The following is a 137,037-nucleotide window of genomic DNA, read 5'->3' on the forward strand; positions in this document are numbered from 1 at the left end:
TTTATCCGACGTTGGTTAGTTCAAACATCAAATAAAAAATAGAGGGAGTATTTAATATGATTTCAAACCGTCATTTCATCCCGTGGACAAATATAACTTTCGGTCATAATACACTAGCAAAAACAATAAAAAGTTGTACTACTAGATTCCAAAACCACTTTGCAAATTAATTCAAGGAACAATTTTTCCCATGAGCAAGTTTAATAGTATAGCCAACTACTAGTGCCAATTTATCTATAGCCAATCTAGTAGCTCATTCATACAATAGTTACATACTACACTATTAATACATGGTCCACCTGTCATACACACACCGCGTCTTGGAGTCCGTGCTACAGCTGACTATAAATCTGTAGCCTGCTGATCTTCTTAGAATATGTTTGCAGCTGGCTTATAGCCTGCTATTGTACCTGCTCTTAGACGGTTGACCTTTTTCTTGTTTGGGAATCGTGAGGCAGATGGTGGAGAGATCTGCCGTTTACTTTGATCCGAAGGTAAAAACACACACAAGCTTGGCCCACCACTCCACCACCTGGGTGGTAGCCAGTGTTCGTCTCGGCCCAGAATCGATGCAGCCAGCAAGTGCAATGCAAGCTCCCCCACAATTATTGCTCCGATACTCCAATCGCCATCTGCGAAATGCTGTCGCTGTTCCTGCCTACGAGCGAGAGAGAGAATCTCATCTCGATGCTGAACAAGTAATTTTCCCGGTTCTGAATCCGTTCAATCATCCAGGAAAAATGTCCGGAATTCCAGGTAAGTAATTTTCTCTAATTTCTTATCCTGATCAGATTTATAGTGAGATTCAGGGGAATAGAGATCTGCTGGCTTTTTCATCGGAAAATTTCGCTGAATTGCGTTCGCGAAAAAAAAAATTCGCTGAATTTCGTACAGCGGATGATGAGGATTGAAAAGGTTGGGTGCTGCAAAAGCGAGAGGGGGTGGGGAAAGAAGGGCGCAAGACCAATCAAGCCAAAAGGAAGGCAATGCCACGAAGGAATCGGCTAGGGTTAGCCATCCGCAGCCACAGCCGAGGGGTTAGCGGGTTTAGCCCTAGCCCACCATGACTGTTGCGGCGCATTTCATCTCCTCCTCGCCGAGGGGAAGAAAAAACCGCATCGCGACGGCGACATCGGGGGGGCCTCTTTAATAATGCTTCCATCAGAGAGCATGGCCATGGCCATGGCCACGACCTTGATCTTGAGGTTTGGGGGTTTGCGAATTTGCAACATTAACAATAACGCATCATTGCTGCCCCTGCCTGATTACCACACTAATTAATTTCTCTTATAGTGCTTTATCTTATCTCTTCTTCTAACTTTAGGTTAGCCGGGGTCGAAAGGTTCTTCTTCTTTTGCGCCTTTATGGCAAAGGGGAATTCTTCGTCGTCACGCACCAAGCGTTACGCAATTCGCAAAAGAGGAGGTGCCCCACTGCACTCATACTTCTATTATATATTCCTCGGTGTTTTATTTAATTTGTGTTAGTTCAGAGTATTATATGTGTGGTGTAATTTCTTGCTGCTTTTGGGAAAGATATGGATCATGGACAATGATTGCCAAATAGTGTAACGACTTAGACCTAGTAGTTAGTTGTCAGACACTGTTATGCGAAAATCGATTGTTTCTTTGAGGTGTATACTTTGATATTGACTGAATTTCATGGTACTTCACCTCCATGTTTACTTGTGTAAGTTCTTGCTAGGCGTGTCTACTTACTTGTGTTGAGAAATGAAATAGCTAGATGCTTAGCATGATCTGTTCCTCTTGAGAACAGAAACCCTCAAGATCATATAGCTAATTAAAGAAACATGATATGGGCACACCACCAAAAAAGCAACCAGGAAGGAAGACAAGTAGCATAGGATGAGGGAAAAAAAAGAAAGGTGTAAAGGGGGCATCTTTTTGGGAAGGTTGAGGAGGTTTAGTGATCAAGGAGGGATACCCCAGAAATGGGAAGTTCCACCGAGCAGCCAAGTTGCTGAATCTAGTGATGTCCCCTAATTGCATCATGGAATCTAACATGAGCCCCATTATAGGGTCATCGTATTACCTCGCTCTTAATAAAATTGGTTGGATGATCTTTTCGGCTGCCTAGCTAACAATCTGAATATTAGTTAAATCCTGCTTGCCTTCATGAGGCAACAGGGGCACTCTAGCAATGGGATTAAGTCCTGATAAGTTCAGTTTACTTGTGTGGTATTTGTACTGTGCCTGTAATAACTGGAGTACTAACTAGTAGTGTTTACAACTTTATTATGTCCCCTTGGGTGACAAACTAAATCTCTTAACTATGCTCAGTTATGGCATATGAGTTAGTGTTGCCTTGTCTGACGAGACTTCCTTTTCTGAAACCAAATCTCCTTGCATGCAGCTTTCTGCCTAATCAGTATTTGACAGTGGATGTGGTGTATTTAACCATCTTTGCTTGGCGGTTTCGTAATAAAAATGTGTGTGGAAACTGCTTCCTGGCATGCTTTTGTAGGGCACTGTCAATCACCTGGGTTATCTGAAACTATCGATTTTTGCTAGTGTGTCGATCTATCGAAGTAACCAAGGCTGTGCCTCAGACTTAAAAGCGTGCTACTTTTTTACACCTGAAAGTTACCATCTTTCTTCTCTGTCAGAATCATGTGCAGACTTTTTCTGGCTCTACTAGTTAGGTGGTGAGGGATGTGTGTATGTATTCCTGTGTGCAAGCAACTTCTCACATATCCAACTAGTTTACGAAAAGAATAATTAGTGCATCCTAAGCATGAGGCCCAGGTGATAATATTAGATACTAAAAGCTCTTCATACTTGGCTTCTTCTTTTGAAGGGAGGGCAGCTGTGGCTCTTTATATAACCCTGCATCACTTCTTCTGGCTAACTGGTGTCCTTTGGAGCTGAGCTACATAGCACATCCGTGGAGTCTCTTGTGCTAAGCAATTTACCGTTCCAGTGCTCTACTTTGTAGGCCATCCATATTAGACGGAAGAACTTTATCAGGTACTAAGTTTCTCTGGATATTTGATTCACTGATTCTGTTTTTATTATGTGTGTCATCTTGGTGAAGAACAAGTTAAGTCCTACTCTTTGGCTTTCACTATATGTGCTGTTGTGCTAGAATTAATGATAACTTGCATTTCTATAGGGTTTATTACCTGATTGACAAAGAAAAAACATCAAACCACAGCTTGCCTTTCATATCTTGTTTATCTTTTCATTCCTAGTAGAGAGGAAGTAGGAAAATATGTTTCCTGTTAACCTAACCAGCAGAGTCATCAGGTGGGATTTTCTCCTTCGGTGATGACTCGTTTAGTGAAAGAAGGACATGATTTTTCTTGGGGACTCTGAAAAATTTTAGCTTCTGAATAAGTGGGCTATCTGATAATTCTTTAGTTCTTCCAAGACATCATAGCTAAGGGTTTTTGATTTTGTCTCGTCATGTCTATCGTTGTTTCTTTTCTTATTTGAATGGGACTGCAAAGTGCTGGAGTGGTACTAAAACTGATCATATTCGCTTCTCCAGTAAGTCTGGAATAGCACTCGTAAACCATATGTTCATTATAATCTTTACACTGTTGGAATAAAGTTCCTTGAGCGAAAACTTTTTTTTTCCCTGAGAACATATCTTTCTTAGAGTATTTTCTAAGACCATATCTTCTTCCATGTTCATGCGACACTGGACACTCTAGAGCAACTGCATAACTTTCAGTATTGTTTATGAATTATGCAGCTAATATTCCCACTCTGGCACATGAATTTATGCAGTATTATTATTGGAGGAGACCAATTCAAGAATGATATAATGGAGCTTTACCCTGGCTATCTTGAAGACCATTTTAACATCCACAAGCTTAGGTGTGTATTCCTATAACCGAATCCCTTATTATTTCTGAATTTTCTCTATTTAATATTTAGCAAATGGAAAATGACAATTAGAATTGCTGCATTTTTACGTTGAAGTTGAACAAGCTGTCAAACGAAAGAGAGTTAGCACCTATGATGCCATTTACGCATTCTAGTATTGCAATTTGCATTAGATTTTCATTAGTTGTGGCACAACATGATGTAAACCGAATAGATATTTATTACAGCAAGTGGACTAGTGCTGTGGTGCAGCGAAAGTGAGATCATGTCAGCTAGGACAGACAAAGGTGAAGCCTACAATAATAATACGCTGGCTACCAGATTTCAGAATCACCAATTAAGATAGAAGTGCGACATCAACTGATACCTTGTGCTAATTCTCTGAAAGTATAACATAGATGCTCTGCTTTGTTCTCTTGTTTAGACAACCACATCCACCCATTTGGAACAAATCAAAAGGTTTCCTCATAGCCCGTAGGTTACTGCGAATTTACACTGCACATAGCTGTTTCTAAATAGGGCACGGCAATAGCCGTGAACTCTGCGTCTTGCACATAGCTGTTTCTAAATAGGGCACGGCAATAGCCATGAACTATGCGTCAGATCCTTGTTGTAGAGGATCCTGATAGTTGACTCCTCAACGGAAAAATAAAAGACGAGGTCCTAATTTGGCAAAATAGTGCAGGGGCACTAGAGAAAAAAAAGGCATTTTGCATCATCTCCAACCCAGTTTAGGGCAAAGGAGAGGCTACTGCTTGGCCCTCCCCAAGTGATGTTGCGGGTCTGAAGAAAGTGGTGAGCGATGACCAATGCATCACCATTCACCACTAACTAACCAATCAAAGTTTCATAAGAAAAAGAAAAAAAGATTAGCCAATCTAGCATTCCTTTTTTCTTCCTTGACATCATCTGTCCTTTCATGTTCCCCAGCAGTGCACTGTGCACTACTGTCTACAGCAAACACAGTTTCCTTAAATTCCTCTAAAAAAAATGTTACATAGTTATTTCAGGCTTCAGTCTAACCAGAAACTTGAGCTTATTTCTGTGCCATTAGAGATTAGAGCCAATCCCTCCAAATTGGTTAGAATAAACATATAGGTAGTAAATACATATATGATGCCCATATATGCGGGAGTGAATGCGACAAAATGAGGCGACCATTATACAGCAATGCACACTGCTATTCCTGATAAGTTGGGACATACACATAGTGGGGTTTGAGCTATCCACGGTGGTCGGAGGTGTTGCAGGGTGAGCAGACAAAACGAAGCCCACCGGTTTTGCATTTTCGTGGGCGCTGGATAGGCCAACCTCACTCGCTTTTAGCGCAAAAGCAAAGTGGAGCCGCCAATAATTGAGCGACACATTACCAAGGTCCCTCCAGTGTGCTGGCCCGGCAAATCCCCCACTACGTGTGGGAGTGAGTGAGCTTCTTCTCCTGCTGCTGCTGCTTTGCCCGTTCGTGCAGCACGTAACATCATCCTCACAAAGACAAAGATGGGTTCCATGGACGATGGATCATGATCGATTGATCATAGATGCTGCGTCATCATGCTTTCTGTGCTTGGGATTAGATCACCAGAATCTTAGTTACAATTACAGACATCCCATGGAGTTCAGTTCAGGTTCACTGGTTCAGGACTTGGTTGACATCGAAGGCACAGGATTGACTATACTTCATCCGTTTCACAATGTAAGTCATTGTAGCATTTACCACATTTATAATGATATTAATAAATCTAGAATGATATATATGTCTAGATTCATTAACATCAATATGAATATAGAAAATGCTATAATGACTTGCACTATGAAACAGAGGGAATAGCTTAGTAGTAGTATATGAGGATGATGACTGAGACAGACAGCCGACCCCACAAAAAAAGAGTGGGACCCACGAAGCAAATCTGAGTCACTGAGGAGAAGCAGCAGCTACCAGGTGGCAACTTGTCCGTGGAGCAGCAAGGGAAGCGAGCGAGTCACTCTCAGCGTCACGCACCGCGCCTTTGCAAAAGCTAAAGCTCGCAGCGGCAGCGCCGCCACCACTCGCACTCTGCTTTGCTTCCTTCGTCACACTGCCGGCACTGCACTGCCTGGGAGGCTGGGATTCCAGATTCCAGGTTCCACTCGAACTCAAGCAAGCATCCAGCCACTCGCGGGCAGGCACACGCAGTCCAGGCTGCTAGCTAGTACTCAGATTCTTCTCGTCTCTACTAGGACTAGGCACAGGTTCCCGCATCATTTCTAACAATCTAGCTGCAACTAGCTTGAAGCTGGCAACTGATTCGTACTCCCTCCGTCCCAAAAAAAAAAACTAAACCTAGAAGAGAATGTGACATTTTCTAGTACAACGAATCTGGATAAATGGTTGTCCAGATTTATTGTACTAAGAAATATTAGATGTCACATCCTTGCCTAGGTTAAGTTTTTTTGGGATAGAGGGAGTATTAATTATCCCTCTGATCACAGCCTCTTTGTAGTGAGAGAGACTGTTACTGTTACTGTTGGGCTGAAGATGACTGTGCTACTGATCGGACCTGGGCTGTTGAGTTAGTGATCATTCTGACAATTAGACTCGTACACATGATAAGAATTTTTTTTCTTCCCTGATGGAAGTGCGCTCGCAAAGTGAACGTCATCTCAGCCTTCAGATCAAGCTTGATTCATCATCATTTGTTGCGCATGTTGTCAACCTCTGCATGCCACTTTGGCAAAGTGCTCTAATCCCCAGTGAAAATGGCGCCTTTTGATCCCCCAAGCTTTTGTGGAGATGCATGCGGCCGCACTTGGGGAGAGCATATTTGCCTTTGCATACAGCTAGCTATCTCTAACCTTTGTGCTGTGCTGAGCACATTCCATTTCCCAGTTTAAAAGAATCACCTTTTTTTTCTTCTTCCTTTCCTCCCTAGCTTGTTGCAGCTGCTGCTCCAAGTAGTGTGTGGCGATCCTTAGTTTTTTGCACTTAGGGAGGGTGCACTCTGCTGATCCTCTTTTACTTGGTTCAGTATCAGCAGCGCCTCTCCTCCGGAGTACATGACCTCGGCGTCGACGCAGTTCGCGGCACCGGTCAGAATGGGGGCGTACGACCGGCCTCCGCCAGTTGGCATGTGGAGTCACGAGCAGTTCAAGGTTGACAACGGCCAGGCCACGAGTGCATCCACGATCATGGAGGCAGAGATGAAATTTGAGAATAGGGTGAGGAACACATCCGCTTTGATTTAATTTTGTTTCCTCTAGTATTTTGAGTAGCTATGAGCTGTGGCTTCTACTAATTGCCTGTTGAATGATCGGGTGTTTAATACTCATTTTGATGAGATTTGCAGCTAGAAGAAATTCCCCAAGTAGTTCTGGAGGAAGGGAGAAATGTTGATCAGGAGGCAAGCAAGCCGCCAGACAAGGTGAGCATCACACAGTACAATCCAACCATCTCTGCTCTGCTCCATTATATGAAACCGTGTAATTATTACTCTTTTCCTTTTCTTAAAAGATGCAGTAGAGAAATTCCCAAAACTCACAGTCCATTTCATATGTTAAATTCAGTTTGGTCTTGCGAGATAAAATAATTTTCTGCTTATTTATTCAGGTCCTCAGAAGACTTGCACAAAACAGAGAGGCTGCACGGAAAAGCCGCCTGCGGAAAAAGGTAAAATGACAAGTACTTAACTACTAACATGCTGTCACCATGCTAGATTGTAGCTTTCCCATTTTTGAAAAACAAAATCCTCATTATCGGCATGATTATGGTGTTCCATAGGCTTATATCCAACAGCTGGAGACAAGCCGGTTGAAACTAGCGCAGTTAGAGCAAGAGCTTCAACGGGCCAGGCAGCAGGTACACGGATAACAATTTGTTGTGCAGCCACTTCAGCTTACACTTGTGTCACTGACTCCATTGCAAATTTGCAACTGCTCTGATGCAGGCTGTGTATGCAAATGGGAGCCTTCGAGAACCAAATCTTGGATTTACAGGACCGATCGATCCAGGTTAGGTTTTTTGTTGTGCCGCTCTTTCTGATCACAATGTTCAGCACAGATTTAACATTTTTGTTCATTCTAATTACCAGCTTATGTGGTTTCATCATATTACGTACATGCAGGTGCCTTAGGTTTTGAGATTAAGTACAGCCATTGGGTGGACGAGCAGAATCGCAACACTGGTGAGCTGAGGAATGCGCTGCTGCAGGGGCAGACGACGGACCAGGACCTGGAGCTCAAGTTGCTCGTCGAGGCTGGGCTCGACAACTACAACCGCCTCTTCGAGATGAAAGAGGAAGCCGCCAACTCCGACGTGTTCTACATCATGTCGGGCATGTGGAAGACCCCCACCGAGCGGTTCTTCCTGTGGATCGGTGGGTTCCGGCCATCGGAGGTTCTCAAGGTAGCTAATCGATCTGCACTGCACACATGTACTCCAGAGCTTCAAAACCACTAGTGCCAGTTGATTTTTTTTACATGACATGATGGCAACTCTCTCTCTCTCTCTCGTTGTTGCTTCTGCTATCAGAATTTGAGACCGCAGCTGGAGCCTCTGACGGACAAGCAGGTCGTGGAAGTGGGCGGCCTGCAGCAAACCTCGATGCAGGTCGAGGACGCCCTCTCGCAGGGCATGGACAAGCTGAAGCAGACGATCGCGGACTCCCTGACGGCGGCCGACCCGTTCGACTCCCCCGAGGCCTACATGGTGCACATGGCCAACGCCGTGGAGCAGCTCAGATCCCTCGTCCAGTTCGTTACCCAGGTAACCAAACCAAACCAAAACCAACCGCCAAAAACTCCGATCGCCTCATTGTCTCATTCATCATGGCATCTGGGACTTGTGTGTGCAGGCAGATCATCTCCGGCAGCAGACGCTGCAGGAGATGCACAGGATCCTGACGACGCGGCAGGCGGCGAGGGGGCTCCTCGCGCTGGGGGACTACTTCCAGCGCTTCCGAGCGCTGAGCTCGCTATGGGCAGCTCGCCCGCGCGATTCAGGGATAAGCTAAACACCGTAATATGGTCACGGTAGAAGCTACAGATATCAGTAGCAATTCGTCGTGTTAGTTCGCTACTTCAGTGTCAGGTCAATGGCCAGTGAAGGATGAAGAGATCTTTCTACCTGTGCTTCGTCGAAGAAGAACAACTCGTGATCGACTTTCTGCAGCGCCGCTGCAACTGCAATCCAAGGAATGGTGTATGTTCGCCTGCTGAGATGAAGAAATAACCAAAATTAACTTTGGTCTTTCTGATGTGGGCACAAGAGAAGATGTAATATAATATGTAAATATATACATGTTTTGGGTATCATTGCCAGAGGCCTCTACAGCTGGTTTTATAGACATGTGATGTAATTATCTGTAACTAGTGTTGCTCGGTTCCTCCTCCCTAGTACGGCAGACATAGGTGACATACTGCCATTGTATTGTATGGGAGAACAAATTAGTTCACTTGAGAACTAGAAAAACATGCAGTGATGTTTTGCTGAAGTTGAAGTAGTTTCTGCCACCACAAAACTTACCTTGAGATTTGGTCTCTGCTAACATGGCTAACCGTATTACGTAGCATGGCTTACTAGTGCGTGGGTGAACACATGGTGTCCTGCGCAAGTGCTCCAAGAGATTTATATTAATACTGGTAAAGTGAGAAAAAGAGAGAGGATGGTAAAAATAGCTAAACAATTGAGATGATGATAAACTATGGTACAATTGAGGTGATGATAAACTATGGTACATGTTAGTTCTAATATTATCTTTTTAGATAGTTTGTATATACCCCTCCCGTCTTAAAATATAAGCATTTTAGCTATGATTTCGGACAAACAGTTGTTCAGATTCATTGCTAAAAGTATTTATATTTTGAGACTAAGGGAGTAGTACATAGAAGAAAATATAAAAAATGAAAAGGATACTTTCATACTTATAGGATAATATAAGGAAATAGAAAAAATAAAAATAAGGGTTTCACACTTATAGGTAATACAAGGAAATATAGAAAATGAAAATGAAATTTTTGAAAGAGTAAAGTCCATCACCGGTCCCTAAACTTGTACCGCTATGTCATCCCGGTCTCTAAACTCGCAAATCGACCGTTCATGTTCTCAAACTTGTTCGATTGTGTCATCCCGGTCCCTAAACTTAGCAGATCACTCGTTTAGGTCATCTAACTTGTTCAGTTATGTCACCTCGGTCCCTAAACAGGACGGTCTAAAAATTTTATATTAAAAATAATTCATATTTTTTTCATGTGAACTCTAATGAAGACAAACTTTATATCAAAATTGTAGCCTTTTTTATTTTAAGTCATTTTTTGTCCCAAAATGTAATTTTAAATTTAAAATTTCAAAATCTATAAACATGCAACAATATTTTGGAACCCTAAACAGTTTTAATTCAAAAACTTTTCAACTACAAAGTTGTAGGTCACATCGAGGGCTACAATTTTGATATAAAGTTTGTCTTCATTAGAGTTCACATAAAAAAGTTATGAATTATTTTTAAATATAAAGTCTTTAGACCGTCCTATTTGACCAATATGATATTCAAATCCAAGTTTAGGGACCGGGGTGACACAACTGAACAATTTGGAGGATCTAAACGAGTGATCCACAAGTTTAGGGACCGGGATGACACAGTTGAATAAGTTTGAGGATCTGAACGGTCGATTTAAGAGTTTAGGGACCGGGATGACACAGCGGTACAAATTTAGGGACCGGTGATGGACTTTACTCTTTTTGAAACTTCTAGTGTAATGCGATGAAGGAAATGTAGAAAACTTTAGAAACGCAGGGAACATAGAAATATAGAAAATGGAAAAGAAACTTTGAAACTTATAGGGTATACGATTTTGAAACTTATAGGGTAATACGATGAAGGAAATGTAGAAAACTTTAGAAACGCAGGGAACATAGAAATATAGAAAATGGAAAAGAAATTTTGAAACTTACACGAGGAACGAAATATAGAAAATTTTAGAAACGCAGGAACATATAGAAAAAAAATTAAAAAGGAAATCCGCTTGGATCGGGATATTGAACCCGACGTGAATCGAACACGCAACCTTCTGATCTGGAGTCAGACGCGCTACCATTGCGCCACGGATCCAATGGTGATATGGTTCAAAACAATTGCCAAAATATGTTTTAGGTCTTCCGATTAACGCAAACCAATACTAAGCAACAACCTTTGCTAATTGATTAGCTCGGGCCTACGTGAGTTCGTTGGGTCGTCACGGTCGATGGAACCAGCTCCCCAACTCACCTAGGAATAGATTAGGAAAAGCGAAACTTCAGTCCACCGAATGGTCCGAAATCCTGGCCCTACAACGTCACACTTTAGTCACCCCCCACTTCCTCCGCAGAAGCCAGCGCGAGACCAGACGGCAGAAGACTGCCGCAGAATTTGCCGCCCGGCCGCGCGCAGCGGGCAGGCAGCGGCGCACAGGCAGCTGGTCTCGTCTGCGTCTCACGCTGATCTCATGCCGTGACGAGCTGACTAGAGCTGAGCTACACGACAGGCGGAGCTCTCATGCGTCGGCAGTGAGTACTCCAACTCACCAACTGTAGCACTAGCTCGCATCACGTACTCGCACGATGCAGTACGTAGAAAGAATAAATGACCTACTTCATTCATGGCAACAGCATATGCTCCCGCTCCCCCGCACTCCACACCGCCCCACCGCCCGATCCGCTCGATCACGAACCGCCTGTCTGCACGACGCATACGCATGCATGCGCGCGCAGTGTCACCGTTCCGCCGGTCCCGCAGGTGTGCGATTCGAACTCCCGCGCGCTGCGCCCCCCACCGCCATGCGCCGTGCCCGCGGATAAACTAGCGAGGGGTCGCGCACGTCGCGGCGCCGTACGCGCGCGTGTATCTGGTTTGCTGGGCGAGTGGGCGCGCACTGGTCCCGTGCATGCAGAGCGAGCGGGCGCAGGCGAGGCGAACCCGATGGTGTTAATTAGTCTCGAGGCCTCGAGCTGCCGCTAGTCGCCTGCGAACCCGGCAGCGGCAGGGGGCATATGCAGGAGGCGGCCGGGCGCGTCACGCTCACGCAGGGGGCCCGTCATTGAATCCATGTGATCCGTGCCGGGGATCATGTGAAGCACAATCAAAGACGCGCGCTGCCGCCGCTGCGTCGCTCATCAATGGCTGCACACACATATACTCGATCGCGTTCGTTCGTGTGTATATATATATGCGTGTGTTCTTGCGTCCTCCTCTGATTCCTTCGAGCCTTCAGCTTGCATGCCCTTTGTGCGTAGCTGTGCTAGCTAGCTCGATCTTCTGCTTGAGAAGCCGAGATGAGGAGGCACGCTACTCTTGCTGACGCCCGAGGTCACCACCGCATCCTTCTCATACTCGCAGTCGTCCTGCTTCTTGCTGCCACCGGCGATGGCATCAGATCGCCCCCCTGTAAGTTGAGATATCTAGTAGTATGCAAAAAAAAAAAAAAAAACTAGAATATTAGGGAAGGACCTAATATCAAATAATTAGGAGGGGTGAGGCTTTGAACCCAGGTCGTCTAGCCCACCACCTTGTGGAGCTAGCCAGAAGACCTCTGGGCATTTCTCAATCTAGTAGTATGCGACTCAGTGACTGTATGTTTATAAGCACAATTGGTTAATTTGCACTTACCGAATGTGCTTGCTTGATATCTCCTAAATTAGTTTCCACAGATGATGTAGTAACACCGGTGCATGGTGCACAAGACGAAAAGATCAGCGCTACTGCGACACTTGTGATCTCACCACAGGTATATATGCATGTCGTCGATCGCCCATATCACCCATGTATATAAAAACTAACCAATATATTGATCTTCTCTTTGATCCATGCCTCGTGCATGCGCAGCAGGCCACAGCTGGGGACAACGTCGGCCGCGGCGTCCTGCAGGAGGAGGTGCGCGCGACGGGGTCGAGCCTGCCGGACTGCTCGCACGCGTGCGGCGCCTGCTCGCCGTGCAACCGCGTCATGGTGAGCTTCAAGTGCTCCATCGCGGAGCCGTGCCCGATGGTGTACCGCTGCATGTGCAAGGGCAAGTGCTACCCTGTGCCCTCCAGCTAGCTACCTCGATCAATCTCATGAGAGACACCAACGAGCAGTGTCGTGCGATGCATTTCAGCTGATACCTCGATCGCTTGCATGCAAAGCCGTGACGCTGGTGTTATTTACGAGCTAGCTAGGCTACGTGTTTGTAAATTAAGAGTCGTCGTCGTCGTCGTTAATTAGCTAGCTTAGCTAGTACTTATGTGTACTGCAGAAGTGCAGGGTTCATTAGCTAGAGAATTTTGGGATGTCAGGTCAGATTTTTTTTTCTTTTTCAGTAGGAATGTATCGGAGACGCGCGCGCTCTAACAAAAGCTGTGTGCTTCTAGATTGATTTAGTAAGAGTTCCTTTTTCTTCTACGCATGTATTGCACGGATAAATCAGCTTTCGAAGGATTGTTCAGGTTAAGTTATAAGCCTGCAATTTTATTTTACTTTCAATCAGCATCTCAATTTGTTCAAGGGTCACTTTCTTCGTACGAATTGAATTAGGGATTGAGATGCCACCCTCTTCCTATAAAATTGGAGATCGCCAAGTAAAAATGCATCGTGTTTTTTTTTTCTTTTCCGGGCAGCTGAAGAAGGATCGATCAAATTTCATTTTAGATAAGAAGCTTTGTGAATTTCGATAAGAAACTGTCAAGCTGAAAAGAATATCCTAGGTGGTTCATACCTTGAATCGTGGATAGACTCCATATGTATTTTTGGGACAGATGGTGTACGAACAAAAGCACAAGCTTCCAAAAAAAATTACACTCCTATAATTCCTTGCGCCCTTTGTTGTTGAATAATCTTTCAGCACATGCATGCATGTTGAAGACATGAAGAAACTGATCGACCAATCAGCTAAGCTTGACTCCGACTCCAGCGAAAGACAGTCCACAAAACTAAACTAACGCTCCAACATCTTTCGTTAAGCCCACCAAAAAACCAGTAACGCCCACGCTTGCCGGGATTGAGATACTCTCTGCTTTAAAAGACATCGTGCCTTTGTCACTGACAAGTGGGTCCATGATTCGTCGGACCCACATGTCAGTGACAGAGGCACCTACCTCTGCCTGCCGACGTGTACCACTCACAGACACGCAAAACAACAAGATTGTGAAACGTTTTGGTGGCCGCCACCGTGTGCGCGTAGCGAAAAAGAACGAAAATCCCCTTCCACTTCCGCTTTCCAGCCGCGCCGTTGCTGCCGTAAACCCTTCCTCTATCCCCCTCCCACTCCTCTCCAAACTCTGCGAACCCGAGCTCTCCTCGCTTCGTCTCCCTCCTCTCGCCGCGCCGCGCCGCCCGCCTCCTCCTCGTCGAGTCGAGTGGCCCTGATGCCCGCGTGCGCCGCCGCCGCCGCCTGCTGCTGCTCCGAGCGGTAGCCGCGTCGGAGTCGCCCAAGACGGCGCCCGGTGGCTTCGGGTGTGGGTGCGGTGGGCTAGCGGGAGGGGGAGGGGGAGGAGGGAGGGGAGGGGGGAGGCTGAGGCGGCTGGTGAGCTCCATAGCGATGGCCGCTCCGGCCCCGGCGCCGGCGCCCGCGCAGCTGCGGCGGTGCCCGTGCTCCGCGCCTCTCTGGGCCGCGCCGTCGCCCTTCCGCTGCTGCGGCGGCCGCCGCGGCCGCTCGCCGTTCATCGGAGGCGGAAGGTAGCTGTGTTCCTGTGTTGGTTGGTTGCTGATTTTGTGATTTGTTCGGTGAGTTTCGTGCGTATTGGATGCGTGGTTGAGTGTTGGTAGTGGTACTACTCATTCGATTCGAGGTTCACGCGCGATGGTTTGGATGCCGGTTTAGGTTCAGCCCAATGCTCCTGGTCGTTGTGCTGTTGATACTATTTGTTTTTCAAACCTTGTGCTGTGTTCTGGATTAATAATGAACTAATCCAGGGATGAGTGAGTAAGTATTCCTTGCTGTGAACGTCCTATGCCTTTTAGGAACTTGAACAATTGCACCTAGTAGTGTTTGGCTAAACTTTGCTACTTCCTGTCAAATGATAGTGTGTTCATAAAATGTTCATAGTAGTCAAATGGTTATTAAGCATGTGGCATTCTGGTTCCATCTCTCACATTAGGAATGTTCTTATTGTTAGGCAGGACTACTCGCATAGTAGCTCGGGCCTTGGAGTTACAGACAACAGTGCTTTCAAAATTGGAGTGTATACCAACTTCAATGTGCAAAGTAATGCACAAGAATGGCTTGAGGAGAGCAAGAGGATATCCTCGATCAAAACCAGGAATAACGTGGGAAACACTATTTATAAAGGTTCTACTCATCTACGAACAGGAATTCTTCATCACGAACCTTTGGAAGATCACAAAAGTTCCAACTATTCTTCATTGTACAATGTAAGAGAAAGAATGACTCCTAATTCTCTTGCAAATAGGCATGCTAACATGGAGTTGGCAAAGCATAACACGAGGAATCAAGCTGCAAGTGCTGTGTCAGCACTGACCAGTGTTGTTAACGATGACATTAAACCACTCAACAGGTCTAGTGGCTCTGAACTGAAGACTCAATGGCAACCAGATTCTAAGACTGATGCTTCCGTTCTGAAGATCTCTAAAGTCGAGACAAGCCTGCAGTTTGATGACAAAGCTAGGGATGGTTATGATGGAGATGAACATGAATGCACAGCCAAGAATACAGTACAAGATTCTCCAGCTAAGGCACCCATGTCCAAGGAGTCTAAAGATGCGAGGAAGGCACTTGCTACTGTGTACGACAAAGTTCTGGTGGTTGACAATGTGAAGTCAGCTAGGAGTGTTGTTCAATTGCTTACTTCAAAGTACAAAAACTTTATTCATGCATGTGACACAGAGGTATGGAATGAAAACCCCTCATTGATTGATTTTTTTATGTCTGTATAAAGTGGCTAATTCGCATCACCTGTCATCGTATGACGTGTACTAACATTTTCAGTTAGGCACTAACTCTAAAAAGTTTACCTGTATCTACCTGTCTACCCGCTTTTCTGTGAGATGATCAACACATGGCTCCACCACCCCACATCCCATCTTTCATAGTTGAAATAGTACTACTTATGCTTCTCTTTGAGAAATCTAGTTCTGTTTAGTGCAAGTTTGTTTTGCTTTTTCTGCAAGTTTGCCAATCTTAGGTCTTAAGCTGTGAAGCATTGTGTTGCATGCCTGTTTGTTTTGCTGCTCTTACTCTTTGTTATGAGTGAATACAATATCAATGACAACTTAAGGGCAAAATAGGTCTCACAAATAATGAAATCGCAATGATGATCTCTTTTACCATCTTGATTCAATAGTTACCTGGCAATCAAATTATGTAAAATGTTCTGTATTTTGTGCCAATTGACTTCTTGTTAGTTTATTATAATTCAGGAGAGCACACTGTTATGCAGGTAGCTAATATTGATGTTAAACAAGAGACACCAGTTAGCCATGGAGAGGTCATTTGCTTTAGCATCTACTCTGGCAACTCTGATGCAGAAGCTGATTTTGGAAATGGAAAAACATGCATTTGGGTGGACGTGCTGGATGGTGGGCGAGATGTCCTCATGGAGTTTGCTCCATTTTTTGAGGACCCCTCAATCAGGAAGGTGTGGCTTTGTGTCCTTGTTTTTCTTATGTGGGAAGTAGCGAATCTACTATCTAGGGTTGTCTGCTTTCCCTTCTTTTGTGTTACTAATACAGACAAACAATATAAATGGAACCGTGAACTAGAATATTGTTTACAATACAGTGGAATGTTTATATTACACATTTAATGCAGACTTGCATGTTAATTTTCTACTACAGCTTAGGTTGATGCTATGTTTTTTTCTGAATCCCTGACTAAAGTTTTGATACTTCTTTGAACTTCTAGGAATTATAGGATTGCATCTCTACTACCGCTAGCATCTTTGCAAGTTTTCTAAACAGATGTCCTGATTTTCTCATGTAGGTTTGGCACAACTATAGTTTTGATAGCCATGTCATAGAGAACTATGGAATCAAAGTTGCTGGGTTTCATGCTGATACGATGCATCTTGCACGACTTTGGGACTCTTCAAGAAGAATTGATGGAGGATATTCACTTGAAGGACTTACAAATGATCACAGGGTCATGGGTGTTGTACCAAAGGAATTACAAAAGATTGGAAAGAGATCAATGAAAACCATCTTTGGTTGGAAAAAGATTAAAAAGGATGGATCTGCAGGGAAAATTATCTCTATGGAGCCTGTCGAAGTATTACAAAGGGATGACAGAGAAATGTGGATCTGTTATTCTTCATTAGATTCAATGAGTACCTTACGACTTTATGAAAGTTTGAAAAGCAAGCTGGAAAAAAAGCACTGGACTTTTGATGGTTGCCCTAGAGGTTCAATGTATGATTTCTACGAGGAGTATTGGCGTCCTTTTGGTGCCCTTCTTGTCAAGATGGAAACAGCTGGAATGCTAGTCGACCGTGGTTACCTTTCAGAAATTGAAAAGGTTGCTGTTGCACAGCGAAAACTAGCTGCGGATAAATTTCGGAAATGGGCATCTAAATATTGTCCTGATGCAAAATACATGAACGTGAACAGTGATACTCAGATTCGCCAACTGTTCTTTGGTGGTATAGAGAATAGGTACAACCCTCAGTCTGCTGCAGTCTCTTACTAAATACATGTTTTTGGTCCTTGTATACATAATTCTATGCATTCTTATCCAGGACATCCACTAGGTTAGATGGTAATTATGATAGCAAACTCTAAATATGTCTATATTGTAGAAGGTGACCTTGCTTAGCAAATCAACTTCATATATTGAGCTTGCATGAATAATTCCTTCTATTTTAAAATAAAACAGTACCCTGTGTTGTGTTTACTGAATGCAGAACAAAAAAAAAAAGGGAGCAGATTTCAGTTCACCTACTATTCTAGAAAGTAGAAACTTTTGTAGAAAGTAGAAACTTTTGTAGTTCATATGTTTTGGGTCTTGGATTGTAACTAGGTATAATATGTGTTTCCATGTATCAATGAAACAAAAGAGTTAAATGGAACCTTCTGTCCTTTTCTTTTTTATCTCTTGTAGACATTTCTTGCACAGAAGTTTTGATGCTCTTAATATATGTGCAGATGCAAACCTGGTGAAACTTTGCCAAAGAGTAGAACTATTAAAGTACCAAATGATGGAAGCCTTATTGCAGAGGGCAAGAAAACTCCAAAGTATTGTACTATTGAACTTTTCAGCATTGTGGAAGATCTGAAAACTGATCTATTTACTGCAAGTGGCTGGCCTTCAGTAAGTGGAGATGCATTGAGAAGTTTGGCTGGTAAACTGCCAACTGATCTTGTTTACACAACAGATGATGTAGAGGATGATGACAGTGGTGATTCAGAAATTTCTGAGCATGATCTAAACGACACTGCCTCTTATGGAACTGCATATGAAGCATTTGGAGGAGGAAAGAAAGGAAAGGAAGCATGCCATGCCATTGCGGCTCTCTGTGAGATTTGTTCTATTGACTCGTTGATATCCAACTTTATTCTTCCCTTACAGGTGAGCAGTGAGCTGACCCCATCTGTAGCAGTTAGGCTTGAGTGGCTACCATCAACTACCATAACCTTAAGCTATATGTCCAGTTCTTAATGTTATTTATCTCCTATTACTTTTTGATAGGGGAATCATATATCATGTGACGAGGGGCGGATCCACTGTTCATTAAATATAAATACAGAAACAGGGCGTCTGTCAGCAAGAACACCAAATTTACAGGTGACTTTTCATTTATGTTTTTTTAAATAAATAAATAAATAAGGGTATTATGAAGCTGAGAAACTAATAGTTATCAAAGAATTTTCTTCCTAACTTCAATCATAATTCACTCTTGTATAAACAAATCAATGGGTTCATGTATGGATTTTAAAATCTGCTAATGCCAGGCTGTGGATTGTTTTCACAGTCCAATATACGTGAATTGGGTGAACTTAGTGAAAACTAACCGAAATTTTGATCTGTCTAAAATGGTTATTAAAGCACTGGTCTACACATGTACACCATGCGGGTTTTATTTGTTTGTGTGTCTTAACACGCATACATACTGTAACTGCTGAGAGCGAAGTACTGTGATGGTTTCTTAGACATTGATGCATTCATCAGTTAACATAATTTACTTAATGAATAAAATGAGACAAGCTAAGCTACCAGTGGTCATTGATCCATTTTTGCTGCTAAGTCGATGAATGGGTGTACCAAATATTAATTTTGAAACTAAGGACAGATTTTTCAATGAATTTAATGTTAACGATGAATAATCTAATCTTTTTTTCTTGCATTATTTGATATTTTCTAGATGGGAATCGTTTGTTCGAAATGCTGTAAAATATGGGCCAGTTTATTTAGGTGGTGTAGTAATCACCATATTGTATCATATTGTGAGTTGTGATATCATCGCCCAAATAATATATTGAACTCTGGATCTAATTTCTGCATTGTAGAATCAACCTGCACTGGAAAAGGATCGGTATAAAATCCGTCAAGCCTTTGTTGCAGCTCCAGGGAACTCTCTCATCGTTGCTGATTATGGTCAGGTATGTTGTATGTTGGCTGATGCTCAACAAAGTTCCAGAATAATTTTGCACTAGCACAAGTGAATAAAGGGTTTTTTTTTTTTCTGTTTAGCTGGAGCTCAGGATCTTGGCACATCTTGCTAGTTGTAAAAGCATGTTAGATGCTTTCAAAGCTGGTGGTGACTTCCATTCCAGGACAGCTATGAACATGTACCAGCATATCCGTGATGCTGTTGAAGAAAAGAAAGTACTTCTTGAATGGCATCCTCAACCTGGCCAAGAGAAACCTCCTGTGCCCTTGTTGAAGGTACCACAGCTCCAATAGTATTTTTAAGAGTCATGTATTTATGCAGAATCAAATAAAGTTATATGTTCTATTTGTGATTTAGGATGCCTTTGGTGCTGAGAGGCGGAAAGCTAAAATGCTTAATTTCTCCATTGCATATGGAAAAACACCTGTTGGGCTTGCTCGAGATTGGAAGGTATGAACTTGTTATGAACATACCTGATTCTTTACTAGCTTAAGTACGCACTTCACTTGTTACCCGCTTTGACTGACCATCTGGGAACCATAAACAGCTTGCACATGACCATTAGTCATACTTGTTAGATTTACTGTTGAAGCATTGTACAACTGCTCTCCTATTAATGTAAAAAGATGCAGTCCCCTGTACTTTCCGTCGCTGTTTTCAAAGATCACTGCACATCTATAATTTCTTCCCTTGGCAGGTCTCTGTCAAGGAAGCAAAGGATACCCTGAAACTCTGGTACAGGGATAGAAAAGAGGTTTTAGCTTGGCAAATGAAACAAAAAGAATTAGCGCAGGAGAAGTGTGAAGTTTACACTTTGCTCGGGCGGTCGCGCCGCTTTCCTAACATGGCTCATGCAACTTCTGGTCAAAGGGGTCACATTGAGCGAGCTGCTATCAATGCACCAGTACAGGTCATTACCGTCTATGACAACTCAAAAGTTGTGCTTGGTAGTGTCTCTTCTATGCTGAAATTGTAGTGTTTTGTAACTTCACAGGGCAGCGCAGCAGATGTTGCTATGTGTGCTATGCTCGAGATAGATCGGAATGCTCGTCTTAAGGAACTCGGTTGGAGGCTTCTCTTGCAGGTACAAAACAATTAGGCATGATTAATGGCTAGTTGTGGATCTTAAATTGTTTCTTGATAGGTTCGCAGTATTATCTGGTTTCCCTTTATCCGTTAGGTGTAACACCTTGCAGAACTGATAGCTCCGTCTTTCAGGTGCACGATGAAGTGATACTGGAAGGGCCTACGGAATCTGCCGATCTGGCCAAGTCGATTGTGGTTGAATGCATGTCCAAGCCCTTCTACGGCACCAACATCTTGAATGTTGAACTGGCTGTTGATGCCAAGTGTGCGCAGAATTGGTATGCAGCCAAGTAGGTTGCCATACTCTTCCCCAATTAACTCCTAAGGCTGCATAGTTGCATCTCGGGAGTGCTTCAAACTCAACGATGAAATATGTTCTCAGCTGGTATGAGCTGCCAGAACAGAGGTTTGCCCTGGTGTCCGGGAGGCATGCATAACCATTCGGCTAACCAGGGCAATGAGCAGTCTGCAGCGAAGGCACTGTACAATGTAGGCTGAATAGCTTGACTTCCACATTCTTCCAAGTAGGAATGTCATTTTTGTGTCACGTGTAGTAATCTGGAGACTGGACTCTTGGAGGGAAGTAGGAAAAACTAGGCATGCGTTGTTTATAAGATTTGTTTAGCATGCTGATGTAGTATTAGGTTAGCTGACCAATTCTGCTTATGTCTGACTCTGCTACTACACACCGCAGCTTGTTTGATGAACGTTCCTCAACCTGTTACTCTACATTATTTGGACATATTGTGGTTAGCTGAATGAATACCTGAATATAGCCAGGGGGAACTCCATCCTTAAAATGGCCGGATGCCACATGGCCCACAAAGTCCGAAGAGCAACCTCAAATCGAAAAGTGTAAAAGCGACGGTAACAATGAACCTATGATGAAAAAGATTAAATTATCTAAGATTGATCATGAATTTGAAACAAATGACATGAAACTGGTCAGTCACACACTCACACCTGCTATCTCCCCCAAAAGAAGAAGGGTTAATTATTTTAGAATTAACCCGAAGAAACGGGCAGAAATTTTAGAATCGAATGTTTTACAGACCCAATATGTGAAACACGAAATGGGTAGATATTTCAGAATCGAATGTTTTACACTTCTTCAATAATAATGTACCCTTAACAACAAGCTCAACCTATGGATGTAACACAACACAACCTCGCAGAAATGTCACCGTGTCTGCGAGCTTCCCTTGCAAAGTCGGGGAGGATACAGCTCGAGGAGTTCAGGTACCTCTTCCTTGTACCTGAGTACGTACCGCTCCACGAACTTGTCCTCCGGATATCTCATCACGCTCCCCAGGTTCGCCTTCTTCCCGATGCCCACGCCCCTGGACCGCAACGCCTCCACGACGCGGCACCGCGGCGCCATCCGCTTGCCGAGGCTCAGCGTCAGCAGCACGGGGTTGGTGACGATGTGCGTCGCGTCGCACCCGGCCTCCGCCATCAGGAACTCCACCTTCCGCCGCAGCAGCGCCGCGGGCACGAACACGAGGCACGGCGCGCGGCGGAACATGGCGTCGAACTCCTCCTCCGTGCAGCCCGCGGCTCCCACCACGGCCGCCTTCTTGGCACGGAAGCTGCCCTCGCTGACGTTGTGCAGCGCGAAGAAGGCCCACATGTACATCCCGGAGCTTGGCGGGACGCCGCACGCCTCGACGCGGCCGACCAGCTTCTGGAACCTGGCCGGCGTCTGCGTGATCAGCGTCGGCTGCATCCGCACCGTGGTGGTGATGCGGCTCTGCTGGACGCCGAGGGATCGGAGCGTGGAGAGGTTGCGGAGGAGGGCGTCGACGCTGTACCGGAGCAGCCACGTCTTGGCGAGCCATTTCATCAGTAACTTGGCGGACCCCAGGAAGTCGATCCAGAAGAGGACGCGCGGGAGGAGGTTGGTGTGGATGCCGTAGGTGAGCGCCGGCGGGTAGAGGGCGAAGAGGCGCGCGACGTCGGCGCGGCCGAGGCCGAGCGCGCGGACGGCGCGGAACTTGGGGTCGAGGGTGGCGTCGACGTCGCTGAGCAGCAGCTCCGGCTTCCACGACACGACCTCGCGGACCTGCGCGCGGGTGAGGCCCTGAGACCGGAGGAAGGCGAGCGCGGCGTCGGGCCTGGACGCCGAGTCGAGGTGGGCGAACCGCGGGGCGGCCTTGGCGGCGGCCGCCGGCGAGAGGCCGCACTTGGAGACGAGGTACTGGACCATGAAGTGCGGTGGGGTGGAAGAGGGGGTGGAGAAGCGGCGGACGAGGTGGCCGCGGGATTCGGAGGAGAGGAACGCGAGCGGCGGGCGCGGAGGTGGAAGGGATTCCACACGGTGGAGGAGGACGCGGCCGGCGACGGCGAAACGCCGCAGCGCCATGGATTCCAGGACGGACGTCCGTGGTGAGGAATCGATTTAAGGGATCTCAGATGAACTTATTCCTATCCACAAAAGTACAAGATCCACTTCAAGCTGTTTGGTTGGGCTAACTTTGGCCCGCATCCAACACCCAGAGTAAATGAATAGTGTTGTGCCAACTTTGTTTTAAGTGGGCCTTTATTAAAAGTAGTTCACGCGGCCTTCCAATCGGCGTTCCTCGCATTTCCCCAGCCTGCGAAGTGCGAACCGTGACAGTAGTTTGCCCTTATATTCACCGGGAAAAACAGGTTTACTGATTACTATTCTTTACATTTTTTTAATATATGATACCGTTGATTTTTTTATACGTTTGACCATTTATGTTATTAAAAAAATTTATGTAATTTCCCAAAAAAAAATTATGTAATTATCTTTTTTTTACTTGATTTATCGTCAAATGTTATTTAATCATGACTTAATTTTATATTTGTAAAAAAATTGAATAAAACGAATGGCCAAATGTTTATAAAAAATCGACGGCATCATATATTAAAAAACAGACGTAGTATTATATACTTAAGACATCGGCAAACATGAGATTATCTCATTATTATACTACGTCCATGAAAGGATAACAAACAGGGTGAGCCAGCCAGCCAGCCAAATATTGTCTTGAGTCCATGCAGTAGAGGAAAATAAGATATGCATAATATGAGTCTAGTACTAGATGCCTAGATGGCATGAACTATCGGTCATCTTATCCCAGTAGCTCGAGGAAACGCGACTTGAAAGCGTCCATCTGTTTCGGTTGCAGCAACGACACCGACACCTGCACCCCGCGGCCGTCGCCGGCGCGGGCCAGCGCCATCTGGCCGTCGTGGTTCATCCTCGCCGGCACCGTCCATCTCGGCTTCCCCCACCCAAAGTCAGCGACGTCGTACGGGCAGAACCCCGGCGATCCGGACACGGTCGCCACCTTCTCTTAGGCCGCCCTGCTGTTCAGGCTAAAGAAATCCCACAAGGCCAGCGGGTCATCCGCCATCCTCCGGATCTCCTCCTGGATCGCCGACGCGGCGGCCGCCAGTGCGCCGTCGCCGTGGAGGAGGTCGCGCGCTGGGAGCGCCACGAAGCACCCGGTGAGGCACGTGCCGAAGTACCTGGCGTCGACGGGAGGGTCGAGCCGCTCGCGGAAGTCGGCGAAGAAGAAGAGGAACGCCTCGGCGTCGTCCGCGGCGGATGTCTTGGACTTGGACCGGACGAGGAGCGTCCAGACCGTCGCGACGAGGGCGACGAAGCTGGACGGTGGCCGACGCGGTGGTGCGCCGTGGGCTTCGCCGTCTCGGACGATGCGTTCACTGGTGAAAAAATATTTTTTACTCCCGGTTTAGAACCTCACTACGAATCCGGGACTAAAAATCGATAAGATGGAGGAGTAAAGAGAGGGAATCTTTAGTCCCGGTTGGTGGGAAGCGACAGTTCCTCGAGATACTTTTTTTATTTTATTGTTGATTTGCTAATGGCTAGGGTTAATCCCTATATTTTCTCCCGAATTAAATGGGATGCACATCCCCAAATCAACATCCCAAATATTAAGTTACTTGTATACACAGATTAAATACACCACAAATTCTACACACAGATCAAATACATCACAAATCCTAAAAAACTACACACAAATTAAATACATCACAGATTATACAAATTATACATCTATGCAATGAATCACAAAATCTAAAAAAATATACATCTAGTGAAACACAAATTACAAAAAAAAAAAGAAGCAAACGAGCCGCCGCCCGTCGGCCGCCTGCGCGCGCCCACCTCCACACGCGCGGCCGCGCCGCCGCCCGCCTCCACGCCCGCGGCCGCGCCGTGCCGCCGCCCGCCTCCCCGCGCGCGGCCGCGCCGTCGCCACCCGCCGCCCGCCTCCCCGCCGCCGGCCGGCTGATGGAAGAGGGAGTTGAGGGGAAGAGGAAGGGCCGGCTGATGGGAGGGAGGAGAGGGGAGGAGGAGAAGAGGAAGGGGAGGAGGAGAAGAGAGGGGATGGGAGGAGGAAGAGGATTGGATCTGAGAAGAGGAAGAGAGGGGATCCGGATGTTCCAATCTTATCTAAATATCTGTCTGGGACTTAACCGATCAGATGTGGGAGAGAAATATTTACTCCCGGTTGATAACTCCAACCGGGACTAAAGATCGATCTTTAGTCCCGGTTGGTAATACCAACCGGGACTAAAGATGTAGCGCCCGTTCCGTCGTGGCGCCTAGCGGGAAAATTATCTCCTAAAAATCCTAATTGCGAAATTTGTTTCTTTGCTTGTTGTCTAGTGTCCGTGCCATCTCAAGATCTCAATCCCCGATCTATCGTCGAGTTCAATTCCGAATCCAAATCCTTCCAAATCAAATCCCTCCGCAAAAGTCTAGTTTGCCTCCCCCGGGTTCGATGGGCCGAATCCCTCTCGGCCCATCTCCCCCTCCCTCCTCGCTCTATCTCTCTCGCTCTCTCTCTCTCTCTCGCTCTCCCCCGGCGCGCTCCCCCGCTCCTCCCCTCTCTCCCTCCGCTCCGCCCCGCGCCGCACGCGCGAGCGCGCGTCGCCGCGCCGAGCGCCCCACCCTCGCGCGCCGCGCGCGAGCGCGAGAGCCGCGCCCTGCGCCCCTCCGCTCTGCCCGCGCGCGTGCGCGTAAGCCGCCCGCGCCGAGCCAAGTCCTCCCTCTCCGCTCCCTCGCTGCCGCTTCCCGCGCGCCGTGTTCGCGTGCGCGCGCCCGCGCGGACGCCGCCCGTTGCAAGCCGCGCGCGCGTGCCGTGGTGGCCGACCGCCTGGTCGCCGCCGTCGTCAGCGCCTGCCGCGCCTGTCGCCCGTGTCGCCGCTCCGCTCCAATCCGCCCGCCGTCATCGCCGTCGTCATCGCCCGGCCCCCGCCACTCCGCGCGCAAGCCGCCAAGGGACGGAGGCAGCGCCCCTCCTCCCCCTGCCGCGTCGCCCCCGCTCCCTCCGCCTTTTCCCAAAGAGGCAAGGGGCGAGCCCCCTTTCTCTCCCTCCTTTTCCCCTTTTTCCCCCTTTTTCCCCTCTCGCCGGTGTCACCTCCTGTCGTCGCTTTGGCCGCTAGCCGGAGCGCCAGCTCGCCGGCTTGACCGCCCAATGTCGGTTCCTCTCTCCCAAACCGACCTTCCCGCCTCCTATAAACCCAAGCCCCCCTCTCCCTTCCTTCCTCTCCCATTCGCCTCCTCGCCATTGCCGCCGCTCCCGTGCTCTGTCTCGCCTCCGCCGTCCATCGCCAAGCACCGGGAGAGCCGGTGCGTTCGTGGACGCGGAAGGGGACTCCGGGCGCGCCCTCTTCTTCCTCTTCCTCGGCCCGAGGCCGGAGAGATCACTCCCGCGCCGTCGGCCTCTCGTCACCGCGCCCGTCCCGCACGGTAGTGCCTCCCTCCGTTCTTCCTCCTCGCTCCATCTCCCCCCCTTAGCTTTCGGTAGTAGCTCGAGTAGCCTCCCCGAAGTTAGCCGGCGCCGCCCCGACCGTTGCCGTCGCTCGCCGTGTGCTCGCCGCCGTCGCCGCCCGAGCTCGGAAGCGCCGCTCGTCGCCGGCCTCGCTCGGCGTAGTTCCGCCCAATCCGACGCTAGCATCGGATTCCCGTAACCGCATAGATGCTCTCGCCGCCGGGAATTAGCCCCTAGTGACCTCGTCGCCGTTTCCCCCTTCTCCCGCCGCCGGTTGCCGCCGCCGTCGAGCAACCCCCGGCAAATCCGAGCCGTTGGTTCGTCTCCCCTCGTCACGTGCAACCGCCCGGTGTGCTCGCTTTTGCCCGTATCGCCGTGGTTCGCTCCGTCGCTCGCCGCTGTCGACCGCCGTTCGTTCCGGCCAGCGTCGTCGTCTACCTCCCGCCGGCCCGCGTGGCAGCCACGTAGGCGCCACGTCGGCGCCAGCTCAGCCTAGACCGGGTCGAGCCGACCCCGGTCAGTCCCTCCCCGTGCGCGCGTTCCACCGCGAGCCGTGAGGCTGCGCGTGGACCCGCCGCACCCACGTCCACCGCGAACCGCGCGCGTGCATCACGTCCATCCTCCACCCTAGCGCCGCGCCGCGTGCTCCCTCCGCACGGTGAGCCGAGCCGCTGACAAGCGGGTCCCACCCGGGACCGCGCGAGGTGAGCCCGGTCCACCGGCTCTCTCTCTCTCCTTCCTCCGCGTGCGCGCATCTTGGGCCGCTCTGGGCCGCCTTCTTGGGCCGGCCGGCCCGTTAAGCTCGGCCGAGCCGCTCTTTCTCTCGGGCTGCGCCCTAGCCGCCCGAGAAAAGTCTGTATTCCCTCCCTCCTTTCTTTTCTTTTATTTTCTTTTCCAAAAAGGATTTAATTAAATCCTTTTCCTTTAGACCAAAAATCCAATAATCTTAGAAATTCAATATCTTCCCAACCGTAAATCCGATTGACTCCGTTCAACTCCCAAAATTCCTCAAATCCCGAGATCTATCTAATGGCACGCTTAGAGGTCATTAATAAGGCTTTATTTTCGCCGTTTGTTGAGTTGTCCCGTTTTGCGTGTAGTTTCGGAGCCCGAAGACCCGCAGTGCGAGGATTTCGAGGATCAAGCTCCAGATCTCGAGCAAGGCAAGCCACCTTTGAACATCTTGAGCCTATATTTGAATTTAATTATGTTGCTTGAAAAATATTATGCATTGATAGGATCGCACTTAATCTGCTTGTTCCGTCCGCATGACAGTTTGGCGGACCTACCTAACTTGTTGCATCTGACCCCTCCATTGCTAATTGTTATACCATGTCCCCTTGTAACCATCCAGTTGCGCCTCGATACTCGAGCACTCTGTGCGAGTATCGACGGTCGCCCTCAAACTTAAAATATGATAAACATCTTGGGTAAAACTTGGGTTTTACAAAAGATTTGGAAAACCCGACACCTGGGTCGGTGCTTGTGAACTAAATGAAATTTCCAAAACCGCGGACCGGGGAACGTACCGGGTGTACGGTTTCCCGCTCTTGCACTTAAGGACCGTTTCCTTGGAATTTCATCCAAACATAAGACAAGTACGACCACATGGGTGGAATGGGACACCCCTGGCTGAGTAACTAGTTTACCAGGGGAGCCTTGATGCCGAGAGACATGTGGATTCGCCGGGGTGGTGTCGGGGAGGACCCCTGGGCTTCCTGGCACAGTATGGTCTGGGACCTAACCTGTTGTTGGTCTGGGACCCCTCTCGTCGGCATATGGTAAACCTGTGTCGGTTTTCGAAATGTCTTGTCATGAAAGCTTGGAGGTCCCCCGACGTGGCTGATTTCCACGGGCTGGGTGATCCGGGTTAGTAATGTCGTGTGGGTAAAGTGTACCCCCTCTGCAGAGGTTAACAAACTGTTCGAACAGCCGTGCCCACGGTCATGGGCGGATGTGAGGTGATTCCTAGCGTAGTTTTGTTTGACTACTGCTTGTGAAATTGCTGTTGAGAAAAGGGGTTCGATGTTTGAAAAATCTGTAGCTGATGGGATCAGCTAGGCCCGGGTGGCCGTTTGAAAAGTTGTTGGCCCGGGTGGCCGTTTGAAAAGTTGTTGGCCCGGGTGGCCGTTGAAAAGCTGTTGGCCGGGTGCCAACCTTGTTTCAATTCTAAAGACTGATACATTGCACATACTCCGACCGGACGAGACGCACTGTCTCATCCGTGTCGTTTGAGAAGCACTCACTTAGTTGTTTCAGAAAAGAGTTCGAATAAAATCAATTGCAAAAACACCAGCCTTTCTTTGAAGCCTGCATTAAACACTTATTTCCCCTGGCTTGCTGAGTACTCCCGTACTCACCCTTGCTCTGTAACGCTCCGCTTTTCGTGAGTCGTTAAAAACTATTTCGGCAAAATCCTAATTGCGAAAATTTTCGTTCTTTGTGTGCGAGTCTAAGTTGTGCCAAGATCTCAATTCAAATCCTGTTGTTCCCTCTCATCGAAATCAAAATCCTCCGCCTCAAATCTCCTCTCCCAATTCAAGTCTCCGAAATCTAAATCCGAAAGTCAATCCCTTCCTTTGAATCCTCGCCAAACACATTTCCAAATCCCAAAATGTCCAAACCCCCGTTTTGTTTCCTTCCTTGACTCCCCTATGTTCCCGAGAACAAATACCCAAGTATTCCTTTTGAATCTTTCCCATGACTTCTCCTTGAATTCCCCTTGATACATCCCTAAACCCTCGAGTTTGAATATCAAATTTGAATTCGAACCCAAACCCTAAATCTCTCCATTTCTCTCCAAATCAATCTCCTCTGAAAAAGTCTATTTTTGCCTCCCTCGGATTTTTGTGGGCCGTTTTCTCCTCGGCCCATCTCCTCTCAGCTGCTCCTCCTCCTCCCCGCACGTGCGCTGCACGCGCCGAGAGAGAGAGGCATCGCCTCTCTTCTTTCTCTCTCGTTTTCTCGCTCCCTCTCTGTTCTCTCTCGCGCCGACACCGCTTCCCGCCGTCGTCGCCCAAAACCTCCACCGCCTTCGCCCTTTCCCGCGCGCGCCTCGCGAGGTGGCCGACCGGCCGGTCGCCGCCAACGCCAGCGCTGCCGCCATCACCGATTTTTCCCGCTGCCGCCATTCGATTTTCGGCCGTGCTGCTCGTTCTCGCGCGCGCGCGCTCTCTCGAGGCCAGCTGCTCGGTCGCCGCCGCGTCAGCCCTGACGCCGCCCGTGACCGCGCGTCGCCCAGCCCCGCCTGTGCGCATGCGTCCAAGGGAGGGAGGCAGAGCCCTCGGCCTCGCTCCCTCTCCCTTTCCTTTATCCCGAAACAGCAAGGAGCAGAGCTCCCTTTTCCCCCACCTTTTTCCTTTTGCCCGACACCGCCGGCGTCATCACCTGTCGCCGACTTGGCCGCACGCGTCGATGACCGCCAGCTCGCCGCCCCCACCTTGACCGCGCCAGCCTGCGCTCCCGTGGTTCGGATTCGGCCGTCCGATCCACCGCCTTCGCCGCCCAAAGCATCCACGCCGTCGCCACTTTCGCATCGCCCACGAAACCGCCGCTGCCGCCAGCCGAGCGCTTGACCACCAAGGTCGGTTCTTTCCGCCCCAAACCGACATCGCCTCACCCCGCGCCTATAAAACCCGAAGCCGAGCTCACCATCCCATCTCAATCCCTCCCACTTCACACTCCTACTCCACCGCGCCATTGTCGCCCTTCCTCTGCTCTCGCCGTCGCCGTCCGCCGCCGAGCACCGGGAGACCGGTGCGTGCGAGGACGCGTGACGCGGGACTCCGGGCACCCTCCTTCCTCCCCTTCCTCGGCCCGAGGCCGGAGAGCTCGCTCCCGAGCCGTCGGCCGCTCGTCACTGCGCCCGTCTCGGCTTGGTAATGCCACCCTCCGTTCTCCCTTCTTGCTCATCCTCTCCCTCCCTAGCTCACGTGGTAGCTCGGCTAGCCCCCCGAACACGCATGGACACTGCCCCAGGTCTCGCCGCCGAATCGCCGCTCGTCGCCCTTGCACCGCACGCTAGCTCGCCGGCCGCCATGCTCTGTCCCGGAGGCCGTCTCTCGTCGCCAGCCAACCTCGGTGCCGCTCCGTCCAATCCGACGCCGGGAACGGATTCCTTGAACCCCGGAGATGCTCCCATCCCTTTGAATCGAACCCTCGTCGTCTCGTCGTGTTTTCCCCTTTTGCTCTCCGGTGATTGCCGCCGCCGCAATCCGCCATCGTCGGCTTCTCTCGCGTCGATTCCTCTCGCCGCCACGCCCCCGGGGATCCCCTTGACTTCCCCCTGGCTGCCCCAAGGCCGTCGGCCTTCTCCTTTGTCTCCGCGCCGTGTCGCCGCTTCCGCCGCCGCATAACACCGCCGTGCGTGCGCCGCCGGTGACCATCGGGTCCCGCGTCACCGCGTGCGCGTCGCAACACCGTACCGGTTCGGCTAAGCCCGAGCCCGCGCACCCTTCGCTCTCCTCGCGCGCGGCCACGTCGGCATGCCAGCGAGATTGGCCGCCGCCGCCGGCCGTCGTCGCACGTCCTCTTCCTGATCCGAGCCGTGGAATGAGTTCCCCTTCTCCTCCTCCTGCCGCCAGTGCTAGCCGCCCCTTCCGGCTCGCCGCCGTTCGCCGGATCCCGCCGCACGCCGTAAGCCGTCGGATCAGCCTGCCCGGCCTCCTCTGCCTCCCCATCCGACGTGGCTGCCACGTCGGCGCCACCTCGACGCGACCGGGTCAAAAGCTGACCTCGGTCAGCCGCCTCCCTCCGTCCCCCACCCTCGCGCGCGGTCCACGGAGAGCCGACACGCTGCGCGTGGGCCCACCGCACACCGCGTCCACCCGCGCGCCGCGCGTGGACCGCCTTCCCCCGAACCCTAGCGCCGCCCTCGCGTGCGCCCATCCCACCGTGGGCCGTATCACCGACAAGTGGGCCCCACCCGGGACCCCGCGTGGTGGGCTCGGTCCACCGGACCGCCCCCTCTCCCTCCCGCGCGCCCTAATGGGCCGCCTGTTTGCGCCCGCGTCGGCCCAATGGCTTGGCCGAGCCTCCTTCGACCCTTGGGCCGCGCCAATGCCACCGAAACAAGTCTAGTTTACATCCCTCCTTCAATTCTCTTTCCAGAAAGGGGTTTAATAAATTATTAAATCCTTTCTTCTTTGATTAGAAAATCCTTAAACCTTAGAAAATCCATATCTTCCCAACCGCTCATCCGATTGACTCCGTTCCACTTCCAGTAATTCCGTAAAATTGAGATCTATTTAATGGCACTAATAATTAGTCTAAATAGGATCTTTCCTTTGGTCTTTTGTTTAGGTTTTCGATTGTTTGCGTATAGTTGCGGTTATCGGATTTTCGTCGATCGCGGGTTTTCTTGAAGATTCGTGAAGCTTCGTGAAGACCTTGAGCAAGGCAAGTCACCCTTTGATCAATTGCCCCTATAATTGAAAAGTCATTATTATTTTGTTTGCAACTTGCATTAGTGGAATCACACACTTAACTTGCTTGGCCTCGGTTTGCGTGCCAGACCGACGGACCTACCCAGTAGTCACACTAATTTCCGTAGGTCGTACTACCCTGATTCCTTGTCGCTCCACCCTTGTGGTACCTCGGTATTCGTGCTCTCTGAGCGCGTATACCAAATATCCCACATACACCGTTGCTTGTCGAAAACTTGGGAAATGGGTTTGTGAAGCCTTCAAAACCCGACATGTGGTGTCGGTGTGTTTGAAAATAAAATGAATTGTGAAAACTCGCGATGCGGGGGTTGTGCCTATGTGGCACTGTCCCGTATTCGCATATAAGGACCGATTCCTGTGGGAAACTCATCGAACATAATCAAGTGCAACCACAAGGTGGAATGGGACACCCTGGCTAAGTAACTAGACGGTTCAGGGAAACCTCGCATGCCAATAGTTGGGAACGCCGGGGCGGGGTCGGACAAACCGGGTTCCTGGTAAGGCAAGAACGAGAAGCTTGCTCACTTACCGATCAAGGTGGTTGGAGTTTGATTTGTGCACGCCTAAAAAGGCCTATGTTTATGAGAGGATTTGATCCTTCTATGTGGCATGAGGTAACCCTGGGTCGGCTGGGGAAAGGCTTTGTCGCGAACCTCTGACACCGGCCAGTGTCTAGAGTAAGTTCGTGTCTTGTGGGTAAAGTGTACCCCTCTGCAGAGGTTAACTAACTGTTCGAACAGCCGTGCCCACGGTCATGGGCGGATGTGAGGTGGTTCCCGTTGCGTAGATTTGTTTGCCTGTGCTTTGTGAAAAGTTGTTGTGGTGTGGGAATCGTAACCAGAATCAGCCTATGTGGCAGATGGACGACCTGAGTGGTCAGAAACGAATCTGTGTGATTCGGGATGTCTGCGGGCATCATAGACTAGGCTTCCCGAGTGGAAGCGGATTGTTGTGCTGCTGGGCAGCTGGACTCTGGGAGTCCGAGAAAATGAAAAAGGCTCTGGGAGCCGATTAATCAAGTGGAATGGCTCTGGGAGCCGAGAAGTAATGATCTGACCCGGGAGGTCGGTACATTGCTAAATGAGTTGTTGAAAAGCATCTCTTAAAGTCGAATCGAGACGCAAGTCTCTTTTCGCCCAAACATAGAAAGAAATAAATCACTTAGTGATTTCAAAATGTCTTCAAATAAAAGATTTGCAAAACAACCTTGCCTCTCTTCCAAGCTTGCATTAAACACCTAAGTTCCCGTGACTTGCTGAGTGCGAAAGTACTCACCCTTGCTCTATATAAATATATACATAGTTCCTCCGCCCTGAAGAGAAGATAAGGTGAAGTGAAGATTAGGGTTTCGTCCTGGTTCCCAGCCGTCGCCTGTGGTGTTGGGTGTTAGTTCGTTGGTTCCGCTGCTGCTGCTGTTGTTGGTGTTTCCTCGTCCGTGTCGTCGGTTGCATTCTCGGGTTGTTCTGAGCTGCAACCTAAGTTAAGGTAAATAAGTCCTCTATCTATTTTAAGGATTTGCTATGATTCATATTTGTCACCGTGGGTACCAGCACTATGTCCTGGGACTGGTACCGAGATCGCGGTTTCGTAGGAAGCGGTTCGCGCCGTTTTCCCTACGACACGCTCCTATCAGGTGCCGTTATACGGCGGTATCAGATTGGGGTGTGACAAGAGATGGTATCAGAGCATTAGTTGGCCCTAGGATCGAAACCCCTAAATAGGATGGCATTATCTGAATACAAAAACTATTTGTGAAAGCTAAGGTGTCGTTGTCCCCTTTAGCTCTAGTTTTGCGAAAAATCTTTTGTGTCCAAAAGTAGAAGCTAGTCGTTGTTTTGACTTTTATCCTAGAGCAAACCTGTCTTCACGCCCAGTTGAAGAAAGGTGAGCTCAAGCCTCTAGGAGTCTTAGTTAAGCCCTTGTTGGTAGGCTAACCTTAGTACCGTCACCCGCTCGGTAGGAGTTGTGGTGAACTAGTGCGTGTGTGAGTTTTGTTTGGTAGTCCGTGTTCAGGTGTTAGACCAGTTGGGTTACCGGCTGGGACACACCACCTATGTCTTCTGTGATTTCGAAAACCGTTTTGATGTAGTGTTTTTGTTTCCTCCTTTTCTTATCTACTTTCTGCGTTGGTCAGTTCTCAGTTCCTCTGAAGCAAATGGCACCTCAACCAACCTGTCAGACTTGTGTCCGCAACTACCTTGGTTCTGAGGAAGACCCAGCTTTGTCAGAAAATCCAAATCAACTAGCTGAACAAGTCACCAACCAAGTCGCCAAGACTGGTAATGCTGTTCCTGGACCAAACAAGGAAGTTGCAACCAGAAACCAACACTCCTCAATGGATATTTATCAGATTCTAGCCAATCAGACTCAGATGCTACAAGAAATAGCTCAAAATTTGGCTTCTATACAACAACAACTGCTACTACCACAGCCCAAGGTGAATCCAGACAAGAGTAAGAATGAGGCCGCAGAAATACAAGGAACACAATCAGTAGAAGGCACTGATACCCATAAAGAGAAGAACAAAGAATTCTTAAATGTGATGATTACAGGGATGAAAACCCCACTTCGAGCTAATAATTGCCCCAACCTTCAGAACTCAATCAATGAATCCGTATCGCAAGAAAATAGCATGGTTAAAGAAGGAAGTTGTCACAAAAGAAAGACCTTGCCATCAGAAGTTGACATGCAAGATGTCCCACAATGTCAGACACTGCAATCTTGCCAAAACTTATCCAAGACCCCCACCCTCAAATCAAAGAAGATCAGACACGTTCCCGGATTCATATGCTTCATTTGCCACGAAATTGGCCATTACATGAGACACTGCCCCCAAAAACCCTATATGGATGCACTACTACAAGCTAATATGAGCATCTCAAGGATGCCCTTCTATCCCCAAGGAAGCCCGAATTCGCCAAATGTTAATGCAGTACGTCCAACCTTCCCTGATGACAAAAGAGCAAAAGCATCCTGCGACATGTGCCAAGACATCCAAGAAAAGAAAGAGATGCAAGAATACAAGAGACGCAAAGTAATGTCCCTAGAGATTCAAGCAAAAGAAGATTTGTGTCGAAAAAACAAACTCGCCAGCACAATACTATCAGAAAGCATCTCATTCAACTAGTTCCGGTTCTACGTCTCGTTCGACTATGTCAGAACCTGGTCAGCAAGCCACAATGATCAACAGTAGTAGCCATGAAGGAAGCAACTCCGAACCATGCCCTACACCTTCAAAAAGACGTGGTTATAAGGCAGGAGTCGAATGTTTCATCTGCCATGGGATGGGACACTATTCATGGTGCTGCCCTCAGAAAGTCAAGTCAAAACGAGTCCAACCAACAACAAGCCTTCCCAACGTATCTGGACCAAAGAGTTCAAAGTCACCAAACAGTGGTTCTGCCTCGTTGACCTCACCGCCCGTCGGACAAGGTCGTCTGAACCATGTGCAAGTAGAAACAAATGGAAAAGTTGTGAATCTCGAGCAAGTTGAAGGAGCAGGAGAAGAACAGGTTCCACAGGCAAGAGCAAAGCCACAGTAAGATGAAGAATGCTAAGTGAATCAAGTTACCAGACCGTTTTGTGGCAAGTACGCAACAATAAGTTGAAGAAAGACTAGCAGAGTCTGAAGCTGCGAAGAAGTCTGAAGATCCCTTTTGGTTTCGTGTGTGTGGTCCACCTTCGAATCTCGGGGTCGAGATTCTTGTAAGGGGGGTGGATCTGTAACGCTCCGCTTTTCGTGAGTCGTTAAAAACTATTTCGGCAAAATCCTAATTGCGAAAATTTTCGTTCTTTGTGTGCGAGTCTAAGTTGTGCCAAGATCTCAATTCAAATCCTGTTGTTCCCTCTCATCGAAATCAAAATCCTCCGCCTCAAATCTCCTCTCCCAATTCAAGTCTCCGAAATCTAAATCCGAAAGTCAATCCCTTCCTTTGAATCCTCGCCAAACACATTTCCAAATCCCAAAATGTCCAAACCCCCGTTTTGTTTCCTTCCTTGACTCCCCTATGTTCCCGAGAACAAATACCCAAGTATTCCTTTTGAATCTTTCCCATGACTTCTCCTTGAATTCCCCTTGATACATCCCTAAACCCTCGAGTTTGAATATCAAATTTGAATTCGAACCCAAACCCTAAATCTCTCCATTTCTCTCCAAATCAATCTCCTCTGAAAAAGTCTATTTTTGCCTCCCTCGGATTTTTGTGGGCCGTTTTCTCCTCGGCCCATCTCCTCTCAGCTGCTCCTCCTCCTCCCCGCACGTGCGCTGCACGCGCCGAGAGAGAGAGGCATCGCCTCTCTTCTTTCTCTCTCGTTTTCTCGCTCCCTCTCTGTTCTCTCTCGCGCCGACACCGCTTCCCGCCGTCGTCGCCCAAAACCTCCACCGCCTTCGCCCTTTCCCGCGCGCGCCTCGCGAGGTGGCCGACCGGCCGGTCGCCGCCAACGCCAGCGCTGCCGCCATCACCGATTTTTCCCGCTGCCGCCATTCGATTTTCGGCCGTGCTGCTCGTTCTCGCGCGCGCGCGCTCTCTCGAGGCCAGCTGCTCGGTCGCCGCCGCGTCAGCCCTGACGCCGCCCGTGACCGCGCGTCGCCCAGCCCCGCCTGTGCGCATGCGTCCAAGGGAGGGAGGCAGAGCCCTCGGCCTCGCTCCCTCTCCCTTTCCTTTATCCCGAAACAGCAAGGAGCAGAGCTCCCTTTTCCCCCACCTTTTTCCTTTTGCCCGACACCGCCGGCGTCATCACCTGTCGCCGACTTGGCCGCACGCGTCGATGACCGCCAGCTCGCCGCCCCCACCTTGACCGCGCCAGCCTGCGCTCCCGTGGTTCGGATTCGGCCGTCCGATCCACCGCCTTCGCCGCCCAAAGCATCCACGCCGTCGCCACTTTCGCATCGCCCACGAAACCGCCGCTGCCGCCAGCCGAGCGCTTGACCACCAAGGTCGGTTCTTTCCGCCCCAAACCGACATCGCCTCACCCCGCGCCTATAAAACCCGAAGCCGAGCTCACCATCCCATCTCAATCCCTCCCACTTCACACTCCTACTCCACCGCGCCATTGTCGCCCTTCCTCTGCTCTCGCCGTCGCCGTCCGCCGCCGAGCACCGGGAGACCGGTGCGTGCGAGGACGCGTGACGCGGGACTCCGGGCACCCTCCTTCCTCCCCTTCCTCGGCCCGAGGCCGGAGAGCTCGCTCCCGAGCCGTCGGCCGCTCGTCACTGCGCCCGTCTCGGCTTGGTAATGCCACCCTCCGTTCTCCCTTCTTGCTCATCCTCTCCCTCCCTAGCTCACGTGGTAGCTCGGCTAGCCCCCCGAACACGCATGGACACTGCCCCAGGTCTCGCCGCCGAATCGCCGCTCGTCGCCCTTGCACCGCACGCTAGCTCGCCGGCCGCCATGCTCTGTCCCGGAGGCCGTCTCTCGTCGCCAGCCAACCTCGGTGCCGCTCCGTCCAATCCGACGCCGGGAACGGATTCCTTGAACCCCGGAGATGCTCCCATCCCTTTGAATCGAACCCTCGTCGTCTCGTCGTGTTTTCCCCTTTTGCTCTCCGGTGATTGCCGCCGCCGCAATCCGCCATCGTCGGCTTCTCTCGCGTCGATTCCTCTCGCCGCCACGCCCCCGGGGATCCCCTTGACTTCCCCCTGGCTGCCCCAAGGCCGTCGGCCTTCTCCTTTGTCTCCGCGCCGTGTCGCCGCTTCCGCCGCCGCATAACACCGCCGTGCGTGCGCCGCCGGTGACCATCGGGTCCCGCGTCACCGCGTGCGCGTCGCAACACCGTACCGGTTCGGCTAAGCCCGAGCCCGCGCACCCTTCGCTCTCCTCGCGCGCGGCCACGTCGGCATGCCAGCGAGATTGGCCGCCGCCGCCGGCCGTCGTCGCACGTCCTCTTCCTGATCCGAGCCGTGGAATGAGTTCCCCTTCTCCTCCTCCTGCCGCCAGTGCTAGCCGCCCCTTCCGGCTCGCCGCCGTTCGCCGGATCCCGCCGCACGCCGTAAGCCGTCGGATCAGCCTGCCCGGCCTCCTCTGCCTCCCCATCCGACGTGGCTGCCACGTCGGCGCCACCTCGACGCGACCGGGTCAAAAGCTGACCTCGGTCAGCCGCCTCCCTCCGTCCCCCACCCTCGCGCGCGGTCCACGGAGAGCCGACACGCTGCGCGTGGGCCCACCGCACACCGCGTCCACCCGCGCGCCGCGCGTGGACCGCCTTCCCCCGAACCCTAGCGCCGCCCTCGCGTGCGCCCATCCCACCGTGGGCCGTATCACCGACAAGTGGGCCCCACCCGGGACCCCGCGTGGTGGGCTCGGTCCACCGGACCGCCCCCTCTCCCTCCCGCGCGCCCTAATGGGCCGCCTGTTTGCGCCCGCGTCGGCCCAATGGCTTGGCCGAGCCTCCTTCGACCCTTGGGCCGCGCCAATGCCACCGAAACAAGTCTAGTTTACATCCCTCCTTCAATTCTCTTTCCAGAAAGGGGTTTAATAAATTATTAAATCCTTTCTTCTTTGATTAGAAAATCCTTAAACCTTAGAAAATCCATATCTTCCCAACCGCTCATCCGATTGACTCCGTTCCACTTCCAGTAATTCCGTAAAATTGAGATCTATTTAATGGCACTAATAATTAGTCTAAATAGGATCTTTCCTTTGGTCTTTTGTTTAGGTTTTCGATTGTTTGCGTATAGTTGCGGTTATCGGATTTTCGTCGATCGCGGGTTTTCTTGAAGATTCGTGAAGCTTCGTGAAGACCTTGAGCAAGGCAAGTCACCCTTTGATCAATTGCCCCTATAATTGAAAAGTCATTATTATTTTGTTTGCAACTTGCATTAGTGGAATCACACACTTAACTTGCTTGGCCTCGGTTTGCGTGCCAGACCGACGGACCTACCCAGTAGTCACACTAATTTCCGTAGGTCGTACTACCCTGATTCCTTGTCGCTCCACCCTTGTGGTACCTCGGTATTCGTGCTCTCTGAGCGCGTATACCAAATATCCCACATACACCGTTGCTTGTCGAAAACTTGGGAAATGGGTTTGTGAAGCCTTCAAAACCCGACATGTGGTGTCGGTGTGTTTGAAAATAAAATGAATTGTGAAAACTCGCGATGCGGGGGTTGTGCCTATGTGGCACTGTCCCGTATTCGCATATAAGGACCGATTCCTGTGGGAAACTCATCGAACATAATCAAGTGCAACCACAAGGTGGAATGGGACACCCTGGCTAAGTAACTAGACGGTTCAGGGAAACCTCGCATGCCAATAGTTGGGAACGCCGGGGCGGGGTCGGACAAACCGGGTTCCTGGTAAGGCAAGAACGAGAAGCTTGCTCACTTACCGATCAAGGTGGTTGGAGTTTGATTTGTGCACGCCTAAAAAGGCCTATGTTTATGAGAGGATTTGATCCTTCTATGTGGCATGAGGTAACCCTGGGTCGGCTGGGGAAAGGCTTTGTCGCGAACCTCTGACACCGGCCAGTGTCTAGAGTAAGTTCGTGTCTTGTGGGTAAAGTGTACCCCTCTGCAGAGGTTAACTAACTGTTCGAACAGCCGTGCCCACGGTCATGGGCGGATGTGAGGTGGTTCCCGTTGCGTAGATTTGTTTGCCTGTGCTTTGTGAAAAGTTGTTGTGGTGTGGGAATCGTAACCAGAATCAGCCTATGTGGCAGATGGACGACCTGAGTGGTCAGAAACGAATCTGTGTGATTCGGGATGTCTGCGGGCATCATAGACTAGGCTTCCCGAGTGGAAGCGGATTGTTGTGCTGCTGGGCAGCTGGACTCTGGGAGTCCGAGAAAATGAAAAAGGCTCTGGGAGCCGATTAATCAAGTGGAATGGCTCTGGGAGCCGAGAAGTAATGATCTGACCCGGGAGGTCGGTACATTGCTAAATGAGTTGTTGAAAAGCATCTCTTAAAGTCGAATCGAGACGCAAGTCTCTTTTCGCCCAAACATAGAAAGAAATAAATCACTTAGTGATTTCAAAATGTCTTCAAATAAAAGATTTGCAAAACAACCTTGCCTCTCTTCCAAGCTTGCATTAAACACCTAAGTTCCCGTGACTTGCTGAGTGCGAAAGTACTCACCCTTGCTCTATATAAATATATACATAGTTCCTCCGCCCTGAAGAGAAGATAAGGTGAAGTGAAGATTAGGGTTTCGTCCTGGTTCCCAGCCGTCGCCTGTGGTGTTGGGTGTTAGTTCGTTGGTTCCGCTGCTGCTGCTGTTGTTGGTGTTTCCTCGTCCGTGTCGTCGGTTGCATTCTCGGGTTGTTCTGAGCTGCAACCTAAGTTAAGGTAAATAAGTCCTCTATCTATTTTAAGGATTTGCTATGATTCATATTTGTCACCGTGGGTACCAGCACTATGTCCTGGGACTGGTACCGAGATCGCGGTTTCGTAGGAAGCGGTTCGCGCCGTTTTCCCTACGACACGCTCCTATCAGGTGCCGTTATACGGCGGTATCAGATTGGGGTGTGACATGCTCTATATAAATAATCTCCCCCCCAGTTGCTGAAGAAGATGAAGCGGATCCCGCTGATGAGGAGTTCTTCCAGGAGCAAGCCGGCTTCGATGAGTTTTAGGGTTTCGGCCTAGTTCCCAAGTCGCGCCTGTGATGTTTGGTCCAAGTCATGGCTTCCGTTTCCCTTTTGTAATGCAGTTGTGAGCTCGGGATCTGTCCGCAGCCCAACATGACTGTACTTCTACTCTATAATAAAGAGACCTCTGTTGCTGTGATATTCTGTCTCCCTGTGATACCAGCACTGTTTCCTGGGACTGGTATCGATTAACAGGTTAATTTGGAGCGTCACGGGCTAGTTCCGGTCGGTACTAGTTCGGGGCGTGACAAGAGATCTTTACTCCCGGTTAGTATTACCAACCGGGACTAAAGTGGTAATCTTTAGTCCCGGTTGGTAGTATAAACCGGGACTAAAAATCCTCGACCCCATGACATACATCTGACAGGGGATGAACCGGGACTAAAAATCATCTTTAGTCCCGGTTGGTAAAGATCAAAAATTTTTTAACCGGGACTAAAAATCGTTTTTAGTCCCGGTTTTTAGTGGAACCGGGACTATTGTGAGATTTGGTCGACCGACCAAAGATGGTTTCTCCACCAGTGGTTTCTTGAGGCGTTCGAGCTGCTCCGCGCCCACAGTGAACGTCCGGCGGGAGTACCACTTGCTTTCTTCTCCACTCGATGGCGGCGCCGCCGACGGCGATACCTGCTTTGTCATGTCGACGTATTCTTATCAAGGCAACATCCAAAAACGATATTTTTTTTTCACTTTTAAACCTTTTTTATTTTAAAAATAAATTCATCAAAAATTTATTTTAAAGTTAAACATTTTGTCCATATCAACCTACCTGGCATGGCAAGACAACACTGACATATCATCTACAACGAGCGTGATAGTTTTATCCTAACATGTCAATGTAAGACAATGTCTTCACGCTATTTAGACCAGTGTGTCAGTATTATTTTGCTACGTTAGTCCGGCTGGCATGGTCAATAAGTTCCAAATCTTGTAAATAAGTTTTGAATGGGTTTATTTTTGAAATTAGAAAATAAAAAGGATTAAAAAAATCTCTAGAAAACGGTAGCACCCCATTCGCATATCTTATTGGGATGCAATAATTGGTATTAGTAGACTTTAACAACTTTATTGGTTCGCTTATACTTTGTTATGCTTATCCTTATAACTTACTAGCAAATAGCAACCAAAGAATAATAAAACAATTTATTAGTAAAACTATTTAAGTATCTTGAGTGATTGAAAAACAAATCTAAAATTAAATTTTAGCTAATAAGTATAAGCAGCGAAACAATAGATTGTTAACAACTGATATTGCCATTTAAACATTCCAAAATCTTCGGACTAATGTGCAATGATCGTTCAGATTAGGCTCCTTTGAAGGCAAAGAATTTTTTTAACGAATTTGAAATAATTGAAATCCCATTTTTTTTTCTTTGGAGCCTTTTGATGGTAAGAAATGGATTCCAAAATTCCTACTTCCTTTATTTATTTTTTTTTGGAAAACTGAAAACATTTGATAAAAGATCATGTTTTCCAATTCCCTTAAGCCCAAGGCAAATGCCTATTTACAATCCCCTTAAGCCCAAGGCAAATGCCTATTTATCTATTATAGCCAAACGTTTTCTTCACAATTAATTCTTGTGATTTTCTTATGGAGTAGCCAAACACCTATACCTCTTTTAAATTTATGTGTTTTTATTTCCTGTAGAATTGGAATAGCCATGCCACTCTTTCTATATTTTTCATTTTCCTGTATATTTCCAATCGATCTTCTGTTACCCACAACAATTCCTTTAAACGCATGTAAACCCTGTCTTCCTCCTCCCCTCTGAAACTGCTAAGTGGTGATCAGCCACACAGGGAAGGGCATGGGCGATCAGTTTCCGGACACACGAAATATTTTTTCTTTAAAGTTTATATATATACGTATAAACTTTGTACATATATATATATATGCGTATACATACATGCACGTATATAGGAGGACGTGGGGAAGGGTGTGTGGAGGGGACGACTCCACGGGTACACCCACGCACGGTTAGATGTTCATCATCATCCCCCTCCTCTCTCCTCATCTTATCACAACCCAACCCGTTATCTGTATGTCGTCTAAAGAGTTGGGATGTCGCCGGTACCCAAAAAAAAAAACAAAAAAAAGCTCACCAAGATTAGAAATAAAGAAGTCCATTTACAAATCTTGGCATGAATCCGACGATCTAAAATCTACGAGATTTCATCCTCAAATTTCTCGCATGTTATTTAGCAAATCCGTAAAATGATTTCCCGACATACCACAGGCAAGTTCGGCGTGTACTTCCTTAAGACGCTCCTGGCCAACGCCTCTCCATCCGGCAACTTGATAACCGAGCGGTCGAAGCACGGCGTCGCGGCCGGCGTCTCGCCGCGGCACGACGCCGCCCACGCCTCCACGAACATCTAGAAGGACTTCCCGTCGGCGACGCCGTGGTGCACCGTCACGCCGACCGCCACCCCTCCCACCAGACGCGTGGACTGCACGGCCATCACCGACGTCGGCAGCTCGCCCATGTCGAGCTCCGGGGCGAGCTGCTCCAGCAACCGCAGGTCGTCGTCGGGCGCGTCGCCGCCGCCGCCCGCGACGCTGCGGACGTCGGCGTCGCACTCCGCCTCCACGAACCTCACCGCGTCCGAGGCCGAGCAGACGATGGCGACGTCGCCGGTGTCCTCGAGGTGGACGAGCCTGCCGGCGAGCGGGGCGAAGGTCGCCAGCGTCGCGCCGAGGGAGGACCGGAGCGAGTCGACGATGCCGTCGAACGGCGGCCAGCTGCTGCCGGCGCTCTCGTAGAATAGGACGTGTTGCAGGAGCGGGATGCGTAGCCACAGCGCCTCCGTCGCGGTGAGCTTCATCGGCTCCGTCGGCAGCGCAGCCTTCGCCGGTACAGCGACATGGCTGACTCCCACGACACGCACAGTCACAGCAGCCGACATCCGTCCTCTCCCCTGCTGTACTAGCACAATGGACAATGGTGGTGAGTGAGCAGGGCTGTATCAGCTGCCGCGAGAGCGATTAATCAAAATATAAGAGATATTAGGAACATATAGTACTGCTAATCTCTGCGTAGAAAATCTGTTTAGATTTATACTATTAAGATTTTTATGTTTAGATTTATAATGCTGGAACGTGTCTTTTTCAACCAAAAGAAATTTATATTTATTGTTCAACCAGGTTTTTTATATATATTTTAAGAAGTAGTAACACTCAGCAGGTACGTTCACGATGCTGAAGCGTATCAGAAAATCAATGGGCGAGACGACAGCGAGAGTAGGGGCGACGTGTTTGTGATTAGGCCCCTGCAACTGAACTACTCGTTCTGAAAAGAATTCAATCCTACCAACAAACCTCGACAAATTATTTTGGGACGACGTGTTTGTGATTAGGTCCCTGCAACTCAACTAGGGAAGGCAACGGGTCGGGTCGGGCATGGGTAGAGCAAAACCATGCTCGAACCCATGCCCGTCGTTGCCCGCCCAAACCCTACCCACTAAGGTTAGTGGGCAAAACTCTATACCCGTACCCATGCCCGACGGGCATGGATATACCTGGCGGGTACCCAATGGATCTCACATGAATAATAACTCGAAAGATATATAATTTAACAAAGAGAAATAAAATCAACAATTTACCAAATTATTAGTTATCAACAATAATTTGAATTACATCACAACTTATTATTAGTTAGTATCACAAATGAACCAAGAGAAATGGGTATAAGAATTAAGAGATAAGTCGAAATTAGCTAATACATATGTATCGGGTCGGGCATGGGTTACCCACAAGCAAAAATGAAACCTGGCTGTTGCCCACATGTCTACGGGTTTCGGGCGGGCGTGCCCATGGGTAAAAAATCACACCTACGCCCAGGGGCAGAGCCAAGATCATGTCAAGAGTAGGGCTTAATCACTATAGTATGAACTTCTTGAACGAATTTTAATAGGAAAATTAGCAAATTCCTTGGTATTTTTTCTATCAGGTGTAGGGCCCAGACCCAAGCTGCCCCACACCTGGCTCCACCCCTGCCCACTGGGTCGGTATCCGCGGATACCCGTACCCATGGGCAATTGCCATCCCTAAACTCAACAACTCCTAAACTACTTCGTCCTAAAGAGAATTCAATACTATTAAGTCTCAGAATTTTGTACTATAATGCGAAAGAATGTTTGTGATTGGCGCGCGTGATCGAACAGAATAAAACGTGACGCGCACAAACAAACATGCTTTCGGCCGTAAGTTCAGCGGAAATGGATTCTAATCACTTATTTACTTTTTTCAATTAAACTTAACACAAATGGTTGTGAAACTCTTTTTCTTTATAATGTAGAGTCTATATATAGCGACATCTATCGCTTAAAAAAAGTTAAACCACCTCGAAAAAAAAAGTTAAACCAAACTCATTCCAAAGAAACATAAAAGATAATCCAGATGTAAATACTATCTGTACTGTTTCATACTCTGATTTCTGGATGTGTGGGTCAAGTCTAAACTTTAGATTTTATAAAGTGATATACGTACTGTGTCGTATGAATATTGTCAATTTATTGAGTTTTTTCAAACTATTTAGATGGTATTTAAACAAATGGGCTAGGGGACATTCCATCAAAAGATTAAGATAGTTTCCTATCATTGAGAACATCTCTGCAAAAGCTTAGCGCAGTTTTCCACCGTTTAATTGCGAGGTTGGGCTTGAGCTTATTGGAGCATTGAAAACATGACGGGTCATTAACACAGTAGTAATCAACTAGATGATTCCCCGCGCTTTACTACGGAAATTACTAAGTAATTTTCAATATATATTTTCTTGTTACAATCAAGCTAGGGGTAAAAAGAAAATACATGAAATAACAGAGCTTATTAATATTTATCTTGAAACAAACAAATAAAACCCGCTTTAATATGGAACATATTGATAAGTTAATTTAATTTAAATATTATAAAAATGATAGATAGATTTATAAAAATGTTGTGGAAATGATGTAAGGGAGTGATAATTGGATATGTTTGCATGACGTTGATTCGTATAATTAAATAAATTGTACCTGATGTTGCATGCTTGTATGAGGTTGAATATATAATTATTGCTAGTGGGTGATGATATGGCATGTTTGTATGTTAAGCTTTAGAGTTAGTGGGTTACTATACAGTATATATTAACTATCAACTATTGTAAACTTGAAAAAATAGATTTTTTTTAAAAAAAACTTTTATACTTCCTCCATTTCAGGTTATAAGACATGTTGACTTTGGTCAAAGTCAAATTACTTTAACTTTGACCAAATTTGTAGAGAAAAGTAGTAACATTTTTAACCTAAGACAAATTTATTATGAAAATATATTCAATTATCGATTTGATGAAACTAGTTTAATATTATAAATTTAAAACAGTTTGACTTTGACCAAAGTCAAAACGTATTATAAATTTGAAACTAGTACTATATTTGTCTATAAACTTAGTTAAATTTAAAACAGTTTAACTTTGACCAAAGTCAAAACGTATTATAACCTAAAACGGAAGGAGTACTTCTTACATTTTTACGAAACACATCATTTAGCACTGTTCATTAAACATGCTCTCTCTCTCTCTCTCGTCCATATGGCAGCGAAAATTACTACTCCCTCCGTTCCATTTAAGTGCAACCATGATTTTCCGTGCCAAACTTTGAACGCACGTCTTTTTTGAAAAAAAAATAAAAAAAATAAGTCACGTATAAAGTACTATTTATATTTTATCATCTCATAACAATAAAAATACTAATTATAAATTTTTTTTGAATAAGACGGACTGTCAAAGTTGGGTACAGAAACTCATAGTTGCACTTAAAATGAGGAGTAGGAAGTATAATTAATCGAATGTATCTGTCATCCCAATAACTCAAGTAATTGTGACTTGAAACCTTGCATGTGTGCAGATCGGAGCAAGGAGACCGAGACCTGCACCGCGCGGCCGTCCTTGGCGCGCACCAGCGCCACCTGTCCGTCGTGGTTCATCCTGATCGGCTCCGTCCGCCTCGGCTTCCCCCAACCAAAGTCGCCGACGTCGTACGGCCGGAACGCCGGCGAGCCAGACACGTTCATCGCCCTCTCCGTGACGGGGACCAGCGTCTCCATCAGCCTCAAGAAATCCCACCCGGCGAGCGGGTCTTCGGCCACCTTGGCGATCTCCTCCTGGATCGCCGACGCCGCGGCCGCCAGCGCGCCGTCGCCGTGGATGTCGCGCACCGGGAGCCTCGCGACGCGCACGGTCAGGCAACTGCCGAAGTATCCCGCGCCGACGGGAGGGTCGAGGCGCTCGCGGACGTCGGCGATGAACACAAGGAACACTTCTCCGTCGTCCGCGGCGGTGGTCTTGCATCGGGCGAAGCACGTCCATGCCGTCGCGACGACGGCGACGAAGGTGGACGGAGGCCGACGCAGTGGCGCGCCGCGGGCTTCACCGTCGCGGGCGATGCGCTGCTTGAGGCGCTCGATTTGCTGCGCGTCCACGGTGAACGTCCGGCGGGTGAACCGATTCCGTTGTTCGACGAAAATTTCCAGCTCGGCTACCTGAGACGACGCAAATGGTGGTCGACGTGTTCTTAAATCTTAAGCTACCTTGTGCGCTGCTAATTGACCGGGGAAAATATGGCGCGAAGATAGCATACCTGAGGCAATTTAGGCGCGTACTTCCGCAAGACGGTCCGGGCAATCTCCTCGCCAAGGTGCAGCTTGATAGCGGAGCGGTCGAAGCACGGTGTCGCGACCGGCGTCGCCTCGCCGCGGCACGCCGCCGCCCACGCCTCCAGGAACATCCAGAGAGACTTCCCATCGGCGACGCCGTGATGCACCGTGACGCCGACCGCCAGCCCTCCCTCCAGGCGCGTGGCCTGCACGGCCAGCACCGACGTCGGCAGCTTGCCCATGTCGAGCTCCGGCACAAGCTTCTGAAACGTCGCCAGGTCGTGCAGCTCGTCTCCGGCGAGGCGGCGGACGTCGGCGTCGGATTCCGCAGCGACGAACTTGACCGCGTCCGACGCGGAGCAGGCGATGGCGACGTCGCCGGTGCCCTCGAGGTAGACGAGCTTGCCGGCGAGCGGCGCGAAGCTCGCCAGCGTGGCGCCGAGGGAGGACCGGAGGGACCGGACGACGCTGTCGAACGGCGGCGAGCCGGCGACCTCGTAGAACAGGACGTGTTGAAGCACGGGGAAAGGGAGCCACAGTGCTTCCATCGCCGTGAGCTTGATCGGCTCCGGCGGCAGCGCGGCAGTCGCCGGCACAGCGACATAGCTGACGTCGACGATGCTCACTGCAGACATGAGGCTTTGGACTCTGCACTACGCAGGCGCTGGTTTATCGCACACTACTAGAAAAAGGCATTTTCCCCGATGTGGGTTTTATTTTTCCAGTCACATGACTCTTTGAGCCAAATAATCACCTAAAAAATATAAATCGAGGTGAACTGCAAATCACTTAAGTGGCGCCTGCGATGTGGTCCGCCTACCTACTAAAATAATCTAATCATCCTTATCCTCTCCTCTCCACCACTCATTTCCCTCCCCCTCCTCTCTCTCACACACACTTAGAAAAACTCGTCGGCTCCCTCCTCTCTCACATCCGCGCGCCGCCGGCTCCCTCCTCGACGCCGACGACGACCACGACGCCGCCGGCTCCCTCCGCCGACGGCTCCCTCCTCTCCCACGTCCGCGCACCGCCGGCTCCCTCCGCCGCCGGCCACGACGACGACGACGACCGCGACGCCGCCGGCTCGCTCCTCGCCGACGGCTCCCTCCTCTCCCACGTCCGCGCGCCGCCGGCTCCCTCCGCCGCCGGCCACGACGAGCGACGATGACGGCACTCCAGATCCGCGCGCCGCCGGCTTCCTCCTCGCCGCCTGCGCCAGCCGCTTCCCCTCCTCGCTCCCTCCGCCGCCGGCCACGACGAGCGACGACGACGGCTCTCCAGATCCGCGCGCCGCCGTCTTCCCTCCTCGCCCCCTCCGCCGCCGGCCACGACGAACGACGACGACGGCTCGCCTCCTCCACCGTCGGCTTTCCTCCTCGCTACCTCCGCCACTGGCCACGACGGGCGACGACGACGGCTCGCATCCGGCTGCCGGCTCTCCTCATCGACGCGACGACGACGACGATGGCGGCGCCAACGGCAACGGACGGAGGGGAGCCCAAGCCGGCAGCGCTCGTGGTGAGGCTGGCGGCGGTGCCCCGTGGTTTTTTTTAATTTTTCTGAGATTATTTTCGCAGGCGGGCCAAGGAGGCGACTGCAAAAATGTTCTATTTTCACATGCGAGATGGTAGCAGCGATCCTCTCTCCCGCCTGCGACACTTCCGCTGTTTTTTGCGTGTAAACACAGCAGCAACTGGAGCCACGGAGGAGCAGCTAGCAGCCGGCAATAATTAGCCATACGTGAATCGTTGGCTAATTGCGGAATTAAATATTAATGCGAGCGTTACTAGCTCCGTGCAAGGGGTGTCCTTGTCGAAGGCGAAATGTAGGAAAATGGCATCTGTCGGCACCAAATCACGTGTCTACACGTTGAACACGTTATGTGCAATCTCACGGTAGTACCCTGAGATATGCTACCGTAAGAAGTTGTAAGATAATATCGAACCAACAAACGGAAAAGCCCTATTAGAGGGAACGCGATGCTGGTTTGTCCTAGACTCGACAAATCAGCTAGGACGTCATTTAACGCCGTAGAGACCTAGAGACCAGAGATGATAAAGCAATTTAGAATTGAAGGAGAATAGATGTTGTCATAGATAGGAAGGAGAAGGAAGGTGTGGAATATAGAGGCTATGGTAATAAATTGATTTTGACGATTGATTGGTTGTTCTTTTAGTCGGTCGTGATCCCCTTATATTTATAAAAATGCGGACTTGTTTCCTAGGATTTTTCCCATGTCCAATTGGGTGTAAAAAACTAATTATAGTCTAAAATCTCGTCTAAGTAAGGAAATCCAAGAAATCTCTAAATTGGTTTCTGACTATTTGTTGATGGTCAGGCCGTCCGGATGCTTGTGGTTTGACAGCAGTTCATCGTTCAGTCTGACCGATCAGTCAGACCAGTCTTTGGAGGGAAAGTCTCGGTATTACATGTTTGAAAGAAAACACTGGTGACTGTATATTAGAGTTATAAAAGATATAGTAGTAGAGTACTCTCTACTCAGCTCAGCTACTGCTACCGCCGGTCGAGCGGCTATACCATGAAGCATGAACGCAGATTGTCGGAGACTGGAGACATGCGCAGTTCTCCAAGCACGGGTGGCACTCTGGCTCGTCTCGTCCCATTTTGGGCCCTAGAGCAAACTTGGGCGCGTGTTCTTCGGCCTGGAAAAGTAGGCCCACGAAAGCGAGTAGTCCCAGCAAGCCGACGGAGGTCCTGCTCGGGGAAGTTATGATAAGCAGCCGCTGACAATCTGGAGGTGCTGGAGAACCCATCATTTGATTTCTAATTTATTTTCTGGGTTCTACGACTAAAACTCTTTAAAATCTAAGTGAAAATCTAGACTGTTTGATAGATCTTCTATCAGCCAGAGATTCTAAGAGAAGCTGCAGCTGACAGAAGCTCCTCCAAATAGACAAAAAAATTAAGTTGCCGTGGCTCTAATGCAATCTGGGCTAAACATATGTGTTGAACCTTATCCGGTTAGAAAAACGAAGGGATTAAAATAAAAAAACACCACCAGACAAGTTCGTGTACCATAATAATTACTCTACAAATTTGTATACTGAATCACACCCACCTTATGAGTTTGTTTACCACCAATACAATTTACTTTATATTTAAAAACCAAAAACGAAGGTAATCCGTTCGTTCTAATTCTGCGTGTTTTTTAAATTGTATCTAGATATCTTTTTGAGAAAACATGCACACTCACTCCTATAAATATACACATATATATTTAAAAATCATATATCTAGATATATTATTTGAAAAACGGGAAATTTAACTATTTGCCACTCTTGTGATATGGCAATTAACGATTTGCCACACCGTGTCTATAACGTGTGGGCCTAGTGGCAAATCGTTAAGCACCACTCGTAAGAGTGGCAAATAGTTAAAAGCCCCTTGAAAAACTGTACTACTTATATTTTGGATGGAATAGGATAGTACTTGATTTCTACAGCTTAAAATTTTCAGATATTTAACTACTTAATTTTTTTTAGATATTTAACTATCTCCCACTTTTAGATGTGGTGTTTAATACTTTTTTCCAGTAAAATGCCCTATTTTTTCATCGCTGTAGTTTGTCGCATGTACCATCTGTCTGTCTGATCACTTTAACTCGAGCAGGCGCATTTGTGACTTGAAAGCCTCCATGTGTGCCGATTGGAGCAAGGAGACCGAGACCTGCACCCCATGGCCGTCGGCGGCGCGCACGAGCGCCACCTGCCCGTCGTGGTTCATCCTGATCGGCTCCGTCCGCCTCGGCTTCCCCCACCCGAAGTCGCCGACGTCGTACGGGCGGAATCCCGGCGAGCCGGACACGTTCATCACCCTGTCCGAGGGGATCTTGCCCGCCAGGCTCATGAAATTCCACCCGGCGAGCGGGTCCTCCGCCAACTCGAGGATCTCTTCCTGTATCGCCGACGCGGCGGCCGCCAGTGCCCCGTCGCCGTGGACGTCGCGCGCCGGGAGTCTCGCGAGACACCCTGTCAAACAAGCGCCGAAGTAGTATCCCGCGTCGACGGGTGGGTCGTCGAGGCGCTCGCGGACGTCGGCGAAGAAGAAAAGGAACACGTCGCCGCCGGCGTCCTCGTCCGCGGCGGTGGTCTTGCATCGGGCGAAGAATGCCGAGGCCATCGCGACGACGGCGACGAAGCTGGATGGAGGCCGATGCAGGGTTTTGCCGTGGACTTCGCCGTCGCGGGTGATGCGCGCTGCTTTAGGCGTTCGAGTTGCTGCGCGTCCACGGTGAATGTCCGGCGGGTGAAACGCTTGCGTTCCTCTACAAGCAAGTCCAGCTCGGACACCTGCGACGCCATTGCACGTGTTCTTAATTTTAAGCTAACCAATGCATTATGACTTTCCCATCGAAAAGAAAAAAAAAGTGAGCAACCTCCACCACGAAAGGGTTACTTGCATGTCACTTAAATGGTTATAATATATATATATATATATATATATATATATTAATATGTAATATATCACTCCATAAATATACAAGCTCAAATTCAACTTCTACAACTTACCAAAAAACAAATTTAACCAAATAATCAAGTTTAACTTGTTTTTTCGTTGCAAGATATAGAAGTTGAATTTAACCTTGTATTTTTGTGAAGTGATATATCACATATTAATACATCTTCTTAATTATTTTTGTGAAGTGATATATCACATATTAATACATCTTCTTAATTTTTTTTATAACTACTTAAGTGCCATGCAAACAACAAGATATCAACTTCTACATCTAAAAAAAACAAATTTGACTATAAATATATATCAACTAGTTATAGTTTAATTGGTTTTTTTTTCGAGATGTAAAAGTTAAATTTGATCTTGTATATTTGTGGAGTGATATATCACATGTTTATATATATCTTTTTTAAAAAAATTCAACTATTTAAGTGACAAGAACGTTACCTCGAGATCAAAATAATTTCCGGCATGAAGTAACATACCTCAGGCAAGTTTGGCGCGTACTTACGCAACACGCTCCTGGCGATCTCCTCACCACCTGGCCACTTGATAACCGAGCGGTCGAAGCACGGTGTCGCGGCCGGCGCCTCGCCCCGGCACCGGCATGCCGACGCCCACGCCTCCACGAACGTCCAGAACGACTTCCCATCGGCGACGCCGTGGTGCAACGTCACGCCGACCGCGAGGCCTCCCTGGAGACGCGTGGCCTGCACGGCCAGCACCGACGTCGGCAGCTTGCTCATGTCGAGCTCCGGCACAAGCTGCTCGAACGTCCGCAGGTCGTGCGCCTCGTCGCCCGCGACGCGGCGGACGTCGGCGTCGCACTCCGCCTCCACGAACCTCACCGCGTCCGAGGCCGAGCAGGCAATGGCGACGTCGCCGGTGTCCTCGAGGTGGACGAGCTTGCCGGCGAGAGGGGCGAAGGTCGCCAGCGTCGCGCCGAGGGATGACCGGAGCGAATCGACGACGCTGTCGAACGGCGTCAAGCCGGCGGCCTCGTAGAACAGGACGTGCTGCAGCACCGGGAAAGGGAGCCACAGCGCTTCCATCGCCGTGAGTTTGATTGGCTCCGGCGGCAGCGCGGCCGTCGCCGGCACAGCGACGTAGCTGACGTCGACAATATTCACTGCTGACATCAGTGACATGAGGCCTTTGGCTGAGCAAACGGTGAGCTTTGATGCGTTGGCTTGTGAATCCTGGAAACACAGTGGCTACTGGACAGTGCGACGAATCCTAGGTTCGTCTCCGAATTAATCGTGGAGCACAGGTTTATCTGTGGCGAGAATGCGGTTGCGTGTGTGATATTTCTTCGAATCCTGATTAGTGCACGTGTGCTTAAACTGCCCATCGGTGGCGGGATGATAGATACTCCCTCACACTCAAAATGTAAGCATTTTAGCTATAAATCTGAACAATTTTGTTTAGAATCATAGTCAAAAGTTATTGTATTTTGAGACAGAGGTAGTAATGCTTTAGACTTTCGGACCTTTTGGGTACAGATGAAATTATCTAGACGGGGACTTGTAAACAGTGGAAACAATTGGAATCGCTAACATCTTTTCGAAAACGATGGTCGACCGATCAATAACTGTACATATTTATCAATTCAACTATTTAGTATTGACATCATAAAAAAAAATAATAGTACAAAACGATATATCATTCCAACGAGATAACTGACATACGGGTATCATTAGAGAACGAGGTTGTAGCCCGGTGGTAGGGAGCTACCGGATTGAGATCCGGTGCAGTTGATATTACTACCGCAACTTTAGCTGTCGTTGTACGTTTTGATCGTTGGATTGATGAAGTGAAAGGCTCAGATCTGCTTGCAACCCTGTTGCACCTCTGACGCTACAGCAATCGCTACAGTAAAGATTCCCCTACAGTAATTTGTGAACAGTATTTTGCAGCTATCTGAGCCGTTGGTTTTTGATCCATCCACCGAACCGCAACTGCTAAAGTTGCAGTTGTTACTGCGACCGCACCGGATCTCGATCCGGAGCTACCAGGTGCTCTCGTTGGCCCACGTTCTAGTCCCCTCGACGCTGGGTTTTCTCATTATTTCTTCTCTCTTAATAATTGATGCTAAGTTTCTTCTTAGCATCTTTTTTTCCTTTTAAAAACGGGTATCACTAATGTCAAATCATAATATCAGTATAGGTAACAGATCTGGTCTAGTACCTATGGTGTATCATGTTTAGTACCAGAAATATCAGATCCGGTACCCATGATATCATGCTAATATTATAACTATTTCGTTGGAAGTTCTGCAGTATCTCTCGAAATGAAATTAGAAAATCCGAGTAAAACCGCGACGAGTGGCAGGCGGGTGCTTGACTAGCATAGAGGTGAACCGCGTTGCGAATCGTCCAAATCCGGGCCGTACCGAAACATCCAAGGTGGCCCATATTGGCGGCCCGTTTAGCTCACGAGCTGGCCTGATTCGTTGTTCTCCTCGTGTGCTGTCGAGGAAGGGATCACTCCCGGCGATGCAGTCCATGTCAATATGTCATGAACTTGAGATCCCCTTCTCTCTCTTCGCTGAATTCCTCTCCATCACTCCAGTCCTCCTAGGCACAGCACTGTGCAGTTTGGAGATTTATGACCTTGTACGTTCGTCAGGATTGTAATCACTATGTTGAAGTATTAATCCGCGCTCTCTGTCGTAAAAGAAATACTTCTACTAGAAAGTGTGTGCATCGATTATCGAACACACCACAAAATCGGTGTGCCGTACGTGTGCGCCATCGAAACGTACGAGGTTTTGACATCTCAGTTGTCAGCGACACAACACGGTTGACTTCGGACGGCGTGCAAGGTCGTCCACTCCACTTCGTGTCCGCCGCGCTATTTATCCAGACGATCGATTGGTATCTTTCTCAGCGGCCGCGAAATGAGTGACTTCTCACTGGATGGCTACAGCGACGGCGGCGACGCCTATGTCGCTGAGCCAGCCTCGCCCATCCGTTCCAGTGCAAATCGGCCTCGTCGTCCGAGCGCCAGCCGCGACGAGGTTCCCCGCTACGTCCTTCGCGTCATCCGCACCGCAGCCGCCGCCTCCGCCTCGCTGCCTCCCGTCCCAGGCTACAGCCCCAGGATGTCCATCGACATGGCGTGCACGCACAGCTGGGCGCCCTACACGGCCGTAATCCCGGCCCTCCGCTCCCTCTCCTTCCTGTCTCTCCGGGACGAACACTCTCCCGGCGTGGCGAAGAAGACGATCGCCGAGCTCTACGGCCACGCCACGCCGTTCGACGCCGCCGGCCGCCGGTTCCCCGCCGGCGAGGTGTACGTCTGCCTGGATCGCGCCCCGCTCGCCAGCTACATCCAGAGCATCCAGAGGAACGTGACGGTGTCGGATGTGTCGTACGGGGACAAGACCAAAGCGTGCGACAGCTACCTGAGCGCCGTCAGCTCCGCCATCGACGAGCTCACGCGCGACGACCACTACACTCCAGTGTCCAGTGCTGTATGACCGCGAGGTGTTTGAGTCGGTGTTCCAGCTCACCTGGATCGAGCCATGATGCCGGTGTTCGAGTCGGTGTTCCTGCACCTTTTCGATTTCATCTGTTTCGTGTCAGCGAAGTTTGCATGTACCATGTTGTAGGTTGTGGCGATGGGGGAATTTGTTCCCTAGTAGCACCGCAACATTTGTTTGTTGTTACTGTTTTATAAACTTCTCAATCTCATTATAAAGCTGGTCGGCGGTCTTCGCTGGTCCGGCGAATTGGCTAAGCATTCGACTCCATAGATTCCGAGTCGTATAGTTGTTGGAATATTTTGATTCTGGTTTCTGTGATCCTGTCCTTGGTAGCACATTGGCTCGACTGTTTGGTTTTTGACAGTAAACAAAACAGTACCCTGCAGGTTTTCAACTGCTCTGTGAGACTCTGAGTCTGGTGACTTATGGCTCTTATCCGTGACGGTAGCACACCAAGTCGATCGTTTGGTTTCTGACTGTAAACAAAGTCGAAGCCCGTAGGTTCTCAGGCTCTCAGCTGTGTGGCTGCCCAATCCAGTATTCCAGTGGCGCGGAACAAAAATTTTCCGCAGCGTCATCCCGCGTCGCAGCGGCCCAGGCACCCGGCCGGGCGGCGACAGATGCCACACGCTGGTGAGGCCGGAGACTTGGTGGCACGCTCCTCGCGATCGCGTCCCGGCTCCCGGGCCTTACATCTCTTGACGTGAAGGCTGGAAATTTCGGCCTATTATGGTTGTTAGGCCAGGTCCAAAATCGTATCCGCGAAAAAAAAAAGAGCAATTTTATGGTACTTAAAGAGATACCATGAAATTTAGTGTAAAATTTTAATAACTAGTACTGTAAAGTAACATGAGGTACCAAATTTATAAAAAAAAAGTGGTACCTCATGGTACCTCCTCAATTACCGTAAAATTGCTTAAAAAAAAAAGGCTTCCGATCCCCTGCAGCATAATCTCTCCGACTGGGGCCACTTCTTGATTGATACTGAGTATAGCCCATAATAATCTCATTGCATATTTGCATGCGGGAGACGAACGTCTCCCCGTCGTGGCGGCGGCGGGCGGCCTGCATGCCGATCTGGGAAGCATTCGCAGGTTAGGCAGCCGCAGGAGCCATGACTTCCCGTACGGCAAACGGTCGCGGAGTCGCGGTGGTGGCCAGGTGAGTTTAATTCTCTGTGCAAGTGCAACGGGAAGTATGGATCGAACGGATCGTCCTCCAGTTTTGAATAGTTCAGGGCTGCGCCTTCGTATGCCGGTCAACCTGAGTGCACGGGGAAGAGAATTGGTGTTGTTTGTCCTATCCAATCTCGATCTGTGCCAAAAAGATTACTCCCTCCCTCCGTATCAAAATATTTGGCACCGTTGACTTTTTACTTGATCATTCGTCTTATTTAAAAAATTTAAGTAATTATTTGTTCTTTTCATATCATTTGATTCATTGTTAAATATACTTTCATGTACATATATAGTTTTACATATTTCACAATTTTTTTTAATAAGACGAACGGTTAAACACGTGCTAAAAAGTCAACGATGTCGAACATTTTGGAACGGAGAGAGTAGTATAAGTTAACCTCGGTTTGGTTGCTGCATTTCGTTGCTATCTTGGAAAATGAGTTTCGAAAAAATACGGAGTACTCTACCATATAGAAAGTGGATCGTTATGGACTGGGATTTTCTTTAGCAATTCCACAAACTAATTAAACCCATCGCGCGGTGTTATTGCTAGATGCTAGAGCGGCGTGAGTATGCAAGCTGCAGCACTGCATTTCGATCTATCCATGATACCATGACACAAATTCAGACATCATCACTTTTAGCTTCTTTCTTCCTGGCGTATCTGCACCGCGACCAATTCAATTCCGTGAACAACTTAGCATCACCCATTAGCAATATACTTGAGAGTTGAAAGTTGAGAGATGAGACACAGACTGAACACTAGTTAACTGGCAAGATGAACACATAAGATATACAGAAAAGACTTAATTAAACACTCGAACAAGTTTTCACTGAAAGTTCAGATCCTCAAAAGTCCACGTAAACTAGTAGAACTTGTTCGGCCACATTTTTATACAAGCACGCCGCTTAGAACAAGTAGACACAGCTCAACTGAAGACTGAAGACGACGATCGAAGCAGGCTGCCTAGTGATGGTGTCCTCCATTGCCGCCGCTCCCTTCTCTCGGATTGCCCGGCGGCTTCGGCCTTAGCCGCGCTGCCCGCACCCGAGTGGTCGCCTCCTGCATGTAGAAATACTACACCAATTTCATCTCATATGTTAGAATTAACTGAACTATTACGAAATGCTTTGCAGAAACTGCAGAGCAATCTACTTACACTGCTCTTCATGTCCTCTTCTCCTTCTTGAGACGGGTCGGCAGCTGCAGGTTCAGGTTCAGGGACAAGAACAGAGCTTGCCTTTGGGTCGCAGAAAGAATCGCTGAGGCCGAGGCAGCAGGCGCAGACCCGGGCTATGTACTGCAGCAGCGAGCAAGGGTGCGCGAAGAATGACGGCGCCGCCGCCGCCGCCGCTGCCGCTGGCGTGGCCTCCTCACAGCCCTCCTTTTCTTCTTCTTCCTCCTCCTTGCGCTGGTCCACCGACGATGATTCTTCAGAGTTGTCCTGCTCCTTATCTTCGTTGTCTTCGCACCGATCCGATGCTGGTTCTTGGAATCGGTTCCCCTCCTTTTCCTCGACCCGATCCATTGCCGCTCTAGATGCTCGTAGCTTCTGGAGACAGCGGCGTCGTCTCGGCGAGAGAGCTACTGTTTCGCTTTCGTTTCAACTTTTTTTTTTCTCTGAACTCTTTCTTTCGTGAGTATTTATTTACTCCTCTCTGTGACTCTGCGGCCGATTCATTCGGAAATGAGCCGTATTTATTGCCGTGGAGCTGGAACAGATCGAGGATGAAAATGTTGCCAAGAATGCCCCCAATTTGACGCGATTGATCCTGCTGGGAAAATTACTATTTGGACACAGTATTTTCGTTGATGAAGAATGTGATAAAAGAATAAAACGGCGTATCTGCAGGATAGTAATATGAGATAGGAGCGTCATTTTCGTAGAATCAGTGTTAGGTTGCTGAATGCTACACTGCTGAATATTGGGGGCGTTTTCATCTATTATATCAAAAGAAACAAATATAAAAACCAAACTTACTAGAGAAATTGAGAAAGGCTGAATGATAAAAACACAAAAACCATTATATTAATAAAAGAAATCTTTGACCTAATGAAGTTAGGACCATACAATGTAGATGCCGGTCCGTCCAATCTAGTGCCCTCGGTCCGTCCGACGTTTATCGCCGGATTATATGCTTGTGCCGCCGCCGCACCGCCGAAAAAAAAAACACAATGTGTATCGAACGCAATCCTCTCTCTCAACCCACAAACTAGAATCGAAATTTCAAAGTAAACCCTATCTTTTCTCTCTTCGTGTTCTACTTAATTGCTCTGAGTCTCAACCTCACACCTATTTATACATAAAACCCTCCCATATAAAGTAGTAGTAGAACTTCTAATTCCAGTTAACTCTATCCCTCAATTTCCAAAATCCATTACATTTTCCAAAATTAAATTCTTTCTGCAAAGCTGGAAACCAACACAACCGTTTCGGACTCGCTCTGCTGCGCTCGCTCCTGACCAGCTTCCTGGCCGAGCCGAGCTTGCCTGTTGCCTCGCTTGCGAACGGCCAGCAGCCGCTCCCGTTGCATAGGCCCAGCTAGCCAAGCCACCGAACCAAGGGCCTGTTTAGATTGGTGCTAGACCATATCAATATTTGGTAAATTCATAAATATATAGTTGTATTTAATTTATATTACTAAATATTGGTAACATATAAATTATGATAGAGCATATTTATTCCGTCCAATCAAAATTTGGCAATTATGCTAACTTGCCAAAAAGTTAACATTACCAAATTTCGATGAGGTTGGTTTTGGCAGTAATCTAAACATACCCCCAAATCAACTAGTTGTACCGCACGCCCATGCATGCACACCAAGCTACTGTAGCAGTGCAGCACCGCACATCTCTTAGCTTTCTCCTATTTTTCTCAACCAATTTCTCCACGACTTCTCCGGCGCTTGCACATCTACATGTGAAGCCCATCACAAACAACTTTTTCACGCGATGACTATTCACCATGTATCATCAAATAGATCTCAACTTTTCTCTAAATCTAGTTTCGATCCCACTATTGATCGAAGTTGACCTTTAATTATCTTAAATCTAGTCTAATTTTATCACATAGTATCCTGGCCGTGTCAAACCTCAGCTTCTCTCTGAGCTTTAGTTCTGAGCTTTAGTCTCGGTCCTCATCACTATTGACCAAGATTGATCTCAAGTCACCTAAACATAATCAAACAAAACTAATTTTTTTAGAGAAACCGATATCATTATATTACCGAACCAGCTTAAATTTTCTAGATACATATATCACAACTTGACCCATATTAGTCACATGCACTCACACCAACATCCAATATATTTTCAAATCAATTTCATTAAATATATCATTTACAAAGCATATCTGCATATCTGCAAGCAGATTACTCATCAGTTGTTGTGGTTTTTGAAGAAGGTACAAGAGCCAGTAATATCTGCCACTTAGCTATATATATGCTATTATCAGTAAAAGCTAGGGTTAGCCTTGTAACTAACCAGCAATTGAGCAATGAAACCTTTGCCGGTGCAGCTGGAAGGCACACCTGCTACTGCAACGCGAAAACTGAACAGGAATGTTGATGCGGACGAATACAGGAGCAGTTAATAACATGCACAGCGTCTCTGTGCCTGACTGCCTGGTCGCACCAAAGCAGCTGCGAGGCATTCAAGGATATCTATGAATCTATCTCCCCAGCTCACCTACCAGCCGGATTCCATTTCAGCTGGCCGGCAATAACCCACGTCACGGACGATCTCGTTCTCTTCTTTTTGAACGAAGACGATCCCGTCTTCTTCAGACATCTACCAACCGGTAATTAATTTCCTCTTGTTTTTACAGAGTTGGGTGAGGTGATCAAATCATGAATGAAAATTTTGTAATGGTTGTTTCTATAACCTTTCTAGAATTCTAGTCTAGTCTGGCCTATATACTGCTTTTCAGAACATTTCAGACATCGGCATAATCTTTAAAATCATCTCCCAAATTCTATATTTTTAAAATGATACAGTATTATGAAATTTTTTTTGTCAATCTACCCCTACAATTTTCATACATCCTTTTTTTTTTTGAAGATTGACGTTTTTTTATATTAAAAAGCATATCTAAAACGTTATGTTTTCATGACCGGCCGGAGCACTTAATTTTCTTCTCGATTGGAACATTCCTACAGGAAAACTGCAGCGCACATGCATGCTCATCAAGAAAATCTAATAGTTTCATTGAGAAAAAGAATTAAACGAAAGCTATAATGGCCCGTGTACAGCTCGTTGTCATCGCTATCGCCACCGACGATCGATGATCTCTTCCATGGATTCATTTGGAAAAACGTCGAAGGTGATAGCGGTATGTACCATGTAGACTAACGTGAACTGGAGGTATGATGAACGACTTTGCCTCTTTGCCCGGAGGGAACTGGCGAGTGATGACCTACTTAATTATGCGGTCTCAGGCTCTCCTCTGGTTGTTACCCAGATCGGTCAGCATCTCCTCTTAATTATTGTTTAACGAACACTGCTGGGATTCTGTAATCTAATGTAATGTTCTTATCCTTCCGAGCAGATAGTTTGTCCGGGTTTACTTGTCGAGTTCCCTGGCTGAGGAATCTGGAGTACAGGTCTACAAGATCGATGTAAGCATGCTAGCTACCTGAAATCGATTTTCTGATCGAGAATGTTGTCAGCAAATTATCTAGTTGTTGCCCTGATAATTGATAGGTGAGAGAAATGCATCGTTACATTTAGAAGCAGCTAAAGAAGGCTACAATAATGTCTAACAAGCGCGAACGAAGACATGGATGATCAGCGGGAACAAAACCATGGCCATTTGCGAAATTAGTAGTTCATGCAAAACGAAGACATGATCAAGTTTTTTTCAACAACTCGAAACGGTACTTGTTATCCATTATTAGCATGTAGTAGTATGTTTTATTTTAAAAAAAACTTATATAAAAGTATTTTTTGGGAAATCTTTAGATTTATAATAGTTCATACTATATAAGTAATTACTTCTTTTCTAATATATTAGAATCTATGATTGGATAGGATATTTTAGCACTACAAATCTAAACAGACGCCTATCCAGATTCGTAGTATTAGAAAATGTTCTATCCGATTTTTATATCTTACGACGGAGAGAGTAGTATATGCTAATGATTTTTCCTTTTTCAATCCGAGAACAGCTCCAGCCGAAAGCCCGAAACTACACATTAGAAACTGGGACTAATATTAGGCCATGTTTAGTTCACACACAGAAATTTTACACCCTGTCATATTGAACGTTTGAACACTTGCATAAAGTATTAAATATAGACTTAAAAATAATTAATTACACATATTGCGACTAATTTATGAGACAAATCTTTTAAGCCTAATTACTCCATGATTTGATAATATGACGCTACAGTAAACATTGCTAATTACGGATTAATTAGGCTTGATAAATTCTTCTCGCTGTTTACTGACGGATTCTGTAATTGGTTTTTTTTATTAATGTCCGAACACCTCATACAACGTGACGCGTCAAAACTATACACCCTTATATCTAAACACCCCCTTAACTCGGAAGACCCTACCACGAATACGACCTCTCAAATCTTTTTCCCTATTAATTCAAGCTCATCACTGATTTGATAAGACATTAAGATAGCACTGCAGCTGCACCAGAGACAGTACTAACCTCGTCCTGTCCTGCCAAAGTCACGAATTAATAATGATCACGTTGCCCTCTGCAAACTGCAATTTGAAGCAAATTAAAGATTGTGAAAGTTAGGCCGCCGAATCGCTTATTTCCCTTCGGATTGGGCTGATACAGCGATATCGTTTGGGCTGATACACACGCACGCACGCACGCACACGTACACACACAAACCATGATGGGCTCTAACTCTAAAGCCCATCAGACTCAAGCAGAATGCAGATCTGAACCGCAAAAACAGCAACTCCCACCGCACGCGCGCGCAACTGCCCCGCCGAACCGGTCTCCGTGCCGGCTGTTTTGGCGCCAGTTGCTGCCCGCCAACCACGCCAACCAAACTCGCCAAACTGCCCAAACCAGCCTCGCCTCGCCGCGAGCTCCAGCTTCGCCCGCATCAAAAGCGCCTCTCCCCTCGCCTTCTCCCGATGGGCACGCAGCGCATCACGAAGCCCCCGCGACGATCCATCCATCGATCGCGACGCCGAGGGAGCGAGCAGCGCCGGCGGCAACTCCGGTAGCTCGCTCGCTTCCCCGGCCCGGCCGGAAGATATGGCCGATCACGCCGTGGTGGTGGACGACGGCGGTTCACGAAGGATGAGGCCGGCGTCCCTGTCGTCGTCGTCGGACGCCGAAGACGACGACGCCGGCAGCAAGAAGCAGTTCCTGCGGGCGGCGGGACGAGCGCTGGAGGCGGCGCCGCCCGTGCGGCGGAGGCCGGGGAGGCCGTCGCGGCCGGTGAGGATGTTCCACACCATGTGCCGGTCGCTCCCGGTGCTGACGCCGGGGTGCGGGCGGCTGCAGCCGGCCGGGGCGGCGTGCCGGATCGCGGCGCCGTCGCGGCTGTCCCCTTCCGCCTCCCTGATGTCGAAGCTCGTGGCGTCGGCCTCCACCGGCGCCGCCGGGGCGTCGCGCCGGCGCATGACGGGGACGCTGTTCGGCTACCGCGACGCCCGCATCGCGCTGTCCCTGCAGGACAACCCGCGGTGCCAGCCGACGCTGGTGGTGGAGCTGGCGCTCCCGACGCACGCGCTGCTCCGCGACCTCGGCACCACCGCCGGCGCGCGCATCGTGCTGGAGAGCGAGAAGCGCGCGGCGGACGGCGGCGACGGCGCCGGCGCCGGCGCCAGCTCGAGGCGCGAGCGCGAGCAGCAGGACGGGTGGGTGCTCGAGGAGTCCATGTGGACCATGTCCTGCAACGGCAAGAAGGTGGGGTACGCGGTGCGGCGAGACCCGACCGACGACGACATCGCCGTGCTGGAGACTCTGTGGGCGGTGTCCATGGGCGGCGGCGTGCTCCCCGGGATCTCGGACATGGACGGGAAAGACGGCGAGATGGCGTACATGCGTGGGAGCTTCGAGCACATCATCGGCTCCAGGAACTCGGAGTCGCTCTACATGATCAGCCCGCACGGCGGCGACTGCCCGGAGCTCGCCGTGTTCTTCGTGAGGCTATGAAATTAATACACCACGCGCGTGCATGGCCATCTCTGTTTATTTTTTTAAAATCTCTTGCTACCTCCGGCCACAAATACACATTTGAAAATTTTAAACTGTTAATTAACATCTCACAATGCTAGTATGTAAAAAACGTAAAATGGAATTTACAGGTATGTCATGAAAATCACACGATCACTAGCTAAATTTGAAACATCTTTAACAACTCGAGACACCCGGAAAGATCAGATCAGCCAACAGTCAACACACCAGTACACATGAGGGGATATTACAATAGTCTCCATTTGATAGAAAATCGAAGCCCCTATATTACAGATTCTAGACCATCCAATATACTCCGAGACTCGTACACTCTTCTCTAAAACATACATTTCGGGCCTCGTCAGATGGATGTTTGGGCTGAGACTTTTCAGCTAAAGCCTATTGAATCGCTTATTGGGCTGATGACCACCAGCCACAGAAAATCCTCATCAAGCCAATTAAGCCAATCAATGGTTTTTCTTTAGCTTAAGGGAAAAGTCCAACTTTGTCTGATTAGCCAAAACTCTTGGCTTACCGATGAGGGCCTTCTTCTCCCACCCTGACAAGCTCGTTGATCTCCAACGATGGCAGCAGCAAATCCGAGTTAGGTATCAGGATGAGGTCAAGGTGGAAGGGGGTAGTTCCCCTAACTTATGGGGATGATCGTACGTGTGATGCGCTAGCAAAACTAATGGCGGGGAACTATTGAAAATGAGGAAGACGGCGAGGTAGGAATGCCACCTCGTCATCGTCAGCTTGAGGTGGAGAGAGGCACGGAGGCCTATAGAGGGAGGTCTAATGGGCCTCACTAGCCCCGTTAGTGCCTTCTAGTGCTGGTGAGGTGTAGCGCCCGTTCTGTCGTGGCGCCTAGCGGAAAAATTATCTCTTAAAAACCCTAATTGCAAAATTTGTTTCTTCGCTTGTTGTCTAGTGTCCGTGCCCTCTCAAGATCTCAATCCCCGATCTATCGTCGAGTTCAATTCCGAATCCAAATCCTTCCAAATCAAATCCCTCCGCAAAAGTCTAGTTTGCCTCCCCCGGGGTCGATGGGCCGAATTTCTCTCGGCCCATCTCCCCCTCTCCCCCGGCCCCTCCTTTCCTCTTCCCCGGCGCGCTCTCTCTCCCCCTCTCCCTCCGCTCCGCCGCGCGCCCCGCGCGCGTGCGCGTGAGCCGCCCGCGCCGAGCCGAGCCCTTCTCCCCGCTCCCCCGCTGCCGCTCCCCGCGCGTCGTTCGCGCGCGCGCCCGCGTGGTCGTCGCCCGCGTCGTGACTGCGCCGTCTGTGCCGCCCGGCCCCGCTGCCCTGCCGCGCCTGCAGCCGCTCGGCCCCGCAGCCAGCGCGCGTGCCCGAGCCGCGCCACTCCATCCGCCGCGCCCTCCCGTTGTTTCCCGCGCGCGCGTGCCGAGTGGCCGACCGCCTGGTCGCCGCCGCCGTCACCCTGTGCCGCGCTAGCCCGCGCCTGTCGCCCGTGTCGTCGCGCCGCTCCAAACCGCCCCGCCGTCATCGCCATCGTCACCGCCTCGGCCCCGCCACTCCCGCGCTAGCCTCCAAGGGACGGAGGCAGAGCCTCCCTCCTCCCTCTGCCGCGACGCCTCCACTCCCTCCTCCTTTTCCCGAAGAGGCAAGGGGACAAGCCCCTTTCCCCCCCTCCTTTTTCCCCTTTTTCCTTCCGCCGGCGTCATCCTCCCTCCCTCCTGTCGCCGTTTTGGCCGCTAGCCGGAGCGCCAGCTCGCGCCTTGACCGCCAAAGTCGGTTTCCAAACCGACATTGCCGCCCCCTATAAGCCCCGGGCGCCCTCCCTTCCCTTTTCCCCCATTCCTCCCCGTTTCTCGTCCGCGCCATTGCCGCCGTCTTCCAAGCTCTGTCTCGCCTCCGCCGTCCTTCGCCAAGCGCCGGGTGAGCCGGTGCGTTCGAGGACGCGGAAGGGGACTCCGGGCGCGCCCTCTCCTTCCTCTTCCCCGGCCCGAGGCCGGAGAGATTACTCCCGCGCCGTCGGCCTCTCGTCACAGCGCCCCGACCCGCACGGTAGTGCCTCTCTCCGTTCTTCCTCCTCGCTCCATCTCCCCCCCTTAGTTTTCGGTGGTAGCACGAGTAGCCTCCCCGTAGCTAGCCGGTGCCGCCCCGACCCTTGCCGTCGCTCGCCGAGTGCTCGCCGCCGCCGCCGCTCGAGCTCCGTAGCACCCGCTCGTCGCCGGCCTCGCTCGGCGTAGCTCCGCCCAATCCGACGCTAGCATCGGATTCCCGTAGCCGCGTAGATGCTCTCGCCGCCGGGAATTAGCCCCTCGTGACCTCACCGCCGTTTCCCCCTTCTTCCGCCGCCGGTTGTCGCCGCCGCAATCCGCCGCCGACGAACTCCCTCCGGCGAATCCGAGCCGTTGGCTCGTCTCCTCTCGTCCTGTGCAACCACCCGGTGTGCTCGCTATTGCCCGTATCGCCGTGGTTCGCTCCGCCGCTCGCCGCTGTTGTCCGCCGTCCGTTCCGGCCGGCGTCGTCGTCTACCTCCCGCCAGCCCACGTGGCAGCCACGCAGGCGCCACGTCGTCGCCAGCTCAGCCGAGGACGGGAAGGGCCGACCCCGGTCAGCCCCTCCCGTGCGCGCGTTCCACTGCGAGCCATGAGGCTGCGCGTGGGCCCGCCGCATCCGTTCCTCCGCAGACCGCGCGCGTGCACCGCGTCCCTCCCCCGCCCGCGCGCGTGCGCCGCGTGCTCCCTCCGCACGGTGAGCCGAGCCGCTGACAAGCGGGTCCCACCCGGGACCGCGCGTGGTGAGCCCAGTCCACCGGCCCTCTCTCTCCTCCCCTCCCGCGCGCGCGCACTTGGGCCGCCTTGGGCCGGCCGGCCCATTTAGCTCGGCCGGTCCGCTCCTTTTTCCCTTGGGCCGCGCCCTAGCCGCCCGAGGAAAAGTCTATAATCCCTCCCTCCTTCCTTTTCTTTTCTTTTCCAAAAAGGATTTAATTAAATCCTTTTCCTTTAGACCAAAAATCCAATAATCTTAGAAATTCAATATCTTCCTAACCGTAAGTCCGTTTGACTCCGTTCAACTTCCAAAATTCCTCAAATCTCGAGATCTATCTAATGGCACGCTTAGAGGTCATTAATAGGTCTTTATTTTCGCCGTTTGTTGAGTTGTCCCGTTTCGCGTGTAGTTCCGGAGCCCGAAGACCCGCAGTGCGAGGATTACGAGGATCAAGCTCCAGATCTCGAGCAAGGCAAGCCACCTTTGAACATCTTGAGCCTATATTTGAAATTTAATTATGTTGCTTGAAAATTATTATGCATTGATAGGATCGCACTTAATCTGTTGTCCCGTCTGCAAGGCAGATTGGCAGATCTACCTAATTTGTTGCATTTGATCCTTCCTTTGTTAATTGTGATACCATGCCCCCTTGCAACCATCTAGTTGCGTCTCGATATTCGTGCACCCAGTGCGAGTATCGACGGACGCCTTCAAACTTAAAATCTGAAAAACAACTTGGGTAAAACTTGGGTTTTACAAAAGACTTGGAAAACCCGACACCTAGGTCGGTGCTTGTGAACTAAATGAATTTCCAAAACCGCGGACCGGGGAACGTACCGGGTGTACGGTTTCCCGCTCTTGCACTTAAGGACCGTTTCCTTGGAATTTCATCCAAACATAAGACAAGTACGACCACATGGGTGGAATGGGACACCCCTGGCTGAGTAACTAGCTTATCAGGGGAGCCTTGATGCCGAGAGACATATGGATTCGCCGGGGTGGTGTCGGGGAGGACCCCTGGGCTTCCTGGCACAGTATGGTCTGGGACCTAACCTGTTGTTGGTCTGGGACCCCTCTCGTCGGCATATGGTAAACCTGTGTCGGCTTTGGAAATGCCTTGTCATGAAAGCTTGGAGGTCTCCCGACGTGGCTGATCCCCACGGGCTGGGTGATCCGGGTTAGTAATGTCGTGTGGGTAAAGTGTACCCCCTCTGCAGAGGTTAACTAACTGTTCGAACAGCCGTGCCCACGGTCATGGGCGGATGTGAGGTGATTCCTAGCGTAGTTTTGTTTGACTACTGCTTGTGAAATTGCTGTTGAGAAAAGAGGTTCGATGTTTGAAAAATCTGTAGCTGATGGGATCAGCTAGGCCCGGGTGGCCGTTTGAAAAGTTGTTGGCCCGGGTGGCCGTTGAAAAGCTATTGGCCGGGTGCCAACCTTGTTTCAATTCTAAAGACTGATACATTGCACATACTCCGTTCGGACGAGACGCACTGTCTCATCCATGTCGTTTGAGAAGCACTCACTTAGTTGTTTCAGAAAAGAGTTCGAATAAAATCAATTGCAAAAACACCAGCCTTTCTTTGAAGCCTGCATTAAACACCTTATTTCCCCTGGCTTGCTGAGTACTCCCGTACTCACCCTTGCTCTATATAAATAATCCCCCCCAGTTGCTGAAGAAGATGAAGCGGATCCGGCTGATGAGGAGTTCTTCTAGGAGCAAGCCGGCTACGAAGAGTTTTAGGGTTTCGGCCTAGTTCCCAAGTCGCGCCTGTGATGTTTGGTCCAAGCCGTGGCTTCCGTTTCCCTTTTGTAATGCAGTTGTGAGCTCGGGATCTGTCCGCAGCCCAACATGACTGTACTTTTACTCTATAATAAAGAGACCTCTGTTGCTGTGATATTCTGTCTCCCTGTGATACCAGCACTGTTTCCTGGGACTGGTATCGATTAACAGGTTAATTTGGAGCGTCACGGGCTAGTTCCGGTCGGCACTAGTTCGGGGCGTGACATGAGGCCAGCCAATAGCGCGATTAAGTGATGGTGGTGGAGAAGGGGGTCTAGCAGAGGGGGCGGTGGAGAAGTGATAATGTTGAGACAGAGGAGGAAAGAGAGAAAGGGTTTGGGTTGGTGGGTAATACACGAATTTTAAAGCTATCCAATATTCTTTTGGTATTCTCTTACATGTCAAGTATGAATTCAGATATTTCAACTGTTCAAAATTTTATCCTTTTGCATGCAACAGAGCCACAGACACAAAGGGTAGATCTACAATGTTTAGGTGTCGCCGCGACACCGATCATTTTTGGACAAAAACTTATGATTAACCTGTTTATTTATATACTCCCTCCGTCCTCTAATATAAGGGATTTTAACATTTTGCTTGCACTGTTTGACCATTCGTCTTATTCAAAAAATTTTAAAATTATTATTATTATTTTACTTACTTTATTATCCAAAGTACTTTAAGCACAACTTTTTATTTTTTATATTTGCATAAATTAATTAAATAAGACGAGTGGTCAAACAATACAAGCAAAATATCAAAATCACTTATATTATGGGACGAAGGGACTAGGATAACACTATATCTAGCTAAGCATAAATAGTATATTATGACGCCGATATTTATATTATGTTATCATCGAACCAATTTTCTGAATCCACACAATGTTATATCATATTGTAGTATAAATCCATTTCTCTTAAATTTGTAATAATTGATTATACCCTAATAATTTTATTGTTTTCCATGAGTTAACTTCATTTTCATCTTAGTACAGAAACTAACAACACCTAGGCGTCAACTCATATGAGCCCCGCGCATGGCTCCCCACATCGTTCGCCGTTGACACGTAACCTGCAGGCTCTAGCTACATCTGCAGATGCAGAGGCCAAAAGACAGCAGCTATAGCTGCCCCTGCTCATCTGCTGCAAATGACGCATGGGCTAGCTACCTAGGAGTAGGTCGCATGCATGCATGCATGGCGTATACTGAATACTGATACGGTGACTGGCGCACACATAATACTGGCTGGTGTACAGTGCCGCGCGCTTTTGGTCAGTGCTTTACTTACATTTTACTCGGGGAAACTATTCTAAAACTCTGAAGGAGATGTTCACTCGTTATTTATATGACACTTATAAAAAAGTATATTAACATGTGATTAAATTTGTTTTTCTTTTTATAACATGTAAAAGTTGAATTCTAACTTATTTGTTCGTGAGATGATATGTCACGTGTTAATACATACACTTTCTATTTTTGTATTTATTTTAGCGACATGTAAACACCAAAGGAACATTCTTTCCTGAGTTTAAAATCCACTCTCTTTAATTTACTTCTACAGCGTCACGCAGTTCCATAAACTAGAATATCCCCAGCAATAACACAACCAGACGGGACACATGAGCACATACAGCTTGGGTTGAAAATAACGAGAGAAACAGCGCTTCGTCTCGACGACTGCGCAGTTAGCGGCGAAGGCTTTTGGGTACTGCGATTTGTTAGTGTTTCTGTGCTTGACTGGATTGGATTATGCAAAGCTTAATTAGATTCAGAAATTAAAGCCTACTAAACGCGACGTGCGATGCACTAGCTACGGCAAAGTTAAGTTGCCGGCCGCTGCCCCTGTCTCCCTGCCTGTCTGCTGGGCCGGCCGTACCCTGCAAAGTGCAAGCAGCTAGCATCCCATCCATCCATCCATCCATGCAGGACTCACACGGGTGCATGATCGATGCAGCTAAAATGAAATGTCAAAAGCTTCTCCAGATTTTCCTTCGTGATATGATGCTGACGGTAAAGTAGTGTACTTGGAAGACATCGATCTCACATCTCTCGTGGAGTACGTGCATATATACTACGTGCATCATGCAGACAAATTACCTGCACATGAAGGCATCTTAATTTGCAAAAGAGTAAAGTGTACGGACGGTTCTTAAACTTGTAAAGGTGTCATTTAGATCTCTAAACTCTCAAAATGCATATTTAAATCCTAAAACTTGTCATAGTGTGTCATCTAGATCCCAAATCGCCACAACCCCTTCAGAATTCTACGTGGCGCTGATGTGGCATGCCACACGAACATGACGTGGCATTATTTTAACTGACAAATGGGACATTTAATTTTTTTCTTTTTCTTTTTTTCTTCTCTTTTGTCCCCTTTCTTCTCCTTTCTCTGTGATCCGTACAGAAGAAAGAAAAAAAAAAGAAGAATGAGAAGAAAACGGAAAAGAAAAAGAAAAGAAGAAAGAAAAAGAAAAGGACATGTTACGTCCATGTGGCGTTGCCACATCAGCGCCACGTAGGATTCTGGAGTAGACGATACACTTTGACAACTTCTGGGACCTGGATATATATTTTGAGAGTTTAGGGACCTATACGACACAACCCTATACCGCCAACGCACTTTTGTAGCATCACATACGCACATGTATCAGCTGCCGCGGTTTTGCTGTGTAACTAATCACATACATTGGGCGAGGAGAGATTAATTATTAATATATGGAGTATATGATGTGCCGCATCTTGCACTGAAGTTGAGGTTTTTGCATGGAATTGAACAAGCGCTGGAGAGATTCTTGGGTCTTTTCTGGGCGTCAAAAGGACAAGCCCTATGCTGCTATGCATCCATGATATCTCCCTACGAGTCAGAGCTCAGGGCATGGCAATATGGCATGGCAGCGCCCATGCTCCTGCAGGGGGCTAGCTAGAGAGAAAACGACGAGATAGCTAGCTAGCCATGCATGCATCTTCACCTGATTAAACTAACCCCATCACTCTTCTGCCTGCGTGTGTGCTGTGCAAAGCCGGCTATAAAATCACTTGCAACTCCAGTGCGAGAGCCCTTGGGCGACCAGAGAGGGAGAGGTTCCGGCCTGCTACCTCCTGGTCTCCTCTCTTCTATCCAAGTTTGAGAAGGCCAGAGATATATGCATGCTTGCTTGTATCATGTGAGTTCATGCGCAAGCATGGATATCTAGCTCTATTACTGCATGCATTGGTGTTAATTAGTAGGTGCATGCATGGCATCCTCGTCAATCCTGATTGATGTTTTGAACAACTGGTAATAATCTCGATCTCACACAGTTCTTGATTAATTATTCAGTTCCTGCGATTGTTGTTCTTGTCTAGCAAACATGCATGTACTTCTGAATTTACTTCGGCTTATGGTTTTCAGGTTATGTCTTTCACTTCATGCACGCGTGCGCAAATGATGTATATAGGTTTCAGGAGATGAAGTGCTCACTACTGCTCGGGCAGGTAGCTAGCAGTGTCGGCTGGAGCCATGTACATTGCTGATAGAGGCCGGCGAGCGGCATTGTTGCCGGCTGGAGAGAGGCTGGCCTTCACGCGGTGAACCAAGCTAGGATAGAAGAACAAAAAATGGGTCATGTGGCAAGCAGCTTCTGTTTATTTATTTTTCGTTTGTTCATGCTGTTTGATTGTTCTCTACTTAATTTGTACGGTTGTACCCAGCTCCTTACGTAGTTGCAGGCATTAACTACGTACTCTGCGGTGTTGAAATCTATGGAACTTCGTTTACGAGCCGAGCTTCATAACTGATCTGTGTCTGATGTCATTCAGAAAGTTTCTTATCTCAGTTGGATATTTATTGTGTGTATTGTTTCTTTCTTGATCAGATTACTCGATCTATGAGAGCATGCATACGCTTATGTCTCTAGATCTTTTAGTACACACCGAATAATAACACAACGCATATGAATGCATGGTTCCCCCAAATGTATTACTAGTAGTTGCAAGCTGTAAAGCTAACGAAATTGGTAGAGCCAGTTCTTAATTATAAATGTGTGTATGCATCACATTCTAGATCGAGAAGATATTGCATCTCCATCCACATAAATGTTTTTTTTTCTTGAAAAGCCGAATGCACGGCAATGAATCTCATAGTGCAATGTCACTTGATGTGACGCCGCTTCATGTACAACAACTGCCTTACGGTCAGAGCAACTGATTTGATTTTTCTTTCGTGGAGTAGAAAAACCATGTACAGTACGTGTACTCCGTGGTACGTACATGATCGATTCAGATACCCAATCTGTATACGTACTGACATGAAATGAGCTGTGTACCATGCGTTTTTTTTTTCAGAAAAAGTATAGTAGCCTATCAGATTTTTTTTATTCGGCCCATCAGATGGCCTGACGGTCCAGATCTTAGCCGATCAAGCCTACGCTACATGGGCTATTGGGCCGTAGCCCATAGATGTCTCAGCCGTGGGCCTGGAGGATTTCTGCCCATTAACTTCGCCGTCGCCACCTATGCGGTGATCGGGGTTTTTGTTTATTTCCTCTCTTTTTTGGCAGAGTGACTAGTACATTTTTTTTAGATAATGGAATGAACATTTCGGCCTTTGCTCATCAAAACTACAGCCAATTATTATAATGTATCACTCAAACGAAGAGTGTAGTTCATAATGAAATTAAACACACCCAACAAAATAAAAGACCAAACAGAGATAAGGAGTACACATTTATTCAAGTCTATTTGTAAATCTCCATCCATAGTTTGCAAAAAGTTGCATAACTGTCGTCTCAAGCCTGCGACATGCAACCTTCATAAGCTCTCCATCATCTTCATACTTTTGCAGCTGTGCCTAACACCGGAGCCAATATGTTGCCCTGAAAATTACCTGCAAATATGAGATAGATGGTGATTTGTCAAATATTATATCATTCCTACTCAACCACAGAGTCCAACATATGGCAGATGCTCCTACAAGTATGAGTTTACTCTTCTTCTTGTCAACCCTCAAAAGCCAACCATCAAACATATTAGATATGGTTCCAGGAAGGTATAAACCAAATGAGAACTGAACTGCTCTCCAAATAAATTTTGCATAATGACAATCTATAAAAAGATGTTGAATGGTCTCGTTTTTCATACAGACACAACATCTTAAACAATTAATCATCATCTCATACAATTATTCCAGTCGTTTTAACTTTTAATAGCCTGGATCGATCTGTGCTGGTACAAAAGAGAGCTAGCAGCCGCACTTTTCATAATTGTGCAAGAAAAACATAATTACAATGCTTTCTTTTTCAAATTATTATTGTACTTTTATTGGATCCCAAAAAAAAAAAAGCACTCCGGCCGGGTCGGTCGAGGGTGACCTGACCTTATAACCCATCCACCTTTGTTTAGGAAAGGAACACGCATCATTAGCCAAAAAAAAAGTCCATTTTCGATCTAGAAGCTCACAGTTTCTTTTCTAAAATTTCCCCAATTCTTGAATAAAAAACTGTGTTCTAACTCAGATTGAGAGTTCGGGAGGAAAAGGAACAGTACGTGGGCCCCGGCCTAATCCTCCCCGAACTTTTCGGACAAGTCCATGGGCTGTGTTTTTTTACAGCGGGCGAAAATGCGAAACGCATGTACGCATGTGTCACACGTGAGGAATCGCGAAGATTCCTAGCTGTTTCGAGGCAGCTGTGAACAACGGCAATACGACGTTGCTCATGTGACCCCAAAGATCCGGGGAGACATGAGTACTACTGCTGCAACAAATTAACAATGCGATTTCGCCAACTAATTGTGATCCCATGCAATCGATTTTTGATTTTTGCATGATGAGACCATAGAATTAGCAGACCGCATGCATAGATCGGAATGATGTGGATCAGAAAAATGCAGACCAAGCGCAGCAACGTAATCTGAATACGCGATTCTTCCTGTGAAAGCTGACGCGTTTGGTGACCGGGACACACACGACCGTTCTCTGTATAAATAGGACGCTCGGCAATCGATCCAGGCATCCAGCAAGCAGGCAAAGCAAGCAGCGAGCCAGCTACTGATCAGCAGCAGCTAGCTAGCTCAGCAAACACTGAATTTTGCGAGCTCCAGATCGAAGCAAGCAAGCAAGCTAACTCCCATGGCCAAGTTCGCTGCTCAGCTCAAGGACAGGTTTCTCGGCCTCGTCGAGCGCGTCGCCGGCTGCGGCCGCGGCGCCGGAGACAAGGGCGTCAAGGAACCCACCAAGCTGTCAACTGTGCAGGTAGGATGCCCCTGTTAATTTCTCAGACTGCCTGATTAATTTTACAGTCGTAGTGCAAATCCACTGGCACCATTGTGCTCATCTCACAGGATTAATTCCGTTACTTTTGCAGCGCGTCGAGATTAGATCAAGAGATCCTAATGTGTCTGGAGGAGAAAAGCCACCGAACAACTAATCAACGCTGCACTGAAATGATATGATGCCGTTGCTTTGCCTTGGTGATTTTCTAATACGAAGTAGTAGTAATTAAATTTGATGTGTGCGAGTACTTTATTCCTCTTCGCGTTGTAATTAAATTTGATGATTTTTTTTGTCACTGGGTTCCTTTTGTAACTCCAGGAGTGCATATGAGTGTGTGCTGTTTTTCTGTAACGTCCGTGATTACATCAAAATTTGAGTAAAGTTGTTTTTCCCTACCGAGACGTGGAAGTATAAAATTTCTGTGACCACGAGCATCACAAAATGTATGAGCCATTTCAGATCAGACAAAGACTCACTGGAAAAATGAAATCAAACTGGGCGACATATATATGATACTACAAGTAGTACTCTAGCACTAAGCTGCTATCTGATCATTATACTCCCTCTGTCTCGTTGTGCACGGATGGTTAAAAGTTGTGCACGGAAAATCATGATTGCATTTAAAATTGAATAGAGGGAATAAGTTTTAAAATTTAAATTTTAGCTACGACATGTAAATTGAAGACTAGACAATTGAGCAAGCCTTTAACAATATTCACTTAAACTGTTAATGAATTTAAAATTTAAAACTTGTAAGTGTTCTGCAGATCTATCTTGAAATGGGTTTCCACAATCTCATGAAATTATCAGATTTTTATCCTTAATTCTAATAAAAACTTGTTATTAAAGTTGCATCTCAAACACCGTCAAAAAAATAATATCAAATATCATATATCCAGATCATTTTGCTTGGTAACACCGTAAAATTGACGGACTTAAAAAAACCATCATATGTTGATATGTGGGCTCGGATCCTACAGTTATTCTCATGTACAATAATATCCCATTTTCATGCAACCCCTGCTGTATATATGTACATATATAGACCTTTCTTTAGAAAAGAATAAGTATGTACGAGTGTACGCTTTGTAGCACAAACGAGCAACAACCCATCAGCGGATAGGAGGACACATATACTTTTTTTTTTAAAAAAAAACGAACCGCACAAGACAGTGAAGTGCGAGTTTCATGTATTATAAAGCGTATATCGATCGAGTGTTCCAGTCGTAACGACGAACATGCAGATACCATCATCTATCATAATCCGTGCATGCATGGACCATGCATACATCATGCACCACCCACATGCTGCTCTGGTCGCTCCTCGCCTGGGCCTCCACCACTGATCGATATGCATGCGTGTCGCGCATGTGGAATTACGAGCTTTCCTTGGCTGTTCCGGGCCTCCTCATCCCTGCGTCCAAAAGCAAGCCGATCGAGGAAATCGTGAGACGATCAGATTAACAACCAAAAATTATCAAGGCGAGCAATACTACTAATTAATTAATCACGCTTGATTATAGTATTAGCCTGCATGCCACAGACATCGTATCATAGAGGGGATATATGGTTAACATTTAGTTACTCTCCACCTCTTCCTCCTTTTCCATTTCCTCCTATTCTTTTCTCTCTTTCTTTAATAGTGTCAGTCTTGCAATGTCTCTTTGAACGAATAAGATAATGCAACAGAGAATGTCATTAGATCTGCGTGCTCGCGTCGCCCAACCATATGATACACATGCGGGGTGACCGAGAAATTCTGATTCCGTCGCGCGGATCTGAATTCAGACGAAAACATAAAAAGTTAACTGAACTTGTTCTGAATATCCTTGCACGCGCGTGGGCCTCGCCTTGGCTGGCTAAAGCTTGCGAGTTCGGTGGCTCCAGCCGCGTATAAATGGGGCGCCCGGTGACGGCGAGAGGACTCACTCACTTCACTCACTCGAAGCAGCGCAACGAAGGCGACGAGCTCACTTGGTTGCAGTTGCAGTAGTAGCTCTTGCTGTGCAGTGCAGTGCAGTGAGCGTTTGAGGAGAGGTAGCAGTAGTAGCTGTAGTTCAGCTTGTGGCAGCTCCCATGGCCAGCTACGCGGCGCAGCTCAAGGACATGTTCTTCGGCCTCGTCGAGCGCGTCACCGGCTACGGACGCGGCGAGGACAAGGACGTCGCTGCAGGTAAGCAAAGCTTGCCGCTCTGAAAAACTGAACTGAAAACCCCATGCTGATAAAGGGAGTAGAGCGACTGAAGGCAATAAATCTCTGAAGAAACTCAAGAACCTGATATTTTCAGATAAAAGGATTGAGGCTGCATATGTGAATCGACCTGTGAAGATTTACTGATGCTGCATGAATGCTAATGACGTGAAGGTTTTGTTTGCTGTTTCTGCAGGTGTAGATGAGCCCAGCAAGTTGGCATCTGAAGAGGTTGCAGTAAGCAGCGAAGAGGTTGTGATTGTACAGCGCAATGAGATCAGATCAAGAGGCGTAGATCCCTCCGTGTCAGGCGGGAAACAGCCAGGGATCAATGCGGCCGGTATCTAGAGGGGATGATTTGATGAACTGAACAACTGTGTCCCCTTGAGTTCTCAAGTACTACTAGTAGTTTATATGATTGTGAGCGTGCTGTGTTACTACTATTGTTTGCTTGTGTATCTCAACCTCACTGAGTTCCTCTCTGTTCCAGTGTGTTTCTCTGATGTACTTGTCATCATGCATGGTTCATGATTACCAGTAGTAATTTGATGAACCTCTTCTTCATGCTATATCTTTTTCTTTGGATGGCAAGCTACTTTATGCTTCTCAAAGCTCATGTAAATAATGTTTTTCTAAAATATTACACGAGATACCTACGCACTATCATCACACACGATGTGCCCCAATAATACCATAACACACAATTAAAGAAACCAAAGTGAAGGCAATGCTCTTTGGTCGTACAATGGAGAGAGATTTCTTCAAAGAGACTAAGGGGGTGTTTGAATCTTCTGAAGATGAACACAAATATTAAATGTTTCACGCAAAACGATATGATAATAACATGTGATTAATTGAGTTTTAATTATTACAAACTTGAAAAATAGATTAATATGATATTTTAGAACAACTTTTATATAGAAAGATTTCGCATGAAACGCAATGTTTAGCAGTTTGAAAAGCGTGTCACGGGTATCTAAAAGTTTATCCAATTTTTGTTGAAGAAAAGAACGTAATCTTAGAGAGGACCTTAGAGAGTGTGTCATTGCTATCACTCGATCAGATTATTATCTGGATGGCTACTGAACTGTACTATTGATAATGACTTATGAGCTAAAGGATCATTTGGGCCCAGTTCTTTACATCTGGACCTGGTGCTCTGCTTGTTCACATGCATCAGAAATAATGTGCCCTGCCTTTTGCAGCAGTGGTAAGCCTTTTAACCTGGGTGTGTAGCGCAGCAGGGGGCAACTTGGCCATGGTGACCGCCAGTAGATGATTTCTGGAGAAGAACAGTCCTATCCATTGCCAATAACTGTTGCAACTCCTGGCCTCAACTTTTTTATGTGATCATCACCACTGCAACACCAACCAAAATAACAGACTGATAGCAGCAGCAGCAGCAGCAGCAGCAGCAGTGATTAGTGATCAATATAAGATTTAGAAACTAGATTAACACTATAACTATGCATACCGAGATTATTACTGATCAAAAGTTAGAGCAAAGAAGAGGATAATTCCAGATCTGGAAGTCAGCATCCATTCATCCAAACCAGACTTACTACCTGAGTCCCCTGACAAAGTGACACGTATACCAGTTCTACCCAGTAACTCGGGAGAAAAATGGGTCAAAGGCGTACGAAACCCACGAATAAACGAGACCCGTCGGATGTAAAACGGACGGTGGAGAAGGCGCCCTTATCCTGCCGCGCGAAAGCGCCATCTGCGTCCGAGAAGCCCGCCACGTTTGGTGCGGCCCACACACAGCCCATGCCGCCCTGCGTCTCGGCGAAGCAACGGTCACGTCGTCTCGCCGGCGTCACCGGGGAACGCGACAACCGCCGGCGAAGTTGACGGGAGGAGAATCCGGGATCCCCTCACCACCCGACGAAACATTTACCCGCGTCGAGCTCTTAGACGAGAGCGGATTGGCAGTTACCGTGTCTCGCGGGGCAGTTTCACCGGGCGGTGAACGGCCACCGTACCGCGTCTCGCGGTGTCTCCGGCCACTCGCTGTCCCCGCCGAACTTTCAAAAAGGAGGAGGAGGAGGAGAGGTGGCCGGCTTCTGAGAGGAGGAGAAGTCAGTGATTGCTCGCTCGTTTTTCCAAGAAACCGGCCGGACTCGAGCGCTCGTCAAGTCCGTGTTCCAGATCGAGTTTGTAGAGCCATGGCGGCGGCGGCGCGCGCGATCATATGCGAGATGGCGCCGCAGAGGGGGGCGGCGGCGGCGCCGGCGGCGCCGGCGCAGCAGAAGGCGACGACGAGACGGGACGGTGGGAAGATCATGCTCCAGCCACGCCTCTGCACGCTCCGGTCGTACGGCGCCGGCAGCGGCGTGGTGGCGCGGAGGCGGGTGGTGGAGGAGGAGGAGAGCGGCGGCGGCGGCGCGGGGTCCTCCCCGTTCTTCGCGTCGCTAGCCGACTACATCGAGAGCACCCGCAAGAGCCAGGACTTCGAGACCATCTCCGGCCGCCTCGCCATGGTAAGCAAGCGCGCTCGCCACCACCTTAGCCCGTCCATGACTAACCGTTTCTTCCCTCTGTCAACCTCGCATGCAGGTGGCGTTCGCGACGGCGGTGGCGGTGGAGTTGACGACGGGGAACTCGCTGTTCAAGAAGCTGGACATGCAGGAGATCGAGGAGGCGGCCGGGGTGTGCCTCGCCGTGGTCGCCGGCGCCGCCGCGTTCGCGTGGGTGTCCAGCGCGCGCACCAGGATCGGCCAGATGTTCACGCTGGGTTGCAGCGCCTTCGTCGACTCGCTCATCGACAACATCGTCGAGGCTCTCTTCTCCGAGGGCGAGCTGCAGGACTGGTCCGACGACGTATGAATCGACGTCATCAGCAATTCAGTATAGATCGAAATGATATACATGTATAGATATGCGTATAGTTATATAGATGGTATACTATAACAGCATGATTAGCAGAGGAAAGTATAGATCGATATGATATGATATGATAGATCAGCTGCATGTGTGAAGCAAACTTTTGCAAGTTTCATGATTTCATCATCGTCGATTCACAGACGCATGGCGCATGCAGAGATATGATTCAGATCATCAGATGGGATCCGGCCCACAGGATAGGATGCAGATCTAGATGGTTCAGACTTAGAATCATCGTACACAGATCCTGTAGATGGTTTTGGAAGGGTTCGGCCTATCATTACAACTTCGCAATCTGCATGGGAGTTCATTAGTCTGAATTCTGAGAGCAGATCTAAGGTTTGTTTTTTGGTCTAGCAAGGGAGTCCTGAATATGGCTGTGAAATGTGTATGTCTCTCTTCAGTGTATATATATACTGGGGGTTGATTGATCAGCCCCTAAAGTTAACTGTAACTAGAACATGTATCTTCTGAGGAAATAATAAATTCTAGAGTCTTGAGACTACGGTAAATTATGCTGCAGTGCTTATGCTTCGAATAGTTTTTTTTTTCTTTTAAGAACATTAGCTTCAAGGGAATTTCTATTGCACCCGCACCCAGCACACAAAATATGAATTCTTGTTTATGAAAAAAAAACATGGAATACACAATATGGTACTTTGTCTGTTTTTCAAATGTATGACACCGTTGACTTTTGTACATCTATTTGACCATTCGTCTTATTCAAAAATTTGCATAAATATGCAAACAATAATTCCCTCCGTTTTTTTAATATATGATGGCATTGACTTCTTAACAAACATTTCATTATTCGTCTTATTCAAAGAAAATTATGCAATCATCATTTATTTTATCGTGACTTGATTTATTTTCATATGTTCTCTAAGCATGAGTTAACATTTTTATATATTTTCATAAAAAAAATTGAATAAGTCGAATGGTAAAACGTTTATAAATAGTCAACGATATCATTTATTTAAAAATAGATGTAGTAAATCATTCGGTGGTTTATTGTTTACAGTTCTAATCCCTCCGTCCAATAAAAACCAACCTAGTACTAGATGTGACACATCCTAATACTACGAATCTGAATATAGCTCTGTCCAGATTCGTTGTACTAGATGTGTCATATCCAGTCCTAGATTCATTTTTTGTGGGATGATGAGAGTATACTGCTTCAATATCATTGCCGAGCAACGTGGGTTGAATTTCAGGATTCAAGTGTCATACACTAGAAAACACATATCCTTTTTCTTCATATCTTGACTTTTATATTTTTCTCATTTTCATCAATTTCAACCGTGTTAGGACATTCAACGTTCCATTACAATCAAGAGGCATTCTCTATGGCTTCGATGCAGCCCAAGACACTGGCCTTCTGCGACATGGCAGACATGAGAGCTTCATGAGCTGCTTTATTGTTCTTCAGAAGTGATGCCGAAAATAGGACCTACAAAACCAGAAGATTCAAAAAAAAAAAAACTCTGCATTAATCGATATGTAGCACGATTTGTGTCTTCTAGTTCAAAAATTAATAAACAGACAACTCACTGCCCATCTTGTAAGGTTTTGTTGCTGATCCTTGGTTAATGGCGGCTTAGTCCGGTTTATGAATCTCTAAAAGCACAGAAATATGCATGTGTTCATGCATTTATCATGAAATATCCCGAGAACACCTTGGAAATATAAAACTAAAAAAAGGAGATGATGAATTCGTGAATCACCTGAAGGGTGAAAAGATCTGCCGATTGACCGACAACTTTGTCATATTCTAGACCTTCAGCAGCGAGCCCTGCCATTGACACTACAGCTAACCTGATACAATATCCGTTATTTATTTTAGTGGTGTTTTTGGATGTTTCGTCAGTGTAATGAGCACATGTAATTTGTATATTTGTGTTGAATCAGAAACTATGAAGCTGATACAAAATAAACATGATTCTAAGAAAAAATAAATACAATACAGACTACAAGCATAGCGAGTTTGACAGAGTTACCTGTCTATTTCCTTTTGATCAAGCTGGCCACTGTATATTAGCTTTTGCAATTGATCATCTATCAAGTTAACATGCTCCTTTCCAATGTCCAAGGAATATCCCAGAATTGGTAGTCCAATCAAATAGGCAACTAATTTTCCAGGAAAACTAGTCAGTAAAAACCTATTTTCAGACATACTCCTATTGCAGGACTGGAGACATACCCAAAAAATGAGCAGCTTCATGCCTAGCAATTCTCTCCTGATAGTCAGGAAAAACAGTTGAAAATGCACCAATTGCTGCTTGCAGAAGACTGTGATGATGGAATGGAAAATTACAATCTATTCATGATAAAGTTGCAACATATTTTCATTGAGTATTCATAAAACAGATAGTGTTATTTGTCATGCCATAGGTAGTCTATGTCGAGTGATATGTAACATTAAATTAATTAATCTGACAAGTTTCGCTGCTTGAATATCCATTTAAAGAATCTTAGAAGATGTCAAACATCTGGATTGTTTGATGCCGGTTCTTCCAAACTTTCACAGGCTTATTAGCAGAGACAACAAACACATACCCGGGAGAAATACTTCCGATAGCCAATACTATCAATGAGATGCTTCCAATCAAGTAAGGAACGAAAAAGCCCCAATCCTGAGATAGAGATATATCATAGGATGTTTATTAATATCACTAGAAAATTATTTTGCAGGAACCTGTGACCGAAGCCTAATGCACTTATATCTTGTAAGGAAAAAAAAAAGGATTATTTTTATCAATCCAGAGTAGCACAAAGAGGAGGTAGCAAGGAAATACCCCAGGAAGCTGGCCTGCAAGAACGCCTAAGAATCCGGTTGAACCAACAACAGTGAACAAAAATGCTGCCTGCATGATCACAACAAGGAAAATGCAGGATTATGTTTCTGAACAAATTATGGCACTACTACTATTCTTCTGCATATGCAATTTTGCAATGCTTGATTCCAGAATTCCCACAAAATCACGTTGCACCATTGCAATTTGCAAATAACTAAACAAAGTTACAGATACATTTTTAAGCTGTGTAGCAAGCCTTACATCATTTCTGACACTCGGAATCGCCAGGTTCTCAGCGTTCTTTATCCCAAGCGTGGTGAGCTCTCGCAGAGATGTCTGTCACAATTCATAAAAAAAAAAAAAGAACACCAATCAGTTCAAGCTCCCATGCAACCGCATTGACCCAAAACTCTACCTGACGCTGACAACAGAAGTAGGGAAGAATGCTCTCTGCAACTGCAAATTCGAAGCGCTTGGTGCTCGGGAAGATATCGCACTGACCGTGCGGCGCGACACGTACGGCTGCGAGCTCCACCGCTTGGCCCACCCGAGCTCCTTCAGCTGGTCCATCGCCTGCTTCACTTCCTCGCTGTCCTTCTGCTCAATCCCCAAGTCCCAATGGTCTTAGCGCACACGCTTTGCAAGCACTTGTCTACATGTTCAGATCTCAGAAATGGGAGGAGGCATATGCACCTTGTCGATGGCGGCCTGGAGCGCCTTGAGGTCAACCCCGGGCGCCGCCGAGGAGGAGGCGGCGGCGGCGACGCGCCGCCATTGCCGGTGCGGCGCCGCGGCGATGAGCCGGAGTGGGTTGTGGGGGTTCGCGGTGGGCGCGACGAGGGCGGCCACGATCGCCATGGCTGTCTCCCCTGTCTGTGCAGCTGAGCGCCAAGCGGAGGGGATAACTCAAAGACTGGTCGGACACGCGTCGCGTCTCGGGTTTTCGGCTTGGTTTTTTTGATCTTGTGTGGTTTGGATTCTGTGCGCCGTTGGGCTCGTGTCAACGTGTCACCCGTTGCGCCTCCGGTGATCTCGTGCGATTGTGCTACTCTCCAGAAGATCTGAGCCGCACGTTGAGGACTGAGGAGCTCTCTGCAGCAGCGATCATGGATGAGTGAGTGATGTGTGCAAGTTCTAATATGGAAGCTGTAAAGATCAGGAAGAAAATGTACGTACTCTGCTATACAAATTTTATTTAGGTCCTGTTCAGTTGGTGGAATGAAAATTTTTGGATATCATATCGGACGTTTGACCGGATATTAAAAAAGGTTTTTAGACACGAATAAATAAACTAATTTCATAACTCGTCTGGAAACCGCGAGAAGAATCTCTTGAGCCTAATTAATCCGTCATTAGCACATGCGGGTTACTGTAGCATTTATGGCTAATCATGACCTAATTAGGCTTAAAAGATTCGTCTCGCGATTTACATGCAAATTGTGTAATTAGTTTTTCTTTTTATCTATATTTAATGTTTCATATATGTATCTTAAGATTCGATGTGATGTTTTTGAAAAAAGTTTTTTTGGAACTAAATAGGTGTAACGTCCCGCTTCTCTTAGGCCAGGCCCACTTACATCTGGCAGCTTTCATAGGTCATAGACTGCCCTTACAGACTAACACAAGTTTTTTCTGCATACTTTGTCCTCACTCATGTGCACTCGGGGAGAATTTCCCGATCGGTCACTCATCCCCCCTTACAGACCAACACAAGTTTTTTCTGCATACTTGTCCTCACACACGCGCCCGTGAAACCGCGAGAGTCGGCTCTGATACCATTTTGTAACGTTCTGTCTCTCTGCCTCTCTCAGGCCAGGCCCACTTACATCTGGCAGCTTTCATAGGTCATAGACTGACCTCACAGACCAACACAAGTTTTTTCTGCACACTTTGTTCTCACTCATGTGCATTCGTGGAGAATTTCCCGATCGGTCACCTATTTCAAATTGCTCCAGGTCAAGCACGCTTAACCCTGGAGTTCTTTGGAGATGGGCTTCCGAAAAATAAGTTGCAACTTATTGTTATGAGTATTCTATTAATTTTATTAAGCCCTGGGCCGGTGTCGGAGATATGGGCCGGGGGTATGTGGAGTAGAGGGGAATTACTTTCCCTTCGGCTACGTGACTCCGCAGGTTGGCCCCACTCGCGCGCCACGCGAGTCGTAAAAGTGTGTGGGGGGGGGGGGGCTCGGGGTATAACGTCACCCCCTCGGGCTCTCCCGCGGCTTTGCCCCGAGGCCCTCACCCGGCCGCCGCGCGGCAAAGGGAGAGAGCAAGAGGGGAGCGTAGGCTGAACATCCATAAATGTGCGACGCCCCAACTGTCCCTCACCGCATTTAATGCGGTCAGGGCAAACGTGCGGCGCGCCTAGCTAATCCCTGTCCATCGGATGTGACCGGTCTGTGACCGGCCCATCTCTGTCACATCCGATGGATAAGGCAATCATGTCCTCACGTCGCCCATGTCCCCGGCGGAGTGGGGGTGGGTATGACCCATCATATCCGGGCGCCACTCGAAGAAGGGCTGTTGCATGTCATCGTTCATTTATGAAGGAATGACAGGGCAGTCCCCCGTGTCAGGCGGGGGACAGCGTCGGGTTCCGCGCAAGAATCGGTTATTGCTTAGCTTCCGGGAGAAGGCACAGTTTGAAGCAAAAAAAAAGGTGGAGTGGGGTTTCCCCCTTCCCATGGAGGGTAGGTAGAGGCGGCACATGTGGTATCCTCTTAAGCTATAAAAGGAGGACCCTGCCCACTGAGAAAGGGGACGAGGCCCAGAAAGCCTGAACCCAGAAGAGAGGAAGCAAGTGCGCCCTCTGGAGTAAAGAAACCCTTGTAAAACTCATCCATAATCCCAAACACAGGAGTAGGGTGTTACGCTCTATAGCGGCCCGAACATGTATAATCCGACCGCGTGCATCCACTCCTGGTAGTCCTAGGGACGAGCAAGCGACAATTGAGAGACGAGCCTCCGCCCCCGCCGAACTCACGAAAGGGGGGGGTCTTACGATTCCCCGCTATTGAGGGACTTCCCTCGACAGCTGGCGCGCCAGGTAGGGGACGGTTGCGCGTTCCGAGAGGAAATCACTTTCTTCCGTCCAAACTTTTTCCAGGCCTTCGCCGACCATGGTTGTAACGCCCCGATTTTCGTTCGGGATTAAAAATCATTTAATAATGCATTTCCTAGAAATTAAATAAAAATTTAAGCAATTTATTCGAGTGAATTAATGGGAGAATTAAAATTTTCCCTTAAAAATCATTGGCCGGGAATATTTTGCAATATTCTTTGTGCCCTAAAATACTCTCTGAAATTTCCCGTGAATTTTCGGAGCTCAAGAAATAATTTTAAATAGCACAAAGTTCATTTAACCAATTAGAATAAAAAGAAAAGAAAATAATCTTCCCCTTCCTTCCTTTCGGGCTCGGCCCAAATTCCTCCCCTCCTCCTTCCTAGGCCGGGCTTCCCTTCCTCGGCCCGCTCGGCGCTCTCTCTCCCTCAAGTCTACATTTCCTCCCTAGCCCGTTTTCCCCTCCCCCTCTCTCCGACAGGTGGGCCCCACATGTCATCTCCTACCTCCAGCTCCATCTCCAACCGCCGCCATGGCCGCCAAATCCTCCCACGTCGCTGCCTCTCCCGCACGACTCCCTCTCCCGCGCATGCGTGGACGCGGTCGTCGCCCACGTCCGCGCCGTTTCCCCCCACTCTCCCCGCAAAATCCGGCCACGTCGCCGCCTCCCGCATCTCTCTCTCCTCCCACGTCGCCGGCCGGTTTCTACCTCTCTCGGGCTCGATCCCGCCTCCCCTCCCCTATAAAAACATTCCCCGCACCTCCCTCTCCATTTTCCCCTCTCTCCCGAGCCCTCCCGTGCACGAAAACCACCCCGCCACCGTCGCACCTCCCGCCGCCGCTCGCCGACGACCCTCCAGCCGGTCGCCACAGCCGCTCCCACCACCGTCGTTCCGCGCGACCGCCACCAGCGGCTTCGCCGCGTCGTGCCACACCCCGGCGTCCGCTCCATTTCCCCTCCCCGCCTCCGTAGCACCGTCACCACGCGCACCACCTCCTTCCACCGAAGCCGCCGACTCCAGCCGCCGCTTGGCGCCGCTCCTAGCCACCCAAGTCGCGCTGTCGCCGCCGCTCGCTTCGCAGCGCCGAGGAGCACCTCGGCCGCCGCTTTTCACGGCCGGGATCCCGCCGGAACACGGTTCCCCTCGCGCCGGTGAGCATCCGCCGCCCGTTCTCCCCTCCGACCAGCGATTCATGCCGCTGGGAGCCCTCTCTCCCCCTCCTAACCTCTCCCCCATCCTCCCCAGGTCCTTCCGGCCGCCGTCTGCCGGTTCCCGCTCGCGGAACGCCGCCGGGCCGCCGTTCCGCCTTCATCCCGAGGAGCGCCGACGCCGAGCTCCCCCCCGCCTTTCCCCGCCCCTCGTCGCCGCGTCCTTGGTGAGCTCCTCCTCTCCCTCCTTGCCTCCCTCCTCTGTCTCCCGTGCGCGCTGTCGCGCCGGTGGCCGCCGCCGGCGACCACCGGGCCGTGCGCCGCTGCCGTTAGGTCGGCCGGCCGGCTTGCCGCCGCCCCGCTCGCCTGGGCCGCCCGGATCCCCTTGCCGCGCCTCACCGCCGCTTTCTCGCATGCACCGGCCATCGCCGCAGGAGGCCGCGCCGCCGCGAGCCGTCGCTCGGCCGGGCCGGCCTGAGCCGTGCCCGTGCTCAGCCGCGCCACCCCGTGGTCCCGGTCCACGGTGGACCGATTCCCTTGACCCGCTGACGTGTGGGGCCCGCCTGTCGGCGCCGGCCTATTTGATGACGTCAGTGCTTAAGCTTTTTCCTTTGAGAAAATAAATAATAATTGCACAATAAATCGAGTTTAATTCTAGAAATTCATTTAAATGGCTCAAAACTTCTAAAATTCATACCTAATTCATTCGAACTCCGAATTGAGCCATTCAACTTGCAAAATTCATCTAAAATTGAGCTCTACATGTTTGTTTAGTTTTTATGTACTGTTTTCTTGGTTTTTATTAGAGTTTTTCCTCGTTTTGCATGCCAGCGTGTAGAATCCGTCGTTTTGGAAGTCCGCAGTCGCGAGGAAAAGAGTTCGGAAGATCAAAGTGAAGAAGCAAGGCAAGTCACACATTCCCCCTGAGCATGTTGATCCCAATTTACAAATGTTTTACTGTTTGCAAATAAATATGCATGTTTTGCTAATTACATGGGGTCAGGGTTTTACCTATCTGCTCGCTTGTGCCATGTTTACTTGATATCTGTCCTTTGTCAACCATGGGTAATAAATCGCCTAGCTTGTGTTACTTTGATGACCTAGCTAGAACTATATGCTTAGCCATGCTTAATTACCACTAGCTTAGTCGATGGGATAATTGCAGTATTAGACATTCTAGTATCTTGTTGAGCTGCGTGCTCGAGACATCTGGCCATGCTTCATGGTCGTAATTATCCAACTAAAATGCAACTGAATGGTGGGCTGTGGGTGCATGGTTTTGCTAGTCGCACCCATGGCAATTAAGGACCGGTTCGCGGGATGCCCTGGAAGAACTTATCGTACTTACCACAAGCCAGCGTGGGCAACGGCTGGGCTTGTAGTGTAGCTTTCCTCTAGCTGACGCATCCAGGCAAGGGTGGGCGTGATGGAGCGGGGCGGGCCCTGCGACGGCCTCTGTTGCTTTCGGATTCACCTAGGCACGAGAGGGGACTGCCCGTTGCCCGCTAGGGACGGGGGTGAAACCTGAGATGTGGTGTGCTTGGCTAGAGGGGGTTATGTGAAGGGTCCTGTCACGGCCTCTTTCCGGTATGTCGTTGTGGCATGTCGGCACACGGTAACGTGTCGTGGGGCTGTGTCTTGTGGGTACAGTTGTACACCTCTGATCAGAGTAAAACTATTCGAATAGCCGTGCCCGCGGTTATGGGCGGTCGACCAGATTCACCGTGATTAGTCTCACACTTAATAAATCAACCCAATACACTGTAGTTCAGGTGGGTTGGTTGGGCCTGTTCAACGTGGTGTAGCGTTGATCAGTGGAGATTTAATGTTACTCTAATTACTCAACAGTTTTACTGTTTTGCTCAATAAAATGTTTTACAACCGCCTTTATGCAAATAGCGACAAACCATCCTTGTATCCCCTTGCACGTCTGCATCGTTGGTGTGGCTTGCTGAGTACGGTGGTTGTACTCAGCCTTGTTATTATTCCCCCTTTTCAGAAGTGTAGTGCTTTTGAGCTGAAGACGAAGTTAGAGGACCAAGGCTCAGACCCCAGTTGAGTTTTGTCTGTGGAGTGGAGCTGAAGCCCCTCTAGGATCGCCTTTTTCCGCTGCTGCTGCTTTCGTTTCGGTGCGAGGACTAAGTGCCTCTTTTGTAAGTATTTTACGCTTTATTTACGTTTGGAACTGTATATTACTTGTCGTTTTGTGTACCCTGGTTGATCCTGGACAGGGATTTAATACACAAAATAGTCTGGAAATTTAGGCTAAATTTCTGGGCGTGACAATGTTCGAGGTCCTGGAAGTGGAGGAGGAGGCGGTGGCGTTTACCCCCACCCCATCTGGGAGTGAGGATTCCGGCGAGAGCCGAGGACCTCGTCACCGTCGCCATGGGTCTCCAACTCCTCCCCGCCACGAACCTTTGCGGAGGGAGAATTCCGCTCGTTTGGGTGGTTCGGCTCTCTCTCCGCCCCCTAGCGGAGGGAGGTCGCGACGCGTCGGGGCATGCCGCCATCTCGATTATTGTCACGCCCGGAAATTCCCGAATAGAATTCCAAGCAGAATGTGCATTAAAATCCCCGTCCAGGACCAGCCGGGGTACACAAACGACAATGTTGACATACAGATCCACGTCTTACAAACATCATAAAGTCTTACATAAATGCAGCGGAAAACAGAAGAAACTGGAGCTAAGCCTTGACTAAACTGCGGCGGGAACACCACTCCACAGGCATCCTCGACGGCACGGACGAAGCCTACTCCTCAGAGAAACCTTCATCTGACCCGAACTCGAACTCTGGGGTTGGGAAAAGTAGAGCAAGACTGAGTACTACCCACTGTACTCAGCAAGTCATACCGGAATAGGGGTATGATGCAGGGAATTAACAAAGAAGAGCTAGAGTGGTTCATTTGCATAAATACTGGCATTTATAAACAGGAATTGAATGCGAAAACGGTTGTAATAATTAATTAGTATTAAACATCCGCTGTCCAACGCTAACCCACGTTGCGACAGGCCCAACCATCCACCTAAACTATCCAATTTCAAAGGTTACACTAGGGTGAGACTAATCACGGTGAATCTGGTTGACCGCCCATAACCGCGGGCACGGCTATTCGAATAGTTTTACTCTGATCAGAGGTGTACAACTGTACCCACAAGACACAGCCCCACGACACGTTTCCGTGCGCCGACATGCCACCACGACATCCCGGAAAGAGGCTGTGACAGGACCATTCGCATAACCCCCTCTAACCAAGCACACCACACCTCAGGTTTCACCCCCACTCCTCGCAAGGCAGCGGGCAGTCCCCTCTCGTGCCTAGGTGAATCCGGAAGCCGCATAGACCGTCGCAGGGCCCATCCAAACTCCATCACGCCCACCCTTGCCTGGATGCGTCGGCTAGAGGAAAGCTACACTACAAGCCCAGCCGTTGCCCACGCTGGCTTGTGGTAAGTAGGAAAAATTCTTCCAGGGCATCCCGCGAACCGGTCCTTAACTGCCATGGGTGCGACCAGCAAAACCATGCACCCACAGCCCACCATGTGATTCATTTTAATTAACCAACACCAAAGCGGTGTCACTAATCCAACATTACCATTAGAACTAACAGTCTAAACATTAATATGATTTTCCCCATTGTGAACTTGACGGAGCTCGTGGCTCCTCACCGGGAGACCGCGTAGGCCCCCCTTTGCCGGTTCGGCCGGGGGCTTAGGGTGAGATCTCAAGCTCTCTCTGTGTGGGAAAATCGCCTGCCGGGAAGAAACGCGAGACACGGACGATCTATACAGGTTCGGGCCGCTGGGAAGCGTAATACCCTACTCCTGTGTTTTTGGTGGATCTGTGTAAGAGCAAGTTACAAAATGTGAGCCGACCTATCCCTTGTTCTAGGCTCTAAATCTGGAAAAAATCCCTCCCCCTCTTTCTGGGCATGGTCCTCCTTTTATATCTTAAGGGGATACCACATGTACCCTTCCCTTTTTAAACTGGACTTTTCTTCTTTACATAAATGGACGGAGATTTGCACGGTTGCCCTCCGAACGTCCTTCTGATGGGACGGCACATACCTACCTCCACTTCTACCGGGGGCAGGCGCGTCGTGGGAACGTGGCTGTGCGCTGACGACATGAGCAGTGTCAGACCGGTCACAAATCGGTCATTCTTGTCCATCGCGTGTCAGCTTAGCAACGTGCATGTTTGCCCTTCTTCACACAACATCTTGCCTTTAATGGTTAGGATGAAGCCTGGTATTCATCTAACCAGGGCTAACGTGTCATCTCTGAGAGGTAACACGCTAGCTCCGGCTGGAGACGTGTGCCTAGAGGCTCTCGTCTTGACGGGACGGGGCGAGGCGTGCGTCAGACCGCCAGTCGCCACCTAACCGTTGATCTGACCGGTCTGTGACTGGTCACAGACCGGATAAAAGAGCGCGCTGCATTGCGCTGCATGCAGCGTGACACGCTTGACCAGACCGCAATAAATGCGGTTAGGTGAGCCCTACCGTGTTCACCCAACCTATGTACTTAGTGCAAACCCCACAAGGGGTCGGGGCACCTCGGCCCTCGGGGCCGGGGCAGGAGCAACCCGACCCCCCCTCGGGGAAATCAGGAGGAGGGCGGACACCTCACCCTCGGACCCGACGTCCCCGAAGGTGCCAGGCCACGTGGGCGATTCCATCTGCCTCAAGCCTCCGGGCGCAATACTCCCGGTCCCATATCACCGACAGTAGCCCCCGGCGTTATGTCAGGGCGATCATCCTTCTCAAGGGAAGCGGTCGGGCATGACGCCACTCATAAAGCCTGGTGACAGGTGGGACCGGTCTCCGTGATTGGGTTGAAACCCAACGGTCTCAAACCACGCATATCGGTAACGGTGTCTTGGCCGTCAGTCATGGGCGGTCTCTTCAAGACTGCCACATCACTTGAGCAGCGCTCGAATCTGGGCGCGCAGATTCGTTTCGTCTGGAGATATGGTAACGTCGCTTCGGTCGGCGATCGTAATTAACGCGCACACGATACGATCTATCTTGACTGCCACAACCGCATATCCACCTCATGCGCCGCAAGCGGGCGAATGGAATTAGTGAAAGCGTGGGCGCGAGAAACGAGGGAGCGAGATAGCGAGTAACGAGGGAGCGAGATAGTGGGCACGAGAAACGAGGAGCCGGGCTCAGCGATGGGAAGGGTATAAAGCCATCGAGGAAAGGACTTGCTCCCTTCCTTTCGCCACTATTCCCCTTTCCTTCGCCGTTTGCGCCCTAAACTCTCTCTTTGCTGCGCCTCACCTTCGCCACACACGCTCGTTCTCAATCCTCTCTTTCTCCGACGACATGGCACGGGGCTCCGCTCTGCTCGACGGTAGCGTACTACCGCCTTCCCGCATTGTGAGCGAGAGGCAGGCTGGGTTGCCGCGCCGCTTCATGCCGGAATCCGCCACCGGCCGGGAGATAGTGATGCTGGGCGAGGCGCGCCCAGCACCAGATTACCCGGGGCGGTCCATCTTCTTCCTCCCCTTCGCAATGGCCGGGTTGGTTCCTCCTTTTTCTTCTTTCTTTATGGATGTTCTGGAGTTCTACGATCTCCAGATGGCGCACCTCACCCCCAACGCAGTGATGACTTTGGCCATCTTCGCGCACCTGTGCGAGATGTTCATTGGGGTGCGCCCATCTCTTCGGCTGTTCCGGTGGTTCTTCACCGTGCAGTCGGTGTCGCCGCCGTCGGTGGTCGGTGGTTGCTACTTCCAGCCGCGGGGGCCAGTGTTGAACCGCTACATCCCCTGCGCCCTCCGCAAGAAGTGGGACGATTGAAAGAGCGATTGGTTCTACACCCCCCTTGCCAACGAAGCGCGCCTTCGACTCCCAAGCCAGCCCCCGGCGCCGGTCTCCAGCTGGCGGGCGCCAGTAGATCTGGGGGATGACTATGACGCCGTCCTCGATCGCCTGGCGGGCCTGCGATCTCAGGGGCTCACAGGGGCCATGGTGTACGGCGACTACCTCCGTCGCCGGATTGCGCCGCTTCAGCGGCGCGCCCGGAGCGCATGGGAGTACACCGGGTCCGAGGACTACATGAGGACCCACCGGGGAGTCAGATGGGATTGGGCTCCCGATGACTTCAAGATCGTGGTCCAAAGGGTGCTGAATCTCAGCTCCGTGGAGGCGTCTCTTATTCCTCAAGGACTCCTCCCCCTCTGCTGCGATCCAGACCGCGCCTCTATTCTGACCATCATGATGGGGGTCGGGGCCTCAGAGGAGGTGGCTCCTAAGGGCCACGACGGCGCCGGCGGGAGCCGCCAGGAAGAATCAACCCCAGGAGGGGGCCGTGCTTCTGGGCCCCGCGACGGGGGCTCGGGGAGCAACCGCCCTGCCGACGCCCGGGGGAAGAGGAAACAGGGAGGAACACCTCCCCCATCTCCTCCCCGAGGGGGCGGGGTGGTGCGTGCCAGCAGCAGGCGCCCGGAGGGGGCCGCGCCGACATCGCAGCCCGAGACGGAGCGTAAGAAGAAGCGGCTCCGCAAGACGGGGGAGACGGAACCATCCCGGGGAAACCTGATTTCCCCTCCAAGGTGGTCGTTCAACCGACCCCCTCGCAGGTTCGTTTCACGCCTTTCACAACCATCTTCCCTTTATCCCAATCAGCAAGTTTTCTCTTATCCATCTTGTTTGTCTTCCGGCTTTTTCTTCTGCTTCAGCGATGTCCCGTCGCGTTCTTCCCGTCATCCCAAGTCCGGCCAACCCGAGGCCGAAGATCCGGCGGCCGCAGAGGAACGGAGGCGAGAATCTGACCGGCGAGAGGCCGCAGACCGCCTTCGGGAAGCTGAAGAGGCCGCCCGGGAGGCCGCTCGGGTTCGGCAGGCGGAGGATACCGCTCGGGAGGAGGCCGCCCGGGCTCGCCGAGCCGAAGAAGCTGCTCGGGAGGAGGCCGCCCGGGCTCGCCAGGCTGAGGCGATGGCGTCTTCCGAGGCGGTTCACGACAAGACCGCCGGCGCGTCGCTCGGGCCCACTCCCTCGGGTGACGCTCAGGCGACAACCTCCGGGGCGGCTCGAGACAAGGCCGCGGGCGCATCGCCTGGGCCCGCTCCCTCGGGCGACGCCCAGGACCAAACGGGTCCGGGGGACATCCCCGAGCTCAGTGCGTCTTCTGGCGGGCCGAGCCGCGTCGCATTTTCTCCAAGGCGGCTCTTCTCCTCGTCTTCTGCCGCCCCGCTGAGTGCCGAGCCCCTTCTGCAAGCCTTGGCCGCCGCAAACACCGCGGTGCTAGATGGATTCAGCGCCCAGGTGGAGGCCTTGCGAGCGGAACGAGCGGAGCTCGAGGCCGCATGGACGCGCGTCGAGGAGGGGCGGCGCTCGGTGGACGCCATGGTGGAGGTGGGCCGTAAGGCTCACCGCCGTCACATCTCGGAGCTTGAAGCCCGCAAGGCGGCGCTGGCGGAGATCGCTCGAGAGGTGGAGGAGGAGCGAGAGGCCGCCCTCATCGCCACCACCGCGATGATTGAGGCGCAGGACTCCCTTCGCCTTCAACACGGGAGCTGGGAGGCGGAGCTAAAGAAAAAGCTCGACGCCGCCCAGGGGGTCCTTGACGCCGCTGCTGCCCGAGAGCAGCGAGCAACGGAGGCTAAAGCGGCATGCCGACAGCGCGAAGAGGCCCTTGAAGCCCGTGCCATGGCGCTGGAAGATCATGCCGGCGCCGTGGAGATCAGCTTGGCGGACCGCGAGGCCGCCGCCGCTATCCGGGAGGTGACGCTGGCGGCGCACGAGGCCGCCTGCGCCGAAGAGGAGTCCGCGCTCCGGCTCCGCGAGGACGCGCTTGCTGAGCGGGAGCGAGCTCTTGAGGAGTCCGAGGCCGCGACACAACGGCTGACGGACAGCCTGTCCCTCCGCAAGGCAGCGCAGGAGGAGCAGGCGCGCCGCAATCTGGAATGCATCCGCGCCGAGAGAGCCGCGCTGGAGCAGCGGGCTGCTAACCTCGAGGCGCGAGAAAAGGAGCTGGACGCGAGGGAGCGCAGCGGCGGGGCGGCTACGGGCGAAAGCGACTTAGTCGCCCGCCTCGCAGCTGCCGAACACACCGTCGCGGACATGCAGCGCGCCCTGGACTCATCCACCGGGGAAGCCGAGGCCCTCCGCTTGTTGGGTGAGATAGGGCCCGGCATGCTTTGGGATGCAGTCTCCCGGCTGGACCGCGCCGGTCGGGAAGCGGGCCTCTGGAAAGGCCATACAATTTCGCACTCTACCAATCTGGAAGGCCTCGCCCCGCACCTTAGGAGGATGGCCTGGGCTGTCCAACGACTCCCCGAGGAGCTCGAGAAGACCATCAAGTCATCTTCGAGGGACCTCGCCCAAGGAGCGGTGGAACTCGTGTTAGCGAGTTACCAGGCCAGGGACCCCGGCTTCTCCCCATGGATGGCGCTGGAGGAGTTCCCTCCCGGGACCGAGGACGATGCGCGCGCGCGGGTCCGGGATGCCGCCAACCACATCGTCCAAAGCTTCGAGGGGTCGGCCCCTCGGCTCGCGTTCGCCCCCAGCTCCGACGAGGAGGGCGACGCCAGCGGTGAGGACGACGGTGGCGACGAGGCCGGCGACCCGGGCGCATTGGAATGAGCCCCCAGGCCCCCGCCAATCTCCAACTTTTTCATTTTCTTTCTTCTTTTTGTATAGATCAACTTAATCTGCAATCAGAAATGATGAAAAATTTCTATGTTAACTTTATTTTGCTATGCATATGAGTTGAGGATGATCTGTGCCGTGGTCCTTTTGCATTTTAGCTTGATTTAAGGGCTCGTGCTCAAGTCCCGATCCTCAAATGGCTCGGGTCGGGGCTAGTGCCTGGGGAGATCCGCATGTCGAGACTGGCCAGGCCGGGAACATGGTGACCGAGGGTTATGGGTGACCCGATTGTGGGTTTTTGCCGATTCCCCCCCGGAGTTCACCACGCCCCGGGGCACGGCTCGGTTCTGGGCCCCGCTTGGCGATTTTAGCTGACCGAACCGAGCCCCCGAGGGCAAGGTTGAGCACGAGTGACCTTATTTCAAGTTAAGATTCTTCAGAAGGAAAAACGGCACAGACACAACCTTTAGGAAATTGAAACTGCTTTTATTGAAATGCTGAAAAAAGAAAAGTAAGGCTGTGCATGTGTGGTAGCCCCCGGCTAACCCTGCACACCCGAGGGGGGTGCGGGGTTAGCCCGAGCCCGAAACCTGACACCCGACCCCCCCCTCAGGGGTAGAAGCGACGAAGGTGTTCGATGTTCCACGGGTTTGGCAGCTTAGTGCCGTCGCCCGTGGCCAGCCGTACGGAGCCCGGCCGGGGGACGCCGATCACTCGATACGGACCCTCCCACATTGGTGAGAGCTTGCTCAGTCCAGCACGCGTTTGGACGCGGCGTAGGACGAGGTCGTCGACGCAGAGTGATCGGGCCCGGACGTGGCGCTGATGGTAGCGCCGCAGGCTCTGCTGGTAGCGCGCGGCTCGGAGGGCCGCGCGCCGCCTTCGCTCTTCCAAGTAGTCGAGGTCATCTCTACGAAGCTGACCTTGATCAGCCTCGCAGTACATGGTGGCCCGAGGAGACCTCAGGGTGAGCTCGGATGGGAGAACCGCTTCTGCGCCGTAGACGAGGAAGAAAGGCGTTTCCCCGGTCGCTCGGCTTGGTGTGGTTCGGTTTGCCCAGAGCACCGCTGGTAACTCCTCGATCCATGAATCGCCGTGCTTCTTGAGAATATTGAAGGTCTTGGTTTTAAGGCCTTTGAGGATTTCTGCATTGGCGCGCTCCACTTGGCCATTGCTTCTGGGGTGGGCAGGTGAGGCGAAGCAGAGCTTGATGCCCATGTCTTCGCAGTAGTCGCCGAAGAGTTCACTAGTGAATTGGGTGCCATTATCCGTAATAATACGGTTAGGCACTCCAAAACGGGCCGTGATGCCCTTAATGAATTTAAGAGCAGAGTGCTTATCGATCTTGACAACCGGATAAGCCTCGGGCCACTTAGTGAACTTGTCGATCGCAACATACAGATACTCAAACCCGCCCGGGGCCCGTTTGAACGGTCCCAGGATATCAAGCCCCCAGACAGCAAATGGCCATGACAGTGGTATGATCTGCAGGGCCTGGGCCGGCTGATGGATTTGCTTGGCGTGGAACTGACACGCTCTGCATCGCCGGACCAGATCGACTGCATCATTGAGAGCTGTCGGCCAATAAAATCCTTGACGAAAGGCCTTGCCAACTAGGGTGCGCGAGGCGGAATGGGCTCCGCACTCGCCCTCATGGATGTCAGCAAGAAGCTCAACGCCTTGTTCCTGAGGAATGCACTTCAGGAGGATTCCGTTAGCCGCGCGCCGATAGAGGGTCCCTTCTACCAGCACGTAGCGTTTGGAAATGCGTTGTACGCGTTCACTCCCTTCGCGGTCCTCAGGTAGAGTCTTATCTGTGAGGTATGTTTGGATCTCAGAGATCCAAGCAATCAATCTAAGGGAGCTTGGAGCGCTCCCTTCGGGTCCCGAGGCCTGGACTCCGACGGGCCTCGGGGGCCGGTCAGGCGCATCCGTCTCCCCTAAGGGGTCGGGTCGCGCCGACGGCTGGGTAAGCCTTTCTTCAAAGGCGCCCGGTGGGGTCTGGGCTCGCGAGGACGCGAGCCGTGAGAGTTCGTCGGCTATCATGTTATCCCGTCTGGGCACATGCCGAAGCTCTATCCCGTCAAAATGGCGCTCCATACGCCGCACTTGGCGTACATAGGCGTCCATTTGCGGGTCAGAGCACCGGTACTCCTTACTGACCTGGTTAACGACCAGCTGGGAATCGCCTAACACCAGGAGACGGCGGATCCCCAGTCCGGCTGCCACCCTGAGTCCGGCAAGGAGTCCCTCGTACTCTGCCATATTATTGGTCGCTCGAAAGTCGAGGCGGACCAGATATCTAAGGACGTCTCCGGTCGGGGAGGTCAAAGTGACCCCCGCACCGGCACCCTGGAGGGACAGAGAACCATCGAACTGCATCACCCAGTGGGTGGTGTGAGGCAGCTGCGAGGAGTTCGTGCTGGCCTCGGGGATTGAGACGGTCTCTGGAGCCGGGGTCCACTCTGCCACAAAATCGGCGAGGGTCTGGCTCTTGATAGCGTGGCGTGGTTCAAAGTGCAGATCGAACTCAGAAAGTTCGATTGCCCATTTTACCACCCGTCCTGTACCCTCTCGATTATGCAAGATTTGACCGAGGGGATAAGACGTAACCACAGTGACCCTATGTGCCTGAAAATAATGGCGCAGTTTCCTCGAGGCCATCAGAATAGCGTAAAGCATCTTCTGGGCCTGAGGGTATCGGGTCTTAGCGTCCCGGAGGGCCTCACTAACAAAGTAGACAGGCCGCTGCACCCTTCGGTGGGGCCGATCCTCTTTGCTAGGGGCCGTATCCCCGGGGCGTTCTTCATTCAAGTGGCCTTTCGGAGCGCACTTGTCTTCTGTGCCGATGACCTCGGGGTCGGAGGATGACAGGAACGGCCTTCCCACAGTGGCCTCGGGGCCGTCCTGGGGGTCGGGGGCCCCTGGCGTCGTCAGACAAGCGGGCAAAGGGCTTACTCCGGTCGTCAGGGGCCTCAGGCCTCCGTTCGGCTCAGGGGCCTCTTCTCCCTGCTTTCTCCCGGGTCGAGTCAGCACAGGGTTAGCCTCGGGGTCGAAGGGCGTTAAGTGCGGCCTTCCCGCAGTGGCCTTGTGGCCCTCCTGAGGGTCGGGGGCACTTAGCACCGTCTGACAAGCGGGCAGAGGGCCGACTCCGGTTGTCTGGGGCCGTAGGCCACCGTCCGACTCGGGGGCCTCTCCTCCCCGCTCGCTCCCGGGCCAAGTTAGCACAGAATGGGGGTGCACGAAATGAGGATTGTTTTCATCGCGCTCCACAACCAACGCTGCACTAACTACTTGGGGGGTCGCCGCTAAGTAAAGTAGCAGGGGCTCATTTGGCTCCGGGGCGACTAGAACCGGGGGAGAGCTGAGATATGCCTTTAACTGAGTGAGGGCATGTTCAGCTTCCTCCGTCCAAGTAAACGGCCCCGAGCGCTTGAGGAGCTTAAACAAGGGTAGCGCCTTCTCTCCCAGCCTTGATATGAAACGACTTAGGGCGGCCATGCAACCGGTGACGCATTGCACATCCCTAAGTTTGCTGGGGGGGCGCATCCGTTCGATAGCTCGAATCTTCTCGGGGTTGGCCTCAATGCCTCGGGCAGAGACCAAGAACCCGAGAAGCTTGCCCGCAGGTACACCAAACACACACTTATCGGGGTTCAGCTTTATGCGGGCGGAGCGGAGGTTCTCAAAAGTTTCCGCTAGATCTGAAAGTAAAGTTTCTTGGTTGCGCGTTTTTACAACCAAGTCATCGACATAAGCCTCAACATTACGTCCTATTTGGCTACCCAAAGAAATTCGAGTAGTACGTTGAAAAGTAGGACCTGCATTCTTTAACCCGAAGGGCATTGATGTATAACAATAGGTTCCTACGGGGGTAATGAACGCAGTTTTTTCCTCATCCTCCCTAGCCATGCGAATCTGATGGTAACCAGAGTATGCATCTAGAAAACACAAAAGGTCGCACCCCGCAGTGGAGTCGACGATCTGATCTATGCGAGGCAGGGGGTAAGGATCCTTAGGACATGCCTTGTTAAGGTCGGTGTAGTCGATGCACATCCGAAGCTTGCCGTTCGCCTTGGGAACGACCACCGGGTTCGCCAGCCACTCCGGATGGATGACTTCGCGGATGAATCCGGCCTCCAGAAGTCTCGCCACCTCCTCGCGGATGAAGGCTTGACGTTCCGGGGCCTGCCGCCGCACTTTCTGCCGGACCGGCCTTGCGCCCGGCCGCACGGCGAGACGGTGCTCAATCACCTCCCTGGGGACCCCGGGCATGTCCGCTGGTCTCCATGCGAAGACGTCAGCGTTTGCCCGCAGGAAGGAGACGAGCGCGTCTTCCTATTTGCCATCCAGAAGACCACCGATCCGTGTGGTCTTGGATGGGCCGTCGCCCAAGGCAACCTCCTTGACCGGGACCTCGTCGCATGTGGCAATCCGCTGCCTCGGGGCGGTGGGGGCGGAGGTGCCAAGCCTCTCGTCACCACCCTCGGGCTTGGTCGCAGTAGCGAGGTGATCCGCGCGCTGCTCCATGCAAGCGAGCGCGACTTTAAGGTCGCCACGGACAGAGATGGGGCCACCGGGGCCCGGCATCTTCATCTGGAGGTAGGCGTAGCGGACCGCCGCCATAAACTTCACCAACGCGGGCCTCCCCAGGACCGCGTTGTAGGGCAGACTGAGGTCCGCCACATCGAAGTTCACCCGCTCCGTGCGGAAGTTGGCTGATCCACCAAAGGTGACCGGTAGGTCAATGTGACCTAACGGCCATGTGTGCCCCGGCGTCACACCGATGATCGGTTGAGACGGCTGGAGCACCATCCCCGGGGCCTTGATAGCATCAAAGGCCGCGGGGGAAAGGATGTTGAGAGCCGCTCCTCCATCTATGAGGACACGCCCCAACTTCACATTGCAGATGGTGGGGGAAACCCTCCCCAGGCAACGCACGGTGGGTGGTCGGTCTGGTCAAAGGTGAGAGCCACCTCCGACCACCGCGCCCGACGTGTCGCCTCATGAGTAGGGGCCGCGGCGAGAAGCTCTCGCCTCATGGCCTTGAAACTCCGGCGAGAAACGTGAGCACACGCTCCCCCGTCGACAGTGGCAATGGTGGCCCCAGGTTCTTGGAAACCTAGGTCATCATCACCGTCATCGATGTCAACGGCGGGGGCCTTCTGTTTGGCCTCACTTCGCCGTTTACCGGAGGGAACTGCCGCGGACTTGCCCTCACGGCGTTCCTGCCTCCTGTCCTCCTCCCACTTCCTCGTTCGCTCAGCCAAGTTTTTGACTGCGCGACAATCCGCGAGATCGTGGAGGGAGGTGTTGTGGACGGAGCACCACTTGCTGGCTGGGCGCTCCCTGCTGGGAGTACCAGCCTCTTTCTTTTTGTCGCTCGCAGGCCTCCCCTTTCGGGTGGCCCGCGGAACGCCCTCGACGGCGAGGACGTGACCCTCGTCGCCGGAATGGACCGACCTTTTCTTCCTCCTCCTGTCTCGCCGCCCTGTCTGAGCGACGGATCCGGGGGCGGCCGAAGCTGCCACACCGGAACCGGAGGGGTTCCAAGTCCAGGCCTCCTCCTTACGAGCCACTCGGTCCGCGAGCTGAAAAAGCTCTGCGGTAGTCTGGGGTTCTTTGGAGGCAATCTTTTCGAGCATGCAGTTGTGCCGCACACCCCCCCTGAACGCGTAGATCACCGCGTGTGCAGGGATGCAAGGTATAGTATTGCGGACTTGGCAGAAACGCTGAATGTACGAGCGAAGGGATTCATCATCCCCTCGCTGTACTGCGTGCAAGTCCGCTTCTTCACCTGGGCGTGGATAAGTGCCTTGAAAGTTCATGGTGAACTGCTGGCACAAATCCTCCCAGGAGTGGACCGACGCGGGTGGCAGGTTCATTAGCCAACCCCGCGCCTGTCCCTTCAGGGCCATGGGAAAGAAATTCGCCATGACTCTGTCGTCACCCCCAGCGGCCTCAATCCCGGTCGTATAGACCTGGAGAAACTCGGTGGGGTTGACACTCCCATCATACTTCTCGGTGATGGTGGGCCGGAACCTTGGGGGCCAACGGACATTCCGAAGACTCGCCACAAAGGCTCTACAGCCAACACCACCAACCGGAGGCACGGAGGGCTGGTCCTCACGTCCATGTGGAGGTGACACTCTGGACGAGGAGGCGCCCTCCGTTGCACGGGGAGTACGCCGGCTATTACGCCGGCGCTCGATGTTGAGGCGGGCATCCGGCTCCCCATGCTGATCCTCCCGAGTCGAAGGTGTCGACGAGGGAGTGGCAGCCGAATGACGTGCAGCCGCCGCCGCTCGCCGCGCCCTCCGCCTTGATGACACGGAACCGGTGGTGGCGGCGCCGGAGGTCTTGGTGGTGGCGGACCGTCCACCAGCACCCAGGCGCTGCTGGGCCGTCATGACCAAGATGGCCACGTCGTCCAGCCATCGCTGAGCGGGAGACTCAGGGTCAGGGACGACAGGCGGGTGACGTAGGAGCGCGCCAACAGCCTGAAGCGCGCCCTGAGGCGTGCTGCCGTCACCGTAGACGAGGAGGCGACGCTCCCCATCTCGCCGTTCTCCTGCACCACCCGCGACTGGCGATGCTGTGGATTTATCAACCCTCTCGAGCGCCTCCCCCTGCTTAGGACTTTGGTGTGGAGGAGGTGGGGGAGTACGAGCTCGACGGCGTGGGTTTGGCTCCCCGTCGTCGCCGCTCACACTCGGAGAGAGGTCGTGCAGCTTTGCTTGCTCGGCCATTAGGCTGAACAAGAAAAACTTGGCGCACACGGAAGAGTATGAGAGCTCAGAAAACACACGCTGAGCCCCCTACCTGGCGCGCCAGATGACGGAGCTCGTGGCTCCTCACCGGGAGACCGCGCAGGCCCCCCTTTGCCGGTTCGGCCGGGGGCTTAGGGTGAGATCTCAAGCTCTCTCTGTGTGGGAAAATCGCCTGCCGGGAAGAAACGCGAGACACGGACGATCTATACAGGTTCGGGCCGCTGGGAAGCGTAATACCCTACTCCTGTGTTTTTGGTGGATCTGTGTAAGAGCAAGTTACAAAATGTGAGCCGACCTATCCCTTGTTCTAGGCTCTAAATCTGGAAAAAATCCCTCCCCCTCTTTCTGGGCATGGTCCTCCTTTTATATCTTAAGGGGATACCACATGTACCCTTCCCTTTTTAAACTGGACTTTTCTTCTTTACATAAATGGACGGAGATTTGCACGGTTGCCCTCCGAACGTCCTTCTGATGGGACGGCACATACCTACCTCCACTTCTACCGGGGGCAGGCGCGTCGTGGGAACGTGGCTGTGCGCTGACGACATGAGCAGTGTCAGACCGGTCACAAATCGGTCATTCTTGTCCATCGCGTGTCAGCTTAGCAACGTGCATGTTTGCCCTTCTTCACACAACATCTTGCCTTTAATGGTTAGGATGAAGCCTGGTATTCATCTAACCAGGGCTAACGTGTCATCTCTGAGAGGTAACACGCTAGCTCCGGCTGGAGACGTGTGCCTAGAGGCTCTCGTCTTGACGGGACGGGGCGAGGCGTGCGTCAGACCGCCAGTCGCCACCTAACCGTTGATCTGACCGGTCTGTGACTGGTCACAGACCGGATAAAAGAGCGCGCTGCATTGCGCTGCATGCAGCGTGACACGCTTGACCAGACCGCAATAAATGCGGTTAGGTGAGCCCTACCGTGTTCACCCAACCTATGTACTTAGTGCAAACCCCACAAGGGGTCGGGGCACCTCGGCCCTCGGGGCCGGGGCAGGAGCAACCCGACCCCCCCTCGGGGAAATCAGGAGGAGGGCGGACACCTCACCCTCGGACCCGACGTCCCCGAAGGTGCCAGGCCACGTGGGCGATTCCATCTGCCTCAAGCCTCCGGGCGCAATACTCCCGGTCCCATATCACCGACAGAACTAGTTGAACTAAGCATGGCTAAGCAAACCCTAGTCCTAACTCTAATCAGGTTATAACCCAAGCTAACAAAGGAGCATGGTGTCAAAAATAGCATGGCTGTAACAATAGGTAACCATCCCATAGTGATATTGCAAAACAAATGCGGTATTTGAAAGAAAACATTAGGACATTTGCAATATAAGATCAATATGATCAAGTGACAAGCATGACTTGCCTTGCTCTGCTGCTGGAGGGACCTCGGCGACTATCTCGAAGTACACCGGAGCGTCGGAGGAATCGGAATCTAGCGACATACAAAGCAAACATTGCAAACAGGCTATAAGACTACTGAAACAGAGAACAAAACCATTTTTAATGGATTCTACACATTTTTCTTGATTTACTGAGACTTGAATGGGATTAAACGGAGCTCGGATGAATTAGTTATGAATTTTAGAAGATTCACTGTGTTTATTACTATAACAAAAATCCTTAAATAATTTATTGCGCAATATTAACCAGGGCTGACGTCAGCACGGGGGAAGTGCGGCGCCGACAAGCGGGGCCCACCGGTCAGCGGCCCGGGAGAGAGAGAAAGGGGCGGCGGCTCGCGGGCCCACTGGTCAGCGGCTCGGGAGGGGAAGGAAGGGGCGGCGGCACCCGGCTCGGCCCGGCTCAAGGCCGGCCGACCGGCCGCGGCGACGGCGACGGCGCGCGCGCGAACGCGTTGCCGGCGACGGCAACCGGCGGCGGGGCGACGGCGCAAAAGGCGATGCGGAGGCGGCTGCGCTAACGGCGGCTAGGAAGGGGAGGGATCGGGCGGCGATAAAGGCGGCCGCCGGCGCGGCTCGGCATCAAAGCCGACCGGCCGGCTGGGTCTAACGGCGACGGCACGCGGCCGACGACGGCGGCTACCGGCGGCACGGGAGGCGGCGGCGGCAGTCGAAGGCGACGGCGCGCGACTCGAAGCGGCGGCGTGGCACTAGGAGGAGAGGAAGGGGAAAAGAAGGGAGGGGATGCCTCACCGAGGGTGGCCGGCGCGGAGGAAGACGATGGCGAACGGCGACGGCAACCACGAGAGGACGACGTCGGCGGGCGGACGAGCTTCGGGGTGCCCTAAGGAAGGAGAAGAGAGGGATTAGAGAGAAGGAGATGGACCACGGCGACCGGAAACCATGGCCGAAGGCGGCGGTAGAGATGGCGCTCACCCGTGCGCGTGGGGATGAGGGCTCCGGCGACGAACCTCGACGGAGGAGGGGTGGACGAGGTAGATCTGGACCCCGCGAACCCGACGGCGACGACGGCGCGGTGCGGCGGCGATCCTAGCGGCGGCTAGCGGCGACCGAAGTAGCAAAAACGGCGGCGGCGGGTGGTTGCACGGCGCGGGAGCGATGGGGAGCTCGGGAGAGGTCGGCGCAATGGGGAAAAAGTGAGAGGGAGCGGCGGTGAAGCTTAAATAAGGGGAGAGAGGGCCGGACGTGGCCGGAAGAGGCGGGAATCGCCGGCCGACGTGGGGAGTGGGGAGGAGAGAGAGGCGGGATTCGATTTTCGAATCCCGGCCATCTCGGGCGCGGGCGCGAGCGGGAGAGAGAGGGGAATGGGCGGGGGAGGCGGAGACGTGGGCGCGGCGACGGTTGCGGGCGCGGCGGCGCGCCGGGATCGGCGGGAGGAGGGAGACGGGCCCGACAGGTGGGCCCCACCTGTCGGCGACCCCGAGAGAGGAGGCAGCGGGGCGGCCTGGCTGCCGGGCTGGGCCTCGGCCTGCGGCCGGCCCAACAGAGAGGGGGGAGGGAGGAAAGGAGAAATGGGCCGACGGCCCATTTGACAAAAAGGAGGAAAAAAGAGAGGAAAAAGAAAAAGAAAAAGGAAAAAGGATTTTCCCTGGAATAAAATATTGCTTGCTCAATTTTAATTGGTTGAAATTATTTCTAGAGCTCTGAAAATTCCACTAAAAATCCTGTTAATGAATTTTGACATGTAGAACTCAAGAAAAATTCCACATGTCAAGTCCGATTATTATTTGCATTATTTTCTTAGGGTTTTCTCCTGATTTCACCTGCATTTTCTTAGGGTCATTTATAAATTACAATTTTGGCTTGGGAGGAAAACTTCGGGGTGTGACAAACCTACCCCCCTTAAACGGAATCTCGGCCCCGAGATTCGGAGGAGCTGGTGAAGAGGTGCGGATGGGCGGCTTTCAACTCATCTTCCCTTTCCCAGGTTGCTTCCTCTTCCGAATGATGACTCCACTGAACTCGGCAAAACCGGGTAACCTTGTTTCTGGTTCTCCTTTCGCTGGTATCAAGTATGCGAACCGGCTTCTCCACATATGTTAGGTCCTCCTGGATATCAATGTGTTCCGAATCAGCCTGTTCTTCAGGTACCCTTAAACACTTCTTTAATTGGGACACGTGGAACACGTCATGGATGCCGATCATATTGGATGGAAGTTCTAGCTGATAAGCAACTTCTCCCCTTCGTTCCAAGATTTTGTATGGTCCCACGAAGCGTGGTGCCAACTTGCCTTTCGTCTGAAAACGGTGTACTCCCCGGAGCGGAGTGACACGAAGATACACGTAATCTCCTGCCTCAAAAGTGAGCTCCCTTCGACGGTTATCCGCGTAGCTCTTCTGTCGAGACTGAGCAATCCTCAACCTTTCCCTGATGATTCTGACTTTCTCTTCTGCTTCCGCTAATACTTCTGTTCCGAACAGTTGACGTTCGCCTGTCTGATCCCAGAAGAGCGGCGTGCGGCACTTCCGGCCGTATAAAGCTTCAAACGGTGCCATCTGTAGACTGGCCTGGTAGCTGTTGTTGTACGAGAATTCCGCATATGGCAAGCTTTTGTCCCAAGCTCCACCAAAATCAAGAGCACAAGCTCTCAACATATCCTCCAAGATTTGATTGACTCGCTCGGTCTGACCATCAGTTTGCGGGTGATAGGCCGTGCTGAAATTTAAACGGGTCCCCATTTCTTCCTGCAGCTTCTGCCAGAATTTTGAGGTGAACTGACTCCCTCGGTCAGATACAATCTTTTTGGGTACTCCATGTAGGCACATGATTCTCGAAAGGTAAAGCTCCGCCAACCTTTTGCCCGTATATGTGGTATGCACTGGTATGAAGTGAGCAACCTTAGTGAGTCGATCCACGACTACCCAGATTGAATCGTGACCCGATGATGTCCGGGGCAGTCCTGTTATAAAGTCCATTCCAATCTCCTCCCATTTCCATTCCGGGATTTGAAGAGGTTGGAGTAAACCTGCTGGTCTTTGGTGCTCTGCCTTCACTCGTTGGCAAACATCGCAGAGTGCGACGAATTCAGCTATTTCTCTCCTCATGCTAACCCACCAAAACTTTTCTTTGAGGTCTTGATACATTTTAGTGCTGCCTGGATGAATGGAGTACTGGGTCTGATGAGCCTCGGTGAGTATCAGATCCTTCGATTCCTTGTCGTCAGGTACACACAATCTTTCTCCCATCCAGATTGTGCCATGCTCATCTTCGTGGAAATCCCGGGCTTTTCCGACTCTCATATTCTTTTTCAGCTCTGCTATCTCAGAATCATTTACTTGAGCTGCTCTGACTTGATCCACGAGAGTGGGCCGTGCCTCCAGAGCGGCTACAAACCCGTGTTCAACAATTCCCATGTTGAGATGTTCAAACTCCTGCCGCAATTCCTCACACATGCCCTCGATGCATAGGGCAGTGCAGTAACTTTTCCGGCTTAAAGCGTCTGCCACCACATTGGCTTTACCCGGGTGGTAGTGAATACTCATGTCGTAGTCTTTGATTAGTTCCAACCATCTTCGTTGCCGAAGGTTTAGATCCGGTTGGGTGAAGATGTATTTCAGACTCTTATGGTCCGTATATACTTCGCAGCGGTTGCCAATCAGATAGTGCCTCCAGATCTTCAAAGCATGAACCACTGCTGCCAATTCCAAGTCATGAGTTGGATAATTTCCTTCGTGTGGACGCAACTGCCGCGAGGCATACGCAACCACTCTGCCCTCTTGCATTAGGACACATCCAAGTCCGTGACGGGATGCATCACAATAGACTTGGAAGTCTTTCGTCGGGTCGGGCAGAATCAAAACTGGTGCGGATACTAATTTCTTCTTGAGCTCCTCAAAACTCTTATCGCACTCAGCTGTCCATTTAAACTTCTCATCTTTCTTAAGCAACTGAGTCATGGGTCGGGCGATTCTGGAGAAATTTTCGATGAATCGGCGGTAATAACCCGCAAGTCCAAGAAAACTCCGAATCTGCGACACGGTCTTAGGTGGGGTCCATTTGGTAACTGACTCCACGTTCGATGGGTCGACTGCCACACCCTGAGCTGTAATGACATGACCCAGAAATTTGACTTCCGTCAACCAGAAGTCACACTTGCTGAACTTGGCGTATAGCTGGTGCTCCTTCAACTTTTCGAGTACCAGACGGAGATGTTGCTCATGTTCTTCCTCGGATTTTGAGTAGATAAGTATGTCGTCGATGAACACCACAACAAACTTGTCCAGAAATTCCATGAACACTTTGTTCATCAGATTCATGAAGAATGCGGGTGCGTTGGTAAGTCCGAAAGACATAACCGTGCACTCATATAGCCCGTACCGAGTGGTGAAGGCCGTCTTCGGAATATCCTCTTCCCGGATTCTCAACTGGTGGTAGCCTGATCGCAGGTCTATCTTAGAAAACACTTTAGCTCCTTTCAGTTGATCAAATAAATCGTCAATTCGCGGCAAGGGATATTTGTTCTTGATTGTGACCTCGTTGAGTGCGCGATAATCAACGCACATCCTCTTCGTCTTATCCTTTTTCTCCACAAAAATGACCGGAGCGCCCCAAGGTGAAGTGCTTGGTCGAATGTACCCTTTCTGCAGCTGCTCATCAACCTGCTTCTTGACCTCGGCTAATTCGTTGGCCGCCATTCTGTACGGTCTCTTATAGATTGGAGCAGTTCCCGGTGCCAAGTCAATCCGGAATTCAATCTCTCTCTTGGGTGGCATGGTAGTGAGGTCTTCGGGGAACACTTCTGGATACTCGCAGACTATGGGTATATCTTCCAATTTTCTCAAGTTCTTCTCTACGGTGTCCACTGGGATTTCCGTCTCAATCTGATTCAACGAGACCCCTTTCTTTGGCGAGACTAGAGATTTGTACACCACGGTTTCCCCCTTCTCGTTGGTCAAGGTGACTGTGCGACTCGCACAATCGATGACTCCCTTAAACTTGGTCAGCCAATCCATCCCAAGAATGACATCTAGGTCTTTGGATTCAAGAAGAATGAGGTTGGCTAGAAATGGTGATCTTTGGATTTCTATTAGCACTGAGGGGCTAAAACTGACTGAGGTTGAACTATTTCCCGGGGTATGAACCCTCATTGGTGTGCTAAGCTCTTCTTTCCTTAACCCATACCTCCCCACAAATTTCTTTGAAATGAAAGAATGCGTTGCACCAGAATCAAAAAGTACTGTTGCAGGGATTGAGTTAACAGGGAACGTACCCAGTACGACCTCTGGTGCTGCTTGTGCCTCCTCCGCAGATGCGTGGTTGACACGAGCCTGGATAAACCTTGGCCCGGCACGCCTGGGCTTCGGGCATTTGTCAGCGAAGTGGCCAAGCTCGCCACAGTTGAAGCAGGACCCTGGTTTTGCTCCCGTCTCCTTCTTGGCTTGCGCGGGCTGGCCTGACTGTGCCGGTGCCACTGATGGGCGTGGAGCTGCACCGCGGTTGGGCTGACCTCCATGGTGGTTCTGACTGCCACTGGTGCCCTGGTGGAAGTTGCTAGGGTTGAACGGGCGGTGCTGGCGGATGATCATGGTGGTAGGTCCACCCTGCTGTCCGGGAGTGAAGCGCGGCCTCTGGTGACTTCCCTGAGGTGCCCTGAACTGTGCGGCCTTCCTCTTCCTGTCCATCTTGTTGCGTTGATCCTCCTGGCGGATTGCCTTGTCAACCAGCCTCTCAAAGTCGGCGTAGTCCCCAGATATCAGTTGGTTGGTCAGCTCGTCATCCAGACCCGCCATGAACTTCTCCTGCTTCTCGGCGTCGGTGCGGACATCCTCTGGTGCATATCGCGCGAGGCGATTGAACTCATGGAGGTACTCTGTCACAGTCCTGTTGCCCTGATGGAGTGCACGAAATTCCCTCTTCTTTTGTGCCACGACCCCATCTGGCACCTGTGCCTTCCTGAAGCTACGGCAAAACTCTGCCCATGTGACTTCAGTACCCGGTGGGCGGGTGGCCATGTGGTTGTCCCACCAAGCTGACGCAGGACCCTGAAGCTGGTGTGTGGCGAAAGCGACCTTCTCCTGATCATTGCACTGCAGGAGGTTCAGCTTCTTCTCTATGGCATGGAGCCAGTCGTTCGCCTCCATAGGGTTGGTGGTGCTGGAGAAGGTGGGTGGCCTGACGCGTAGAAACTCTGGCAACTTGGACTGAGGGGGAGGGGGACCAAACTGCTGGTGCTGCTGTTCGGCGTGCTGCATCATCCTTTGGTGCATCTGCTGGTGCTGCTGCTGCATCTGCTGCATCATGGCTGCCATCATCTGAGTCTGATGTGCCATAACTTGGGCAAGGGTCGGATTCTCGGGAAGTGGTGGCGGACCATTGCCAGAATCACTGTTGGGGTGCACACCATCAGCGCGTTCTTCGCCGTTGCTGCCCTCGCCTGTTGCACGGCTACCATTCCTGGTGTAGACCATCTGGAGGGAAAAGCAGACGGGGGAAAAGAAGAAAAACAGATGCTCAAGAACTAAGCTTTATTACAAAGGAATTAAAACTGCAATTGTTCTGATCTGAATTAAAAACACTTAAAAGAGCAAGCAAACATCCTTATTAAGACAGCCATATCATAGGCACATGATATCGACCGTCAACTGACCCCAAACAAGCAACCTAAACACGCAAACTAACAACCAGAAGCTAGACCATCGATAAACTAATGGGAAAACGAGCCTAATGCTCGGAACGGCTCCTGCGGTCGGTGGAGTCGAAGGCGTCCTCCTGCTCGTCACCCGGTCCCTCTGAGCGACTCCTGGAGCCTGACAGATCAGTCTCGCCGCTGCCACTGGGAGTAGCAGACAACCAACCTCCGGTGCCACTGGCTGGACCTCTGGCGGCTGATGCTGGAGCGAAGGAGAGAGTGAACGCGGGAGCTGGAACTGGAGCTGCAGGAACTGCGGGCGGAACTGGAGGTGCTGCGGGAGCTGCTGGTGGAGGTGGGTTCCTGGGCGCAAGCTGGATGCGCACGGGTGCAGTCGTCGTCTTGCGGGGCGTGGTGCGGATCCGGACTCCTCCTGGCGCTGGAAGACCCTTTAGCTGAGCGTTCTCCTTCTTCAGGCGCGCTATCTCATCCTTCAGAGCGACGATCCTCATGAGCTTCCCATCGTTCAAGGCCTTGGTCGCCTTGTGCAGGTCCGAGTGCATCCTGTCCAATCCCCTCATCACAGCACACATGTGACCAAAGGTGGTGTCGTTCTCGCCAGCTGTCGGACGGAAGGAGCTGACGCCATCACCGTTGGCTCGACGGGGGTGGTAGCGGTACGCCGTGTCGTGGAAGATGTAGTTGTGGCGCTCCCGTAGTCTGGCCATCATCAAGTAGGCTGCCTCCTGACAGGCGTGATCTGCTGTGCCTCCTGACGCCTCGACCGCCATGTTAGCGAGGCAAGTCCCCACGTAGCCATGGACCTCCAAGCGAACACGGTGAGGAAGCTCGCCACTGAGCGGTGGAATGGTCGTGTACTCCGGCGCGTTGGGGTAGCCCACCACCAGTGTCATACGTGCCAACTCTGCCACGAAATCGATCATGCCTTCTCCGCGGTGGTTGGGTGGGTGACCGGCCATCTAGAGAAGACAAAGGAGTAGGATCAATGCATGCTCAAATCCAAATTTAAATAAAGCAATAAAAGACTCAAATAAGGGAAACGAATAAAAGCGAAATTTTATGCATAGATCATTTTGCATGAGAGCGAATAAATAAGACAGACTCACATAACGACAAAAAAAAAATAATGAGAAATTAGATACATATTAATAATAACAAACGAAGCATAAACACCTTGCAACCCATGTTATAGAGCTAGGACCTAATGCATTTCACCCATCAAACCCCAACTGACTGACGAATAAATCCCAATAATTTTACTAAAATCCTAGACTGACTTGTTTTGAAAAACCCCGCTTAAACGAGCGACCAAGATTTTTCCCTTGAACCACAAGAACAGATCCCAATTTTCCCGGAACAAATCCAATTGCAAAGAGCATATGCAATGAAAAGGATTCAGAGGGCTCTTAGGTTTTTCCATTTGGCTTGTCCTACGGTCAAGGTCGGCTCTGATACCAACTTGTCACGCCCGGAAATTCCCGAATAGAATTCCAAGCAGAATGTGCATTAAAATCCCCGTCCAGGACCAGCCGGGGTACACAAACGACAATGTTGACATACAGATCCACGTCTTACAAACATCATAAAGTCTTACATAAATGCAGCGGAAAACAGAAGAAACTGGAGCTAAGCCTTGACTAAACTGCGGCGGGAACACCACTCCACAGGCATCCTCGACGGCACGGACGAAGCCTACTCCTCAGAGAAACCTTCATCTGACCCGAACTCGAACTCTGGGGTTGGGAAAAGTAGAGCAAGACTGAGTACTACCCACTGTACTCAGCAAGTCATACCGGAATAGGGGTATGATGCAGGGAATTAACAAAGAAGAGCTAGAGTGGTTCATTTGCATAAATACTGGCATTTATAAACAGGAATTGAATGCGAAAACGGTTGTAATAATTAATTAGTATTAAACATCCGCTGTCCAACGCTAACCCACGTTGCGACAGGCCCAACCATCCACCTAAACTATCCAATTTCAAAGGTTACACTAGGGTGAGACTAATCACGGTGAATCTGGTTGACCGCCCATAACCGCGGGCACGGCTATTCGAATAGTTTTACTCTGATCAGAGGTGTACAACTGTACCCACAAGACACAGCCCCACGACACGTTTCCGTGCGCCGACATGCCACCACGACATCCCGGAAAGAGGCTGTGACAGGACCATTCGCATAACCCCCTCTAACCAAGCACACCACACCTCAGGTTTCACCCCCACTCCTCGCAAGGCAGCGGGCAGTCCCCTCTCGTGCCTAGGTGAATCCGGAAGCCGCATAGACCGTCGCAGGGCCCATCCAAACTCCATCACGCCCACCCTTGCCTGGATGCGTCGGCTAGAGGAAAGCTACACTACAAGCCCAGCCGTTGCCCACGCTGGCTTGTGGTAAGTAGGATAAATTCTTCCAGGGCATCCCGCGAACCGGTCCTTAACTGCCATGGGTGCGACCAGCAAAACCATGCACCCACAGCCCACCATGTGATTCATTTTAATTAACCAACACCAAAGCGGTGTCACTAATCCAACATTACCATTAGAACTAACAGTCTAAACATTAATATGATTTTCCCCATTGTGAACTAGTTGAACTAAGCATGGCTAAGCAAACCCTAGTCCTAACTCTAATCAGGTTATAACCCAAGCTAACAAAGGAGCATGGTGTCAAAAATAGCATGGCTGTAACAATAGGTAACCATCCCACAGTGATATTGTAAAACAAATGCGGTATTTGAAAGAAAACATTAGGACATTTGCAATATAGGATCAATATGATCAAGTGACAAGCATGACTTGCCTTGCTCTGCTGCTGGAGGGACCTCGGCGACTATCTCAAAGTACACCGGAGCGTCGGAGGAATCGGAATCTAGCGACATACAAAGCAAACATTGCAAACATGCTATAAGACTACTGAAACAGAGAACAAAACCATTTTTAATGGATTCTACACATTTTTCTTGATTTACTGAGACTTGAATGGGATTAAACGGAGCTCGGATGAATTAGTTATGAATTTTAGAAGATTCACTGTGTTTATTACTATAACAAAAATCCTTAAATAATTTATTGCGCAATATTAACCAGGGCTGACGTCAGCACGGGGGAAGTGCGGCGCCGACAAGCGGGGCCCACCGGTCAGCGGCCCGGGAGAGAGAGAAAGGGGCGGCGGCTCGCGGGCCCACTGGTCAGCGGCTCGGGAGGGGAAGGAAGGGGCGGCGGCACCCGGCTCGGCCCGGCTCAAGGCCGGCCGACCGGCCGCGGCGATGGCGACGGCGCGCGTGCGAACGCGTTGCCGGCGACGGCAACCGGCGGCGGGGCGACGGCGCAAAAGGCGATGCGGAGGCGGCTGCGCTAACGGCGGCTAGGAAGGGGAGGGATCGGGCGGCGATAAAGGCGGCCGCCGGCGCGGCTCGGCATCAAAGCCGACCGGCCGGCTGGGTCTAACGGCGACGGCACGCGGCCGACGACGGCGGCTACCGGCGGCACGGGAGGCGGCGGCGGCAGTCGAAGGCGACGGCGCGCGACTCGAAGCGGCGGCGTGGCACTAGGAGGAGAGGAAGGGGAAAAGAAGGGAGGGGATGCCTCACCGAGGGTGGCCGGCGCGGAGGAAGACGATGGCGAACGGCGACGGCAACCACGAGAGGACGACGTCGGCGGGCGGACGAGCTTCGGGGTGCCCTAAGGAAGGAGAAGAGAGGGATTAGAGAGAGGGAGATGGACCACGGCGACCGGAAACCATGGCCGAAGGCGGCGGTAGAGATGGCGCTCACCCGTGCGCGTGGGGATGAGGGCTCCGGCGACGAACCTCGACGGAGGAGGGGTGGACGAGGTAGATCTGGACCCCGCGAACCCGACGGCGACGACGGCGCGGTGCGGCGGCGATCCTAGCGGCGGCTAGCGGCGGCCGAAGTAGCAAAAACGGCGGCGGCGGGTGGTTGCACGGCGCGGGAGCGATGGGGAGCTCGGGAGAGGTCGGCGCAATGGGGAAAAAGTGAGAGGGAGCGGCGGTGAAGCTTAAATAAGGGGAGAGAGGGCCGGACGTGGCCGGAAGAGGCGGGAATCGCCGGCCGACGTGGGGAGTGGGGAGGAGAGAGAGGCGGGATTCGATTTTCGAATCCCGGCCATCTCGGGCGCGGGCGCGAGCGGGAGAGAGAGGGGAATGGGCGCGGGAGATTCGGCGCACGCGCGGGCGTGGTCGACGTGGCCCGGGGGAGGCGGAGACGTGGGCGCGGCGACGGTTGCGGGCGCGGCGGCGCGCCGGGATCGGCGGGAGGAGGGAGACGGGCCCGACAGGTGGGCCCCACCTGTCGGCGACCCCGAGAGAGGAGGCAGCGGGGCGGCCTGGCTGCCGGGCTGGGCCTCGGCCTGCGGCCGGCCCAACAGAGAGGGGGGAGGGAGGAAAGGAGAAATGGGCCGACGGCCCATTTGACAAAAAGGAGGAAAAAAGAGAGGAAAAAGAAAAAGAAAAAGGAAAAAGGATTTTCCCTGGAATAAAATATTGCTTGCTCAATTTTAATTGGTTGAAATTATTTCTAGAGCTCTGAAAATTCCACTAAAAATCCTGTTAATGAATTTTGACATGTAGAACTCAAGAAAAATTCCACATGTCAAGTCCGATTATTATTTGCATTATTTTCTTAGGGTTTTCTCCTGATTTCACCTGCATTTTCTTAGGGTCATTTATAAATTACAATTTTGGCTTGGGAGGAAAACTTCGGGGTGTGACAATTATGGAGACGGTGGTTCGCCCCAAGGTGCGCTTCAGGCAGAAGGCGCCCTTCTACGGCATCCCCCGGTAAACCCGGAGCCGGAGACTCCTGTTCAGCGCTGGCTGGACTACGTGGCCAACTTGGTCACTGCTGCCCAACGGCAGTTGGCCACGGGTGGCCGATCCACAGCCGCCGGTACATCACGTACCTCGGTCACCCTCTCCTCGTCGGCGAGGAGAAGAGCTCGTCGATCGGCCACGATCTCGAGGCGGTCCACGGTCCCAACATCGTCGGGGGCCACAGGAAGCCGAAGGCGTCATGACGGCCTCTACGGTACGCAGGACGCTCGAATCAACATCGAGCGACGCCGGGATGAGCGCCGAGTTGCCCGTATGGGGGAAGGTGCCTCCTCATCTGGAGCGTCACGCTCCTCTTCGCGAGGCGGCCCTCCTCCCACACTCACCCCTGGGGGAACATGTTGTAGGGCTTTCGTGGCGAGTCTCCGGAACGTCCGGTGGCCCCCGAAGTTTCGCCCCAACCTTACGGAGAAGTATGATGGTAGCATCAATCCCTCCGAGTTCCTCCAGATCTATACCACGGTTATCGAGGCGGCAGGGGGTGACGACCGGGTCATGGCGAATTACTTTCCCATGTCCCTCAAAGGTCAGGCGCGTGGCTGGTTGATGACCCAGCCCCCCGACTCCATTCACTCTTGGGCGGACCTGTGCCAGCAGTTCATCACGAACTTACAGGGCACATATCCTCGCCCGGGGGAAGAGGCGGACTTACACGTTGTACGGCGGAAGGATGATGAATCCCTCCGTTCGTACATACAGCGCTTCTGTTAGGTCCGCAACACTATTCCGTGCATTCCAGCCCACGCGGTTGTATATGCATTTCAGAACGGCGTGCGACATAATCGCATGCTGGAGAAGATCGCCTCCAAGGAGCCCAAGACCACTACCGAGCTTTTCGAGCTGGCGGACAAGGTGGCCCGGAAGGAGGAGGCGTGGGCCTGGAACTCTTCAGGCACCGGTGCGGCGGCCGTGGCTACCCCAGAGTCTGCCCCCCGCTCTAAGCGGCGAGATAGGAGAGGCAAAAGGAAATCAGTCCGCTCCGATGACGAGGGTCATGTCCTTGCGGCAGACGGGCCCACGCGGGCCCCACGCAAAGGAAAGGCCACCGGCGATAAGCCGAGCCCCACTGTTCCCTCCGGTGAGGGCCGGTCGGTGGACAAGTGGTGCTCGGTACACAACACCTACCGCCACAGTCTCGCCGACTGCCGCTCGGTCAAGATTTGGTAGTAAAGACGCGCCACCAGGACACGTTGCTACAGGACCTGGCCGAAACTTTTGATAATCTTAGGTCCACGCGCGTAAAGCTGAACCCCGATAAGTGCGTGTTCGGTGTGCCGGCGGGCAAACTTCTCGGTTTTCTAGTCTCTTCCCGAGGCATAGAAGCAAATCCTGAGAAGATACGTGCGATAGAGAGGATGCGCCCCCCAGCAAGCTTAGGGATGTGCAGTGCGTCACTGGATGCATGGTCGCCTTGAGTCGGTTTATATCGAGACTGGGTGAGAGGGCGCTGCCCCTGTTCAAACTCCTCAAGCGCTCCGGGCCGTTTGTATGGATGGAGGAAGCTGAGCAAGCTCTCAATCAGCTGAAAGCTTACCTCACTTCCCCCTCGTCTTGGTAGCCCCGGGACCGGAGTCCTCCGTTGCTACTCTACTTGGCCGCGACCCCCTATGTGGTGAGTGCCGCCCTAGTAGTTGAGCATGAGGAAGGTGAATGGGAGGGCCCTCCGGCTTGCGATGGCCCCTCGTCCCCCGAAGGTCTAGCGCCCAAAGCTTCCTGCCCCCGGGAGGGCCCCGAGGCCCCCAAGAGAGGATCGGAGGCTTTGGCAGGTGGCCCTGGGTTTGATGATTCTGGGGCAGTCCGGGATCCCCCCGGGACCTCCGAACAGGTGCGCCCTGAGTCACCAGCCCTTGACAGCACGAATTGGCCCCGCCGAAAGGTGCAGCGGCCCGTTTACTTCGTCAGCGAGGCACTTCGAGATGCGAAAACCCGGTATCCGCAGGCCCAGAAAATGCTTTTATGCCGTCTTGATGGCCTCGAGGAAGTTGCGTCATTACTTCCAAGCGCATCGGGTTTCTGTAGTGATGTCATACCCTCTTGGCCAGATTTTGCACAACCGAGAGGGTACTGGACGGGTGGTGAGATGGGCTATCGAGCTGGCTGAGTTCGATCTGCGCTTCGAGCCGCGACATGCGATCAAGAGTCAAATCCTGGCTGACTTCATCGCGGAATGGACCCCGGTGGACGAACCGATTCCATCCAATGTCCCTTTCTCCCCCGGAGAAGAAGAGGACCCAAACGCCGACATTCGTGGCGGGCACTGGGTTATGCATTTCGACGGCTCCCTCAACCTTCAAGGTGCAGGTGTCGGAGTCACGCTGACCTCGCCAAACGGGGATGTCCTCAAATACGTCGTGCGTCTCGACATCCGAGCCACGAACAACATGGCAGAATATGAAGGGCTCCTTGCAGGATTGAGGGCGGCGGCCGAAATGGGCATCCGCCGTCTCCTAGTCTTAGGTGACTCCCAGCTGGTCGTAAATCAAGTATCCAAAGAATATCAATGCACCGACCCGCAGATGGAAGCATACGTCCGAGAGGTACGGCGCATGGAATGACACTTCGACGGACTTGAGCTCCAGCACGTGCCCCGACGCGACAACACAGTTGCTGACGAGTTGTCGCGTGTTGCGTCGGCACGAGCCCCACTCCCCCCGGGAACTTTCGAAGAAAGGCTCGCGCAACCATCGGCGCGACCGAGCCCTTTGAGGGACCCCAACGATGCGCCCTACGACCCAATCTCTGGCGACCCGCGCCCCTCGAGGCCCGAGGGGGTCAACCCCGACCCCCCTCGTCAGGTCGTGTGGATGACCGGCATCCGGGCATATCTCGACGGCAATACTCTTCCCGAGGACCGCGCGGAGGCTGAAAAGCTCGCGTGCATCTCCAAGCAGTACGTCCTCGTAGAGGGGGCCCTCTACCGGCGTGCCGCCAACGGGATACTCTTGAAGTGCATTCCTCGAGAGCAGGGCATCGAGCTCATAACCGACGCCCATCAGGGTGAATGCGGAGCCCATTCGGCCTCACGAACTTTGGTCGGAAAAGCCTTCTGGCAAGGTTTTTATTGGCCAACTGCATTACAAGATGCCCAGGAATGGGTCCAGCGGTGCGAGGCATGCCAGTTCCATGCTAAGCAGACCCACCAGCCGGCCCAAGCCTTACAGGTCATTCCACTATCTTGGCCTTTCACAGTCTGGGGGCTAGACATCCTTGGACCGTTCAAAGCGGCTCGAGGCGGGTATCAGCATTTGTACGTCGCCATCGACAAATTCACTGAGTGGCCCGAAGCCTACCCAGTCGTCAAAATCGACAAGCATTCTGCTCTTAAGTTCATCAGGGGCATCACGTCTCGATTCGGAGTGCCCAACCGTATCATTACAGACAACGGCAACCAGTTCACCAATGAGCTGTTTGGCGGTTACTATGACGACATGGGTATCAAACTGTGCTTTGCCTCACCCGCCCACCCCAAGAGCAACGGCCAAGTCGAGCGAGCCAACGCCGAAATCCTCAAAGGACTCAAGACCAAGACGTACAACGTCCTGAAGAAGCACGGGGATTCATGGCTTGAGGAGTTGCCCGCCGTGTTGTGGGCAAATCGGACCACTCCAAGCCGTGCCACAGGGGAAACACCATTTTTCTTGGTGTACGGCGCCGAAGCGGTCCTACCCTTCGAGCTTTCCCTGGGTTCGCCTCGTGTCGCTCTGTACAACGAGGCCAACCAGGATGACCTCCACCGCGACGATCTCGATTATCTTGAAGAACGGAGAAGGCGACGCTACCATCAGCGCCACGTCCGGGCCCGATTACTACAAGTTGGCGATCTCATCCTACGCCGCGTTCAGTCGCGCCTAGGGCTGAGCAAGCTCTTGCCAATGTGGGAAGGACCATACAAAGTGATCGGAGTGCCCCGGCCAGGCTCCGTTCGGTTAACCACGGAGGACGGCACAGAGCTGCCCAACCCCTGGAATATCGAGCACCTCCGTCGTTTCTATCCATAAAATCGAGATTTTTTGCTTTCCTGGAGCTCAGGCCAGCACCCGCACAACCCCTCGGTTTGTGCGGGACTGGCCGGGGGCTACCACTATGTATCCTTTTTCCTTTCACAAGCAATGAGTTTTTTCTACTTCTTCGCGGAGGCCGTTTTTTCTCCCCTTCCTCTGGCTTGTCCCGACTCAAGGAATAATCTGCGTTTATTCTAAAAACCCTAAGTGCTGTAAAGTGGCATGAAAACCGCCGAAAGGGAGCACGAACGTGGGCCGCGCCCCGGGTTGTGCCGGACCCCGGGGGATCGGAAGGGCCTACACACGGTCGTCCCCGACCCCCGGTCGTCGCAGCCTCGGTCTGGCCAGTCCCGCTGGGCGGCTCCCTCGGGGCGATGGTCTTGCCCATCACCACTTAGGTTCCGTGGACCGAACGCGGGTTTACCTTCTCGCTAGAACAAGCCCGAGGGGGGGGGAATGGGGCCAAAACGGTATATCAATCGCAGGCTGTCTAATTATCCATTTCTGCCTTGGTTTTTTCTTCTCCGTGTCACAGGCATCCGATAGAAAAAGCGAATGAGTTAAAGAGTTTTCAGTTGCAGAACAAGACAGGATGGCACGATGGCCTAAATACAAAAAGTGCCTGCTACGGGCACACAGCAAAAGGGGATAAAAAGCGCGAGCGGTCACGGAGTGCCCGGCCCCCCGAGACCGGTGCCACTAACGATGTCGTCCCAATCGTTGTCGTCGTCGTCGCCCCCCCCTTCCGCTCTCCTCGTCTGAGATAAGCCCGGAGGTGAACCGGGGGGCCGACCCCTCGAAGCTCGAGACGATCGCGTCAGCCGCCTCCCGGACTTACTCCCGGGCCCTTGCTTCGGTCCCTGGGGGAAAGTCTTCAAGCGCACGCCACGGCTCGAAGTCGGGGTCGCGCGCTTGGTGGCTCGCAAGGACCAGCTCCACCGCAGCCCGTGCCAAAGAAGCCGACGAAGACTTTATGGTTTCGCCGACCTCCTCCTCCAGCCTCTCCAGGCTCGCCGCTAGCCCGTCCAGCAGAAGCGCGAGTGCCGGCTATGTGGGCGGAAGCTTGCTATCCCGGCGCGCGGAGATGCCGACTCGACGCCCCGCGCGCTCCAGCCGGTTGACTGCGTCGGAGAGCTGCCTGGGCCCGAGCTCGTTGGTGAGGCGGAGGGCCGCAATCTCCCCAGCCTGATCCTGCACCAGGCGCTCCAGGTCGGCGAGGGTACTCCGAACTGTGGCAAGCTGGCTCGCCAACTCCGCGTCATGTCCGGCCCGCTCGCTGTCAAGTCCTTCTCCCGGGCCTCCAGCTCAGAGGCCTTCGCCGCTATCGCCGCGCGCTCAGCGCGGGCGCTCTCCAGATGGCGAGCCTCGCACCCGGCGACGGCCTCCTCGCGACTCGCGAGTTGCTCGCTCAGCCAGAACGAGGCTACATCGCGGTGGCTCACCTCGGCTTCGCGCTCGGCAAGTGCAGCGTCCTGTTCCCGGCATGCCTCTTCCCGCAGCCGTAGCTCTTCCGCGCGGCGATCCGCGGAAGCTTTCGCGGCAAGGGTGATCCGGTCACGCTCGGCCGCGGCCTCTTCACGGAGGCGAAGGGAAGCCTCCACCTTCGCCGCCGTTCTCTCGTGAGCGGCCAAGGTGGACTCCCGCTGATCTAGCAGGCGCGCTCGCTCCTCCAGCTCCTGGGCCCGCCCCGTCTGTTCTTCGCCGCACGTTTTTTGCTCGCGCTGGTTTCGATCGAGGACTTCGATCCACCGACGGATTGTGGCTTCAAGCTCCTGTGCGGAGCGAGCACGGTCATCCAAGGCCTTGCGCTCAGCCCCGAGCGCCGTCGTTCGAGCCTGCAGAGAGGCCTCAGCCTCCGATGCCCGCCGCTCGTGGGCAGCGGCTGCGTCAAGGACGCCGCAAGCGTCCCTAATCCTCTTCGCCAAGTCCTCGGCGTGAGCCTCATATTGGAGGCGGATGTCGCCCAGCGCCTCGTTCAGGACGCTCGAGGCGATCAGCGCCGCCTGCCGCTCCTCCTCCGTCTCCCGCATGATGGAGTCCAGTACCTCCTCGCGCGCCTGGATCTTGGCTAGTTGGGCTTGGCGCATTTTGCGCCCCACCTTCACCATGTCGTCCACAGCGCGATGCCCCTCCTCGACCCACACGTGGTCCGCGGCGAGCTAGGCTCACTTTGCATCCAGGGTCGTCCGCTCTTCCGCCAGGGCTTGAACTTGGGTGTTCAGCCCCTCTCGTACAGTGGAGTCAGCGGCGGCGAGCACCTGCAGAAGTGGCTCCATGCTCGCCGGAGTCGGGGAGGAAAAGGCCGCGGTCCGCCCCCGGGACGACGGGGTACTGCTGGATCCTCCGCGAGACTCGGGGCTGCTCTCGGCCCCCCTTTTGTGAGACCAGCCTCGAGGGCGCCCCAAGCGCCAGGGGGAATGGCTGTCCCTCTCACCCCCCGCTTCGGGTCCTCGGGTAGATTCAGCCTCAGCCTCGACCTCGGGCTCGGGACCGGCCTCGGCCTCGACCTCGGGCTCGAGACCGACCTCGGGCTCGGGACCGACTTCGGCCTCGGCCTCGAGCTCGGGCTCGGGACCGCCCTCGGCCTCGGCCCCAACCTCGGGCTCGAGGCCACCTCCGGCTCCGGCTCTCGAGCCGCGTCTTCCTTCACCCCCTGATCCTGGGTAGTGCTCCGCGTGGGCCCTGGTCCCAGAGCCGCCCTCGGGAGGAGCGTCACCGCTCCTCACGCCGGCGGTAGGTCGGGTTCCGCCTGAGGGTCGCTTGAGATTGGGCCTAGTGTGTGACTTCTGGGCCCCACCGCGAGGCTGCGAAGACCCCGTGGCCTTAGACTGGCCGGACCCAGATTGCCCATGCGAGGGGTCAGACCCTGAGATTCCCTGAGAAGGAATCTCTCTACAAGAGAACCCAGATCATGTTAACAAAAGAAAATGAAGGGACAAGAGAACGGGTAGAGTAAGAGCACCGAAGTGAGCGCCAACAATCATACCTACGGGGAGGGCGGTTGAAGGTCCACTTCGGGGGCTCGATGAAGCTTCCCCGACATGGCTCCGTTTGCCCTATCTTTCGGAGCCGCTTCTTTTTCCGCCCAGCCTCGGGCTCGGCTGGTCGCTTGTGGCCCGCTGGCGAATGATCTGTTGCGCACTCGGCACCCCCTCCACGCGGGGGAGAGGGAGGTCGGGAATACCCTCTTCTGGATGCCACACTTTTTATTTCTGGGTTGCCGAGAACTGTGCATTTGCAGGTATTCCTCCCTGTCAAAAAAGGTAGCGACTCTAGTACGAAAACCAGTACGACCAAAACAGCAAAATGAGAGAGAGAGAGAGAGAGCAGGAAACCATTAAAAAAAAAGGTCACAAACAGGTTCACCACAGCAACATGCTAGCCAAACAATCAGTTTTCCAAACCGACATAGCAGTTCACAAACAACCCAGCAGCCAGCCAAGCAATCCTTCTTCTTCAGGCTGCCTCATCACCTTTTTTTAGGTCCTTTTGTTTTTCTTGATCAATTCAGAAATTTCATTAGGGACAGTTCCAGTATTATTCTTGTGGTTCAATAAGTACGGCAAAAGCCCTAACTTCACATCTTTAATGAATTCATCCTTCACCTGCAAGTCATAAAAAAAAGAGAGAAATGATGTTAGTTCTTTCAGAACTCCATAACAAAATTATAAGGTTAGTTCTTTCAACATACCTCATCATTCTTCTCTAAAAACCGGTTGAAATGTATTTCTCCAGAAGTCCCGAAATTCTCGATGAAATACATTGATGCAAACGCACTATCATTGACCTTTATGTTGGTACCAGTATATGCCACTTTGCGGTCAGGAAATTTTACTTGGTTGTATCCGCATCTTTTTAAAGCTGAGTTTGCTTTGGCTCCCAGATCAATACAAAATGGTTTCACGCTGGCCAAGGTATCTTTGTGGCAAAAAACATGGACCTGGTTTGAGCTTGAAAACACACAACATGCAACAATCCATTCTCCTTGGAAGAGAACAGGGCAGTAAATCTGTAAAAACAAACAATTGTGTAACTTGGTTTTGGGGAATTAACAATTCCAAAAAAAACAGTATTGATGCACAACTTACAGTTGTTTCCTTTAACGTGGTGGTCCTGCTACCTGATCTCAGAACCGGGAGTGCATCCACAATCATTTTCTCCAAATCTTGGCCATCCTGCACATAGGGGGGAACATAAGTTATCTGAACCAGGTACACTGCCTTAACCAGGACTGCCTGGCCTTAACCAGACACAATGACAACCACAACTGTATGGACTTAACCTGGACCTGGACTGTATAACCTTAACCAAACTGTATAGACTTGATTACTAACTTTGAGGCACCTAAAGGATTTTTATTTCAGAAATTGTGGCGCCTCTTATTTATCCAACAATTGAATCTGATTGATAAATTGATGATATATGCCAGGGAGAGTTCATGAAAGTTTGGGATGTACTGCAATAGTGGCACCACAGCAGCCTAATGCCCCTGCTCCCCAACAGTGCATATCTCTTCAGTAGATAGTGAAGTATTTGTATGAAGTGTCACAGATCTGGCCTGGACTTGATTACTAACCTGGACTGTATAACCTTAACCAAACTGTGTGGCCTGGACTTGATTACTAACCTGGTTCACTGATTTAACCAAGTGTGCCTCAACCAGGACTGTATGGCCTTAACCAGTACTGTCTAGGCTTAACCGGACCTAATGCCTTAACCATTCTTAAGTACAATTGTAGTACAATTGTTAAAAAAAACATGGGGAAACCTTTTACCTTCTCTACTGGTGAGAGAAAGATTCTTTTACGTTGGTTGTACGGATATTTATCCAGGACTTTCATTAATAATATAATAAGATCCCTGGCATCCGCACCTCCTTGGAGGGACTGTTCTAATCGAGAACCAGTCATCGAGATCTCTTCAAACTCCAATATAACCTGCTCCTTACTTTTCAAATTGAAAACATAACACATATCAGTATAGCAAGTTCTACTCTAAAAGAATATAATCATAAGGCTTCCAGAAACATACCAACCAATGGCCAGCTGATGAACCAGTTCAAGTATTTCGCCCTTAAGCAACTGGCGGGTTGGTTTATAATGGCCAAAAGGGTCAGCAGTTCTCCGTGGCCTCTGGGTAGAAGATGGTTGCACTGCTGAGGAAACTAACTCCTCCGGTTTCTCCTTTGGTTCCTCCTGCACTGCTGAGGAAACTGGCTCCTCCTCCGCTTTCTCCTTTGGTTGCCTCCTACAATAAAGTTTATCAGGCTTGGCAGTCCTCTTCATGTCAGCCTTGGGAGCTTCTCCAGAGGCAGGCCTCTTGTTTTGATTATCAGTGTTTTTCTGCAGGGGATCAACACCCGAATTCCCAGAGCCATCCAGTTTGGGTGTGGAATAAACAGCCGAAGCCCCAGCCTGGGAATTTTCTCTAGAGGCAGCCCCCGGACTCGAGGCAGCCCTCTCTTGTTGATTTTCATTCATGTCAGCCTTGGAATCTTCTCTAGAGGCAGCCCTCTCTTGTTGATTTTCACTGGGATCAACAACCGGACTCGAGGATCCACCAAAAATTTCTCCACCATCGAAACCCGCATCATCCAAACCCGCATCATCCCGATCCCTGTGAAGAAAACTACTGAGAACAAAATTGCTATATGAGAATTTTTCATCCACGAGCTCAACATCATCATCATCATCATATGAGATTTTTTCTTCCTCATCTCTTTTGTTAAGCTTGTGGTTGACAAGGTCTACGGCAGTTTCAATGCGGATTTTTTCCACCATATCCTGCAATTTTAATTCACAATTAATTCTATGGGATCTTGGATTAGGAACATAAATGTATAATTGTTGAATTACCTTGTTAATTTCACATATCTGCACTGCCTGTGTATCATCGAATTCTTTGATATACAGTAGAACATGAAAACCGCAATCATAGCTGAAAAAATTAGCCACTAAGGTGAGGAAGCAGCAGCAGCAGAAGAAGCAAAGAATATTTTGGTAAATGAGACATACTTGTTTCCTTGACGCTGCACGTCTAGTACTTCACAGATGTATTGAGATCCAGCAATTGATTCTTTTCCCAACTTCTGCAGTGTCTCTAGAATACCACAAATCACTGCCTCTCTGGACTTGCAAGGCAATGAATCGAGGATATAAATGGTGTCCTTCTTGCGTGAGATCACGATCAAGAACCAGTGTTTCTCATGAAGAACAGGTATAAATATCTGCAGGGGGAAATGTCCCATTGTAAAACTCAGAACATACCAAATTAGCTTGCTGACTCTATGGCTTTAACCAGACTTTGTGGACTTAACCATACCTTGTCAGTTCTGTGGACAATGATCTTGCACTAAAAATATACATAAAGGCTAGGGCAACCTCTAAAGTTGTTGCTGCTTTTGCTGAAAGGAGGGAGTTTGACAACATATATCTAGCACATCAGCCCTAAACTGAAAATGCTAAGTCCCTAGTCATGACAAATATATTTAGCATGTCCTATCTATGAGGGGTAAGAAGCCTACTTTCATAATCAAGCTATACTTGCAAACTTGTCACAAAAATAATCATGGCTGCACATAAAAGGATTGACATAGGCATGGTCAAGTTTGCTAACAGCTCACAAATAATATATATAAGCTAGAAAAGTAAAGGATTGATCATGAATACAAGGGTACAAACTACACTTCATTTATAGAAGAAAAATCCATAACCTACCAAATTAGCTTGCTGTCCAAGCTCATCAGCTAATGTACTTGTTCCATGCTCTGGGTCTAACAATTCATACATTGCCTTTTGAGACAATATAACTTTGTCCATGGCTTGACCCTTCCACTCTTGATTCCATAATGCACATTGTATGAACATTATGGAAGTGTTCATGTATCCTTGCTGCTTGAAACATTCTACATAATTACGTTCTGAAACTTCATGGTCCAATATATTAATTTTTATTTTGTCTTGAGTTCTGTCGAGAACATGCTCCTTGTATTGACGAAGAACATCCCTGAAGAGTTTAAGAGAGGTTAATAAGACTATCCAGTAAGAAAACCGCAGAGACCACCTCTTCTTTACCTGCCTACATCAGCACGAATGTTTATCTCATCATTGGACTCCTTATTCGATCTGATCGTCTTCTTCAAAGGACCCTGATCCTCCACTTTCCTCTTCTTAGTCTGAAAGGTGACATGGAATGTATAACATGTATGTACTGATCCAAAAAGTACATATATGGCAAGACTTATACTTACAGCGATCCCCTTCTTCAAAAGACCCTGATCCTTAGAGGTCGTCTTCTTCAAATGACCCTTAGAGATCTTCTTCCAAGGACCCTGATCCTGATCCTCATTCCCTCTCCTCTTCTTTACCTGAAAGACGATATGGAATGTGTAACATGTATGTACTGATCCAGAAAGTACATATATGGCAAGACTTATACTTACAGATTGCTTGTAATTTTCAATATATTCAATGTCGTTAGCTTGAACTTCTAGAATTTCCTGCTGGCCAAACACCGTGTCTTTCCAATCTTTAAGCTAAAAAAGGGCACGGAAGGGAATTTTATTGTTAGATGTCTATGAAATACGTGAATGCATATGCATAATTTGTACATACCTTGACACCTTTCTTAATTGCATCAATCATACTAATCACCTTTTCCTCCGTATAGTGATTCAACCGCGGGGTCTCTATGTCATTTTCTTCAGTTGTTGCAGTAAAGTTTATGTTTTCTAAGAAAAAAAGCTGTCACATACTGTTAGCCATACAACATTGCTGTTCTAAGAAAAGAAAAGAAAATATTTCAAAGATACTTACAACAAAGGACACCGGGCTGGAAACCTTCTGACCTGAATGGAAGGTTTTCAAACATTTGTTCATATGAGCAATTAACTTTTCACACCAATTAGTCTTCACTAGCTTATTTATCTCAGAGACAGCTGTCATGCTTTCGGCTGTAAAATATAATGAAGTGGTTGTAAAGATGGCAAAGTTGAATACAACCCCTATGAAAAGCTTCACTTGCAGCATGTGGTCATTATTGTCCCTAGCATTTTCAGATGCTTTTATAGCATCAGCTAAAACAAAATTATTGCTCTTCCCAGAAGCAGCAGAAAGAGCCTCCTTCACTGTAGTAGTTGATGCAGGAAGATTCTCAGGTACATCTTCCTGACCCATTGGAAGGCCAGTTAAAATATGCAAAGCTTCTTGTGATATCACCAGAGGATGCTTGGGGTCAAGATCAAGCACAACAACATCTTTATTCTGGACCTTTGCGGGCTTGCACAAAGAAGCCGTCCATATGGCAAACTGTTTATCAGGAAGCATTTCCATATTGATGCCAAGAAATGAACCAAATCCAAGACGGTCTATCGTCTTGGTTGCAGTATCTGAAAGTGTCTTTTTTAAATCTGCAAACTGGTTTAGTCGATACCGCGCTTGGTCACCTCCCTTCAATCAAACAAGCAATACTCGTGTCAACCCTTCTCATAAATTAAATGGTGATTAACAGGTTGCAGAGATGAATACCCTTAGAGGTTCCATGTTTTCGTGTAACCACTTGACAGTGAGCTCATCAGTATCTGTAAAATCATAAAGTCAGGATTTGAAAATTAGCTCTAATCTATCCCTAATAATAAAAAAGCAAAATTTCTCTATTATTTTTCAGTTTTCATCTATGTTGATAACTAATGTCTGATGACGTTTTGTTCAGCTTATGTTTTGAAAGAATTAAGCAGGGGGCAGGTGTTCAGTTTATTGACGAATTTGATTATTTATTAAGCAATTGAATTCTAAATTGGAAGCCAACAGAAACAAGCAAAAGGTAATTCTTCAAAAGAAGTCTACTCCCTCTATTCATCTATCTCCTTTATCTAAGCATTTTACCAGTGCGTCTCATAATTGAATGTTGTGGAACTGGAACACAAGACTAATCTCAAGTCCATCCAGACGAAACCCCCGCCATCGTTAGTTATGCAGGCAGGCAGATTGCTTGGGGGCATACCTGGATCGTTCGTGAGGGCAGTCACCCGCGCCGAAGCCCCAGAGTCCTCTTCCGAAGCAGTCCTCGTGCTCCCCGCCGCCTCCATTGCCGCCGCCGCTCCCTCTTCCGAAGCAGTCCTCGTGCTCCCCGCCGCCTCCATTGCCGCCGCCGCTCCCTCTTCCGAAGCAGTCCCCGTGCGCGCCGCCGTGTGCGCGCCGCTCGTATTTGAAGCAGTCCGGTTAAGGCCAGTGAAGCTGGAAGGACAACTGAAGCCGGTTAAGATTGTTTTGACCGGACTGCTTAAAAGCCGGTTAAGCCTTCACATTTCGGCCTGGTTAAGTCCACACGGTCCTGGTTAAGGCACCGGGTCCGGTTAAGCCTAGACAGTACTGGTTAAGGCCATACAGTCTGGTTAAGTCTTGGACCTACTAAAAGCTGAAACATGGCACTAGATGGTAATGTTACTGTACACTCATAACCATCACCATAATGAGTGAAGTGAAACGTGGGTCTTGGGGTGTAGTACCTGACATGAGCAAGAAAGTCAGAAAATTGGATTAGAAGGCACCACAGAAACTTTGTATGGCAGATTTTTTTTAATGTATGTGATCTGTGTAGCCATGTAAAAGAACAAAATTGAAATGTTGTAACCATACTTGTCCTTTGGAAGTTTGTCACAGTACTGTTTGAGAACACTAATGCTGGACACGGTAGTTATTTTGGCTCCTGTTGTGCTTATGTAGTATTCAATTATTTCTTCAGAGGGAAAGAAACTGGGGTGTGAATCCTCAGGCTCTCAGTTTGAAGCAATCTCAGCCATGGAGGTCTTGCTTCTCATAATGGTAGATATTAAATCATTTTGTTTTACATTTCCCCTGCAAAGAACATTGACATTATGGCCTCTTGTAATCATTTTATTGTCATGGAAATCATTGTACCATCACAAGCATATGTAGTTCAGAAAATAGTTCAGATTAAAGGGTTTACTGTTCAATCATTAGTATGATTGTTTATGAAAATATTGTTCAGAAAATATTGTCATGGAAATTTATGAGAAGGGTTGACACGAGTATTGCTTGTTTGATTGAAGGGAGGTGACCAAGCGCGGTATCGACTAAACCAGTTTGCAGATTTAAAAAAGACACTTTCAGATACTGCAACCAAGACGATAGACCGTCTTGGATTTGGTTCATTTCTTGGCATCAATATGGAAATGCTTCCTGATAAACAGTTTGCCATATGGACGGCTTCTTTGTGCAAGCCCGCAAAGGTCCAGAATAAAGATGTTGTTGTGCTTGATCTTGACCCCAAGCATCCTCTGGTGATATCACAAGAAGCTTTGCATATTTTAACTGGCCTTCCAATGGGTCAGGAAGATGTACCTGAGAATCTTCCTGCATCAACTACTACAGTGAAGGAGGCTCTTTCTGCTGCTTCTGGGAAGAGCAATAATTTTGTTTTAGCTGATGCTATAAAAGCATCTGAAAATGCTAGGGACAATAATGACCACATGCTGCAAGTGAAGCTTTTCATAGGGGTTGTATTCAACTTTGCCATCTTTACAACCACTTCATTATATTTTACAGCCGAAAGCATGACAGCTGTCTCTGAGATAAATAAGCTAGTGAAGACTAATTGGTGTGAAAAGTTAATTGCTCATATGAACAAATGTTTGAAAACCTTCCATTCAGGTCAGAAGGTTTCCAGCCCGGTGTCCTTTGTTGTAAGTATCTTTGAAATATTTTCTTTTCTTTTCTTAGAACAGCAATGTTGTATGGCTAACAGTATGTGACAGCTTTTTTTCTTAGAAAACATAAACTTTACTGCAACAACTGAAGAAAATGACATAGAGACCCCGCGGTTGAATCACTATACGGAGGAAAAGGTGATTAGTATGATTGATGCAATTAAGAAAGGTGTCAAGGTATGTACAAATTATGCATATGCATTCACGTATTTCATAGACATCTAACAATAAAATTCCCTTCCGTGCCCTTTTTTAGCTTAAAGATTGGAAAGACACGGTGTTTGGCCAGCAGGAAATTCTAGAAGTTCAAGCTAACGACATTGAATATATTGAAAATTACAAGCAATCTGTAAGTATAAGTCTTGCCATATATGTACTTTCTGGATCAGTACATACATGTTACACATTCCATATCGTCTTTCAGGTAAAGAAGAGGAGAGGGAATGAGGATCAGGATCAGGGTCCTTGGAAGAAGATCTCTAAGGGTCATTTGAAGAAGACGACCTCTAAGGATCAGGGTCTTTTGAAGAAGGGGATCGCTGTAAGTATAAGTCTTGCCATATATGTACTTTTTGGATCAGTACATACATGTTATACATTCCATGTCACCTTTCAGACTAAGAAGAGGAAAGTGGAGGATCAGGGTCCTTTGAAGAAGACGATCAGATCGAATAAGGAGTCCAATGATGAGATAAACATTCGTGCTGATGTAGGCAGGTAAAGAAGAGGTGGTCTCTGCGGTTTTCTTACTGGATAGTCTTATTAACCTCTCTTAAACTCTTCAGGGATGTTCTTCGTCAATACAAGGAGCATGTTCTCGACAGAACTCAAGACAAAATAAAAATTAATATATTGGACCATGAAGTTTCAGAACGTAATTATGTAGAATGTTTCAAGCAGCAAGGATACATGAACACTTCCATAATGTTCATACAATGTGCATTATGGAATCAAGAGTGGAAGGGTCAAGCCATGGACAAAGTTATATTGTCTCAAAAGGCAATGTATGAATTGTTAGACCCAGAGCATGGAACAAGTACATTAGCTGATGAGCTTGGACAGCAAGCTAATTTGGTAGGTTATGGATTTTTCTTCTATAAATGAAGTGTAGTTTGTACCCTTGTATTCATGATCAATCCTTTACTTTTCTAGCTTATATATATTATTTGTGAGCTGTTAGCAAACTTGACCATGCCTATGTCAATCCTTTTATGTGCAGCCATGATTATTTTTGTGACAAGTTTGCAAGTATAGCTTGATTATGAAAGTAGGCTTCTTACCCCTCATAGATAGGACATGCTAAATATATTTGTCATGACTAGGGACTTAGCATTTTCAGTTTAGGGCTGATGTGCTAGATATATGTTGTCAAACTCCCTCCTTTCAGCAAAAGCAGCAACAACTTTAGAGGTTGCCCTAGCCTTTATGTATATTTTTAGTGCAAGATCATTGTCCACAGAACTGACAAGGTATGGTTAAGTCCACAAAGTCTGGTTAAAGCCATAGAGTCAGCAAGCTAATTTGGTATGTTCTGAGTTTTACAATGGGACATTTCCCCCTGCAGATATTTATACCTGTTCTTCATGAGGAACACTGGTTCTTGATCGTGATCTCACGCAAGAAGGACACCATTTATATCCTCGATTCATTGCCTTGCAAGTCCAGAGAGGCAGTGATTTGTGGTATTCTAGAGACACTGCAGAAGTTGGGAAAAGAATCAATTGCTGGATCTCAATACATCTGTGAAGTACTAGACGTGCAGCGTCAAGGAAACAAGTATGTCTCATTTACCAAAATATTCTTTGCTTCTTCTGCTGCTGCTGCTTCCTCACCTTAGTGGCTAATTTTTTCAGCTATGATTGCGGTTTTCATGTTCTACTGTATATCAAAGAATTCGATGATACACAGGCAGTGCAGATATGTGAAATTAACAAGGTAATTCAACAATTATACATTTATGTTCCTAATCCAAGATCCCATAGAATTAATTGTGAATTAAAATTGCAGGATATGGTGGAAAAAATCCGCATTGAAACTGCCGTAGACCTTGTCAACCACAAGCTTAACAAAAGAGATGAGGAAGAAAAAATCTCATATGATGATGATGATGATGTTGAGCTCGTGGATGAAAAATTCTCATATAGCAATTTTGTTCTCAGTAGTTTTCTTCACAGGGATCGGGATGATGCGGGTTTGGATGATGCGGGTTTCGATGGTGGAGAAATTTTTGGTGGATCCTCGAGTCCGGTTGTTGATCCCAGTGAAAATCAACAAGAGAGGGCTGCCTCTAGAGAAGATTCCAAGGCTGACATGAATGAAAATCAACAAGAGAGGGCTGCCTCGAGTCCGGGGGCTGCCTCTAGAGAAAATTCCCAGGCTGGGGCTTCGGCTGTTTATTCCACACCCAAACTGGATGGCTCTGGGAATTCGGGTGTTGATCCCCTGCAGAAAAACACTGATAATCAAAACAAGAGGCCTGCCTCTGGAGAAGCTCCCAAGGCTGACATGAAGAGGACTGCCAAGCCTGATAAACTTTATTGTAGGAGGCAACCAAAGGAGAAAGCGGAGGAGGAGCCAGTTTCCTCAGCAGTGCAGGAGGAACCAAAGGAGAAACCGGAGGAGTTAGTTTCCTCAGCAGTGCAACCATCTTCTACCCAGAGGCCACGGAGAACTGCTGACCCTTTTGGCCATTATAAACCAACCCGCCAGTTGCTTAAGGGCGAAATACTTGAACTGGTTCATCAGCTGGCCATTGGTTGGTATGTTTCTGGAAGCCTTATGATTATATTCTTTTAGAGTAGAACTTGCTATACTGATATGTGTTATGTTTTCAATTTGAAAAGTAAGGAGCAGGTTATATTGGAGTTTGAAGAGATCTCGATGACTGGTTCTCGATTAGAACAGTCCCTCCAAGGAGGTGCGGATGCCAGGGATCTTATTATATTATTAATGAAAGTCCTGGATAAATATCCGTACAACCAACGTAAAAGAATCTTTCTCTCACCAGTAGAGAAGGTAAAAGGTTTCCCCATGTTTTTTTTAACAATTGTACTACAATTGTACTTAAGAATGGTTAAGGCATTAGGTCCGGTTAAGCCTAGACAGTACTGGTTAAGGCCATACAGTCCTGGTTGAGGCACACTTGGTTAAATCAGTGAACCAGGTTAGTAATCAAGTCCAGGCCACACAGTTTGGTTAAGGTTATACAGTCCAGGTTAGTAATCAAGTCCAGGCCAGATCTGTGACACTTCATACAAATACTTCACTATCTACTGAAGAGATATGCACTGTTGGGGAGCAGGGGCATTAGGCTGCTGTGGTGCCACTATTGCAGTACATCCCAAACTTTCATGAACTCTCCCTGGCATATATCATCAATTTATCAATCAGATTCAATTGTTGGATAAATAAGAGGCGCCACAATTTCTGAAATAAAAATCCTTTAGGTGCCTCAAAGTTAGTAATCAAGTCTATACAGTTTGGTTAAGGTTATACAGTCCAGGTCCAGGTTAAGTCCATACAGTTGTGGTTGTCATTGTGTCTGGTTAAGGCCAGGCAGTCCTGGTTAAGGCAGTGTACCTGGTTCAGATAACTTATGTTCCCCCCTATGTGCAGGATGGCCAAGATTTGGAGAAAATGATTGTGGATGCACTCCCGGTTCTGAGATCAGGTAGCAGGACCACCACGTTAAAGGAAACAACTGTAAGTTGTGCATCAATACTGTTTTTTTTGGAATTGTTAATTCCCCAAAACCAAGTTACACAATTGTTTGTTTTTACAGATTTACTGCCCTGTTCTCTTCCAAGGAGAATGGATTGTTGCATGTTGTGTGTTTTCAAGCTCAAACCAGGTCCATGTTTTTTGCCACAAAGATACCTTGGCCAGCGTGAAACCATTTTGTATTGATCTGGGAGCCAAAGCAAACTCAGCTTTAAAAAGATGCGGATACAACCAAGTAAAATTTCCTGACCGCAAAGTGGCATATACTGGTACCAACATAAAGGTCAATGATAGTGCGTTTGCATCAATGTATTTCATCGAGAATTTCGGGACTTCTGGAGAAATACATTTCAACCGGTTTTTAGAGAAGAATGATGAGGTATGTTGAAAGAACTAACCTTATAATTTTGTTATGGAGTTCTGAAAGAACTAACATCATTTCTCTCTTTTTTTTATGACTTGCAGGTGAAGGATGAATTCATTAAAGATGTGAAGTTAGGGCTTTTGCCGTACTTATTGAACCACAAGAATAATACTGGAACTGTCCCTAATGAAATTTCTGAATTGATCAAGAAAAACAAAAGGACCTAAAAAAAGGTGATGAGGCAGCCTGAAGAAGAAGGATTGCTTGGCTGGCTGCTGGGTTGTTTGTGAACTGCTATGTCGGTTTGGAAAACTGATTGTTTGGCTAGCATGTTGCTGTGGTGAACCTGTTTGTGACCTTTTTTTTTAATGGTTTCCTGCTCTCTCTCTCTCTCATTTTGCTGTTTTGGTCGTACTGGTTTTCGTAGCAATTGTTGATCTCAAATCAAGAATCAGTGATTTGGAGACTCAACGGAAGCTGCTGAACCCTTCCCCAGAACCCCACTCAAGTGGGAGCCGCCTGGCATTGGGTCTGCCCGGTTGCAAGCATGGTGGACGGGAAATGATGAAAGTACCTCAGCGGCTGAAATTTAGTGTTTGTTATTTAGAGTTGGTTTAGGATCGTGGACTGGAAGTACTCTTTGAACTGAACTATTTGTTGGGGTTTGTCACTGAACTGTTGGGTCTCCTACTGTCATGTATTCTATACTCTTTTTTTTCCTTTACAAATTCAGCCATGCTGTTGGGTCTGGTTAAGGGAGTTGATCTGGTTAAGGCACTGAATCTGGTTAACGGACTGGGTCTGGTTAAGGGAGTGCCCCTGGTTAAGGCAGTTGATCTGGTTAAGGCACTGGTTAAGGCCACACAGATCTAATGACTTAACCGGACCCAGTGCCTTGACCAGGCCTGTATGCCCTCAACCGGATTCACTGCCTTGCATATGTACATGTACTAAGTTAACGGACTGCCCCTGGTTAAGGCAGTTGATCTGGTTAAGGCACTTGATCTGGTTAAGGGAGTTGGGCCTGGTTAAGGGAGTTGGGTCTGGTTAAGGGAGTTGATCTGGTTAAGGCACTGAATCTGGTTAACGGACTGGGTCTGGTTAAGGGAGTGCCCAGGCACAGGCCAACCATGCCTGTCATGATGGGCATAGTAGGGTAAAATCGTCAGGAGTCGGCACGGCATGACAACGATACGGTACGACTAGAGAATCTGTGATCTTAGGGTATTCAACACGGCTCCATCATGATGTGCTCCATTGGCCCGACGTGCTCCATTTCACCCTCACCTGCTCCATTTCACCGGGAGATGCTCCGTTTACCAGCCTGGCCCCGATAGGTTTACTAGCGTGGCCCGTAGCTTTACCAGCGTGGCCCAGCCCCGGGACTTTAGTTTTTATAAGAACCTGGCACCGAACCAACTTATCTGCAACCCTGACACCAGCAAGCACGGGCAAATTGCTCGTCAAAACCAAAGGGCGTTAGCCATTCCACAGTTCACCACACAGTTCAAGTTCAAGTTCACCACACAGTTCAGCAGCAACACATAATTACACAATACAAGTCTTTAAAAAGATAAAATAAAAGTTCCAGCAACATCACAGATTCCAGCTCCCAGCAGCAGTCCCGTGCAAATGAAAAGAACAGAGAAGCTATATAGACTTTGGTCTCTGGAAGACATCCATTCATCTTCGCGGCTTCCACAGATCAAGTGATCATGACTTCATCTTTGGTACACGCATCGATTTGGACTTTTTCGATGGTACACACATCGATTTGGACTTTGAAGCTCTATGGTCCTTTGGCTGTTTGTCCAAACTAAACTCCATTTTGTACTTTTTGTGCTCTACACATTCATTTCCTCCACTCTCAGGTACAAATTTATTCTTAGTTGCACTGTTAATTAGTAACATGATGTATGGGGCATATGGCATTCTCTTTGTACAGTGCCTGTGATTGTTTCCCATCTCCTCGAACATCATGTCTACAATGTCAAAAGGCTTCTTGAACAAAATATGATACTCTAGGGCCCTAATTAATGCGTGCATCGAGCCTTTATCTCCAATCACAGGATGGATAGTCTTTCTAATAATCCGGTTTAATGAATTCACTTGATTGCCATCTGCACTCTTCAACTCTTCTTCTTGTGCATCAGTCAAATGCTTAATCTTAGTAACGTGCTCAGACGGAACAAGTAGAACCTTCTGACAAAATCTCTTAGTGACAGTAATCTTCTTATTTCTGCCTGTCATCCATGTCAGCGAGGTCCTACTTTCATTTATGGACAATGTGGAGTAGAACTGTTTGATCAGCTCTTCATGCCAGTTCTGTTTTATAGCCATCAATTCATGAAGACCAACGTCACGACATGCTTCCTCAACATATGGCATCGCCGGTAAATCTCTGATATTTTTCCAATCAATCCATTTGTTATCAGCACATTGCTTCTTGCTAAAAATATTGTTGTATAAAACCATATGCTCAATGGACCAAAAACGCTCATCACTTGCAGATCTGTCCTGTTCATATAAACATTTAACCAATTTCGAAGACTTCTTCCTTTTTGATTTTTCGTACCTCACAGGCGTCATGGCTACAGCCTCAGCATGTTGGGGCAAACCATCCAGAAAGTCAATATTAGGAGAGTCTTCTTCCTCTAGTGCAGTGAGTGGAAGAGCACCTGGAGCAAACTGACTGAGACGGGCCCTCTTCCTTGAAGGACTGGGCGAGAGCTGAGCAAGATGCACTTGCTCTGTATGTGCAGACTCTACAACCTCTTCATCTGTGAGTTGTTCACCTGAAGCAAACTGACCGGCAGGCAGGTCCTCCTGCAAAGAATGGATCCTCTTCTTTGAAAGATTGGGCGAGAGCTGATCAAAACGCGCCTGACATGTCTTCTCTGCAGCCCCTTCTGCCTGCACAGGCACCTGCTCTGCATATCATGTTACTTTCATCCCGTGCAGATTCCGTTTCCCCTTTGGGTCGCCGGCGGAATCGTCTCCAGATTCGTGGCTCGATCCGGGCGCCCTTGAGCCACCGCCGCCTGAACCGCCGGCACGGCTCCGGCCCGCGGTCGCGCCACTACTTCCCCCGCCGACGGCGCTACCACTGGCGCCACCTCGGCTGGACCGGCTCCTGTCGGCGCCGATGGCTGACATCACGGCCAGGATGCTCTCCCGGTCGCGGTCGCAGCAGAGGGAAAGAATCCCATCGGGAATTAGTGTTGGCTCGACGGAGTCTAGGCCCAGCACCGGCCGAATCACCCTCTTCACGTCCTCCTCACCCCAGTCCCAGCGCTCGCCCACATGCGTCCGCATAGGGTCGTTGGGACCAGTGTATTTCCAAGCTCCACGGGATCGTTCCTAGAGAGGCGCGATGCGGCAGCGGAAGTAATCGCCGAAGACCATCGCCCCCGTGAGGCCCAAACTCCGCAGGCCCCTGAGGCGATCCCACACCGCGTCATACTCCTCGCCCAACTCCGACGTCGCCAGCCATGCGGCAGACCTTTCGGGAGGGCCAGCGGGAACTTGAAGTCCCGGATGGTCCGGCAACACGGTGTAGAACCAGTCCTTCTTCCAGTCCTCCCATTTCTTGCGGAGGTGGCTCTCAATGTACTGGCCCGCTGTGCTCGGGCTAGGCTGGAAGTAGCATCCCCCCACCACTGCGCCTTGCAGCAGCTGCGGGATGAAGAAGGCCTGGAACAACCGCATCGTCGGTCGCACCCCAATGAACATCTCGCACAAATGCGCGAAGATGGCTAGCGTCATCACGGCATTAGGTGCGAGATGCAAGGCATGAATCTCGTAGAAATCCAGAACTTCATGGAAGAATCTGGAGAACGGCGGGATCAAGCCCGCCATGGCGAAGGACAAGAGGTGCACAGACCGCCCCGGGTATCGCGGCCGCGGCCGCGACTCTCCCGCCCGCACGACG

The 137,037-nt window shown here is 50.2% G+C and overlaps 12 protein-coding genes, 3 long non-coding RNA genes, 3 other non-coding genes and 3 pseudogenes across 24 annotated transcripts; 10 read left to right on the top strand and 11 right to left on the bottom strand.

Moving 5' to 3' along the window:
- The first annotated feature begins 634 nt into the window (after positions 1-634).
- LOC9270267 (transcription factor TGAL6-like) lies at positions 635-9,339 on the top strand. Of its 2 annotated transcripts, NM_001424312.1 has the most exons (11): positions 635-756; positions 2,818-2,987; positions 3,753-3,842; positions 6,857-7,046; positions 7,175-7,249; positions 7,435-7,494; positions 7,606-7,683; positions 7,772-7,835; positions 7,949-8,229; positions 8,356-8,589; positions 8,678-9,339. In NM_001424312.1, the coding sequence occupies exons 3-11, from the start codon at positions 3,790-3,792 to the stop codon at positions 8,834-8,836; spliced, it is 1,194 nt and encodes a 397-aa protein (NP_001411241.1). In that variant the 5' UTR covers positions 635-756; positions 2,818-2,987; positions 3,753-3,789; the 3' UTR covers positions 8,837-9,339. The 2 variants fall into 2 exon arrangements, with proteins under 2 accessions (NP_001411241.1, XP_025880678.1); XM_026024893.2 differs by lacking the exon at positions 635-756 and having other exon boundaries at positions 2,871-2,987; positions 3,753-5,544; positions 8,678-9,316.
- Positions 9,340-10,858: 1,519 nt separating this feature from the next.
- TRNAW-CCA (transfer RNA tryptophan (anticodon CCA)) lies at positions 10,859-10,930 on the bottom strand. The gene has a single exon. It is a non-coding gene; the product is annotated as a tRNA-Trp (tRNA).
- A 768-nt stretch (positions 10,931-11,698) lies between these two features.
- LOC107275690 (protein EPIDERMAL PATTERNING FACTOR 2) lies at positions 11,699-13,373 on the top strand. 4 transcript variants are annotated; one of them, XM_026024715.2, is made up of 3 exons: positions 11,699-12,241; positions 12,496-12,581; positions 12,680-13,373. In XM_026024715.2, exons 1-3 carry the CDS (start codon positions 12,130-12,132, stop codon positions 12,890-12,892), a joined length of 411 nt encoding a protein of 136 aa, XP_025880500.1. In that variant the 5' UTR covers positions 11,699-12,129; the 3' UTR covers positions 12,893-13,373. The 4 variants fall into 4 exon arrangements, with proteins under 4 accessions (XP_025880500.1, XP_025880501.1, XP_025880502.1 ...); XM_026024716.2 differs by having other exon boundaries at positions 11,700-12,241; positions 12,683-13,373; XM_026024717.2 differs by having other exon boundaries at positions 11,704-12,241; positions 12,505-12,581.
- A 710-nt stretch (positions 13,374-14,083) lies between these two features.
- On the top strand, positions 14,084-21,220 carry LOC4337150 (DNA polymerase I A, chloroplastic-like). 2 transcript variants are annotated; one of them, XM_066309658.1, is made up of 13 exons: positions 14,397-14,506; positions 14,947-15,202; positions 15,346-15,676; positions 16,228-16,425; positions 16,770-17,437; positions 17,927-18,350; positions 18,471-18,566; positions 19,289-19,381; positions 19,473-19,667; positions 19,750-19,842; positions 20,090-20,302; positions 20,387-20,476; positions 20,611-21,220. In XM_066309658.1, the coding sequence occupies exons 2-13, from the start codon at positions 15,027-15,029 to the stop codon at positions 20,770-20,772; spliced, it is 2,739 nt and encodes a 912-aa protein (XP_066165755.1). In that variant the 5' UTR covers positions 14,397-14,506; positions 14,947-15,026; the 3' UTR covers positions 20,773-21,220. The 2 variants fall into 2 exon arrangements, with proteins under 2 accessions (XP_015636766.1, XP_066165755.1); XM_015781280.3 differs by having other exon boundaries at positions 14,084-14,506; positions 14,947-15,676.
- A 229-nt stretch (positions 21,221-21,449) lies between these two features.
- On the bottom strand, positions 21,450-22,847 carry LOC4337151 (transcription termination factor MTERF15, mitochondrial). Its single transcript, XM_015778939.3, has one exon. The coding sequence runs from the start codon at positions 22,838-22,840 to the stop codon at positions 21,659-21,661; it is 1,182 nt and encodes a 393-aa protein (XP_015634425.1). The 5' UTR covers positions 22,841-22,847; the 3' UTR covers positions 21,450-21,658.
- Positions 22,848-23,531: 684 nt separating this feature from the next.
- Positions 23,532-42,656, bottom strand: LOC107278377 (anthocyanidin 3-O-glucoside 6''-O-acyltransferase-like; annotated as a pseudogene).
- On the bottom strand, positions 42,657-43,187 carry LOC136356243 (phenolic glucoside malonyltransferase 1-like). Its single transcript, XM_066309845.1, has one exon. It carries the CDS (start codon positions 43,185-43,187, stop codon positions 42,657-42,659), a length of 531 nt encoding a protein of 176 aa, XP_066165942.1.
- Positions 43,188-45,431: 2,244 nt separating this feature from the next.
- LOC4337152 (phenolic glucoside malonyltransferase 1) lies at positions 45,432-49,608 on the bottom strand. Its single transcript, XM_015778445.3, has 2 exons — positions 46,896-49,608; positions 45,432-46,797 (listed from the first exon to the last, which is right to left on the bottom strand). The coding sequence occupies exons 1-2, from the start codon at positions 47,544-47,546 to the stop codon at positions 46,114-46,116; spliced, it is 1,335 nt and encodes a 444-aa protein (XP_015633931.1). The 5' UTR covers positions 47,547-49,608; the 3' UTR covers positions 45,432-46,113.
- On the bottom strand, positions 48,493-52,662 carry LOC9270573 (malonyl-CoA:anthocyanidin 5-O-glucoside-6''-O-malonyltransferase-like; annotated as a pseudogene).
- Positions 52,663-54,177: 1,515 nt separating this feature from the next.
- LOC107276323 (uncharacterized) lies at positions 54,178-55,119 on the top strand (annotated as a pseudogene).
- A 1,677-nt stretch (positions 55,120-56,796) lies between these two features.
- LOC4337154 (uncharacterized) lies at positions 56,797-57,723 on the bottom strand. Of its 2 annotated transcripts, none has more exons than XM_015778737.3 (2): positions 57,213-57,723; positions 56,797-57,115 (listed from the first exon to the last, which is right to left on the bottom strand). In XM_015778737.3, the coding sequence occupies exons 1-2, from the start codon at positions 57,579-57,581 to the stop codon at positions 57,020-57,022; spliced, it is 465 nt and encodes a 154-aa protein (XP_015634223.1). In that variant the 5' UTR covers positions 57,582-57,723; the 3' UTR covers positions 56,797-57,019. The 2 variants fall into 2 exon arrangements, with proteins under 2 accessions (XP_015634223.1, XP_015634221.1); XM_015778735.3 differs by having other exon boundaries at positions 56,797-57,130.
- A 4,355-nt stretch (positions 57,724-62,078) lies between these two features.
- LOC4337155 (protein MIZU-KUSSEI 1) lies at positions 62,079-63,290 on the top strand. The gene has a single exon (XM_015779767.3). It carries the CDS (start codon positions 62,283-62,285, stop codon positions 63,186-63,188), a length of 906 nt encoding a protein of 301 aa, XP_015635253.1. The 5' UTR covers positions 62,079-62,282; the 3' UTR covers positions 63,189-63,290.
- Positions 63,291-70,583: 7,293 nt separating this feature from the next.
- On the top strand, positions 70,584-71,502 carry LOC107276866 (uncharacterized). Its single transcript, XR_001545276.3, has 2 exons — positions 70,584-71,006; positions 71,121-71,502. It is a non-coding gene; the product is annotated as an uncharacterized lncRNA (long non-coding RNA).
- Positions 71,503-75,152: 3,650 nt separating this feature from the next.
- On the bottom strand, positions 75,153-77,782 carry LOC136356343 (uncharacterized). The gene is made up of 2 exons (XR_010741074.1): positions 77,395-77,782; positions 75,153-75,393 (listed from the first exon to the last, which is right to left on the bottom strand). It is a non-coding gene; the product is annotated as an uncharacterized lncRNA (long non-coding RNA).
- LOC9267479 (uncharacterized) lies at positions 75,821-76,739 on the top strand. Its single transcript, XM_015778052.3, has 2 exons — positions 75,821-76,152; positions 76,367-76,739. Exons 1-2 carry the CDS (start codon positions 76,056-76,058, stop codon positions 76,516-76,518), a joined length of 249 nt encoding a protein of 82 aa, XP_015633538.1. The 5' UTR covers positions 75,821-76,055; the 3' UTR covers positions 76,519-76,739.
- A 155-nt stretch (positions 77,783-77,937) lies between the features above and the next one.
- On the top strand, positions 77,938-79,568 carry LOC9269237 (stress enhanced protein 2, chloroplastic). Its single transcript, XM_015778051.3, has 2 exons — positions 77,938-78,653; positions 78,730-79,568. The coding sequence occupies exons 1-2, from the start codon at positions 78,339-78,341 to the stop codon at positions 78,997-78,999; spliced, it is 585 nt and encodes a 194-aa protein (XP_015633537.2). The 5' UTR covers positions 77,938-78,338; the 3' UTR covers positions 79,000-79,568.
- A 658-nt stretch (positions 79,569-80,226) lies between these two features.
- LOC4337160 (uncharacterized) lies at positions 80,227-82,815 on the bottom strand. The gene is made up of 10 exons (XM_015778969.3): positions 82,545-82,815; positions 82,353-82,448; positions 82,113-82,187; positions 81,852-81,920; positions 81,613-81,689; positions 81,257-81,345; positions 81,054-81,183; positions 80,781-80,871; positions 80,608-80,673; positions 80,227-80,506 (listed from the first exon to the last, which is right to left on the bottom strand). Exons 1-10 carry the CDS (start codon positions 82,707-82,709, stop codon positions 80,387-80,389), a joined length of 978 nt encoding a protein of 325 aa, XP_015634455.1. The 5' UTR covers positions 82,710-82,815; the 3' UTR covers positions 80,227-80,386.
- A 36,497-nt stretch (positions 82,816-119,312) lies between these two features.
- On the bottom strand, positions 119,313-120,404 carry LOC136356244 (uncharacterized). Its single transcript, XM_066309846.1, has one exon. The coding sequence runs from the start codon at positions 120,402-120,404 to the stop codon at positions 119,313-119,315; it is 1,092 nt and encodes a 363-aa protein (XP_066165943.1).
- A 1,129-nt stretch (positions 120,405-121,533) lies between these two features.
- Positions 121,534-127,549, bottom strand: LOC107275805 (uncharacterized). Its single transcript, XR_010740570.1, has 15 exons — positions 127,297-127,549; positions 126,822-126,874; positions 126,111-126,743; positions 125,910-126,038; positions 125,738-125,830; positions 125,546-125,662; positions 125,370-125,470; positions 125,013-125,301; positions 124,311-124,522; positions 124,152-124,233; positions 123,328-124,079; positions 123,072-123,243; positions 122,385-122,471; positions 121,988-122,305; positions 121,534-121,901 (listed from the first exon to the last, which is right to left on the bottom strand). It is a non-coding gene; the product is annotated as an uncharacterized protein (transcript).
- An 821-nt stretch (positions 127,550-128,370) lies between these two features.
- LOC136355972 (uncharacterized) lies at positions 128,371-130,074 on the top strand. Its single transcript, XR_010740581.1, has 6 exons — positions 128,371-128,998; positions 129,071-129,199; positions 129,279-129,371; positions 129,447-129,563; positions 129,639-129,739; positions 129,808-130,074. It is a non-coding gene; the product is annotated as an uncharacterized lncRNA (long non-coding RNA).
- A 574-nt stretch (positions 130,075-130,648) lies between these two features.
- On the top strand, positions 130,649-133,855 carry LOC9267638 (uncharacterized). Its single transcript, XR_010740580.1, has 7 exons — positions 130,649-130,798; positions 130,876-130,957; positions 131,030-131,781; positions 131,866-132,037; positions 132,638-132,724; positions 132,804-133,121; positions 133,208-133,855. It is a non-coding gene; the product is annotated as an uncharacterized protein (transcript).
- Positions 133,856-137,037: the final 3,182 nt, after the last annotated feature.

The sequence above is a fragment of the Oryza sativa genome, chromosome 4, assembly GCF_034140825.1.
Source record: "Oryza sativa Japonica Group chromosome 4, ASM3414082v1".
In the NCBI taxonomy this organism is placed as follows: Eukaryota; Viridiplantae; Streptophyta; class Magnoliopsida; order Poales; family Poaceae; genus Oryza; species Oryza sativa.

What these genes read in the sequence shown, in the direction of transcription:
- LOC9270267 (NM_001424312.1), top strand. Translation starts at nt 3,790, where the DNA reads ATGGAGCTTTACCCTGGCTATCTTGAAGACCATTTTAACATCCACAAG. An exon ending in TTCAACGGGCCAGGCAGCAG is followed by an intron (nt 7,684 to 7,771) that starts GTACACGGATAA and finishes GCTCTGATGCAG; the next exon opens with GCTGTGTATGCAAATGGGAG. An exon ending in GGCCATCGGAGGTTCTCAAG is followed by an intron (nt 8,230 to 8,355) that starts GTAGCTAATCGA and finishes TTCTGCTATCAG; the next exon opens with AATTTGAGACCGCAGCTGGA.
- LOC107275690 (XM_026024715.2), top strand. Translation starts at nt 12,130, where the DNA reads ATGAGGAGGCACGCTACTCTTGCTGACGCCCGAGGTCACCACCGCATC. An exon ending in TGGCATCAGATCGCCCCCCT is followed by an intron (nt 12,242 to 12,495) that starts GTAAGTTGAGAT and finishes CTCCTAAATTAG; the next exon opens with TTTCCACAGATGATGTAGTA. An exon ending in CACTTGTGATCTCACCACAG is followed by an intron (nt 12,582 to 12,679) that starts GTATATATGCAT and finishes GTGCATGCGCAG; the next exon opens with CAGGCCACAGCTGGGGACAA.
- LOC4337150 (XM_015781280.3), top strand. Translation starts at nt 14,370, where the DNA reads ATGGCCGCTCCGGCCCCGGCGCCGGCGCCCGCGCAGCTGCGGCGGTGC. An exon ending in CCGTTCATCGGAGGCGGAAG is followed by an intron (nt 14,507 to 14,946) that starts GTAGCTGTGTTC and finishes TCTTATTGTTAG; the next exon opens with GCAGGACTACTCGCATAGTA. An exon ending in CTCCTGTGCCCTTGTTGAAG is followed by an intron (nt 19,668 to 19,749) that starts GTACCACAGCTC and finishes TTTGTGATTTAG; the next exon opens with GATGCCTTTGGTGCTGAGAG.
- LOC4337151 (XM_015778939.3), bottom strand. Translation starts at nt 22,840, where the DNA reads ATGGCGCTGCGGCGTTTCGCCGTCGCCGGCCGCGTCCTCCTCCACCGT.
- LOC136356243 (XM_066309845.1), bottom strand. Translation starts at nt 43,187, where the DNA reads ATGTCGGCTGCTGTGACTGTGCGTGTCGTGGGAGTCAGCCATGTCGCT.
- LOC4337152 (XM_015778445.3), bottom strand. Translation starts at nt 47,546, where the DNA reads ATGTCTGCAGTGAGCATCGTCGACGTCAGCTATGTCGCTGTGCCGGCG. An exon ending in ACGCGCCTAAATTGCCTCAG is followed by an intron (nt 46,798 to 46,895) that starts GTATGCTATCTT and finishes GCGTCGTCTCAG; the next exon opens with GTAGCCGAGCTGGAAATTTT.
- LOC4337154 (XM_015778735.3), bottom strand. Translation starts at nt 57,581, where the DNA reads ATGGATCGGGTCGAGGAAAAGGAGGGGAACCGATTCCAAGAACCAGCA. An exon ending in AAGAGGACATGAAGAGCAGT is followed by an intron (nt 57,131 to 57,212) that starts GTAAGTAGATTG and finishes AAATTGGTGTAG; the next exon opens with TATTTCTACATGCAGGAGGC.
- LOC4337155 (XM_015779767.3), top strand. Translation starts at nt 62,283, where the DNA reads ATGGCCGATCACGCCGTGGTGGTGGACGACGGCGGTTCACGAAGGATG.
- LOC9267479 (XM_015778052.3), top strand. Translation starts at nt 76,056, where the DNA reads ATGGCCAGCTACGCGGCGCAGCTCAAGGACATGTTCTTCGGCCTCGTC. An exon ending in GGACAAGGACGTCGCTGCAG is followed by an intron (nt 76,153 to 76,366) that starts GTAAGCAAAGCT and finishes CTGTTTCTGCAG; the next exon opens with GTGTAGATGAGCCCAGCAAG.
- LOC9269237 (XM_015778051.3), top strand. Translation starts at nt 78,339, where the DNA reads ATGGCGGCGGCGGCGCGCGCGATCATATGCGAGATGGCGCCGCAGAGG. An exon ending in TCTCCGGCCGCCTCGCCATG is followed by an intron (nt 78,654 to 78,729) that starts GTAAGCAAGCGC and finishes CCTCGCATGCAG; the next exon opens with GTGGCGTTCGCGACGGCGGT.
- LOC4337160 (XM_015778969.3), bottom strand. Translation starts at nt 82,709, where the DNA reads ATGGCGATCGTGGCCGCCCTCGTCGCGCCCACCGCGAACCCCCACAAC. An exon ending in TTCCGAGTGTCAGAAATGAT is followed by an intron (nt 81,921 to 82,112) that starts GTAAGGCTTGCT and finishes GTGATCATGCAG; the next exon opens with GCAGCATTTTTGTTCACTGT. An exon ending in TTGCAGGCCAGCTTCCTGGG is followed by an intron (nt 81,690 to 81,851) that starts GTATTTCCTTGC and finishes TCTCTATCTCAG; the next exon opens with GATTGGGGCTTTTTCGTTCC.
- LOC136356244 (XM_066309846.1), bottom strand. Translation starts at nt 120,404, where the DNA reads ATGGTGAAGGTGGGGCGCAAAATGCGCCAAGCCCAACTAGCCAAGATC.